The sequence below is a fragment of the Psittacula echo genome, assembly GCF_963264785.1.
Source record: "Psittacula echo genome assembly, chromosome: 5".
Classification (NCBI taxonomy): domain Eukaryota; kingdom Metazoa; phylum Chordata; class Aves; order Psittaciformes; family Psittacidae; genus Psittacula; species Psittacula echo.
The window spans coordinates 53,191,707-53,334,493 of NC_137739.1; the positions used below are offsets into that span (position 1 = coordinate 53,191,707).

At 45.9% G+C, this 142,787-nt stretch overlaps 3 protein-coding genes across 10 annotated transcripts in view; 2 read left to right on the forward strand and 1 right to left on the reverse strand.

Annotated features, from left to right (window-relative positions):
* Nucleotides 1–471: 471 nt before the first annotated feature.
* Nucleotides 472–13,771, reverse strand: TGFB3 (transforming growth factor beta 3; the record flags this gene model as incomplete). Its single annotated transcript, XM_080618436.1, is given in 8 exon segments — nt 472–630; nt 2,989–3,142; nt 3,720–3,891; nt 4,711–4,818; nt 6,377–6,506; nt 7,721–7,884; nt 13,067–13,693; nt 13,696–13,771. Coding segments are annotated over 8 exon segments (1,590 nt in total).
* A 6,454-nt stretch (nt 13,772–20,225) lies between these two features.
* On the forward strand, nt 20,226–66,042 carry IFT43 (intraflagellar transport 43; the record flags this gene model as incomplete). Of its 2 annotated transcripts, XM_080619143.1 has the most annotated exons (9): nt 20,226–20,295; nt 20,825–20,914; nt 36,378–36,445; nt 50,131–50,160; nt 50,636–50,682; nt 63,516–63,588; nt 64,982–65,057; nt 65,417–65,479; nt 65,935–66,042. In XM_080619143.1, exons 1-9 carry the CDS (start codon nt 20,242–20,244, stop codon nt 66,040–66,042), a joined length of 609 nt encoding a protein of 202 aa, XP_080475269.1. In that variant the 5' UTR covers nt 20,226–20,241. The 2 variants fall into 2 exon arrangements, with proteins under 2 accessions (XP_080475269.1, XP_080475268.1); XM_080619142.1 differs by lacking the exon at nt 65,935–66,042 and having other exon boundaries at nt 65,417–65,684.
* Nucleotides 66,043–109,736: 43,694 nt separating this feature from the next.
* The window catches only part of GPATCH2L (G-patch domain containing 2 like), a 43,981-nt gene continuing 10,930 nt past the window's right edge, over nt 109,737–142,787 (forward strand). For 2 of the 7 annotated variants that reach the window (XR_013956878.1, XM_080618073.1), the window contains exons 1-11: nt 109,737–109,797; nt 110,333–110,564; nt 110,677–111,344; nt 117,565–117,629; nt 120,915–121,091; nt 121,473–121,552; nt 123,591–123,658; nt 124,546–124,600; nt 126,576–126,661; nt 135,017–135,108; nt 140,833–142,787. The exon at nt 140,833–142,787 is cut by the window's right edge. Coding sequence is in view for 4 of the 7 variants with exons in the window: in XM_080618073.1 (XP_080474199.1) it covers nt 110,686–111,344; nt 117,565–117,629; nt 120,915–121,091; nt 121,473–121,552; nt 123,591–123,658; nt 124,546–124,600; nt 126,576–126,661; nt 135,017–135,108; nt 140,833–141,005 (1,455 nt within the window). In the remaining 3 variants the exon portion in view is untranslated. Of the gene's footprint in view, nt 109,798–110,332; nt 110,565–110,676; nt 111,345–117,564; nt 117,630–120,914; nt 121,092–121,472; nt 121,553–123,590; nt 123,659–124,453; nt 124,494–124,545; nt 124,601–126,575; nt 126,662–135,016; nt 135,109–135,654; nt 135,835–140,832 lie in introns of all 7 variants that reach the window. The other 5 variants (XR_013956880.1, XM_080618076.1, XR_013956879.1 and 2 more) reach the window with 5 other exon arrangements.

Sequence of the window (142,787 nt, forward strand, 5' to 3'; positions counted from 1 at the left end):
TTGGTGCATTTTCTTTCTCTGAAGAAACTTTCAGGGTTTCCTCCTACAGAGGAAACTTTCAAATCTTCAGGCCATTGGGGAGGGCTGAGGCCCTACTATCGCTAAAGCTAGAACAGAAAACATATCCCCATTTCCATTTCCCCTTGCACCTGCTCTCTCATTCCCATGCTTTCCCGGCTCAACCACCCAGCACTCAAATCCTCCTCTTCTGCACAAACTGTCCAGCCACTTTGGAGAGTGTGGCCTTTGTGTCACCGAAGTAATTCCCAGAAGGAACACAACATCACCAACAAGACCAAGAAATGTTCCAGAAGAGATCCCTAAGGGCTGCCAGACCCTAAGCCACAGGGTTTGGCACTCAGCCCTCAGCATGCGTAGTCTCTGACCCACAGTTCCTTTTGTGTTAGCCTGGGAGCAGGAGAGTGGGTGCTGACAGTTTCTCTCTTGGCTTTGGGCGGGCCAGGGTGCCTTTCAGCTGCACTTGCAGGATTTCACCACCATGTTGGAGAGCTGCTCCACCTTGGGGGTCCTCCCGACATAGTACAAGATGGTGAGTGGCTCCAGGTCCTGGGGAACACAGCAAGGAGAAGCGGATGCCTCAGGGTTCAGCGTGTTATATAAGCCCAGCACCTGCAGAAACAAAGTAAATGCGGTGAGACAAAGTCAGGAATACATTTAAGCTGGTTGAAGACAGGAAGCAAAGCCAAGAGGTCTCTAGGTGGTTGGACTATGCTCATCAGAGGATGTTTCCCTCAGACAACCAGTACTCCCCTTCCCAATACTTCCTGATTATGGTCTGCCTCTAAAGGGTCTCACTTGCCCTGGCCTGACTCTTAAGACATTTTTTAACTGTAATAGCTTTGCTCTGTGGCTGATGCTTATGGGTTGAAGAAGTGCAAGTATTGTCTCCTTTCATCTCTAACTTGGCATGGTGAAGAGTGTCAATTTTTGCTTTTAACAAGGCTGGGTGTAACCAGCCTGGGGCCATGTTGTCTTGGGTTCTCTTAAAGAAACGAGAAGAAAGAACATCAATACTGCTTATTTCAACCAACATCTCTAGATAGCACTGCATGGATGCCAATCCTCTTGTGTATCTTCAGTTCCCACGCAGCTTTGAACTGTCCGATGTTTTCTCCCTCCACTCCATTCTCTACATTATAGTCACTACAACTATAAAGCTGGAGCCAGAAGAGTGTCCTGTGGAACCCCACTGGATTCCTCCTCCCAGCTGGCCCTAACCCACAGATCATTGTACACTTCAGCCACACAACCACTACAGAACAGTTGCCATGTTTCTTGCCAGAAGTGGCCACTTCTCAGCAGTAGGCAATTTCCTGAATTGTGGGGCCAAAACATAATCTCACCTGCACTACTGTGGTCTCATTAGTGCTTATCTGGTATAAACGATAGGGTCTGGTACATTGTCTTTTTAACTACTTTATCTTTGGGTATAAGAAGTGTTAAGGAAACATTCTGTTCTATCATCCAGATCCATGTAATCACAGCCATTCTGGTAGCAGCAATCTGGGATACTGAGCAAAGTACCCCTGGCTGTACTACAGGGGTACCACATGCTCTGGGGCTGCTCGACCCAACAGACAGTAGGTTAAAGAGTGGTGAGAAATCTTTTCACCATGTTTTTCCTAAGTGGTGCCAGCAAGCTGTCAGCACCTATATTGTTCTAAAGGTTTCTTGGATCATTCAGCTGAACCTTAACACTTGATTGTTTCTTTTCTTGCTCAAGAAAGGAAAGAACATTAGGAACATTCTAAAATCTCCTTTCTCGCACACTGATTCAGTCCAGTTATCTAGTAGAGAGCTTCTCAGGACAACCAGATGGTACAGCTACGTGCCCATTACCCTTTCTAAGCTGTTCATTCCCCTGCTTTGTCTTGTGCTTAATACCCAGCATCTGTTCACTCCTTCATTCCCATAGATTGTTCCCACTGATACAGTCCTTGAGCTCCAGTGAGCCTTGCTGCTGCGCAAACTCTCCAGAAAATGTTAGCATCCTTTCTGCAGTATCATCTAGTTATCTGTTCTTCAGCTGAATCTACTTTTTCTAGTAACTTTTTCAGTGAATCCTGAAGCTAAGTTGCTCTTGAGCTGCTGCATTGTCTGGATTGCTGCCTTTTCCCCTCTGTGGACAGAAGCACAGGATTTTCCTCTGGCTTTTCTTGCCTCAGCAATGGACTGTCTGCTCCTTAGTCCGTCTTCTCCCCACGGTACTTCTCCCATGTCTGTGCTTTTCTATTGCTTTTACTTTCTTCCACTCTAGATAGTATCCAGGCTCAGGTAGTGTTCTTCCCAAAGATTGCCTAGTGTACTCATGTTAAACAGAGTTATGCCTAGGTTACCTAAGGACATTTGCTTTCTACCAGTTTTTACTCATGAATCTCACTGCCTAGTAGGTTTCTCCCTGCCATAGGTCAGATGAGATTTCTACAGCTGCCTGTGCAGAAAGGAGAACTTACGGCATAGATATGTTCACTTTTGGACATGGACACAGATTTCCCTTCACCTTCAGGCTATAGCTGCCCCTATGGTGGCAGATGGCAGCTGTGTGCCATGGCACAACAGTTTTGCATGACAACCTGTCACAGACTGTAGAAAAATCCTTTCTCCAGTGCAAACTCCAGGAGAAATTTAGGCAGAAGTTAATTACCACAGTTGACATTTGATGTGAACAATTCAGTTGATACTCTGGCCATTACCAAATAAGTACCCTAAAACCATCAGTCCTGCTATTTCACATCTTATCCGAGAGACAGCATCCTCCTCCTCAACATTTGGCTGGAACCAATGACTCAGTATTGATTCCAAAGGAAGCACATTTTTCCTGTTGAACCACCTAGGCTCTTCTGCAGTTTCCTTGGCCAGTTTTTTACAAGTATTGATCCAAACTGCTTTTGCTGCTTTGAAGAGACCAGGTGTTGATCACTTGGGGAGACAGGGGGAATTAAAGCCACAAGCCCCGACAGGATGTACCGTGCTGTGAGTGGTGTCTGCACTGCGGAGGTATGGACAAGGGCCCGAACAGAAGTTAGCAAAGTAGCCCTTAGGCTCGTGGACCCATTTCCAGCCAAGGTCCTGTCGGAAGTCGATGTACAGAGAACGCACACAGCAGTTCTCCTCCAGGTTCCTGAAACACAGTATTAAAACAGAGTGAATCTAAACAGAGGCTTTATATGCGACTGTATGATGTGGCTTCCTGAGCAGAACTTGTACCAGCAGTGCCAAGTGGGATATGGTGTTTGCCTGCACCACATGCAGAGCAGCAGCACAGGTGAGCAGTGGCGGGCAGCTCAGCAGCCTGGCACTGTTCATGCCTGCTGGCAGGCAGCTTGACCATTGGCCCAGGGAGGCAGCACCCCACTTGCCCATAGCAGCACCTGGCTGCTCTCCGGCACCTGGAGCTAGCAGGGTGCTGCCATGGGTCCCTGCCCAAGCTGTGCTCCAGGAAACCACTTGCAAGTTTACTTCAATCCAGTGGCTCAGCCAGAAGCACGAAGCAACTCCCGTGCTGGCCAGCATCCCCTTCTTGGATACCACAAGAAGCAGCTGGCTGAGCTGTGCTCCTCATGTGGCCCCTCTGCCTCCGTGGTGACCCACAACCCCCTTGGAAGCTTCTGCCTTTCCCAGTGGCATGAAGTCTCACCAGACTTGCCCACCTCAGGCATGGGAGGGACCTCATCACTCTAGGCAGGATTCTCACTTACTGGAAACAGTAGTTGGTATCCAAGGCCCGTTTCTTTCTCTGACCTCCCAATCCTGGGCTCTCCAGCCGATGTGGGGGTAACATCATCAGGATGAGGTGGGGATTATGCAAGTCTTTCTGCTTCTTCAGGCGCCCCAAGTCCCCACGGCCATAGTCGTCCTCACTGTCAATGCCTTCAGAGGAAAAGAGGATCCACAAAGAAGAAATCAGTGTGGAAGTGGAGGCTGCAACAAGACTTTTCAGTGCATTTAACATTCTCATGCTTGCCCTTAAACCAGAGTGAAAGGGATTCAGGCACCACATCCACTCACTCTGGGAACTTCTTCCCTCACAGGGACCCCTTTAGTCCTGGTGAATCTGACTGCTGCAGGCCTGAAATAGAGGCTTACGGGCCACCTGTTTTACCATTTGTAAACTCGTGGTGGGGCCATTAATCCATCCCACTCACTCCTGGCTTCAGTCCCAGGACAGGCAGGAAGATGAATGGTTTAAAGAAGATGTCAGATCATTGGCACTCTGCGGAACAGCCTCAGAAATGGAGCCTGTGGGGGCCAGTGGCTGCAGCCCAGGGCTGCAAGCCAGGAGGTTGCTAGTTCTTAGGCTATCCAAGCCACTGACTCTCTGGGCCACCTCACAAAGGATGCCTGACTTCCTTGTGTTTCTGTCACCCTCACTGGAAAGCAGAGCCTCCATAGAAATCTGAGAAGGCATCAAGCTGCACTTCCTGGAAAGATGTTGAAATACAGAATTACTCCTTTCTGCAGACACTCCTGCAAACCTACCCAGCCTGCACTTACTTTCTTCCATTTCTAACCTGTGTACAAAACAGGTGTACCCATATAATCAACATGCAAACCCTGATGTGTATGCCTGAAGACAAAAGTTATGCTATGTACAACGCTCAAATATGCAAAGCGAGAGCTTGTTTTTCAGTTTAGATACTCCAGGCTTTCTCTTCCCCAACAGCCTCTCATAACCCAGCTCTTTATCACCTTTGAACTTGATCTCCAAGACTTCGTGCAAATTCTCCAAGATGTCCCCATTGGGCTGAAAAGTGTGGCAAGGACAGTGTATGCTGATTTCCAGGCCAAGGTTGGACTCTGCAAAGAAGACAACTCTGTGAGAAAACAGTCTTCCACAACTGTGACAGCTCCTCGCGCAGGGAAGTTTCACTGAGGACACTTACTGTGGTTAACTCCTAGACTGCAGGTCAATCTCAAATGCAGGGATGCTATCAGAGTTGGGGACAGAAGCTGCCTTGGAAAGGAGAATGGAAAGCATAACCTTGTGGTTTCACCTGTGCAAAAACCCTTGCTCTTGCTAAAGGGAGTTTCCTGCACAGGTGAAAAGGGTGCTCCTGGTTATGTTTTTTAGGCTATTTAGCATCCAAAAGCATTTGTGAGCTTCAAGGAGTTCCATTGGAACCACAAGTATTTTGAAGAGCTGGTTTGCAGTGTCTGTGTTAAAGCAGTTTTGCCATCAGTACCTGTCTACTCTCTGGCTTCTGGTTAGTGTCTGAAGGAGATGTGAAAATGAGCGGGTTGGATATGGACAAGTAATTTCACTGGAAGCATTCTTCTCAGCAGCTGCAGCCTCCTGTTTTGTTGAACTGCTAGCGGTCTAAGTCACACACACTTTCCAGAGGCAAGTCTATTTTCATAATAACTTCCTGGACCAGTCATGCTGTGTGGGCCTGACTAAGGGAACATAAGACTCTTATGAAAGCTTCTTTTTTATGTTGTGCCATGAATTAAAACATCTGGCTCCCCGGGGCATTGAGGAGGTGCCTAGCACCTTTTTTCTCAAGCCCTGTATACTCTGTGATGTCTTGTCAGCTAGCGTGCCTCTCCAGAGCTCACTGCAGTTCCAGCCCTAAACTCCAGCCATCGGGACGCAAGTTAGATTGCTTGAAAAAGGAGGAGCTTACAAGCTCACATCTTACCCTTCCAGGGAGCAGCTGCTTGCCAGCACCTGCATTCCAATTTGCAGTGGCACCTCGCTTCTATCTGCAAGGCCACTCCAGCTGTGAGTCATGGTGCCTAAGCTCCATCTGTAAATGGGGTCAGTGTTCTTGGGGGGAGCTGCCCTGTAAGTATCCGTTGGGCTGCTCAGTGGTGGCAGGGGTATGTTCTCTGCAGTGCTAAAACCTCCATCTGTCTAGGTGTGTCAGGCTCTGGTATTTCCTCACCTTTATACATGACAAGCTGTAAACAGCTACAGAAACTGGGATTCTTGCCGTTTTTCTCCCTATTAGATTTGCTTTATTCCACATGAAAATTAAACCAGAGCAAGTCTGATTTTTTATGTATTACAGATCATAGTTTAGACAAGCAGAGGGGTCCCCTCTGGGCTTAGAATTGAAGAACAAAAAGAAGTTCCAGCACGTCTCAGTGAAAACAATTTCCTCCTCCAGAGGATGAATCCTCATTTTGACTCAGCCCACAGAGCTACACAGTGGGGACTCCAGGACAGAGCTGGCAATTTAGCAAACGCCACGCACTGAGGTGGCTCTCTGGGGGAAGGTTTGTTCTCAGACTGAAAGGAGCTGCTCTCTACGTGAACCAAACTCCTGCAGAAGGGGAGCAGAGCAATATTCCTGTCAACGCTGATCCACATTTCTATGGATGCCTCAACCAACAGTCCAGATAAGACCCCTACCTCTGTGCAGAAGCCACTCACGCACAGTCTCGGTGACATCGAAGGACAGCCACTCAGGGGAGCCTCGTGTCTGTACATTTCTGCCACTGAGGTAGCGCTGCTTTGCTATGTGCTCATCCGGCCGAAGGATCTGTGCGAAAAGGAGTGGTAGAGAGAATCAGCCAGTGTCGCGCCTATGGAAGGTACAGCCTTGGGTCTTTAGTTTTTCCACAGCTTGCTAAAACGTAATTCAGAAGATTGGTCCTGGCAAATGAGACACCAGGAATACGCTGGCACAGGTGAGAGGACATACTTCACAACCAGTCTGGACTCCAGAGTTGCCCAGCAGTGGGCAATAGAGCATCTTGCCACAGGCCCCGCAAGCCTACTGAGTCCTACACTGTGGTGTTTCATGTGTCCTGGACTCTTCAACTCCTATCAAACCACACCCGCGTTGATCAGGTTGGAGACCTCTCCCCCTCCTCTGACATCTCTTCCTGCTTCCAAACAGCCACAGCCTGTGCAAAGTGTTCCTTCCTGCAGGACCCCAAGTTCACTGCACAGAGCAGTGAACCTATGGAGAAGCTCTGGGATTCCCTCTTTGTCAGTTGTGTCATCTGGTGGACAATTGCTCTGACCTTTGAAGCTGAATTCCAGGAAGCCCTCAAAAGCTACCAGCCATAGGGCAATTACAGCTGTGCTTTTACTGCAAAGCAGACAGACATTAGCCTGTGGGAATGTGCCAGGAAATGTGCCACCTGGATGTCGGACTGTACCATTAGCTGGGAGGTCCAGGCCAACCTAAGACCACTCTGAAACCTGAATCAGACCTTATTCTGCCAGGGGAGTCCATGAGTTCAAACCAGTCTCCAGGTAAGTACTGGTGCCATGAATGGTGTCCCTGAGGAGCTGCTGCTGAAGGAACTTTGAAAGCAAGCATTATTTTTCCAGTAAATCAGTGACAAAACAGCGAGCTCCACCCATTGTATTAGCACCAACTGTACTGCGACAGTCAAAAGGAACAAAACTGCCAAAGGACCTGGGCAGCAGATGTGACACAAAGATCAGAACTGCTCCAGTGGTGAGGGGTTCCCCTTCCAACCCCCATCTCACGGCAGGAAAAGCTGCAGTGGGCCCCATGCCAGAGTGCCCAGAGCAGCCAGCCAATGTGAGCGGGGAAAGGACAGCATCACACTGTAAAAGGAAAGAAAGGTGACTGTATCACTGCATATGCTGGAAGAAGCCTGGGGTACAGCATGCAGTCTCTCCTGTCTTCTGTGGCCCTGCACATATCAACTGAGGCAGGCATAAAGGAGCCAAGCTACAATGGGCTCAGGCACGAGGGAAGGTGAGAAGAATACTCACCTGGAACAGCTCAATGCGCTGCTCGCTGCGTTTGGAACTCGGGTTGGGCACACGCAGCACCCGAAACTCGGCCCGGAACAAGTTGGTGCTGTTCTTCTCTGCCGAGGACACATTAAAGCGGAACACGTTGGAGGTGACACCTTTTGGACAAATGCCCAACTCATCTAGGAGAAAGAAAGATGGAAGGACTGAGAACCATAGGTCATAGGGGCAGGATCTCAAATATTTAAACAATATTTGCAGCTAGTGGGGCCCATTTGCAACAGGGATGATGGCGTGACTGATCATCCTGGAGACATGAAGCCAGGGTGATCCCATTGCCATTGAATCCTAGTTTTACAAACCTGTCATTGTCTCCTATAGCGAAAGCCAGCCAAGTGTCCACAAAGCATGAGGTGTGGAAGGTATTTCAGGGCAGTGACTATTGAGTGTGTACTGAAAGAACTGAGTTTTAAGATCAGTTCTAACTCTTAACCTGGAGAAGAAATTCATGAGTATTACTAGATACAGAGTTCTTCAAGGACAGAGTAACAGTGCTGAGAGGCCTGTGGAGATTGGACACATGAACAGGAAATGTTTTGTGTGTCTATGTATGCCCACTGAACAGAAAAATACATTTCACAGATGCCCCAGAAAAGAGCAGGTAAAAGCTATGAGGTCCAAAACAGAGCCTTCAAGAGAAAATAAGCTTCTCTTCAGTGGGACCATTTTGGTCTCATGGAAGAATCTTTCCTATTGACCTCTGTTAGTCTTCCAAGGCTCTAGCATCATTAAGGCTTCCTGCAGACAAGACGCAGCAGCTCCTGCTCTATGCCCCCATGCAGGTTTGTTTGCAGCCCTCTTGTATGAGCTCTGACTGTTGTCCAGTGCTACATGAGGCTCCTGTCAGCTGATAGTTGGTTTTTTAACAAAAAAAAAACAGAAAGAAAAACTATCCCATTCTCAGCCACAGTTCCAGCCGGTGACACATAGGCTAGAAACCTCAACTGAAGCAACCTTCCAGCTGATTCCTGAAGCTAGCCTCCCTCTGCACAAACACTACTGTCTCTCCGGAGAAACAGCACCTCAGCAAAAAAGGTTCACGTCCCACACCAGGTTCTGGTTCGAGCAACACTGATGCAATTCCAGAGTCATGTCCATGAAGATGAAGGTTGCTTTCTTGCGCTAAACTCAGATTCAGCAAGCAGGAGGCTGACAGTTTACGAAGATGTATTCTTTGGGAGCGAAAGTTTTACTCAGTAAGCCAAAGCTAAAGCTCACACTGGGCTTTAATTGGAGGGGGGGTAGGGTGTCATTTGTACCACTGAACAGCTTCCCAACAGCAAAGTCTCTGGCTGCTATTGAAGAGATGGATGTTCATTAGTCCCAGGAGACCAGACCCCACTGCAGCCATGAGCTGATACGCTCAGCTCAACAACCCTGCAGTGCAAAGAGTACACCAAGCCATATGAGGACGCCCACTGTGGGGACTCCACCACTGTGACCAGTTCTAGGTTTTATGCCACACAAAAGCACAGCAGAAAACCCAAACTCTGATCTCATTAACTGCCCAAAGGCTTCCTAGCTGAAGCCTAACACTGGTAACTGTTCTGCATCCTAGACTTAGGTAGATACTGTGTTTTAATACCCCCCTTAAGCTGTTTTGCAGTCCTAGCCCTATTAATACTGCTGTTAACAGCCTGCCCTTCTATTTTGTACCTGGCTGCCTGTCCCTGAGGAATGTGCTGGTAATGCCTTAATCAGAAATGCCTTTCTAGATCAGACCAGTGGTCAGCCTAGCCCAGTATCTGTTTGCAGCAGTAGTGCTTTATCTGACAATCTGTTCAGAGGCTGCAGATCCAGTCCCACACCACAGCGCAGATAAGAGACAAAATAAATTTTTGTTTATCCTTACAAATTATGGCTGTTAGGCAGCCATGGTGGTAAGAGATTACTGTATCTGCTGTATTTTCCCTGCTGTCCCCATATTGCCTTCTACCTTCTTACTTCACCAGCGAAGTGCTGGTGTCCTGGGAGATCTTCCTAGTGGAAACAATAATAGCTGTCTTCCCTAAGCAGTTTCATGTTCCCTTCATACCCTGGGAACAAGCCCTTTGTGATGGGGAGATGGACATGCATTCTGTGTTTCACTGTAAACACTGTGTGGTTGGTGCCTGCTTCTCGCAGTAGTGTGTCCAGGATACAGGTCACACGCCCAGGAAGCTGACTGCTTTGGGGCAGAGTACTTTCTGCAAGAGGGCACACACAAAGGAGGTGAGGGGATTTTTTCAGGGAACTTGGTCCAGTCCCAGCTCAGGTGTGTTAATCACGCTGGAATCCGGACGTGCCCACCTTCCACCTACCAGCATGGAGCAAAGCCTGGAGGCAGTACTCCTGCAGGCTCTTCCAGTCCACATCACTCAGCGGCAGTAACCAAGCCTGGAGACAGGGAATCTGTGACATCCTGTGTACCCATGCCAGGCTGTGTCTCACACGATGGGATGTATCCTCACTATCAGACCCTGCTATTAGTGTGGAACCCAGACAGCCCAGAGCTGTTGACTGCACGAACAATGAGACCAGTAGCCTCTTAGTGTGGACAATGTGTTACAGAGAGCAGGTTCGTTTGGGATCTTCCCTTTTCCTACCACTGCTTTCAGTGAGGTGCAGCTTCTCCATGTGCTGCCCATCCTACACAGCTGCTGTTCCTGGCAAGCTCCAAGAAGGCTGACGGCTGTGCCATCAGAGTTTGATGTCAAGGAAGAGCAGGCTGTCTGTGAGCAGATATTGCTTCACTCTATAGTACACCACTGCTATTTCAAGGTGTTCCATGCCAAAGCTGCGTAACTTTGGATTAAAAAATATTGATTCTTTTGGAACTTTGCAGGTGGCAGGTTTGGAGGGAAGAGACGCTTGGCCCCAGTGACCCATGGCTTTGATTGCCTTGTCTCTCAAGCTGGCTTGGAAAATGACATCTGTTTTTCCTCAGGAAGGTCAGCAAAGCCATTTGCAGGACCACTGCAGATGCTCTCCGAATTTGAACCTAACCAAATCAGTGCTTAAGGGGGTCTGAACCCCCATGAGTTTTAGGAGGACCTTGAACTGAATGGCTGGTCAAGACGGAGTTATTCTCTGAAAGCAAGCCCCCTGTAATTCAGGAAATAAGCCCAAGACGCACAGCAGAAAAACCATTCTGTAAGTCACCAAACAGCTCAAAGTATGGATAGGGAACCTGGTCCTGAATATCCTTCCTTCCTAGAAGGATGGGGCTCTCCACGCTGCTATTTTTGCTCCTCAGCTCTCCTGACATTTGGGCCTGAAGTCTTTGAGAAGGATGAGTAATCTAAGCCAGCGAGCTGCTTGACTAATAGTTTGGAGCTAGAACAGTTCGTGTGTATGCGAGTGTGCGTGCACACACGCTTCAGACTTGTCTGTCTCTTCCTCGCAGTTCCCTCAATGGAGCAGTCCTGCCCTTCCCCCCAGAGAAGGCTGCCCCTGGCTCAGCGCGTGCTCTGAGGTCATCACCTGGCACAGGGACAGAGCCATGGGAAAGTTGAACATCGGCCACTTCTGAAGACACGGGGCCAGATTCAGCCATGGTGCAAGCGATGAAACTCCCCAGGTTTCAAAAAGAGCGCGTCTCCTGACACCACAGACTGTCTGCAGTGCGTCTCTCTCGCTTTGACCCAACTCCAAAGTTTCCTCTTTCTCTGGCGGTAGCATCTGTGCTGCCCACTCCCAGGAATTCAACCTCAGCACTAGGTCTTTTGAACCCACTGCTCAGCACCTTGCCCCAGTGTCCTACAGGGACAGGTTCATTCATTTCCATAGGAATCTTCCCCAACCCACAGTCCCTCCTCACTGTTCCTTCTCATGCACCACATCTTCATTCCTCTTCCCCCCTCTGCTTTATCCAAATCCACTCCTCTGACTTCATTTCCCGCTGCTGTGCTTTCCCCGCTTCCTTCCCCAGAACACACTGGTTCTCAGTGAGTCTGTGCTATTTTTCACAGACACTTGGTTTCCCCACATATTTTTAGAATTTCCCAAATGACACTTCAGTAGGTCAAAAATGCTGAAATACGGGTACGCTGCTGTACTCCATGCACCTTCTGTTCCTCGGGTCTTGGTGTCTCCTGAGCTAAGAGCTAATCGTATAACCATATGGAGTGCAGTCTGTTAGAGATTACATGAAATTTGTTGCATTACCAGACTGTAACTCTTATTCCAGCTCATCGTATGTCAAGATTAACATAAATCTGGCAGAGTAAATGCATTCTGAAGCTGCCTGCACCAAGTCACAGCTCCTCCCCAGAACTGCCAGCATTCAAATCTTGTCTCCAAGACTGCACTACATCACGGGAGGACACCCCGGATAGTGGAATGACTGCACACCTGCCAACATCTTCCAACCCTAAGCACAGAATGAAAGGTTTGCTTCTGCCTACATGTGCTCAGCATCTGCAGTCTGCTTGGGGTTCATGTTTGCTCAGTCTATGTCTCTGCATCTACATCTGCATCTGCTCAGCTTTTACACCTGAATCTGTTTAGTGTCCACATCTGGGCCTGCTCATCATCTGTTTCCACACCTGCTCAACATCTGTCATGTTTCCTTAGTGCCTGTGTTCTCTTGGGGGTCCCCTTGGCATCACTGTCTGCTCTGCACCTGCTCAGCATCCCTGTTATCTTCTACTCACTCTCTGAAGCCTCACGCTACCCGAGTAACACTCTCGACAGTGTAACTCCAGTCTGCAGCCTCTTCAGCATGTGTCCCCCCCTTCACTACGGATAGTGCGAGTGCCGCACAGACCGAGCAAGTTGCCGGTATCTCTGCGGCACGCGCTGGAGCTTCAGCAGGGAGGAGTTCGTCTCTACCTGCCCGTCACCAAACACGAGACCTACACCTTCCCCCAGCCCAGTGCGCAGCGTTCACTCCACACTCAAGCTGCATCCCACCGCCGCATCACGCACATGTCCGGCCTCCACACACTGGCTGGCCCCGCAGCTCTCGCCTGAGGCCTGGGCCGATGCTGCTCCCGGATCCGCAACCTGCGCAGGGGCAGCTCCGGCCGCCAGCCCCGCGCCCTCCTGCCGGTGCTCCGCGCCCGCCGCCCCGGGGCTCCCCCGCCTGGCACGGGCAGCGCCCCGCACTCCTCGTCCGCGCTTGCCCCCGCAGGGAGGCGGAGAAGTCCCCCCCCAGCCCCCAGCGGCCCCCTCCCTTCTTTGCGCTCCCGCCCCGCCGGGAACGCGGCCCCTCCCGCGGGGGCCCGGCGCCCCTCGGCCCTCCCTCCTCCGCGGCCGGGATCCCGGGCAGGCTGCCTCGCGGGCGCGGCACCCCGGCCGGCGCGGGGGGAGCCCAGCACTTACTGTGCTCGGGGAGGCCCTGGATCATGTCAAATTTATGGATCTCTTTGGCATAGTATTCGGATTCGGTGTTGTCCTGCGAGCAGCTCTCCTCCTTCTCCTCCTCCATCTCTTCCAGCAGCTCCCGGGTGCTGTTATAGAGGGCCAGGATCTGGTAGGGCACATGGGCCGGCCCCACGGTCTCCGGGGGACTAGTGAGCCGCAGCTTGCTCAGTATCTGGCCCCGGATGGCTTCAACCCTCTTTTTCTTGATGTGGTCCAGATCCAAGGTGGTGCAGGAGGACAGCGAGAGGCTCACAGTGGCAAAGCTCAGCAGGCAGAGCAGCACCAGAGCCCTTTGCACGTACATCTTCATGTGTGAGGGGGCGGCAGCGGGGGCCCCCGGGAGCGGCCCCCGGGCGGCGGCGAACGGGCGCGGGGGACCGGGCGGTGTGCTGGCAGCAGCCTCCCCAGATCCCGCAGGCTGAGGTTTGGCGAGGAGGTGCATGAACTCACTGCGCCGTGCGCGACTCAGGACTTCCAGGAAGAGCTGGCAGCGCTCCGCAAGGAGAAGCGGCAGGCGCCGTGCCTCGCCGCGCCGGGCTCCTTCCCCATGCGCCGCCCCGCGTCCCGCGGAGCCGGGGGCGCCCCGCCGCCGCACGTGTCAGCGGCCCGCGCCGCCCCGCCGCCGCGGGGGGAGCGCCGCGCCCGCCCCTCTCGCTGCACCATTCATCCCCCCGCCGGGCCCCGCGTCCTACATCGCCCGGTGCCTGACCCCCCGCGGCCGGGAGAGCGGCACCGCGGCGCTCCCCGCACAGCCGGGAGCAGCGCCGCCGGGCCGCTCGCTGTGCCCCGGCCGCGCACCGCACCGAACCGCGCCGCCCCTCCCGCGCACACTGCGTCTCCCGCGGCCTCGTCGCTTAAATTTTATACCTCCCTCCCATGACGTCCCCGGGACGGGGCTCGGACAGGGGAGGGAGCTCGAAGCCCGGCCTTCGCCCGCCGCACCGCGCTGATGGCTTCAGCAGCAGCGCACTCACCGCCGCCCGCCCTCTTCTCCTCCGCCGCTATCTCCCCCTCCCCCCCTGCGGGGCCCCGCCACCGCCCCCTGCTCGGCCGGAGGCGCCGAGCCCTCGCGCCCCGGGGTCGGGCCCCTCCGCTGCGGGGCGGCCCCGCGCGTCCTCCGACGTGGCCTCCGCACCTTCGCCGGGGCGGCGTGAGAGCGCCCCCTGCTGGCAATCGCAGCGGCGGGTGCGAGGCGGCGGTGGCCGGGCCCTTCGCGGTGGTCCGGTGCGGGCTGGCGGGCAGCACGGGGAGGCCCCGCCCGTTTCCAGCTGCGAAATCGTGTTAAAAGCCGCTAAAAATACCCCGAATAGTTTCCTGATGCGGTGCTTTCCGAGGGAGGGAGCGGCCGGGGGGCGGGCAAGGGTCTGCGGCGGCCGCGTGAGTCCCGGGCCCAAGGAGAGGCAGCGGGCAGGCAGGGTGAAGCCGTGCGGCCCTGGAGGCCGATGGGCGCTCCAGCGCCGAGGAGTGCCCACCATGGCAGCCCGCTGTGAGGGGAAGAGGCTGCTTCAGGCACCTACTGCCCTCGGCGGGGAGCTCACTGCACTCTACAACTACCTGAAAGCAGGTTGTAGTGAGGTGGTGGTCGGTCTCTTTTCCCAAGTAACAAGTGATAGGACTAGAGGTAGCAGCCTCAAGCTGCACCAGGGGAGGTTTAGGTTGGATATTAGGAAAAATTTCATCATGGAGAGCATGGTCAAGCATTGGAACAGGCTGCCCAGGGAAGTGGTGGAATCAACATCCCTGGAAGTGTTCAAACAATGTGTAGATAAGCACTCCGTGATATGGTGGACTTGGCAGTGCTGAGGTAACGGTTGGACTTGATGATCTTCAAGGTCTTTTTCAACCTAGTTGATTCTATGATTCTATGGCTGACAAAGCACCATCCCAGACCGGGTTCAAGTCCATGAGCTGGGCCTGTACGGGCTCCTCTCTGGGACATGCCCTGACCATGGGCAGCCACCATGCCAGCCTTCCTCTTCCCTGTCCCAGGCTACACCTGTGCTCGCTGCCCTGAAGCCCAGGGGCTCCCGGTCCCTGGAGCTCCCTTCTGCCTTGACCTAGACCCTGCCCCAGGCACGCAGTGACTCCCCACCCCACCACCCAGCCTTTCTCCTGAGGCCTGCAGAGGGGGAGCTGAACACCCAGTGTTCCGGGGCAGGATGGTGGCTTTATGGCTTCCCGACCATGCACAGCCGGGGGCAGCACTGGCTGTTTTGCCGAAGAAGAAGCCAGGAGGTTCCGGCCGACTGCGCTGCTGGGAAGGTGCGGCAGGGACAGCTGCTGCAGGGCTGCGGGTCAGGCAGGAGCTGGGCACAGCTCTCTGCAGAAGCAAGTCCTGGGGGCTTCATGCTCTGGAGAGGTGCGCCCCAGGGGCTGGAAACACCAGCAGGGCTTCGGGGAGCCTTCCTTTAGGGTGTGGAGCTGGGAGAGCAGAGCCAGCTCAGAGGCCAGCTCCTCACTGAAGACATGGAATGTGCAAGAGGTTCAGAGGAAATCCGTGGGGCAGCTCAGGGTGCTTGATGCCTGGTGAGCCCATTTCCTGCAGCTCTGAGGAGACCAAATGGTGAGCTGCTCACAGTTTGTGTGTGCTTTGCTTGGGAAAGAGGAATAAGAGTTCCTTGATGGAGCAGACAAAGATGTAACAAGATCTAGTGGCTCTAAGATGATGTCAGACGAACCACGACTTGGAGTAAGGTGTAAAGTCTGAGGGCTGCTATTAGGTATCCGTGGAATATTTTTATGTAGATTGGGATGGATATTTCTAGAGTTCCCCAAGCACTTTTAAAATGAATTCTGGATGCTTTTCTGCTCTGGGACCTCCTCTATCCTGCATCAGGTTGGAGGTCACACTAAATGCAGTAGAACTGATTGCTTTGGACTTCAGTAATCCATTTGCTACAGTGCTGCATGGTGAGTTATTAGTTAAGATGAAGATAAGTACAGGAATTATGAGAGATTATGGAGTTCCCCAGTGGCTGGTCCCGGGCCTAGTTTTCATTAATGATCTTGGCACACTGAAATGGATGCATTAATGAAATTGGCTGCTGATCCAAATTTGGCAGGCATTGACAATACAGGGGAGGACTGGGATACCCTATAGGAGCAGGTAGGCAATTTTGATAGCTGAGACTGTAGAAGTGGGATGAAATGCAACAGTACAAAATGTAAGGTTATGTTGTTGATAGCTGAGAGCAGACTTTTCTGTTGCAAGTTGGCAGCAGGGACTTACTGCTTGGAAATAACAGTGGAGAAGGATGTCAGTGTGATGCAGGTTCCAGTATTAGGCTGTTCAATTTCTGCTCTGGGTATTGCTCTCTCTCAGCTGAGGAGGTGGGAAAGCTCCACAGTCTGATGTGTGCTGTAACTGCCGCTGGTGGCTGCAAGCAGCAGTCTCTAACAGGTTGCACATCTTGGACACACTGGAATCCAGCTGGGCTGAGGGAGAGCCCGGTAGGGCTACTGAATGTGTGAGTATTGTAGGAAGTATTTCACACTTAGCAACACTGGCTGGGGTTTGACAGCCTGAACTGGGGCTGATGTAACCCAAACAGCATCTGTTCTCGTGGAGATCAAGAGATGCAAATGTGTGGGCCTTTTCTGCCTATCAAAGCCTCTTCCACGTTCAAGAGGGAGGAACCTCCTGTTTGAAGCTTTGCAGTTGTTAGAAGATTTGTCCTGGAACCCACATAAATAACAGAATATTTGCAGTTGTTTCCCTCCTCCAAAACCCCTTAGAGATGGAGCAAATACTTCAGGGTGTGTGGAGAAAAAGGTTGCAGAAAAATCGCACTGATGTGCTTGGTGCTGCCAGTGTGCTGCTAGTGTGGAGCAGGCTATAGCAACAGTCCTTGCTGAATGCCCTGCTTCTCAGTGGAAGCTTAATGTTTTCAATGAACTGGCCCATGTCGAAATCAGGAGTCTGGCTGTCCGCCTGATGCGAAGACTGGGTGAGGAAGAAAGGCGCAGCGCTGTGTCGCTGCTTGCTACTGGAATTGCCTTGCATCCCATAAATCCTACTGCTGCTTAACAAAATGTGCTCTGAATAAGGTGATCATTGTTTTCTCCCACGGTAGTGCTACCATGTGGGCTTTCCACCACTGCTGTAGCTTTAACTATGTATGTATGCCTTTGCTCTAAAGGTGGTCTAGGACCAGGAGCATGTGGGAGTGCTCAAGTGTGATTGCTTTCCCGGACTCTGCCGGCTTTCTCTCAGATAGGAGGAGGATCAGACACAAGCTCTATTCATAGGTCCAGTCCAGGAGTAAGCAACAGCAAACAGCACTAGTGGTGGACTAACCCTGTTAGTCCTATTCTGCGTGACCGGGTTTGGGTTGAAACCACATGGAGAGAGTCAATGCTTAGGTGTAAGAACTTGTCTGTGAAAGGAATGCCTGCGTAGTTCTCACTTGCTGTTTAGATGAGAGGGGGTGGCAGCACTGTGGTTTACAGTGAGGCAAATTCACTAAACTGAAAAACTGAAACAGTAAGTTGAAAAGCTGAACAAGTAAGGCAGGCTGAGAGCTGAGAATACACCTGAAACTGGGAAAGAGAAACCCTGGCACCACAGATCTGGACAAGAAAGGAAGCAGGCACAGAAAATTACTTTAGACAGCCACAACAGCACCAGACATTTGTCCTGTTAGCTGTCTCCTCCTCCATTGAGTGGGACTGCTGTAGGCTCAGGATCAAGTGCTGCCTGTGGTGTCACCCATAGGGCAGAGGAGAATTAATCTGTTCAAAAAAGGTAACCCCAATGTATAAAGCAAGTGAGATCCGTTTTAGCCACCTCATGAAATGATGGATGAAAACTTTTTTTCCATTGTTGCTCTCCCCAAGCAGGCAAAAATGTCGGGTGCGTGACAAATATTATTCCAATGAGTGGAAGAGTATAGAGGGACTCAAGGCAAAACAGATTTTAGGTTCCATTCTTTCTGCATGTCTGCTATTCTCTCTCATCAAGTATCTCTGAAGTCAGAAGTCAAAGGTCTGAGGCAAGTTTTGATTCCCCAAATGCCTAAACATTTCTTTCCTGCATGTGGACTTCACACTCCTTCAATTGGCCTGAGATTCCTTTTACAGAGGTGGGCAGCAAGCAGCACAGTGTGCCTTGGGGGAAGCTGGGATGTTAGTGGGGTGGTGTCTGTGAGATGGGGACCCTGGGGAACGGTGAGGAGGGACTTGGGGAGTCAGTTCCAAGTAAGTGAACCCACTTGTCCTTCTGCTTTGTGGTCTGTCCATCCAGTGTGGCACCTGGTACTGGTTCCTACCTTGCCTCTGGAAGGAACACCGGGCCAGCTAACTGCCTGGGGCCACAGCTGGCAGTGTACTCCTAAACCAAGGGTTCCTGCCCTCCTGCTTCAGCATACACTGCCATGGATGCTATCACACTGCTCTTAGGATGCTCTTTTTCCCATCAAGAAGGCCAGCTGTAAGTGTACATTTGTACTCTGACATCCTGCAGCAGCTACCACAGCCTGGGGACTGTAGTCCCCCTCTGCCTCTTGGCATATATGGAGCTGAATTGTTGCGGCAGCTTCTCTGAGGAGCAGATGGGAACTAGGAAATGCAGGGACATATCCCCATGGCCCTGGTGGTAAAGCACAGGGTGGGGTGGAAACTGCCCTCTCTACCTCATGAATACTTGAATGGTAAGAGAAGAACAAAGTATCTGGAAGATCATAACTTCATAGAGGCTAACCAGCCTGGCTTCAAAAAAGGAAAATCACATCTCACTTACCAAATTCCTTGAACATGTCAAGGTTTGTAAAGGGAGATAGTATCTTTTATTAGACCAATTGATGTCGCTGGAAAAAACAGATAAGCTTTCAGGCACAGAAACACTTCTTATATGTTTTTTTTCCAGCTGTATCAGTTGGTCTAATAAAAAATTATTACCTCTGCCCACAAATCTTATTTCACTTAATCCTTAGATCATTACAGTCGCAGCACAACTACTTGAAAATGTCAGTAAGGAATGGAAAAAAGGAGAATTATTTGACACAACTTATTTAGACATCTTAAAGTTCTTCACCCAGTCCATGAACTTATACTAAAGCTAAGCAGGTATGGAGTGAGGTGGGGGGCCTTTAGTGGAAGGTGTTCCTGGACGGCTGAAAACTTTAGGGTGATGCAGTCAATTTTTCTCATGGCACGGGTTAACAGTGTAGTCTGTGGTGTGCTACAGTTGTTGAGTGTAGCAGATGAATAAATAGGTGACACTTATTTAGGCTAATGAGGATGGGTGAAGATCCTAAGGAATATCAGATACCAGAAAAATAATACAGGCAAATGGACAAAGCACTGGAGAAAGAGATGTTTATTTAACATGTGAAGCTAAACCCAGATCTACTTACAATTAATCTATGCATCTGTCCAGCCAAGAAAAGGACCAGGGGTTGTTTTACGCAGCTCAGTGGAAATCTCTGCACAAGTTAGCTGGAGAGGCATACGTGTAATGATCGCTGAGCGTACATTTCATCCCTCCACTGAGTGCCCTTGGGACCAGCTGCTCTGTCTGGAAAGCAGTGTTAAAGCTAGAAAGAATTGGGAAGAGCATCAGAAGCAATCAGGAGACTTGGCAAAACCACTCTGTGAGGAGCCAGATCTACAAGGCTGGGATTATCTGCCTTAGTGGGAACTTGACTAATACAGTAAAGAGCTGGAGAAGACAGTGTGTCAGGGCAGTTTTTTACCCTGCCCCTGATCAAAGAGTCCTTACATGATGCATTGTGCTGAGAAACTGTAGCTCTGCTGTCACTGTTAGTCAGGCTAAGGTTTCAAGACTGCTAATGGGGCTGGATGGTTACCAGGAGCACCGAGCGTGGCAATACACTGCCGGCTGCTTGGCACAACACCCAGCCGATGATGGGCCAGTCTTTGCGTGGTGTGCAGACTGCCCGCTGCCTTCGGCGCGTGGGCCGGCCCCGGGCTGCCCCGAGGGGCCGGGAAAGGCGCCCACGGGCACAGGCCGGGTTTCGTGTGGATAGCACCCGCGGCTGGCGCGCTGTTTAAAGAGACAGGCCCGGCGCAGGCCGCACCCGCGGGGTGGTGTGGGCCGGCGGCGCGGCCGCTGAGGGTGGCGGTTGCTGGGGCGGGCTGTCTGCCGGAAGCACCGGCGGCGGCTGCGGCGGCGGATGGAGGCTGAGCCGGAGCGAGTGCATGCGCCACGGCGGGGGGTTGTTGCCGGGGTGAGCGGGCCCGGGCCGCGGTGAGGCCGCTCTGCGGCCCGCGGTGCGAGCTGGCTGTTAGTGGTCGCGGGGCGCGAGCGGCTACCTCAGGGCCGGGCTCCGGTCTCTCTGAGAAAGGGCCCCAGGGTCTGTAACCGCGGCCCGCTCGCATGGGAGCGGGACGAACACGGCTGAGGCGGGCTCGGGGCCGACGGTTCCCACAGCGCAGCGGCGGAGGCGGGGAAACGGCGTCGGCAGCGTGGCGGGAGACCTGCCCGGGCTGCCTGTGGGCACCGCCGCGGGGCTGAGCGATGAGACTACGCAGCAGGCAGGGCTGAGCAGCCCACGCACCGGCCGCGGGCTGGGGTTGGCTGTGGGGTAACCATGCCGGTGCAGTGCTTTAAGCACTACCTAGGGGAATGTGCCTGGTTTCACGGCACAGCGTGACGGCGGATCTCGGATCTGCTGCTTGCGGGTTTCCCCGCTCTGAAGGGGCTTTTGTCGGTAACCGTGTGCCCTTTGCTCCTTTGCGTTTCCTCCTGCGCTACAGGTACTAGAGATGGGCCGTCGGGCCCGGCAGGAGTTTTTTCCAGATGAAAATCCCATCAGGAAGAGTTCTCAGTCTGCTGCTCTTGGAGAGGTGGGTGTCCTGTCAGGAGAACCTGACTGTAATCCCGCTGGTGTCTCCAGCGGCAATTCTCTGTTTCTTCTGAGATTCTTTACCACTTGGTGTGCTTTGTTCCTCGAAGTTCGTGTTTAGAGTTGGGAGCCCTGTCCATTGATGTCGCCCTCTGCATGAAGTGTAGTTTTCACAGAGGGTCATATCTGAGGCTACAGTTTCTCGTGTGTGATCTATGGAGAGTAGTATCCAACAGGACTTAGGGCCTTTTTCTCCTGTACATGCATATCTTCCATGGGCGTTAAACTATGAGCAGGCATATCATTTTGTGACATTCACCACCGTCTGTGGTAGCAAGACAGAATAGAGGTAAGCAGTTGCCTTATTTTTGCCCTTTGCTTTTGCTAGAGCCAAGTGCAGTATCTGAGATGGTCAGTATCAAGATTGTTCCTCTGTGCACAAGCTACAAAGGTCATGCTAGAAGCCAGCTTTGCCACATCTGAGACTTTGTCTTGTGGGTAATAACATGCAAACTCAGTTCCCACTTCTCTTTGGAGAAAAACTTTTGCTCAGATTTTGTTCTGTCAGTACTTTTTCAAAAGGTAGAAGATGGTCTGGAGCCCCTCTTTCACAGGAGAGTGAGGCAGCTCCCGCTCATACCCAGAAACGTGAGATGTGAACCCTTTCCATTCACTTTCTTGCTTTGCGCTGCAGAATGCTCAAATTCTACCTGAAGTTTGCTCTCTCATGTTAGCACGGCTTCTCCACAGGTATCTCCTACTGGAAGCAGCACCTGTGGAGAAGTGGATTTTGCTCCCTGATACCTTCAGATGAACAAAAGGGTCATCAGACTTCCACCTTATTGACAGTCATACTTGTTTAAATGAGATTGTCTTCCTTAAATTACAGACCCACTTTGCCCTGCTGGCCACACTGGCACTAACTGTGCTTCAGGCTACTGTGCTCAGAACCCTGGGGCCTTCTGTCTTGGGAGTGGCTACTCCCTGGTCCTTTGTGCCATTGCAAAACTCTCCAGATTACTGACTACTATTCAGTAGTAGTTGTGTCCCAGCCATCTGTGCCAGAGCGGTTTTGTGGGGGAGTATCTCCTTGGAGCCCCTGTGACACTATTGAAAATATGCTGTTATGGCTTAGCTTACAATAATACATCATAGAACAGTTGTGGGGTTTGTTTTTTGTTCTGGAGAAAATATGGTGTTTTCTTTTGGTAGGTGTCACGGAGAATCATCTCCCACCTATCCATTCTCTTTGGGTATGCTGTAGGAATTCAGAAGGGATTTCATGAGGGAGTTTGTAGAAGGCATAACTTAAGAGATTAAAATAGCCATGGGCCTTGTAGGTAAAGACAGTTTTAAAGAAACCAGCTGGTTTAAGTGGGTGTAATCGTTGGTTAGCCTCCAGATTAGGGTGGCTCACTGTCAGATTGTTCTCTTACTGGAACTGCCTGTCCTAGTTCAAGGACTGATTCCCTGGTTAGAAAGAGCCCAGGGCTGACTGTAACTTACTGCAGTTGTACTTTGTGTGTCTTGCTTCATAGCCATTATAATAGCTGGTAAGAGATCAAAAAGGCTTCAGTCCTTGGGCACCCCTGAATAAGGCTAAAAAATAGTTACAATCTTCAGTTCAAAAGCAGTGAGCTTTTCAGCAGCAGAAGGGTGAGGCCTTCCACGCCTTACAAGATTCAAGTATGTTATTACTGGATCTTAACGACAGGAAGAACTGTTTGTGTCAATAGTCTCCCTTCAGACAGTTCTTTGTTGCTAAAAGTTTTTGTTAACTGCAAACCTTGGAGCTACTGGAGAAGAGACAAAATCCACTATAAATAATCCTCAGCCTTTGCTCCAGAATTGGAGGCTTCTCCTATGCGATCATATTTGATACCAAAGCGAGCATTTAATAGGACTAATATTGTTTTTTCCTTCTCCCTACATTGGCAATCACCTTTTACTTTTCTGGAAGCTTGGCCTTGGCTTGCCATCAAGTGGTGGGGTCAGCTGTGATAATGGATGTCTCATTCAGTCATCCGATCATCTTGAAACCTCTTCAAGGAACCTTCCCAAAAGAAATGCAAAATAAATAAAAAAAATAAAATTTTCTGGACCTGGCAGTAGTGGAAGAGGCCCCATGGAATTTATTTCAGCACAGGAGGTTTTATTCTTATTGCGGATTTTGAAGACCAAGAGGTTTGTCTTAAACCTTTGCTACATTCATACCTTCACGTGCAGTTTCTCAGTCAGGATGGTGATTCTGCCCACAGAAGTTTCAGAGTGTTAAAACTATTTTAAGATTTACTTTGACATTTATTTTTTTTTTAATTCCTTGTCAATCCCCCCAGTTTCCACCCAGCTCAAATTTCTGGTATGAACATACTATTTGTGCTATTGTTCTGGTCTTTTCATGACACTGAACAGTCCAGGAAGTGTTTTCCAGTCAGAGCAGCTTCCTTGAAGGAAGCAGAAAGTACCTGTCTATCCATGCTTCAACATTTGAGCTTATTAAAAAGGAATTCACTTTGAGGGGTGAAAAACTCATTTAACATAATTAAAAAGATCTTTGTTTTGAAGTGAGCAGGCAAATCATCTGACTTGGAGCATAGATCTTATCTGATTACTGCTGATCTCTCTTTGACCTGGACTCTGTCTTCCAAAAAGAGACTCTAATCAATGGTACATCTTCTCAACTGTGTGTCTTTTCTCATGAAAGTGTTGTTAAAACTTCCTTTTCTAGAGCATAACTGCAGTCTCTTGTGCCTTGTAGCCCAATATACTTTCCCCCGAGCTCCATGAAAACAGTACACTATCTTAGTATCTTTTCAGTGCCTGTTGTGTGTATGTATCTCCCACAATAAGTCCCTGAACTACAGTGGTGTAGCTGTAATTCCTCTGACCAAATCTCTATTTGATAATTCCCATTCCTGTGTGGAAGTATCTGAATTCTCTTCAAATTCAGACCTCTATCTCCTTAAGGTGCTCAGTAAGGGTCACAAAGCTCCGAGTCTGCCGTCTGAGATGCAGAGCATTCCTGCCTTTTCAGAAGTACAAGTACTGACAAACAACACTGCAGCTATGTGTTATTTCATGAGGCAAGAAGGAACATGATTATTTGGTGTAATTGGTGCAGTCATCATCCTTCTGCAGCAAATGCTGAACATGCTCCTGGCCTTTAGAGCTCCTTGGCAAATCGGCAGGCACTTCTTGGGCACCCAGGGGAATATGCTGTAAATGGGAATTCCTAGAGATAAATCTGCTTGCTGCATGCCAGAACTCCGCATTTCAAACATTCATTTTCAGAGGGGTAATTTTTCCACTGGGAGGCCTTTCCCATCCCCTGGCTTGATGTGTTACTTTTTACTCATCTTGATGCTATCAAGTTTCTGACAAAATGAGACATACTCAAGCTGGTCATGTTGTTTGTATAATGTGAGGGGCAAATCATATAATGAAATCTGTTGAAGATCTTTGCTGTCCCATCCTACCAGGACTTCTGGACACTTTTATAGAATAAAAGTCAAACCTCTTTCGTGGCTCTAACATCACTGCATCTGACATCCTGAATGCTGGTTTGATGACATCCACCAAAAGAAGCTGGCCAGGTTCGGAGCTCTTGAGGAGATTGATTTGGAAAGCTGAGTGGAAAAGCCTTTTTTGTAAAGATGTTTCAGCAAATTTTTTCTTTCCTGTGTCACAGCAAGAGGGAACCGTTTGATGTTCCATAAAAAGTCAGTATGCAAAAATACTGTAATGCTATTCTGCTTCCATAGACTGTTTTCTCTTTAAACTAGAGAGACAGGACTCCCCTGGAATCTTGTTCAAGACTTCCCTGGTTTCTACCTCTTACTATCTCAATATGAAGTTGTCAGCATCTGTCTGGCAGCACTTTGTAGATCCTTTGAGCGGGGACTGCTTCAGTAGGCAATATGTCAGCCTAAAGGATGAGGTTTTTCCAGGCTATGTTGAGAATATCTCCACACAGGTAGGACAGGATCACTTTCACTTTTTATCAGGGTTTACTCCATAATCATCTAAGTTCCCTGCTGGTTATCTTCCCTGTGTTTCACCACAGCCTGGGGAAAGGCTCTGTGCTTTCGCTTCTGAAAATATGTTCCTCTCGTGTTCTCCTACTTAATATTTGTAAGCTTCCCTATGTACTTGTGGTCCTTGGGTGATACTGAAAAGCATTTCTGTGCTGTACAAAATACCTTACAATAGATTAATGTAGGCAGACAAAAGCTTGGGTCACCTCCACTGCATATTGGAAGAATGTTCCCACGGTGAATTTTGCAAACCAGTGATTCGGACTTCCACCATCCAGCTTACAAACACTCTGGCAGTGATTCTGTAGGCTGACATCCAGGCATCATTTAAATAGGATTCAGTTGTCTAACCCAAGTGAACAGCTACAAATCAATTGCTCAGATGAAATCAATGTGGAAGATAGCTCAAAAAAGTGGTTATTTAAATGTTTTTCCAAAATGTGTTGTCCAGTTAGATTTCGTTCTATGCTAGTGCAATCCTGTACCACTTGGGCTCCCTACATCCAGAGAAGCTTAGGTCAAGTTGGGCTCCGCAGAAGCCTTTCTGCTCTCATGTGGGAACAAGTGGATCCCTGGCTGACAAATACACACTTCGAACAGATTTTACCAGTTTGGCAAATCTGATTTCATTTATGCTGCTTGCTGATATGGACACTCTGTACCCCAGCTGCCCCAACATGCATGTAGCCTCCCTCTGCTCCTGTCATGGTATGATATGACCATGAGATCAGATGACAGCACAGACACTAAGTGGACTCAGCTACCAAACCACTTTAATCAGGTATATGTAATTTATGAATCACATGGTTTCCCTGTTCCACAGGAGAGATGATGCACTCCAAAAGAGAAGTTAGGTGGGTTAGTGTAGTGTTTCCAGCCATCCTGCGTGTACTCCTGGTGCAGGGTCATGAGATACCCTAGATTGTCTCCCTGCGTGATTCTGAACACTGTCATTTCTAGGATGGTGTAGAGATTACCAGGTTCTTAATTGCTTCCTTGCATTTGGTGCCTAGCAAGTGGTTATCACCACTGCTGGTGTTGGCAGTCTGCTCATCAGAAAGACAAGCTGCTTTCCTTGAGTTACTCATCTACCCCATTAACAAAGCTATTCCCTTACACTATAGGGTTAGCTAAAGTTCATCTACTAAAGCTAACACTATTGTCAGCTATGCCTGTCTTATGCTAACTGCTACAGCTTCTGCTTCCAGTGGAGGATCTAAGGTTGCCTTGAGAAACAGTAGTTCCTGGAAAACAGGCTGCAGCCTGCTATAGTATGTAACACCTATTATGACCAGTCCAGCATAATTTCTGGTCTCTGTCATGGTTGCAGAGCCTATCCATAGAAATTTTTCTAGTGTCCTGCGCACCTGAATAATTTGGGGTTTTTCATGCTATGACGAGATGGAACTAGGTCTGTTCTCCCTCTCATTTGGTTGGTTGTAGTGTGTTTTTCAAGGTCTGACTGCTGCCAGACTTCCCTGCCACTGCAGTCAGCCCTGCTTTGTTTTGTATTGAAATTGGTATATGCATAAATGACCATGGATATAAAAACCTTACAATGGTGGGATCAACTTTGTACTTTATTCAGGTGGGTTAGGTTGCAAAGCATGTACTGCAGGACAGTATTGTGTACAGTTCTGGTGTCCTCAACATAAAAAGGACAAGAACTGTTGGAACAAGTCCAGAGGAGGGCCATGAGGATGATCAGGGGACTGGAGCACCTCCTGTATGAAGATAGGCTGAGAAAGTTGGGGCTGTTCAGCCTGGAGAAGAGAAGGCTGCGTGGAGACCTCATAGCAGCCTTCCAGTATCTGAAGGGGGGCTATAGGGATGCTGGGGAGGGACTCTTCATCAGGGACTGTAGCAATAGGACAAGGGGTAACAGGTTCAAACTTAAACAGTGGAAGTTTAGATTGGATATAAGGAGGAAGTTCTTTACTGTGAGGGTGATGAGGCACTGGAATGGGTTGCCTGAGGAAGTTGTGAATGCTCCATCCGTGGTGGTGTTCAAGGCCAGATTGAGCAGAGCCTTGGGTGACATGGTTTAGTGTGAGGTGTCCCTGCCCCTGGCAGGGGGGTTGGAACTAGATGATCTTAAGGTCCTTTCCAACCCTAACTATTCTATGATTCTATGACAGCCATTCATACCAATCTTCAAGCTATTTTGTGCAGGCTTCTGTAGTTCTTCTAACTTCTTTCTCTCTTTTTCTCCTCCTTATCCTTTTAGGATGAAGACTCTGAAGAAAAGGTTGACCATGTAAGACTAGAGGCTTTCTAGGTAGATCCTGGCTCCTCTGAAGGGGATTAGTAGGACTCACCTATTCATGTGTCTGGAGATTACCTTAAGAGGGGACTCATGTATTGGAGAATAAGACAAAGTGTGCGTCAGATGCAGTGCCTTTCCTGCACCCTTTGTTCCAATTGCTGACAGGTTTTTTGTTATCTTTGGAACAGCTGTTCTTACCAGCTACTGCATCTTGTTCTGAGGTCACAGATGTATATGTGGCCATTGGAATGATACTCTATTTTCATTTAAAAGTCAAGGCATCCGTTAACTAATAGAGTACAAAACCTTACTGAGCCTAGATTTGCTGTCCAGTAGGGTCAGCTTGCTCACACAAATGAAAACTTGTCTTCAGGGATTATGAAGTCTTGCTGGTTCCCCGGAGGAGGAGGCCAGCCAGTAGTAACAAGGATGTGTGCCTTTGTATTTTCTGAATCTTTCCTAATGCTAATATCTTTTCCTGAATGCTAATATCTGTGGTTAAAAGGATGTTATAGTGCTTCTTACCAGGCTCCTGTTACACAGAGAAAAGGAAGATACATGCCCTTTCTCACCCTGCAGCAAAGCTAAAATACATCTTGGCATTCATTTGGCATTAGAAGCCAGGATGGTGCCATTCAGAACAACCTGAGAACAAGTATGCGTTTCTGTTAAAAACCTTTGGACTAGTTGTCTTGCACCGTTGCTGACCATGGAATCGGTGTTGTCCAGTTTTTCCGGGCTAGAGTTGCTGTCTGTGTATATTAGACAATTAAAGCATCCTCTCCCTTACTCTTAATTCCTTTTGTTGAAGCACCAGCCAGTACTGGTAGCATAGTAGATTCATTTGTGAAATTTAAAGCCCAGAAAAGAAACACTTATCACCCATCTCATTAATTCTGGCCTCAGAAGAGTATGCTCATCACAAGGAGTTAAGACTATTCAGATTAGCTCAATTTTCTCTTGGTAGTGCTAGAGATGGTATTGTAGGAGAGATCCACTGGGTTTATTTGTCAGTGATGGATAGTTAAAGCCTATGCCCAGAGCACTTTTCCATTTATCGGGTAAAGAGGCCTTCCACTGATGGGTATAGTTTTGGGGACCAGTTGCCCAATAGAAATTTTTCCTGATAATTGATCTAAACCAACCCCCACCCCCCTGAACCAGTCCTTACAATCATTTCACTGGAACTAATTCCACCTCCATACAGTGCCCTAAATCATTGATTCCCAAGGTCTGCTGTACTAAGTGGTGGCTGGTCACATGCCACAGGCGTCTTCTTGCTCCTGGCTGCTAAGTTTCATTAAAACAATTAAACTGATGTGACTCTTCCACATGAGCAATTATTGTTGCTTCAGGGATGTTATGCAATGGTGCCTGGCAAGGAGATTTTCCTTAGTATGAAGTGATCCCTGCTTTGAAACCCCTCTTGTCTGGATAATTCCTGCACCCATATTCAGGCTTATGCTCATAGTCTCACTTTATAGTATTTTTTCATTTTTTAATGCCTGTGAAGGGTAACAAAATGGTTAAGTGAGTGTTCAGAAATCTTACTGATCAGTAAGCTTTTTGTAACTTAAAATACTATATGCTTACAAACTTCTGTTAATTGTATTGTAAGTCTTTTCCAAACCAATTATTAGTGGAACTTTACATTATAAAGTGTGATCCAAAACTTGATGCAGTATATCCCTCCTTTAGTCATCGCCTAGCCAAACTGAAATACTTGGCTTCTTGAATCATTTGTCCGAAGCTGGCCCTTGCGTCCCCCTGATGGCTCATGTAACCCTTGTCTGAACTCCCTTCGGACTGTGCGGAGTGTTACAGTCTGAACTCTTCCTGGATTTGGTCCCTTTCCTCTTGCTGTGCTGAAGATACTCTGTGGCTGCCTGAATACCAGCAAACAGCCCCATCTGGACTTTTGATGTGAACGTACCTGCTTAAGTCCTGCCCCCCAGCCATTGCCTGCTTGGAGACTTGTTTTACATCCCCTGGCAATCCACTCATTTTGGATCTGAATTTTTGCCAGGTGAATCACTCATTTGGCTGCACCTTCCAAGGCTGCCTGGGACATGTAGCCAAAAGGCTTTAAGGCTGATCAGTGGTATAATAAAGGATGTATCCTGATATCTCAGTTAATTTGCAGAGGCAGAATAGGCAGGAGGAGTATGAACATGGCTGTGAGTCAAAATTTTGCTGGGTACTCTTCCTGGCCTTGCCATGGATTTGCTCTGGGGCCTTGAAGAAGTCCCTCCTCTATTTTTCTTTAGTCCCTGTCTGAAAGGAGGGCTAGAGTTTTATGCAGAAGAACTGTGGGGATTCCCTAAACACAGATCCACAGGAGGCTTTTGATCCCTTACACTCGTAGCAAAATCCACAGCCTGTATTAGGTGCCTGTGTAGTGTGTGGGCAATCTCAGGATGGGTCTGGGGATCTATTAGGGTGATAAAAAGTGACTAGGAACTGGAGTGTGTCTGAAACCCTGGCCTTCCATGGAGATCTGCCCCGTTCTGAGAGCTCTGGGAGCACATGTCCCTCCACTAGCAGTGAGTGATCCTGATCCCTTCCTGTGTTTTGTTACCTTCAGCAGCAGAGCAGGGTTTTTCTTTGCATTCAGGGACTTCCAGGGATGGAGGTGTTCATTTGGATGTTGAAGCCACATGCTTTATGCATGAAGATTAAACTCTCCATCTCCTTTCCAAGCTGCAAGATACCAATTTTATTGTCCTTTTCCTCCTATTGGGAGATGTATCAACTAATGTTTATACCATATCCCTGGAGAATATTATATATAATGACAAAGCTATGAGCTATTCTGAGTCAGAGAAGGCTCTCAGTCCTTTCTTCTGAAGCCACTCTGCTTTGCAAATGGAACTGAAAGAACTTTGGGGCTGCAGGGAAGGAGTTTCTGACTGAAGGAATACAACATTTGAGTGGGAAGGCATGTGTTCCAGTCCTAATGAATCTAGCTGGTGCCTTGTTCTCTAGTTGTGCTTTGGTCCTTATGGACTAAAGCAGGGACAGCACCTGATTTGTGACTGTTAGCTAGGTGGATGGAGACCTCTGTGGCTCTATATCACTCAAAGACTGAGTGACAACATGCTTTAAGGCAACAGCTGGAAAGAGGATTTGACAGTCTGACCTTTTCAGAGCTAGCACCCAAGTTCTTCTGTAGTTCTAGTTCCCAGTACTTTTAAAACAATTCTGGTTGAAAAGTGGGAAGATGCTTTTTAGGTTAAGACATGTCAGGAAGAATTGTTTTCAATGAATGTTTGTTGGAAGAACTATCAAAAAAATGTAAGAACCTGAAGTATGAAGCCAGTTGTGGACTTAAATTGCTAGGTTGCCCAGTTCGGTGGGCTTGCTTGAGTGAGTGTATTTGCATCCGAAAATATAGCACAGAAGGATGCAGAGATCCCCTGGTGAGAAGCAACCTGCACTCTGCCTGGGGAGGTACCAGTTTGGTTACCATAAGTGCCTTAAGCTAGATCATTTCCAGACTCAAGCTGACTCACGTGGATCCTGCTTGCAGGTGTGTCTGCACCTGTGGTGTAGACATGGCCTGGGGCTTGATATGATGAGGGCCTTTAATCAAACTGGTATTTTCCTGACCCAGTTCTTACCCTCACACAGTGGTTGGCACCCAGCTCCACACTCTCATTCCATTGTCTGGTCTGGTTTGGATCTGCAGAGCAGCCACCCTCCAAGTACTCTTCCCCACATCCCTGGAAACTTAGGAATATGAGATTGAGGAGCCCAGCACCGGCTACACTCAGCTGGGTGCTTTCTGGGGGACCTTATTTGTGTAAAAATAATCACAGTCATTTAGGCACTGTCCAACCACTCTACTTCAGAGTTCATGACTGAAAAAGTTGGGTGTAATTGTAATGCAGTCGCTTATAGCCCTTTTTGTATTTACAGCTTACATTGCAGTAAGATCTAGAGAGCATTGGTGCATGATTAGGACAAAAATTTCCTATTCACAAAGACCTTACAGTCTGACAGCGTTGTTTTTCTCTAGTGTCCTGTTCTCCCCTGTGATCTTCCATTTGTAGAAGAGCCCTCACCAGGGGCATTTTGTATACTGCGCATTGCCAGGGTTTTGCCTTCTTAGGCATACAATTTGGACTGGAGTAGATAGCTCTTGAAACAAATGGAATTTCTGAGAACCTGGGAGGGTTCTAGTGAGATAGAATTTCCTGTAGCTGTTGCACATTGTGAATGCCCTCCCTTTTGCATGCTTGTCCTGGGCTGAGCTGAATTTGTCCCTCCATATCCCAGAGTTTCTGTCATCTGTTTGGATTCTTGCATTCTGCAAGTAAACACCCACCACCAAAGGGGGCCAGCATCCAAGGAAGCATCGGCTTTTTTACCTGCTTCCATTTTACAGGGATTGTTTCTTTTTCCCCAGTGGTCTTCGGTTGCTTGTAGAAATACTGGACTCCCAGCCTGTTCCTGGGGACCGCTCAGCTGGAAGGTGGCCAGATTCTCCAGAAGGAATCTCAAAAATGCAGCTGAACTTTTGTTCCCTAATTAGGCCAACTTCCCTAGTGTGAGCCCCAGCACGGCATGAAGCTCCCCGAGGTCTTGCACTGCTTCTCTCCCGTGCACCCCGAGTGGCCAGCCAGCAGGGCAGTTATTTTCAGCTTTCTGAGCTTATCTACTAGCCTTTTGATGACATCTACTGAAATAGCATTTCTAGTCAGCCATGTTTCCCAGCCTTTCTAGTCGTATCCTTCCTGCTTGGCTACCTTGATGTGGATTAGAGACAATCCCATTGAAAATAATATTATTCAAAGCTTTTCCATACATTTATGCCATGCTTTGAGTGCTCCTGGCCCCACCTGAAGGCAACAAAAGAACTGTAGGAGTGGTGGAGATGAATGTGGGAACATGTCTGACAGTATGTAGCACAGAGTAACAGCAAACTGAGAGATTCTTAGGAGTACTGGAGGAGTTAGTTCCTCAGTCAGGGGAGCCTGAGGCAGCTGTTTGGAGAAGAGGAAATTCGAGACTGGCCATACTTCTTTCTTTCTGCACCATGGTCAGTGTTGGATAAAAACAAGGCACCTACGTACTGTATAAAATCTCGCAGTGTTTGTGTTTTGGGCAAAACGTAGATCCCACACATTTTAGGAGATGTATTACATGACAGAAAAATTGTGTGTCCTCTGTTACATGCTGCAATGTCATTTGAGTCCCTGCTTCCCTGTACAGAGAGCTCACTGTTTCAAAGGAGTTGTCATGTTGATGAAGGTAAATTAATCCGTATTTCCAGAACCACCTGAGAATCTGAGTGACCCAACATGTCTGCAATCTGTGTTGTAGTAGGTCCTAAAAGAAACTTTGCTGGATCCTGAGGATCCAGAGACACACAGGGTTGTTGCTTCCATGAGGACAGCAACATCCAACCAGCACCTTCAAAACTGCAGACATGATCTGACAAGTAGCCTGGAAATTTCTGCCTTAATGGGGAAGCCAAATTAGAATTCTACATCTGTCTGATAAGAAAGGGTCTGACTACAGATAAAGAAGAACGTAGAGTTTCTACTTTAATGCAGGAGAGATGGAATTCAGGCCAGTCATTTTTCAAAGGGAGAGATAAAATTCTGATTATAGTGGTAGTATGAAAGTGTTGGTAGGAAGGTGGCCTGAGAAATACTGGAAAAGTGCCATCACAAAGATGGGGAACTGGATTGCTGAGGGGAAAAAGAAAAAGAAAAGAAAAAAAACCCTAAAAAGCTGAGATCATGGCAGTGTTCCTTGAAAAGGAGACTATCTGCAGAAACTAAGGTAGAAGAAACCTTCTGGAGGTGAATAACTGGCAAAGCTTAAGTTGGAAAGCAAACCACAGCAAGTAAGTGGTTAGTTAATGTGAAACAGACTGAGCAGCATGATCTGAGAGAGAACACTGTTGTCAGGAGCTGGTGGAATCTCAGTGTTTTGAACACCAACATGTTTTGGTGGACAGTTTAGCTTTTGCATTTGGGAACATACATAAAAATCTTGCCCATAAGTACCAACAAGTTCTGATCATTTAAAGCCCCCAGTCTTTTTCACCAAAAAGGTATGTTCAGGAGCACATTTGCTCCATTATGGAAGAGCAGTGTCCTCTGTTTCTGCTCTGCTCTCTCTGGGGTTGACATTCTTCCCACTTCTTGCCTCAAGCTCTTGCTTGTAGCTTCAGTGTCCCTAACTGTCACCACATTATGACAATGTATGACATTGCATTCTCAATTGTAAATTATGCTGAGGTTTTGGAAATGTGAAAGTATATGAAGGTAGGTGAATTTACGTGACAAAAGTGCATGTGGCATGTGACCTTATTATGGCACTTTCCAGGCAACTAACAAAGAAAAGCTATTTATCCTCAGCTGACAATTAACATTGTCTTTCCTGTTGCTTGTGCTCCTGTAGGCAGTTCAAAAAGAATTACCTGATGTATTGCAAGAGGAATAAAAGACCTGTGGGTATATGTGAGGTGTTTGTCAGGGTCTGACAGACATTCAGGCTTACCTGGTGTGTATGATCACAGAATCACAGAATGGTTAGGGTTGGAAAGGACCTTAAGATAATCTAGTTCCAACCCCTCTGCCATGGGCAGGGACACCTCACATTAAACCATGTCGCCCAAGGCTCTGTCCAACCTGGCCTTGAACACCGCCAGGGATGAAGCATTTACCACTTCTCTGGGCAACCCATTCCAGTGCCTCACCACCCTTACAGTAAAGAACTTCTTCCCTATGTCAAATCTAAACTTCCCTGTTTAAGTTTTAACCCATTGCCCTTTGTGCCATTGCTACAGTCCCTGATACAGAGTCCCTCTCCAGAATCCTTGTGGGCTCCCTTAGATACTGGAAGGCTGCTATGAGGTCTTCATGCAGCCTTCTCCAGGCTGAACGGCCCAGACTTTCTCAGCTTGTCTTCATATGGGAGATGCTCCAGCCCCTGATCGTCCTCTTGGTCCTCCTCTGGACTAGCTTCAACATCTCCATGTCCTTTTTATGTTGAGGACACCAGAACTGCAGACAGTGCTGCAAGTGGGGTCTCACGAGAGGTCAATGCAAATACATAACATTGGCAAGACATTGGAATCGAACCCCTAGATGCCATGAAGTCATCCCCTATGCAAAGACTGAGGCAGTCATTCTCATCCTCTGATGTTGAGTGCCCCTCTTGGTATATCTTTGATCTGAAGGCTAGTTTTGGTGATGAGGGTATTAAATTGCAGGTGCATTGGAATGCCCTGGAGATGTGTTTTCCCTCAGCCTTAAGGCCCAGGTTCTTTGGTGACATTTGTTAATTCCATGCACCTTTGTAAGGAGTTTTGAGGCTGTGTGTTGGCAACATGGCCGGCTGGCTATCAAAGGGATGGTGTAAGGGGAAAGGGGTTGTTTGCATGCATGGGAAGGATCCATGTGGGAGGGAGTGTGTTTTTTGAGGTAGGGGTTTGTGTGATGGGAATAGGGATGTTTATGTGGGCATGCACGCCCATATGTGGTGTGGTTTTCCCCTTTTTCCTGGGCTCTGGGTGTGTCCAGATGAACTGAATTCAAAATGCTCCTTTTTTGGCACTGTAGTCTCTTCTCTGGTTTGGCATCTTAAGAATCTGGGGGAATCATTTAAAGATCAGAAAACTCCATTCAATTGGGCCCCTGAAGGCTTCACATTCTGTGACTTGGTCATTCCAGTCGACTGAGCTCTGTCCCCTGCGGATGAGCCCATATAAGGATGCTGTTTCCTGCGTTTCACGCTCCCTGCCTGTCCCTCTGCCCTCCTGTGCTCCCTTTGCCGAAGAAAGCTGGTATTTTGGGACTGCAGCTCCTGCCTCATTCCTGCTCCCTGTTTATTTTTGGAGGATGACTATTTTTGCTCCTATCAGGGAGCTATGCAGGGTCGTGCCCCGTCCCTGCAGCAGGCAGTGGCTGCCCCTGGCAGGATCTCTTAATTTCCCACACTCGCAAACAATGCTTCTGCTTCAAGAAATAAACACGGGAGACCCCTACCATCAGGGGTTAGCTCAACTCCTTCCTCATTTGTGGCAAGAGGTAATTTGGCTTTGTCTCAGGGTTGACCCCACCATACATGCAAGGTCCTGTCTGTCAAGTCAAAAATCCTCAGGAGTGACCCAGTCCATTCCCTTAATAAAAGCTGTGGGAGCCACCTGTCCCCCCATCATTGCTCCAACTTAGACTCCTTTTCAGTTACCATTTTTTCCCTGTTTTGGGACATCTTTTACATATCATCCTTTCTCATGATGCTCCTTCACATGCCCCTGCATCAATGCCTCAATGGGCACCACATTTGGGAGCTGTATAAACTGAAATTCATCCGTTGGGTTCACCATGCCTCCTTTCACCACTGCCTGTTGTGCAAAGCACTGAAAGCACTGCTGCATGAGGTGCTTCAGGCAGGAGGAACGGAGCCCAGAACTGCAAAAGGAATAGGCTGCTCCCACACAGTGGGAATTCATAGCCCTGTTCTTTGAAAATTCCCATCGTAACCCCCAGGCTGAATTCCTGTTTTCTCTTGCCACACGGCAGAGTGCCACAGAGACAATGCAAGATAATAGCAGGGAGTGCCTTTAAGCTCCAGATGAACTTCCCCTTTAGCATTTCAGTGATGGCAGTGCTGGGTTTCATCTCAACTAACTTTAACTTTAGAGGTATTGGTATGGCTGGCTGTATCTGCACTTCATCTAACCTCTTCTTCTAGGCAGTGGACAAAAGCAGACACTTTTTAGGAACAATTCCCAGTCTAAAGCAAGATGTCTAAAATGTGCTGACTTGTACCCTAGGAAAGATGTAACATGTGATACCTCCCACTGAAATGTGGGCAGCAGTTCCCAGTAGCTGTATTTTGCCAGGAGAACACATCATCTGTGGATCAGTCCGCTGCTGTACTGTGTGTTCTGGACAAGTCAAAGATACACAGATGAGAAACTTGTCAAGATACTGATTAGAGTAATATATCTTTTGTTTACCTGGACACCTAAACCCCTGTCCTGTAATATTTGTCTTCCTTTTATTTTATGAATAGGCAACATTTTAAACACTACCTCTCCAGCTATTATTTGTTAAAGTTTAGTATGTGTGGGCCTGGTGTCTCAGTTGGCTTGACTTTGCCTAGACCGGAGCTGGCTCTAATGTGTCTTCTCTGTTTTAAAGGGTCCACCACCTAAACCTCCACGCCGGCAAGGAGGCTGGGCAGATGATGCTGTACTGGCAACTACCAAGTGAGTCCTCATGTTTTTCCTTACTAAGAGGGGCTTAGGCAAGGATTAAGTGGACATCAGTAGTTGGGCTTTGCTGTTACAGGCATTGGAAGTTTTTCTGGATGTTGTAGATGACGTGTGTCTCTCCTTCAAACCATTTGAGGTACTGCTCTTGCTTGGTTCTGCTGGCTAATGCTCTTTATAAATTGGCCTGGCTGGGCCACTGTGTATGTGTCACTTTCTGCCAGAGGCAGTGTATTCCTTACCTGGTATAGTAACTGAAAGGAGTCAAGAACATAATAAGCATGTTAAATGCAGGAGCAGGGAGGGGGGGATTTGACTGGTTGTGCCCTTTCCAGGAGAGTGACACATGACAGTGCCCCACTGACAAGAATGCAATGAACAGTTCAGGATTCAATGATCAGCCTTGACAGTAAAGGTGAAATTTGTCAATGTTTGTGTATGTATGGGGCTATGGTATAATGGAGATGGATGGAAGTGGTCAGCGATAAGAGATAGGAAGAAAGAAGTATACAAATTGTAGAGTGTAGGTTGAGAATCCTGGTGCTTATGAAGGACACCTAAGGGAAAGGAAATATATGGATGTGGTAATAGAATGGGTATGAAAACTGAAGGACAGTTCAGACTGGGAGATGACTTGGTTTCAAACTATTTATTATTTTTCAAGCTGTAAAGTTGTGCTGGTGTTGTATTTCCTATTCGCAGAGCTGAAGGGCTCAGTGACAGTGGTGTGAGATTGCTTGTATACATTAAGGCCCGTAATAAGAGTGTATATGCCTGACATATACTTTGGAGGCACTGATTTATGGAAAAAATTTGTATTCTCTTTCCTGGAACCCTGAAAATGGGAGAGGACATCCGGGGGGGGTGAGAAGGGTGTTCTATATTCTGGGGCAGCCTTTCTGGAAAACAGTACTTTTCTGGGAAAATTATCGTTCTGCCTCTGAAGAATAAATCAGCTGAAAATGTGAAGACTGGAGTAAAGGAATAAAGATTTCGACCTGAACTCCTTCTGCTCCTCTCTAGCTTAACTCTGATAATGGTATTATTTTGCATAGGCTGGCTGCAGCTAGAAGTTACCATTGCAAAGATGCACCCACCTCAGGGTTATAATAAAAATGCCACCAGTTCTTTGCAGGAGCAAGCGGAAGCTTTATGGAAATGTGACAGCAGAGAACAAGGGTGAATGGCATTGTTTAGGAAAAATAAATTATGTAATTGTTGGCTAGGTGAAGGTCTGGATTGGAGGTAATACGGTTATTAAGGGCCTGGAGGACAGTGCCTAATGTGCCCTGGAGGACAGTGTGCAGGTTCCTAATGCAACAGCAGTGTGTCATGTGCTACTTTCAGATGTTTTCCATTGTTTGATATGAACCTCATCTGATAAATTTAGAGCAGTAGCTATCAGTGGTGCTTGTCCAATGTCCCAGTTGCATGGTTTACAGATATAGCAGGTGTATGGAGTAAATGCTCCTGTGAGGCTGGATTCAATTCAGTTGAAGAAGCAGAACAGGAGATAGAAGGCTGCAAACCTTTCTATCTGTGAGACCCTGCACAGTGGGACATGAGGTGAAGATGTGCCCCTTGCTCAGTCATGCATATGATGCCCATGTTGTATCTGGCAGTATTAGTTTAATTTGTATTAAGGGCTTTTATTGAGATTTTATGAAGGAGAGGTTTGTTCTGACTGCCTTTGGTCATGTGCGGTACAGGGATTTTGTACAACTAGTTTCCCTGTCTTTTCTTCCTTCAGCTGTGTATTCTCCCCAGGGTGATCTCTCTCCTTGTCTCCCTTATAAAAGTGAGATGCTGGCCTGTAAGGCTGTCTTTGTGACATATCCCAGAGTAAAGCCTTCATGTGAAAAGTCTGAGTCATCGGCTGATGTCATACCAATGTTGCTGTAGCTTTGTTGTTTCTGTTCTCTCAGGCTCTGTCTCCCCACAGCTTTTCAACCAGTTTGACTCAGCTTGGAAGCCCATCAAGTTAACTTGCTTCAATTGCACTAATTGTAGATGTAGTTAGAATAACATGCTTCTATTGATATATCTGATGGAGGTACAAGAAGTTTTATGCCAGTGTAACTGAGCCTACACTTGGGAATTGTACTGCTTTAAGTAATTTGTTTTTTCAAAACGGACAATGTCAAAATCGTAAATTCTATTCTATTCTATTCCTTAGGGTGTGCAGAGAGGCTACAGATACTTAAACTATTTTATGCTATATTTCTAGTTCAGAGTCTTATCAATGTGACATCATTTGAAAATGTTCTTTTTGTTTCCATTTGGCACATACTAGAGTAAAATTTAATTTGCAACCTGTTTTTCTGGTTTTCAATCTTTGCTGCTCCTTCTTAGTCCCTGCCCAGCTCTTGTCATACCTGGGTAATCCTGCAAATACTCTCACCATCTTGCTGGTTCCTTCCATCAGACTACTGCTGTCTCAAACTGTTGCAAGACAGGAAGAGGAGGAGTGCCCTTAAAGTTTTCCAACCTGCAGTTAGTTTTGAAATTAAATCGCACAGATGGTGTACAAGTAAGATGCACTATTTTATCATGAGTTCCCCTAGCATTTGCAAGTGTCAGGTATTTAAATTCCAGAAAATTAATAAAATGTTGCCTTTAGTGATCAGTTTTCAGAAGCTGAGCGTGGAAAGATTACTTTGCTCTCCTGGTATCTCTGTAAAATAGCTGTCATTGCTAGAAGTCCCATTTTGTAAATCTGGATAATGAAGAGGACTGCAGGTAAGTGTCTGAGCAAACCCTCAGACTGGTCCTCTGCAATCAGCAAATAAATGGTACAAAATAGTGACAGAAGTCGTTTTCACTTACTGGTGGAGCCCTCTGCACCTGAGTCTACTGTATTTATTTAAATTTGTATTCAAAGAGAAGAATCAGTCTCTATGAGAAGAGGTAGTCCCAGCAATATTCCAGCCCCAGTATTAGAGGAAAGGGGACCAGCCAAGAACCTAGGCAGCCACTTGGGGCCTGGTACCCTGATGAGATGATATAAATAATAGTAATTACAGCTGGGTTTGCTACAGAAGCAGTTCTCTAACCACTGGATGGAGCCCAAGTGCCATTCTGAACGCTGTTCAGTTTTGACACTTGTGACAAGCAAAGCAGAGGTTTATTGTCAGGTTATCTCGTGCATCAGAAAGAAGAAATACAAAGCACCTGCCAGTGGGAAAAGGAAAGGAAAAAGTTTTGCATATTGGCAAGGATTTGACAAAAGAGAGGTACTTCCAGGATCCATTTAATTCCAGCCTCTGCTGATCTCATCTATCTGACTTTCTCTATAGAATTACTGCCATTTTCTTCCCTATTAGTATCTTTATTTCTTTGCTTCTCAGGACACTTCCAGTTCACTTGGGTCCTTTATCCCTTTGGTCTTGCAATCGGCCCCTTACAATTCAGACAGTTCTGTAGGCAGCAGCTAGGATTGGTGTGGAATAAACACGGCTTATTTCAGGTGGCCCTACAAGCAAATGCAAGTGCTGCTTTCAGTAGGAAGTCTCTTCCAGTGCCTGCATGTGTACCTCCTTTCTCTACAGTGATTGTGGCAGTTTAGCAACAAGTGCTCCAGCTACAACTGAAATTTCTCCTCTCTGACTGATAGGTCATACAGAGTTGTAATAATCAAGACTTATTGAGAAAAATGACCATGCTGAAGATTCCGGGACAGAAGTGGTGGTATGGTATTCAGGAATGCATTTAACAAGAAGGCGAATATTAAGGGCCTGTAGGAAGGAAGTGGTTGCAGTTGGGGTGACCTTTACAGCAGGGTAACCCAGTCTCCGTGTAGGTATCTTGTAGGACCCTGGAGGGTGGGCAATGGTGAGACTGCACCCTGGAGATGGAGGAAAGTTATTTAAGAGATTAAGCAGTTTTATGATTCAAGGTCTCTAGAGGTAAGTAAAGTTAAAAACCTCCTGTTTCAAAAATATGGGTTTAAACTATCCTGTGTTGCAGCTATATGAAATGACCCTTGAGAGTGCCTGGTTTATAGAACATCTAGCCATCCCTGTTTTGCAAGTGGGAGTAGTAGAGGGCTCACGAGTTTCTGTGTCTGACATGGTAGGGGAAGCTTTTGTCATTGCTTCTGTCCTCCACTCCCAGTCCAGCAGTGCTGAGGTAAATCTCAGTCTGGGCTCCTCTGTGACCCTGCCATGTTAGGGGCAGACCCAGGCTCCTCACTGTAGGGAAGACGGCAGCCTCACTCAGGACATCTATGGATGTCCTTAGTGATGGGAAGAGCATAGGCACAAAGGATCAAGGCTGCCAAGTGAGGGGGCACAACTTAGGTGGAGAAGAAAGAAAAGGAAGTCTGATTAAGTTTTGTCTTGAAGTGTCTGTTTTTGGGTTTGTCCCTGCATTGATCTGCAAGGGAATGAGGCAAGTAATGGCCCCTTGGGGACCTTCAGGACTTTCCTCTCAATGTCAGCCGTCATTTTCAATCACCCTCTCCCTCCCAGCCATTAATTTTGGCCCAGGATCATGGGGACTTGTCCATCTATCACTCCTAATTGACACTAAATGATCTGTCAGTTTATTGATGAACGGCAGGAGTGGAATTGTCACAATATATTTTACTTTCTAACAACTCCTCCTGACAATTTTACCTTGTCCATCTCACTCTCCTCACATAAATCTCCGTTGGCCTCTCATTCCTTCTCTTGGGCTGATCTGGTGCCAGCCGCCTCCATGCCATCGGCACGCATCAAGGACATCAAGATGGTGGTGAGCTGCAATGTGCAGGCCCAGGGTGGATTTTTCCTCTCTCTCCCCCCACCTTTTCTTTTTTAGGTTTTTTTTTTTTTTTTTTTTTTATTTAATAGGCTGGATGTTCCAGGAATGCTAACAGGCTCTTGTCCCTCCATGTCATTGCTGGGGTGAGCTCTCCTTGGTGTTTCTGTTTAGACTCAGTAAAGATAACTGGCAGGAGAAGGAAAGTCCCTAAAAGACAGAAGAGTCACCTGAGAATCCCACAGTGCCATGGCTGTGACGGGGGATTTTTTTCCTTTTAATCCTGCTTAGTGTGACTTGCAGGGTTTTCTGCAAAGGGAAAATCCTGGAGTTATGTCCATTCCAGTGGCTTTGCAGTGCCCAGAGGAGCCTGATAAAAAAGTTGGGGTTTCTGCTTTTTTTCTTGCCCTTTTTTTTTTTTTTAAGCTAGATTTTTGTTTATTTATTGTCTGCTGCTGGAGTTTTCTTTGACTTTTTTTCCTGAAAGACACGGCAATGGAAGAACTGGTAGGGCTGTAGCCTCTTGCTCCGTTAGAAAATGAAGCCTGCATGACAAAAATGGAACAGGAGTGTGACATTTTTGGTAACAGTCCATGTAAGCTGCTGAGGTGGCAGATTGTGCATGGGGTAAAGTCTATTTGATTTTTATGATGGAGGAAAAAAACATCTTTGTTCCTTAGTTCTCCGCATCTCCAAGGAATCTATCAGCAAATTCAGGGGATAGTATCCTTGCTGTCCCAAATATTTCTTATTTAAAAAACAAAAGCCCTCTTGAAGAACACATACAACTTTGCAACCCTTTTGTATCTGTCAAAGCCACAGCTAAAAACTTGTCTGGCCTTTGTAGGTCACCTCTAAATTGTCTGTGAAGTCTAGCTTAATGCAGTTTACCTGTGGAAAGAGACCTAAGATGACCTGATCTACTTGCTTGGCCCTATTTCTCCATCCCCCACTCCCCCTTCCCATATAACCCCTCTACTATTGTGAAGTCCTTAATCCAGGTTCTTAAAATATCTTTTTTCAGAAGCTCTCAGATGGCAGCACAAGGTGCTATTCAGTAATAAACACCTAGTTCTTTCTAGTGTTTTTCGTTTAAATGTTTTCAATGAGGCCAACCACATGTTAAAGGTCTTTGGCCTGGTACGTCAGAATCATGAGTTTGTTCTCTGTTATCATAGAATCATGGAATAGTTTGGGTTGGAAGGGACCTTCAAAGGTCATCTAATCCAAGCTCCCTGCAATGAGTAAGGACATCTTCAACTGGATCAGGTTGCTCAGAACCACATCCAGCCTGGCCTTAAATGTCTCCATTCAATGTCTCCACAAGCAACCTGTTCCAGTATTTTACCACCCTCACTGTAAAGATTTTCTTCCTCATGTCCAGCCTGAATCTCCCCTCTTTTTAACCCTGCTAAAAAGTCTCTCCCCATCTTTCTTATAGGCCCCTTCTAAGTACTGAAAGGCCACAATAAGGTCTCCCCAGAGTCTTCTCCAGGCTGAACAATCCCAACTCTCTCAGCCTCTCCTCAAAGGAGAGGTGCTCCATCCCTCTGATCATTTTTGTGGCCCTCCTCTGGAGCCGTTCCAACAGGTCCATGTCTTTCCTGTTCTGAGGACTCCAGATCTGGATGCTGTACTCCAGGTGGGGTCTCATCAGAGCAGAGGGGCAGAATCACCTTCCTCGACCTGCTGGCCATGCTCCTTTGAATGCGGCCCAGGATACGGTTGGCCCTCTGGGCTGTGGGCGCACGCTGCCGGCTCACGCACAATCTGTCATCCACAGCACCCCCAAGTCCTTCTCTTCAGTGGTACTATCAATCCCTTCATCCCCCAGCCTCTGTTGTGGGATTGGAAAAAAACAACCAACCTTAGATCCTTTTCCCGTGCACTCTAGGTCTGTCTCCTTTAGCAGTCAGTTCTTCCACATAACCATGAGGATCAGAGAAGTGTGCTTTTCCCTTTAAATGGAAACTGAAATGCTTCTGTAACCTCAAGAGCCGTTTGGTGTGAGAGTTGGCCCTGGTGCTTACTGGAGACTGAAGACGTGACTGCGTGGTTAGGAGCCCGTGTTCTCAGGGACCAAAGATGTGTGGTGGATACCTCTAGAAACTGCAGTGCTGTTTTCCCACACAGCAGGAATTTGTATTGAGTGGTGTTTTTTTTGTTGCTCAGTGAGAGCTCTGAGCAGCTTTGCTGGTCAGCTGTCTACCAGTGAGCGAGTGGGGGAACCCTGGGAACATCTGGTACAGGATGATGCAGTGAGTAGGCTGAGGTTCAGTGACCCTGTGAACTCTCTGTCAGCTTGTTCTTTTGTGCCAGTTCCTGAAGTATTGCTTGCCAGAGCCTTCCTCCTTTGTTGTTTCTGTTAAGCAAGCCCATGTATTAGGACATGAGGAGAAAACAACACTTTGCTAGAGACTACTTGGTGCCTCACAAGCCCATTTTAGCTGGAGCCAGCTAGCACGGTGTCTGTCAGATCCCTTCCCCCAGATCATGCTTGCTTATCACTGCATCCTGCTCACTGCAGTGCCATGTTCTAGGGCAGTGTGTTCAACATGTGGTCCAGGCAGCTCAGGGATTCTGTGAGGGGCAGAAAGCGTATGGTGGGACCATTAGTTTAAAAAAATGTGTGTCTGCCCCAAACTGTTGTGGAGATGCAGATAGCCGTGTGCCCCAGGGCTTGGGAAGTGGGTGAGTGTGAGGTGACATCCTGTGACAAAATAAAAGGTTTATAGTAGTCCTTGCTCTGCTGAAATCAATGGCAAAACTTGCCCTGGTTTTAGGAGATGTGAAGATTGAACATCCGGGTTTAATCAAGGCAAATTTGGCTTTTCCAGGCTGCCACAGTGCAGGGAGAGGGGATGGAAAATGAAACAACTGATTGGAGCCCCAAGGAAGGTGCGGTGGAATAGCCAAGAAGACACCTTGTGGTAGTGCTTTCCAGCATGGGCTACAGTTCTGTTTTGCATACAGCTTTGACGAACGTTTTTCTCTCCCTGTGCCTCTGCAAACAAGCAGTGACCACGACCTGCACTTGGAGAGCTGGGAGAACTGATCAGTTAGCACTTGTGCATCATATTGGATGTGTAACTTAGTTGTGTCTTACGCTGTTGAACAAGATATGACTCGTAGCTTACCACCCACTCACTGTGGTGATGGGCACTAAAAAAATACTTGAGCAAGAGACTACAGTGTCCTTTTTAATCTTTTTTTCCCCCATTCTCCTTCAGGCCTAGACCTGAATCACAGTCTATGCGCTGGAGGCAAAAGGCTTCATGTCTCTCTCTGGGCTGAGCCCAGTGTTGGGCACTGAGGTGGGTATGGTTTTGGATGGAAGTGCAGAGGCGGAATGGTGGCCAGTGACCCATGTCCATTTGATTGCCCTGCTCCCTCAAAACAAAATGTATCTCTGTGCTTCAGGACTTTCCCCTTTTTTCCATTTAATTCTTCTAGCAGGGGGGCAGCTTGAAGCAGCTTTCTTGTTCCACGTGATTCATAAAGAGAAGCGGTTGAGACATGCCAGGAAATACGCTAACACGCAGGCAGATGAAATCTTTCCCCCGCTGCCAGGGCCCTGTGAAGTACCGAGAACTCCCGCGGATCTCGACGCTCGGCTCCCGTGGTGCGTCCCACCGCCCCGGGGGCAGCCCGTACCCCCCGCCGCTCGCACGTGTGACCGCTTCCGAAGTCACGTAGCCGCTCCGGCGCTCGGCTTCTTTCAGGCTCGGCAGCTGCCCGGGGGACCGAGGACCGCAGCCTCCGCGGGGAGCTCGGGCCTGGCGCCACGCCGCCAGGGCCCGGCAGAGGGCGGCCGCTGCCCGGCAATGCGGTGGCGTCGACGGGTGGCCCCCGTGGAGGGCGGCCGTCTCGGGGCCCCGAGCATCGCCGGCTCGGCGTCAGCGGCCCCCGTGGCGGCAGGGTGGGAGAATCGGCGAGAGCGAAGCGCTGCTCGTCCGGGCAGGGGCAGCCGGGCCTGGCGAGGGGCTGCCCGAGCTCCGAGCCCACTCTCGGCCTCGGCTGCCGCCCCTCCACGCTCGCCCGGGCACGCCTGTCCAGCCGCCTCAGTGTTAGTCTGAAGCCCCTATAACTGCTTTCTTTACCCCTAGCTGCGTTGGCCGCCCTCACACCTCCCTGGGTGTGCAGGAGAGAACCTCTTGCGCCGTGGCCTTCTGGCACCCGGCTGTGGCTCCGTGCACTATTCAAGTGTGTCTAGAGCTCTCATGAGCTCTGGACATTAAAAGATTTCAAGGACATTTCCCCCCATTCATCCCAGTTATGTCCCCTGCTAAAATAGGTTAACGGTGTCTAATTAACCACTGCACATTGTCATGCTGCATAAAGATAGCATCCTGGCTGTTCTCTGAGCCCTGCTACTTTATCTCCATTTAGATCTCCGTGGTAGTCCATTAAATGAGAAAGAAACAGTTTAACAGGGATGATGTCTACATTAGAACTGCCTTTCACCCTTCAGCTTAGAAGTTGCAGGCAGCTCCAAGAGAGCTCAGCTGTGCATTAGGGGGCTGTGTGGGGCCAAGCCTTGGGTTTGAGGTTTAACCCCTTCTCATTAATGTGGAGAGAGGATTCCTGTTGTCCATAACTGAGTGAGATCAGATCTATATCCTCTGCCCCAGGACACAGGTAGGAGAGAAATGGGTATTCTGTACTAGGAGTTACAAAACATGGGGTTTCATGGGGTCTGTTACGGTCTTCTGCCCAGTTTCTCAGCTATTCAACATCCTGAAATAGGGAGTCAGCAGCTGGCCAAAGCCAGAGGGAGTATTTTGAGATTTTGGTTATGTTTGAGAGCACAGACAGCCTTGCAGTGAAACGGAATTCAAATGGAGCTGTCCGGGTGATGAGGCCTGTCCATATTCTTTGGCCTTCCAGATGCAATGGGCTTATCAGAGGAAATAAAAGAAACAGAGGTATCACTGCCTCACAAAAATTGGGGGTGGCTGATTTATATATAATACATCAGATTGAGTACATTTCTGAGCTCTGCTCCCAGGATTGTTTTGTTTGCCATTACTGGAGTAGCTGTATCTATAGTTCATAGGTAACTGCTCATTTAATAAGCACTTGTTGCTGCCCTCCATGGGCTGTCCCTCCTGCTGGAGCAGACAAGCTGGGGCAGTGCACTTCTTGTTGCTGAGAACATGAGAAAAGAGAAGGAACTCTGTTTATGCTGGCTTGAGTTTACGGTCTGTTTTTTTCCATGCCTGCTTTCACTCACCACTAGAAATCTGTGCCCAAGTGGTGAGTGAAAAGGGTGCTGTGTACCCAGGCCTGATATTCCTGAGGGTTGAAACGTTGGTCTCAACATGTTGCCATTGGCATTGGTAAGCTGAGATGGTTCTCAGGAAAGAGTACTCCAGGATGCTTAAAGCAATGCTGTAACTTCACGAGGAATGCCTGCAGGGCTTCCTATAGCACCTGGAGAGCAGAGACAAGCAGGTGACTGGTTCTGCAGGAATAGTATCTCTGTGTATAGAATTTATAGATACATTGATAGAATATTATGGAATGGACAGGGTTGGAGGCAGTACACCTTTTGCAGACTTCCCTTAGTGCCTTTTAACCTTAGGACACAAGGCAAAGCTTGTCTTTTGTCTCAAGGTCACTTTGTTAGGTAAATTTAGGTAATGCAATTGGGCCAAAAAAAGCAAAAGATGAGTCAGGAACAAACAAAAATATTTTCTGATTGTTTTTTTTCCCAGTCTGAAACAAAGAATGAAAAAGTAATTTGCCATCAAACAAAATGAAAGGAAGCCTTATAAAAAAAGAAAAGAAATAGTAAGCCGATTGGTATCTTCTTTATCTAACAGCTCAATCATTAAGGTCACAGAGAGTGTAAAATATGCAATTCCTTCCTGAACTCTGGAAGTCTCATGCTGTATTTACAGGACAGTTCTCTACCTGTGAGCTTATCAATTGGTTTGAAATACCAGTTTCATCAACTAATGCTATTTCAAATCAAACTTAACATGAGCCGGCTTCAGTGTGCACTCGCAGCCCAGAAAGCCCAACCATATCCTGGGCTGCATCAAAAGGTGCGTGACCAGCAGGTCGAAGGAGGTGATCCTGCCCCTCTACTCTGCTCTCGTGAGACCTCACTTGGAGTATTGTGTGCAGTTCTGGTGTCCTCAACATAAAAAGGACATGGAACATGTTGATTGTTGGAACAAGTCCAGAGGAGGGCCATGAGCATGATCAGAGGACTGGAGCACCTCCCCTATGAAGATAGGCTGAGAAAGTTGGGGCTGTTCAGCCTGGAGAAGAGAAGGCTGCGTGGAGACCTCATAGCAGCCTTCCAGTATCTGAAGGGGGGCTATAGGGATGCTGGGGAGGGACTCTTCATCAAGGATTGTAGTGATAGGACAAGGGGTAATGGGTTAAAACTGAAACAGTGGAAGTTTAGATTGGATATAAGGAGGAAGTTCTTTACTGTGAGGGTGGTGAGGCACTGGAATGGGTTGCCCAGGGAAGTTGTGAATGCTCCATCCTTGGCGGTGTTCAAGGCCAGGTTGGACAGAGCCTTGGGTGACATGGTTTAGTGTGGGGTGTCCCTGCCCATGGCAGGGGGATTGGAAGTAGATGATCTTAAGGTCCTTTCCCACCCTAACTATTCTATGATTCCATATATTAACAAACATATCCTAGTACAGGTGACTGGAAGCAGATGTCTCACCGAAACAGAACAACAGTAATTTCTTGCTCCTGCTCCAGTGCTGTTGGCATTTAAATGCTCTGTATAAACCACAGCACTGTCAGCATGAGAGTCTTCCGTCACCCACTGCCAAATTTGGACCCTGTGGCATAGGGAGTAGTGTGTTCTCCTGGCAAGGCTGACCGTGAGGCTTTAGGTTGCCCTAGAGAAAGGAGAGCATTCTAACACCTGGGCTCTGGAATTAAAGGGGTCAGTACTGTTCTACCCTCCTGGTTTATGAATTTGTTCCCCAAATTACTCTTTTTTCCCATATAGTGCAGTTATTTCATAATTTCCTTTCCTAACCTAACCTAACGAGGAAAAGTTGAGAAAGCTTAAGTCTCAGAATGCAAGAGAAGTAGTCTCTGCCTCTAGGACTAACATATGACTGCCTTCCCTGTGGGTCACCTGAATATCTGTCATGACAGGGAACTCAGAAAAAAGAAACAAAAATTGCTTACAGGGATAGCAGAAGTGACCTTCCCTCTCCTGGGAAGTACAAACATGTGGAGTGTTTCACTCATGCCTCGGGACAGGAGATGAGCAGAGATGTGAGGAGTGAGTGTGAGTACTGAGGAATAGAGTGTTATTTGGGGATGGACAATTATCAAGAGTAATGGAAACAACCTAAGAAGAGGTTAGATGGAACCTCCAGGAAATCATCTCACTGTGCAAGGCTGTGCAAAACCATCATTTGGGATGTTTCGGCTCAGTGAGGGTAAGGCTCTGGAGACAGGTGTGGGAAGCAGTTCTGTGAAGGCAGAAGGGAGGAATAAAATAGGATAAATCTTGCATCATCTTTCCATCTCTGTCTTCTCAGATTCTGAACTCCAGTGACAGCTGGTGGTAGGCTCTCTAAAACCATCCCTTTCTTTCTGTACAGTATCAGGGGGTTCACAAAAAGTGCTTTGCACTAACACTGGGAAGAAGGATGGAGCTGGACAGCTGCTCCTCATTGGAAGAGCTCTTCCCTAAATTCCCCAGCTCCATTGCTCTTCTGTTTCTTCTGGTGAACAGAAGGGTGCAGATACAGCTGAAAGCCTAGATGCAGACGTCACCTACACAGGTGCAGTTCTGATTATAGCAGGGGATATTATTGGGCTCACATCACTGTTTCAATGTAATTTTTATCTTCTCACAGACTGCAAGCTCCAGGGAGAGCAGTGGAGACAAGGGGCTTTCTTCTTCTCATAGCTAGACATCCTCTGTGCTCGGCTGGTTGCTGTTTGATTATTCACAGGAGAGCTAGATGAGCACCATAACAGTAGAACAGAGAGCAGATGAGGAGAGGCCTGTACCATCTCTTGAAAGTACTTTGAAAGGAGCAGTGCAAGGCAGTAAAGCAACTTCTCTTATATCTTGGTGTGTCCTGGGACAGTGCATGTGGTAGGGGAGGGCCCCATGTATTCTTTGTCATGGCACTCTGACTTAAAGGGAGCGGAGAATATTTATTCCCAGTGCACAGAGATGAAACTTCACTCTGCAAAATGGCCAAAGCAATCAGCGAGTGATGGAGTAGCTGCTAAAAAGAAACCTGGCATTTAATTAACTTTTCAAAGTGCTGGTTCAGCAACCTCCATGTTTTACATTTTGAATATTGAACAAGTGTCCCTAATCGGGACTGAATTACTTCTGGGTTTGCTGAGGTGGAGAGCAAGGAAGCTGCCATTTGCCAGTGCCTCCCCCCTGCATTATTATTATGAACTCCTGTTAACTCAGCCAGATCAACCCTGATTTACTGCAGTGACCACATATCTGATCTGAACTTGGCCAGCTCAGGTGGGGCTCCTAACCTACAAAGGCAGCCAGATAATCTTCATGCATGACCAGAGAGAGGAAGGACCTGTTGATCTCTTAGGGGTAGGTAGACAAAGTGTAGCATACTCTTCACTCCTTGATGTGCCGAGCTCTCTACCCAGGTAAGTCAACTTTTACCTGTGGCTAATGGCAGAGTGGATGAAAAAGTATCTGAGAAACTAAAAAACCAGGGAATATGGCTCTTGCTGTATCTGAGCAAGGCTGTCTTTTTGGACCCAAGTGGTTCTACTTCAGTCTGATGCACTCAGAGACTTTTGAATCACTGGTTTAATGGTCACTCAGAACTCCTCAAATTGTCATGTGTTATGTCAGACCTGGTGTAGGGACTATTTTACACAGTAACAGTGATATAGAGAAAGGTGCAGTTTTAAAATTCTCTCTAGCCTTTTATAAGCATAAGCCTTTCCTTATCTTGCAGGTCAGGAAGAAAGCATGCAGAAGTAGAAGAGTAAGTTCCTATTGTTGCTGATACTTCTTCCACATCTTTTAATCTGATCTCATGGAGAAGGGACATGCGACACCAAGATCTGGAAATTGGGAAGGGTGTAGAGCCTGACGTGAACTTATGTCATGTGTCCTGGAATGGGGCAGGGCTTGTCATTCTATAGTTCCGTAGATATGGAGTAGGTGTTAGCTCTGTCACTCCCATACAACAGAAAGAAGGAAAAGTAGAAAACATCCACATCCCACCCAGATGCACCCCAGACCCTACTGTCTGCAGCCTAGGAGTTTGTCCCAGGTGCAAGGCATCTTGCTTAAGCACTCTAAACTGAGGGGTATGGAGGAAGGTCAATCTGCAGGCTAAATGTACCTGGGGACTCTCCTCTTAACAGGCCATGAGGCTTATGGAGAGGAAGGGGACTCAACAAGATGTTTTTTTGGACTTGCAATTGAAATTCATTCTTCCTTGTGTTTTGCTGCAGCCATCGTCTCAGACAGCAGAGCCTGGAGGCATCAGACGATGGAGGAGGTAAGGTATCAACTACTGCAAGAGCTGCCTGCATGCATATCTGAGGGTTCTCTGGTAAAGTGAGCAAAGGCATCTTGTAAGAAATTGCAAGGAAATGAACCACCCTGGGGGTAAACAAATGCAGGAGCTGCTTGTCTCCCCAGCTGCTGAATGAGGGAGAGAGCAAAGGAGATTGAGAGGAGGATGAGGAGTGAACCTGTAGTCTAACTCTGGCTCTTCGTTAACACAGAATGATAAAGCACCTTTGGGAAGAAAGAAAGTGTCAAGGACGTACTTTTCTCTCTGATTACCCCCACGTGGAGAATAGTGGACTGGGGCAAAAAGAGAACTAAAAGAGCAAGAAAAGGTTAAGAACAGGGAAGAAATCACTGCTATCTCCTAGTTTAGGTGATACTACGCTCTAATTAAAGTCTCTCTTACAGTTTTATGGTAACATCCTTGTCTTGTTCACATCAGGACAAGTGCCTGCACCACTCTCCTGGGGTCTTTGTCATGAGGGAATTCTTAATTTAAAAAATCCTCTTGCCGTAACCTAAGATCTAAGATCATAGATCATAAGCTAAACATAGGCACTGGTGGGTAATCCCATCAGATCCCTGTACTTGCTGCTGTGAAATCTACTGGGCTCCTGATTTAGCACTAGTTTTCTTTATAGTGTATATCACCTGCTCTTCTCAAACTGGATGACCCAGGAGAAATCTTAGGAAAAATCCACAGTATGGATTTCAAGACAAGCACTAGAGAACTGTAGGGAGCATAGAATTTCATTAACGTCTCTAGGAGCTACCTCAGCTTTCAAGGGCTAATATAAAAAGTTGCATCTGTGAAATATCATCAAGCATCAGAAGACTTAACAGGAGTCACAAAAGATCAGACATCAGTACGGTTAATGAGATTAAATGAAGACCCATTATTTGGGTCTTCTAGACAGATTAAGCATTGCAACATATGACCATATGACTGCCAGAAGTGGCACCTTTATAGCATTGGCATCTTCAGAATAGACTTAATTTTTCCCTTGGGAAGTTTCCTGGGCTTCTTAAATTTCAGTGTGTGTCACTGAGCCTTATAGTCTGTTCTGAACAGCTCTTTGTTTGCATACGTGCTGTCCTTCTTGTTGAACCTTGGTCTTGTATTCAGAGTATAATAACTGTCTTTGCTAACCAGGCACAAAAATGCTTGCCACGTGTTTGCAGCCTGTGACTTTTAGTGCTCCAAGACCTTGGGTAATAAGTACAGAATAGAATTGATGCAGAATGTGGTATGAAGATATGGCAAGTCCTGGTACACTTCACTTACTTATCTGTGCCTAACCTAGGGTTAACAGTTGAATTCAGATTGTTGCAAACCAGAATTCAGTTTTGGATTTAATCTCTGTGTTAGAAGAAAGATCGCACTAATCTGATCATGATTCCTACCCAGGCAGTTTCTGGTACAGTCACATACACTGGGTTGTGGATCTAATTTGCATATAGAAAATCTCTAAATGGATCAGTGCATTGCATGCTTGTCATCCTGTTTCTGTGGGGACATTAAGCAAGCTCTTCTGGGAGAGGAGTTTTCCATGTGTGTTCAGCAATTGCAGTGAAGAAGAGTGACATATAAATATACTCCAGAACCTGAATAAAATTACTTTTTTAAATAAGCAGAGAGATACCCCCATGGCAGGGGAGTTGGAACTAGATGATCTTAAGGTCCTTTCCAAACCTAACTATTCTATATTTCTATGATACAATAACTGTGCAGTGTAGAAGGAAGGGATTAGAATGCTGTGGCTGTGCAGTATGTTGAGCTGTATCAAGCCTCCCCTTTGCACAGAACTGCACTTGAGCTTGTGTCCTTAGTGCAACAGTAAAGCTCAGATTCTAAACACACAAAAATCAAGACACTGGTGTATGGATCCCCAAGGATGGGTCACGGTTATTTTGTGCTGCATAATGTGTTAGCTTGTACACCTTAATATGAACGGGCACAGTTGCGTAATGATTGCTGCTGTCAACCAATACATTTGGATCGCCTTCCTTTAACCTATTAGAAAGCTGAGCTGTACCATTCCATTAACATTGTTTGTCCCCCATCCAACCTCTTCATTAGAAGAATGAAGGACAAAACTGTACACCCTTAAAAAGTTATTCTTGTATATTTGAAATGTGCTCAGCTGTGATCATTTATACATCCCCAGCACCCAGATGCTCAGAATTTGCAGTCCAGAAAAGAGAGTGTTACAAAAGCATGGGGTGTAGAAAGAGCCCAGTTGGGCATGTGGAGAATGGAGGGAAGGTTGTACACCCAAATGAGATTTTTGGGCTTGATATGCCTTATGTTTTCAAAAATAAAAGTGGAATTCTGTAACTGCTCCTGGCCATTTACCCTGTGGATGAAATGGCATCTGACTCTGGGGAGTTTAGGAGAGAAGGACAGTCACTTCTCATGCTGTGGAAAGACTGAAGTAATATGGGAGATTGTAAGTGGGGACTTACATGGAGCTATCTACAATTTCAGCCATTCCTTACTGTTGCACAGGGAAATCCAGAAGGTGCAAGTTATCCATCCTACACAATACAAACCACTGAAGTACTAGCAATGAAGTACGTTGGCTCAGGTCATGCTCAGAATTCATTTTCTCTAATCCATATTTCTTCTTCATAAAGGCTAGTCAAGGGCAAAAGAACCATTTCAAAGAGGAGCCAGTTTTGAGTTACAGGAAAGCAGACTTGGGTTTGGCTGAAAGAACTATTTGCTCCTGTAAAACTCCAGGCTGGAAAGACTGTTTTGAAAAAGTGCAGTGTCTCTGGACAAACAGCTCTGGAATGTCTAGTTGATGGATACTGGGGTTTCCTACAGCACCTGTTTTGAGCTTAGTGCCCATCCTTCTGAACGCGTGCAGTATGTTGCTAGTATGCAGGCACAGCAAATGGGTAACACACCTTTGCTAGGTGGATGTGTGTTCAGCTGAAGCTTGTCATGGGGGGCCCACGTTCTCTGCATGGTGGGAAACCTGCTTTAGCAGGATTTAATGCATCAAACTTTAGGAATAATAAACCTTCACAAGCAACACAAAAGTGTTTAATTCCTAAAGGACAGGCCTAGTTGAGTCACTTTTGGCCAGAGGCAACTGGGGGCTTAATGCTGTGTATGTAGCAATCTGGGCAATCTGAGAGAGAGGAAAGCAGGGTAATTGCTCAATTTTCTGTCCATGTCAACAGGGAAAAGTGGACAGGAGTGACTAAGTTCTGTATGGTAGGGAAACTGCAGGAGGTGAGAGATGGGAGACTATCAGTGGCATGTAAAAAGTGCTGTCTGCAGGGTACTGCTTCCTTTTCTGTAGCAGCCAAGAGCTTCTCCTAGGTGCAGACTATTCTTTGCCATGAGGTGGGAGGAAAGACAGAACAATCAAGTTCATGTTGAAGGGCTTTTCCCTCCCTTTGGTCCTTTATCCAGCAGGGCAGTAGAGTCTTCTTTGACTTTGCTTGGGTATTTTATTTGGCTTTATTCTGCTTGTGTGTCACTTTCTGGCATGCAGCTACAAAGGGCTGTTTCCTATTGGGGTGAGAAATACTGGCATTTCCTTCCCCCCCAAATCAGCAAACTGCTTTGTCCTTTTGGCTAAAAGTTTCTTTGTTGTGCCTTTCTTGTCCACCAGTTCTGTGCTGCTGAATTGCGCTCCCCCAGATGCCTGTCTCCTCACTACATTGCCCTTTGATTTTTTGCCTCAGCACTCTTATATGGGTTTGTTAGCTAAAGTTGTTATTTCTCTCCCAGCTATTGTTCCCCCATAGACTATTGCTCCATCTTCAGAAGTCCTTTCCCCCCTTCTCCCTGTTACGCTTGGGATTCATAGCTCCTAGAACAGGGGTTTTCTTGGAGGACTGGGATGTGATGTGTGATTCTCTCTCTGCAGGAACAACGGCTTGTTATTTTAAAGTATATAGTGTGTTTGAATGAGACGGCTGATTGAAATGAAAGCCTGACTATGCTACACAGACAACCCAAACCTGACCTGCAGGTGAGGAAAGCTGCCAGGAGACAGTCACTAGATCTGTGCCCTCAAGGCAAAACCCCTTCCTGCCTGCTGGGAAGCCTCCTCAAGGAGGCAGAGCTGATGATTAGGGTCATCTCTTTACAATGTCAAACCTCTAGAAGGACTTCTTACCCTTCTGGTGAATGCCAGCAGCTCCTTTGCATTTGAAGAGGATGGGAGTCCAGGCTCTGTGCACAACAGAGGAAGGAAGTGGGTGTATGCCATTATCCCCACATCTTTACGGGGAGTTATATCTGTCATCAGATGGAAGACAGCCTGCACAGGATATCTGGCACTTGGAATTCACAGTCATAAAATACCTCTTGAGCTGCATGCAAATACGCATCAGTGATGAAATTGCTCTAAACAGAGCTGAGAATATAGCACAGAGTGCGGTATTGTTGGCTCTGCCATTCCTGATGCCAGAATGCCAGTTACTTCACCTAGTGAGCTGCTGTTTTTACAGAACACATCAAGTGCTGGTGGACTTGAAGGGGTGTGAGCTGCAGGGACAGCTGCATTCGCTGAGCGTGAGGGTAAGAGAGTGGGGAATTTGCAGGAGCAGTCAGGGATACGGCCAGTGGGTACTTCATAGGCTCAGTGGGGTAGTGGTTTGGGGAGAGCTAAATGGATGAAAAGTTCTGAGCATCCCTGAAATAGAGATGGAGTGAAAAATATGGTATTTTGGAAGTGGTGTGAATGGGCTGAAGGGATGGGCCCGGGGCAGAGAGTGAAAGTGACTGCTGAGTGTCTGGGATTCTTCACTGTGACTTTGTGTGTGGGTCTGTCAGCACACTACAGTTCTCCCCTTGGCTGCTCCCCTAACATGCTGTCTGAAGGCTCCGTGCAAGGTCAGTGAAGGGCAGATGCAGTCCAACTGGATAGCTTCCACTGAGCTGTTGGTCCTGGCCAGTTTGAACTCCTCCAGTAACTGCTGGCATTGTGATCTAGAGCCTCTGATGTTGAAGGAGAGCTTCCTCCTGACAGCTACGGTGGGGGGGGGGGGAAGGAGGAGAGAAGGGACTATGTCCCAAGAGATATGTCTGAAGGCCTGTTTGAAGCAGCAGACCACTAGCCAGGGCAGTGGGCAGCTTAATTGCAAGAGGGCACACACAGATTGTTGGGGGCTGAAAATGATGGTCTAGGTGAGCATCTTTCATCACTAAATTGTGTGATGTGGTAGATACACAGTCTTATTGGGGCTGTGATAGCTGAGTCCGTAAGTGTAGTTGACGGACTAGGTTTACCTAAAATACCCTTTAAGAAAAAGCTCTTGAAAGATGATTACAGAATTGAGACACCATCATTTAAAACTGCCTGAGGCAAAGTCCTTTGAAAATTGCAGCAGTGGAGGGACAGAGAGAGAACTGCATAGCCCTTGATTGTACTGTCATTCCCTCAGGACCCGTCCCCCCTCCTCCTCAGTTTCTCGTCTGATATGAGAGAGGGCAGCAGTAAGATTCCTCATCTGTCTTATGAAAATCTGATTCTGAGTGGCTCTGATCAAACCCGGCTGGCTGTCAGCAGTGGTGGCCTTGTGTGGAGGGAAGGAGGGTTCTGAGAAGTTGCTGGATGTGGAAGTGTCATGGGCTGCCGATCAAAGAGGCATTTTTTAATAAATATATATAAGAAAAATAAAAACCCCCTAAGGTTTAGCATAAAAGAAATATAGTTTGTCTTGTTTTTCCAGCGTAACATGAAGAGGATGAAATAGAATCAGACATGCCTGCTCCTGAACATACTTCCGCAGGAGCATCCTGAGAAGCTGCCTTTCCTGCCACAATGCTCTAATGCAAAATCACTCATCTCCAGAACTGCTGAGGAGGTTTTTGTGTTTCTGAGTTCAACAGACCCTCCCTGGGCATTTCATGCCTTCTCATCTGCTGCCCCACTACCTTCCGAGTATGTTTCAGCAGGAGAATACTGCAAAGGAACAGGGAACAACAGCCTTTGAAAAGAGGAAAACAGATGTTACTGAAAAGGAGGGCAGGCATAGTGCTCTGTCAGGGTGCTGTTAGTAAGGCTAGGAGGCATGTTACAACTCTAAATGCTGATAGCCTCAGGAATGTAGTGGACTCCAGGTCCTGAGTCTGGCCTCCAATCTCTTCTGGCTTCCGCTGTTGGTGAACATGCTTAGGCATTAAGAGATTCCACTTTCAGCCATCAGTGTCTGCTCTTACTACTTGCACAATATAACCCAGCATTGAGCCCAGCAACTCATCTGACAAGGCTGTTCTATGCCCTGTTTCTCTTCACACTTCCCAGGGCTTGAAACTGGGCAAGGGCTTTGTGCCAACGACAGCCTTGGGAAGTAGCAAATATGCCTGATGCCTGTCCCCAGCATTCTCTCAGGTGAGGAAGAAGCTATGCCATGCTATGCCATGCCATGCAGTCTGTGAAAGCACAACACTACTGAAGCAATAGAGTCTCAGATGGACCACCCAGCCACTCATCTATCTAGCTGACAGTATCATCAGAGCTTGGTGGCTGAAGGAAAAAAATATTTTGTCTGAAGCAAGGCAAATGCATAATCTTTTAATGCAAGACTGGAGAGTCAGTACTGAATCTGCTGCATGACGTCTGCTAGATCCTATGAATCCTCTGGCACTCGCTCACTGCGTGACTTTTCCCATCAGCTTGGCCAGGCTGTACTATTACCATTCTCTTCTCAAAAGGGTGCTCTGGTACATGGAACGCTAAGGTCGTCTTCTGCTTGTCTCAGCTATCAAGGCAGTGCCCTAGTAGCTGTGGTACTGCCTGCTTTTCACTTGTTTTCATCTCCCTGCTGACTGATCAGGCAGGTACGTTGTTCCATATTGGGCAATTTCAGTCAGGGAAAGGCATTCCTATGAAATTAATATCCAGGCATCCAAAGAAGTGTTCTTTATGCTCTCCATTTGCCTGCTGCTCTCCTGAGAAAACTTCCAAGAGGCTTCAAGCTTGTTTGTGTGTTCAGCAGAAGCTATCTGTGTCCCTTGTTCCTTATGGTTTTTTGAAGATTTTTTTTTGCCTGTTGCTTTCCACTTTTTTCTTTTCTTTTTTTTTTTTTTTTTTAATTTTTCATTTTTCCACTTAGAGAGAAAAATTATTTATTGCATTGACATGCACTAATTAAAGCCATTTTCTGGTATTTGGTTACTGAAGTGTTTGATGTCTCTCTGACAAGACCATGAAATGCATGGAGTGTCCACAGGGACAGAATTTGCTGAACACGGTGCTTTGTAAATGAGGGGACACAGTGTCGCAGCAGCTCATGAATATGAAATGCCCATGATACTACCTCAGTGGACTTGGGAACACAGATGAATCCTGTCATGTGCTAAATGAGACCAATTTCTTTCACTTAACTTCATCTTCAATCAGACCTTCTTCCATTTGCCTGTTTAAAATTCCCCAAATGTGATGCAGAAGGTAACAGCATTCAGTAAAACAAAGTTTTGCAGCAGCAGAAATATTGTAATGATTTAAGTTTTACATTTTATGAGCAAGCAACTTAAATTAAAGTTAGTTTCATTCCTATGCCTGCTTAGTGGCAGGGGACTATCAGCTCCAGAAGCCACTACCCTCTTTGTGTTCTTTGGATAGAGTGGTGTATGGACAGGAAGGGCAGCACATTCCCCACTGCAAGTGTCCACTGAACTGGCCTTTCAAATACTCACCCAGTTGGGGAAAGCAAATCAGACTATGTGAGATGGGTGCTTTTTTGGATGGCAAGGTGTTGACTCAGGAAACTTAAGTAAGCAACTCAGAGAGAAAGTGGCAGCCACACTGCTGACTAACCGCAGGCCTGACCTGGAAGAGATTCTGTCTCTCACCACTTATGTGCAGTCTTGTATCTAAGGGAGAACGTAGGTCTTTGGGGCTAGGACCAGAACTTATGGGAAGCTTGCAGGATTTTAAGGGACCCAGCCTGCAGGTATTTCTACTAAAGGAAAAATCAGCTCTGCCTGGGAAGGGAAGTGTAACTCACCAACTTACAAGGAGCACTGGGGTATTAAGGCAGTGCAGGTTCTTCTACCTCCTGTTTGTTGCTTTCTGTGGTTGTCTTCCTCAGCGGTCAGTAAGTTACTCGCTAAGAGTTAAAAAAGGTGATGGTTATTGCACATAACTCTTAATATGAACACATAAAGCCCTCTTTTGTCTGTGACTTAAAAAGCCACTGTCCCTTGCTTATTGTTTGGCTACCTGCATGTAGCATGGGTCATCCTCAGTCTTTCCCTTCACCTTTTCCTCCTACCATCAACACAGTTCTGCCTTAGGCTGTTGGTGTTTTGCCATAACTTATCTTGTGTAAGACCTAGCTCAGTGCAACTATTGTATTAAAATTCATATTCTGAGTTATATGAGACTTAGATGTTCTGAGGCAATCAGTTTGGTGCAGTTTATTATAACTCCCTTGTTAGCCAACATTTGGTACCAGTGTCTCTTACCCCACTGCATGGGGTACACATTCTGCATGGACACACTTATTTTGGTTTCATTCTTTGTTCACTCTTGTTCACCATTATTTCAGAGATGGTGGGGAGTTTCCATTTGTCATCTGGCCTTTGGTGCTCACTCATGAGTTCATTCACATCTCTACCATGAGCATTTTCTAGAGCAAATATCTTATTTCTTAGTGGGCTGAGATATCCATGGGGAAGGCCTTGTATTGCTCTGTTCCCAATCATTTTGATCCATAAAGGGAAGCCTCATCCATTCTTCTTTAAGGTCACTGCATGCAGAGTTTTTGTGTTACCCTTTCCATCTTCTGTTGCATACACTCCTATCTTCTCCTTGTAAAACACTACCTGCCATATGTGTCTACCTATTCTCCCCTCACTTCAGCTAAAAGTTGAAGCAGAATACTCACTCTCAGGGGGAAAGTGAGTGTCATTTTTAGGAGCGCTCACTCTGGGAATGTTATCTGCCATATGTAAATGGAGATTCAGATGAGTTCTGTCTGGGGGGAGATTGGTTGAGGGAGGTGGCATTGGTAATAGTACAGCGTTCAGAGGACAGCTGAGAGACCAGGGTTGATAAGATGGTTTGTACTCAATTTGTTCTCCTTTTAAATATTTTTTACCAGTAAGTCAACTTTAATTTTAATGTTTCTTACTATTAGTATCATACCAGTTTGTTCTGATTTCAAAGTCTGCAGAAATGGGTGTGAAAGTAGAAGAGCTGAAGCTGTAAGATTTTCATGTTGCTTCTGAGATTTGTCTGCAGTTTTGATTAAAATCTGTTGATATTGGAGACAATATGGAAGATCTTTTCTCCTCCAAAATGCAGCTGAGTTATGACACCACTACCCCCAACTTGTAACTAGACTGCAGAGAATAATTTTTTTGTTTCCAGGTTTTGAAGCTACATCTTCTGAGCTGCAAAACATTTTCTCTTTGTAATGCACAGGCCATTCATTCACTTAATTGCAGTAACCTGGTATATTTTCCTATTGCACACAGGCGGCTCCTTAGCATGTAGGTACATTGTGCAGTCATTTCTAAGGTTTACTTACATGGGCACTGAATTTTAGCATGAAAGCCTGGACAGTAAAGTGTGTGTCATGATTCTGCAGCAAAAACACAGGCTTCTGGAAAATTATTTGAAGCCCCCACGCTGAACAGGAGGGAGAAAATAAAATGTGGGTCACAGAGCAAAGCACACAGAGTGGGGGTTTGTCCCGTAACCTTGTTGCTGGAAAAAGCTGCAGTGTGAGATTGGGAGGACATGGTCCTGTGAACGTGTCCCCATGTACTAATGCTATATGTAAATAATCACACTGCAGCTAACAGCAATATTAAAAGTAGGGCATATGGCTACCCTCCTGCAGCCCAATAGCTCGTGTGCTTCCTCCCCTTACAACTGACATAGTGCCATGACTTGGCTGTTTTACCAGAGCTTACTGGAAAAAAAGATTTGAGTCCCAAAAAGAGCAACAAAAACAATTAGGGGGCCAGAGACTGAGTGAGGGGAAAGGTTGGGTCCTTGGTGATAAAGTGAGAACTGAGGCACTTGCAAACTGTACAAAGGGAGATGGGAGACGGTTTGTGGAGAGGTGGCACCATGGGAATTGGCAGAGGGAAGAGGAAATTATGAGTAACAAGTGAAATAAAGACCCAAATATTTCAGGGCTGATTTGCCACTGATAGCAGTTAGCCTGGGGAGCTGATATTTTCTTATAATTTGCTAAATTTTTGTTCTGTTTCTTGTCAGTCTCTGACAGTCCTAAAGGGCATTGCTTCTGCCTGGAAATGGACAAATCATCCACACTTTGCAGTAAGAACAAGCATGCTCTGGCCTTTGTTGGAGGGGCTGGCAGGAGCCCCCAGAGCGTTTCCAGCTCTTCTGTCTTAAATATTTTCAAAGTGTCTATAAAATATCGGAGCCTTGAATTTCTTTTGGAAAGAATTTCTATGCTATTGCCTGGATTTTGCTAACAGAGAGTAGAGGTAGTGCTCTGCAAGGGGTTTGGTAGTCTCTCCATGGAATTCAATGACAGTGAGATAAAATCAGCTCTGGAGAATCCAGGAGCCTTCAGGAACCTGCTTAATGGAACATTCCATCACTGATGCGAGCCCTGAGTTTACAGTTTTTTTCTTGTGCAAAAAAAGATCAACAAAAGCCAAAGGGAACTGGGAAAAGCAGACCTCAGAAATAGCTGCTAAAATGAGCACTGAGTGAAGAAAGTGCTGCAGTTTGCTGCAAACTTCTTCCACGTTTCTGCTGTCAAAAGGGGATAAGGATCTGACCTTCTGCTACAGGATATGCTGCTCCATTGGCGAGGGTAGCTCTGTTCCCAAACAGTTTGATGAGCACCATTCATAGTGTTCTGCTGAAAAGGATAAATTAGCTCAGGCGAGATTAAGCTGTGTCTCATTGCCATGCTTGTTTGCCTGGACTTAACAGGGCACCTCTGCACAGTGCCCTCCCCTTGGACCAGTCTAACCAGTCTGTTCTCTCCTTGGTCTATGTTGCTTATACACAGGGACTCTCTCCCACACTATCACTAAGCAGGTTTTACCAGGTGCCTCCGCGGGTCAGCCTGCCTGTCCATGGAGATACTTGTGTCCAGTAATGGCACTTTGCTACAGATTTTAGCAAGATCTGGGAGCCCTGCAGGGAAGAGCCAGCAGGATAGCAGCTTCTACTGTGGACTGTCCCTGCAAGCAGACAGAGGAAGAGATCTGCCCTGGATGCCTAGCGATGCACTGTTGAGGCATTTCTTGCAGAAGCTTCCTGCGGCCTGGGGCCTGTTGCTGCAGTTTCCCTTTAAATGTCTTTGGGAAGTTCGCTGTAGTTGGAGAGCTGCTCTGCAGGCGCCTGCTCCTTGGGCGGCTGCGGGGGTAGATGGCACAGCTCTGCTGAGGCTGGCCAAGCTGTCACTGCCTTGTGCTGCGGCCAGGCTCTCGCGACAGCCCCTGTCCCGCTCGGCCTTCCGCCAGGCAGCCAATTAGCGAGAAATCCCACTGTGTGGCCGGCTTCAAACAGCCACCGCGCCAGGGCCCCGCCTGACCCGTGCCCCGCAGCAGCTGGGCGAGGGCTGCCTCCCGCCCGCCAGCCAGCAAGCCGGGGGGGGGGTGCGCAGTGGACGGTCAGCAGGCGAGGACAGCCGGGAGCCTGCGGAGCTCTGTCAGGCAGCCGGGCAAGGGCCTTTTCAGGAAGACCCTGCCCAGAGCTCTGAGCGCCATAGGTGGGAATGTGCCTCCAGCTTCTGAATATTCATCTCAGCCTGGGCTGTAAAACGGGGCAAAGCCAAGCCCAGCCACCTGCTGCTGGACAGCAGCAGCATGGCCATGCTGCCGGCAGAGCTGGGAGCAGCCTGCTCGCTCCAGCGCCGAAGGGGCCAGCTCTGCCCGCACGCTGTGCGAGTGATACCTCTTCCCAGAGCCGAACCACCAGCTTCTCCGCAGCCTGAGGGCTCAGGGTCTCTGGAGAGCCCTTGTGGCCTTGAGTCTTTAAAGTAGCTCTGTGCTGGTGTATTCTGTCCTTGCTTTGCACCTCCAGTTACTTTCCCGTCTCTTCCTCTCTCCCATCTCTGTTTATAGCACTTTGTCAAATCAAAAAGTGTGACGTGTGGTCAGAACCTTGCTCCTTTAGCAGGATTCTATGTGCACCCAGTTCTTCCTCGTCTCCACGCTTTTGTCTCTAGCATCCATCCTAGGTGGAGCAGCTGTATTCCTTGTGCTGGGTCACACTCAGTGACCCAGACATCAGCCATTTCCAGGGTCACAGTGGAAATCATGAAAAGGTTTATGACATTACAACCAGATGCATCTCCCTTAGCCTTTGTATCTACTAGACCACCAGCATTTCCTTCTCCAGCTATCAGGGAGGTCATAGGCCTCTGCACAGCCTGAGGCCCCGCTAGCAGCTCCCTCAACTCATAGTTTTACATGGCTTGTCTCAGTTTCTGCCCCATGTTTTATTTCTAATAGAGCCTAAGTGATTGGCAACAGAGCAAATGGTAACACCTTATAAGAGGCAAATTCTTGCCATTGTTAGGATGATGGCAAATAGGTAGCAGGGCTTAGTGCAGCTGGCTCCTTTCAGCTTCAAGGTTGTGTTCACATGCATGGTCTGTAGCCTATGGAGTCCTACCCAGCCCAAATCTGCTTCTCTTGCAAGATTTCTTTTGACCCCAAGCTTCAAAGCTTTATTGCTTTGTTTAATATTGAACAATATATTTCTAGTCATTGCTAAATAACTCTCTTGTGTTTTCCTCAAATAAGAAGCAGGCTGTTTCATATCTGTGAAGCAAAGGAAACTTTGTCTCTAGTGAGAGAAGAGCACAACACTCCCCACTTACTGCTGCTGCTTTCTCTTGTTGCAGACATTCCTGTGATCCCTGACTTGGAGGAAGTCCAGGAGGAAGATCTGGCCATGCAAGTGGCAGCTCCCCCCAGGTAAGAGCACTGTCAGGTGCTCTTGAGCCTCTCATCAGCAATGCGAAATGGCTGGTGAAATTTAACTCCTTTTTATCTCATGCTCTCTGAATGTCAACAACAGTGCCATTCAGCAGGATTTGGTGCTGTGTATTGTGGCAGTAGGGCTCCAAGCTCAATAGGGCAAACTTCTTGTTTCTGATTACATAGAGGAAGCAATTACTGAATCTTCTGTCTCTATATATATGAAAAAACAAACCCTTCACTAGAGTAACATATTTGATGTGCAAAGTCAAATTCTCAAAAATGAGGAACTTCTTGACTTAAGGTTGCCTGTATAATCTGGAATGCCTCCAGCACACATGCATTATCTCATACATTTTGATTATGCATTGTTCTAGGCTGCTCTGCCCTCCACAGGTTATCCTTACTCAAGTACCTAGTTAATTTGCAAAGTACAATTCTATTGTTTGAGGGTATTATCAGAGTAGTCCTGGGGTTAGCTCACAGGAGACCAGCAAGTTTTAAATAAATGAAATAAAAATTTGGATCTTTTATCTTAAACATACCAGGAAAGTTTTCTCTGTTGGGCCTATTGCCAAGATCACAGGCTGGGGTTTCTGTTGACCATTATTTGGAGGGGTGGGATACCTCACTCCTGACCACAAGTGCCTCTCTCACAGTATGGAGTAGCTGTTGTAATACAATAGCTGTTAACAAAAGTAAATGACACTTTATAGTAGTAAATTTGAAATTACTTTGTGTCTCACCGGAGTTCATTTCTTTGTTTTCTCTCTTCTTTTATAATCGCATCTGTTCCTCCTGTATCCACGGTCTCCCTGCAATAGAAAAAGACTTCATGAACAAACACAAACATAAATTAACATAGGTCTTTACTATAGAATTGCATCACATGTAAAGTGTGGCATGACAGTATATTACCCCCTACACCATGTTTCTCTTTGAAGGCTGCATTTTAGGAAATTGCATTTGATAGCTGTGACTCAGCTCAGACATGGAAATCACAAAGTCCCTACTATTCTGTAGCTTGTACCATGGGGTTCTCAAACCCTGCTTTGGCACAGCACTGGGGCTGTTTGAATGTTCGTTACATTCCTGTACTCTTTCTGGCCCTGTGGATCTTCTCTCCAGCATGCTGGCTTCTCTGAGGGAGACTGTGTTTGCTCCACATTCTATTTTTATGCCTGTGCACAGCCTAGCACACAGATTTGTCAATGACTGTTCATTTGCTGAATGAGATTTGCTTCTGTCTGGGGACATCCCTCTCAAGAGTCCACATGGGAGATGTGGACACCTGTGATTGGTGTCACCAGACTACTGTCCTTGCCACCCTTCTCCTCAAATGTGCTTCCACACTTACCCAGGCTTGTACTTTGACACCTTTTGGTTGCAGTGTGCAGGTGAACCGAGTGCTGACCTACCATGACCTGGACAAAGATCTAATGAAGTATGCTGCCTTTCAAACTTTGGTAAGTGGATGTTGCTGTCGGATGACCAGAATGACTCCCTCTCCTTCCAGACTCCCATCATCCTCCACAATGATACTCAGCTGCACAAAATACACAGCTCTATCATCCAAACAAGTTGTAGTCTGCCTGCAAGTCTGTTCCTCTCTGCAGTGTGGCTTTCATGCTTGTTTGTGTGTCTGTAAATAGTGTAGCTATGGTATCTGCTGCTCAGATGAGGCTCCTACTATTGTCCTGGACAAAGCATATGTCTGGTATGAGGCAAATGTGCCTTTCTGTAGCAGGCCCTACCTGGTGAAATGACAGTGTCCACTTTCTCTCTGTCTGTAAAACTGTGACTCTGTGTGTGTGTGTGTTCATAGGATGGAGAGGTTGACCTGAAGCTTCTCACCAAAGTTTTGGCTCCAGAGCATGAACTGCGAGAGGTGAGAGTTTTTTGTGGGAGCACCAAAAGGCAAAAGCTTGTTATATGTCTCAGACTGTACTTGGTAAGTAAGCCTTCGTCAGTGGAGGAGAGAGGCAAGGAAGAGTTTGTCCAAGCTGATGGAGGTTTGATTTACCCTGAATATTATTTTAAAGGTAGGTAGAGCTTTCTCTGTGTGAGATTAATGCATCACTGTAATTGGTCCTCATCAGGATGAAAGAGCTAGTAAAGGAAAATGTGAATGGCCTAGCACTGTCACAGATCCATGGAGAAACAGTGCTGTGTTGTGTCTTGTCTTTTGGTAGCCACCATGTGGTTCTACAGAGTGGTACAGAGGAACAAAGTCAGAAAGCATTTGGGGTATGGGCAGAGGGATATTTTAAAGCAGGACAGAACAACCTGAATACAACTCGGTGTGCACCCATTTCAGCATGCTTCTCTTTTTCCTCTTGGTAGGATGTCAGCTGGGATTGGGACCATCTCTTCACAGAGGTGTCCTCAGAACTAGTGACCGAGTGGGATCTGGGACAGTCTGAGAGAGAGGACCACCTCAGTCTGCCTTAGAGCGCTGGCACACCAGACAACTCATACTTGTATCTTCTGTAAATAATTTAGCACTTTAATCTTCTATTCACTTGTTTGTATTTGAGAATTTATTTGAGACATGAAAATAAATAGGACTTTTTTATAGGAAAAGTTGGGAGAAGTTTTGGGTATTTTGCAATAATAATCTTTGTTCTCAAAAGAGATGAAGAGTTCTAAATACAATAAAATATTTACTTTGGAACAGTCATTTCCATCTCACTAGCACCTTTACAGGTAACTGCAATGGGCGATCTTTCCTCTACCAAAATGCAGCCTCTCTGTAGTGGACCATCTTACAATGGAGTGTGGTTTTCAGTGATGGCTATCAGAGAAGTTTAGGCTAATAGGATTTCTTTGCCTGGGACATGAAGATTACCATCTTCCTCACAACAGATGCCATGAGTTAATGCCAGGTTACCCATTTTACATTTCATCCAGCAGCCTCCAGCCACCCCCTGCTAGTTTAACCTCTCTTCTGAAATATTACCTCTGTATTGACTCAGAGGAAGCATCAACACCACTTCTTACAGCACCTCTTTTTTTTGCTTCAGGTTTCCCAGCTAAATTCTGACCAGGCCTAACCCCACTTAGCTTTTGCAATCAGATGAGATCACAGCCTGAATGGAGATAGCTTCAGGCAATAGGTGGTTTGCAATGAAAACACTGTTTATTCCGTGCATGTGAAAGAATGGAGCCTGCTGCTCTGAAACAAGGTAACTCCCTGGTGGGTGTCTCCTTGGAGCCAAGTAAGCCAGTCTTATTGTCATCTAAAGAAAAACCCATTTAGCTGTTAATACCTTGCTCTCAAAGAACCTTGGTCATTATTCGAAGGAAACAGGAACATTACTTCTAAGCCAATGTCCTTCAAAGCCTTGTGCTGTTGGAGAATCTTGCTATATTCTTCTGGGAGGCAGTGCAGGTGCTGGGAGGAAGGCTTGCTGTGCTGCTTTTCTTAACTCGTTTGGTATAAGAGAACATTGCATTCCCACTCTTGTGCTGACAGCAGGACAGGTCAAATAACTCACTGTGAATTCAGTACTCTGCAAAATTTCAGATCAGAGTTGATATGCTAAACAATTCTACCAATGAGAGAAGCAATCGGGTACCAGTCTGGGGCCACCAAAGTATGGGGAGGCTCATCTGTCTCAAGGAGAGACAAGCTGTTTTTTACAACCAAGAAATCTCCCCTACAATGAGAAAACTCGGTGAGACAGAAGCTTGGAAGGCGGGTGTATGGAGAATAATCCTGAAGTCTTTCTCTGAGCAAAGAAAGCTGTTTTGGTATGAAGAGAAACTTCCCAGCTGAGCTAGAGTCTATGTTTCTGTGACACCTATGGTTCAAACAGAATTTCAAATGCTTCCTACATTCCAGGAAAAACAATAAACTAAGCAAACTATAATAGTTTAGTAAGTCAGACAAATCCAACAACTCAGTCTGGAAGGAAAAAAATAATGGATGCTGTTGGCTCCCCTTGTCTGGCTTGCGGCCCTGGACAGAGATGCTCTGGGATGGGAGGCAGGTGTGTCTGGGACAGGCCTGTACCCACACTGGGACCTTGGGAGCCCAGTGGATACCTGGGCAGAGTTTAAGAGTAAGGCTTGAAAAAAATCACAGCCTCATTTAATTTAAGGCAGAAAGAGGAGGATTTGATCATTTAGCCCAGCCTGCTCTAATACAGGCCATGGCAAAGTCCAGTGAGATGTGGCTGAGCTTTGCCTTTCTTTTAGAAAGGCAGATAGTGTATTTGAAAGTCTTTCCTGATTAGTTTTTCTAACAGAAAATTGCCCTTATGGTTCTAAATCTGCTTTATTTCTAGACTCAGGTTTTCAGTTTCATCTTCTGTTCCCTGAGCATGCTTATGCTTTTACCCAGTTAAGCAATGCTGTCAGATACTTTCTCCTTGCTTCAGTATTTATGTGCACTGTGATCAAGTTGTCTCTTTAATTTCCTTCAATAAACTTAATAGACTGAGACTTGCTTCCATGTCTTTTCAATTCCTTCCCCAGCTGGAGGAGGTGAGGTGGGTGTCTGGCTCCTGGCCTTCCTCCAGCAAGCTGTTCCTGCCCACCTTCCTTGCACACTCGTGTTTTGGTTGCAGTGCTGGGAAGGCAGCTGAAACCTGTTGCTTTTCCTCTCTCAAGTCCTGATGCTGGCAGAGAAGAGCCCGCTCCTGTTACAGTTTTTGCTAAAAAAAAACCGTGAGGTGCTTTTGTGTGCCCCATCCAGCTCTTGGCGCATGGTGATACACCAGTGTGTGTTAACTGTGACAAAGCTGCCTCAGGAACCTGCATTTCTGAAAAGTCCCATGGAAAGAGCATGCAAAGGAAGAAAGGGCAGGTATACGTTTTTTCTTGCAGCCTGAAAAGGTGTAGCTCTGGTTGATTGTCAAGTGAGGCGGGAAGTGAGACAGTTTTCAGAACAGTGTGCCTGGTTCCTAAGGGCTCAAATCAGCCCTCCGGGCTGTGCCTAGCCAAGGAATATAGCAGTAATTCCCTGTTGGTCTCCACAGACCTGTATCACAGTGGGATAAAGCAAGGTGTAGAGGTGTACCTGGAGCCACACAACGAATCTGTGGCAAAATCAGCATTAGAAACAAGTAACGTCAAGTTCCTGATTCAAACATGGCTTTCATATACCTGGTGAGCAGTTCCCATCTTCAATTTAGAGATAGCAATTCAGTGTAGAGTCTTGTGTCCTGCTTACTCTTTGTTCTGCTTTGTTCATACAGTGCTGAGAGAGAGCTGCAAACCTGTCGAAGTGTGTGTTGTCAACAGCATGGTTAGCTCAGTGAGCTGATGTGGGGTGTCTGCCTAGGGATTTGCTGGGATTCTGGATGGCTGTAAGTATCAACCTGCAGGTAGCCTCTTGTAGGCTCAATGCTCAGTAGACTACCTGGGCAAATGGCAAGCCTCATCACAGATGAAGTAAAAGGGCAGAAAGGAAAAACTAGTTCTAGGTCCTATCAGTTTTAGGACTTTCTGGGTTTGCTTATAATAATCGATACAATCTTTATGGACTTTCTTGGTAGAGATGCCTTACCAGAGTGCAGTTTGTTGGTGGAAGTGGAATATTGAGGCTGAGACAGCATATGCAGCACTGGAAAAAAAATGTAGAAAATAAAAACTGAAAAAAGGCCAGACCAGCAACTTTCCATTGAAGCACCTCTTAGAGGGACCCTGGCTGGCTGTTTTATTAAGTGTGACAAAGTGATGGGAGGTGGTGGGGAGCTCCTATGTTAATAAGTTGGAAAGGTACCACCATTCCTCTTGCCTGAGTGTCTCAGGGAAAGTGGAATTAATTCATGGCATATGCTCCTAGCATCTGCCGCAGTGACCCGGGTTGGCAGGAGCGCAGTTCCAGGCAGCATTTGCCAGAGCCTATATTCCCCGCTACTCCTTTGGTCGGGCCTTGCTTGCTGCCTGCCCATGGCCAAGAGTGGGGGCAATGTGTCTGCTCTGGCTGGGCTTACACCCAGCTGCCCACCTACCACCCCGGTGGGACCTCACAGCCTGGCTAGGGTCTTTCTCTTTCTGAAGAAGGAGTATTGCTCTAGACTTGAGAGGGAAAAGGGGATGTTTGGATAGAAAAGAGACCAATTTGAATAGAAACTAATCCAGTTTGTCCCAAGCAGCCTTAATTCTTCCCACAGCATTCTCTGACAGTCTCCTGTTCTTCATCCCTCTGACTTGTTCTGTGGCTTGCTGTGAGGCTCTGACTCCTCAGTCTCCTTCTTCCTTCTTTTCCACTGCATCTCTACAGATGATTTGATCCTCTCCTTGACAGAGAAAGGAGAGGTTGTATTTGCTGTTAGGTGAGATTTAATTCTCTGTTTAATGGCTCCCGGGAAATAACTTTCCATGCCTTATTTCCCCTTGACTGACCTGCACCACAGCCAGGAACTGTATCCAGCTAGTACAGGTGGGTGCAGTGTGTTGTTTCCAGGCTGAAGCTGTCTTTGCCTGTGCCTCACGCTCTGCATGGGAGCTTTCCCTTAGGATAGGGCACCCAGAGTCAGTCCTTCACTGGCTGCTCTTTCTTCACCCACATCCTTCCACCTGTTTGAACAACTGCCTAGGGTATGGGATATTTTCGTGGCCTAAAGAGCTGACAGACCCAGGAGAAACCACAGCAGTGGGTGACCCCCAGATGGGGCAGAGATGCGTCATGCTGCTTCTGTGCTCTCCCAGAAGCTGTCCCCATACCTCTGCAGCTTCTCCCTCTTGTGCTCCCTTTTAAAATGTAGAATTCCAGTCCTGGGCTTGGCTGGGACTGCGCAGAGCTGAGTGAGAGCCAAGACAGGGTCTCAGCTGTGGGGCACCTTGATGGATGCACAATCAGCTGCCCTGGTGAGACCAGTCCTCCTATGGCCATGCTTTACCTGGGGGGGAGACCTACACTCCTTGCAGCCACAGCCTGGGAAGCATCCTAGAATCATAGAATAGTTAGGGTTGGAAAGGACCTTAAGATCATCTAGTTCCAACCCCCCTGCCAGGGGCAGGGACACCTCACACTAAACCATGTCACCCAAGGCTCTGTCCAACCTGGCCTTGAACACTGCCAAGGATGGAGCATTCACAACTTCCTTGGGCAACCCATTCCAGTGCCTCACCACCCTTACAGTAAAGAACTTCTTACTTATATCCAATCTAAACTTCCCCTGTTTAAGTTTGAACCCGTTACCCCTTGTCCTGTCACTACAGTCCCTGATGAATAGTCCCTCCCCAGCATCCCTATAGCCCCCCTTCAGATACTGGAAGGCTGCTGTGAGGTCTTCATGCAGCCTTCTCTTCTCCAGGCTGAACAGCCCCAACTTTCTCAGCCTGCCTTCATATGGGAGGTGCTCCAGTCCCCTGATCATCCTCGTGGCCCTCCTCTGGACTTGTTCCAACAGTTCTATGTCCTTTTTATGTTGAGGACACCAGAACTGCACACAATACTCCAAGTGAGGTCTCACGAGAGCAGAGTAGAGGGGCAGGATCACCTCCTTCGACCTGCTGGTCACGCTCCTCTTGATGCAGCCCAGGATACGGTTGGGCTTTCTGGGCTGCGAGCGCACACTGAAGCCGGCTCATGTTCATTTTCTCATTGACCAGCACCCCCAAGTCCTTCTGTGCAGGGCTGCTCTGAATCTCTTCTCTGCCCAACCTGTAGCTGTGCCTGGGATTGCTCTGACCCAGGTGTAGGACCTTGCAGTTGGCATGGTTAAACTTCATGAGGTTGGCATCAGCCCACCTCACAAGTGTGTCAAGGTCCCTCTGGATGGCATCCCTTCCCTCCAGCATATCAACCGAACCACACAGCTTGGTGTCATCAGCAAACTTGCTGAGGGCGCACTCAATCCCACTGTCCATGTCACCGACAAAGATGTTGAACAAGACTGGTCCCAACACCCATCCCTGAGGGACACCACTCGTTACTGGTCTCCAGCCGGACATTGAGCCATTGACCACAGCTCTTTGCGTGTGGCCATCCAGCCAGTTCTTTATCCACCGAGTGGTCCACCCATCAAATTGATGTCTCTCCAATTTAGAGACAAGGATGTTGTGTGGGACAGTGTCAAACGCTTTTCACAAGTCCAGGTAGATGACATCAACTGCTGTTCCATAGCCCCATCATAGAAGGCCACCAAATTGGTCAGGCAGGATTTCCCCTTAGTGAAGCCATGCTGGCTGTCACCAACCACCTTGTTGTTTTTCATGTGCCTTAGCATGCCTTCCAGGAGAATCTGCTTCAAGAGTTTGCCAGGCACAGAGGTGAGACTGACTGGTCTGTAATTCCCTGGGTCATCCATTTTCCCCTTCTTGAATCCTGATTGATTCAGTCATGAATGCTGCATGACATGGACATCCAGAGCTTCTGAGCCCATTAATCTCTCTGCCATGGTCCCTGGGGAGATGAAACCTTTCTTCTTAGTGCCCTGCTGTCCGAGTCTGCCCCAGCAGGCTGCTCCCCACCAACCTCATTGGGGCCAGAGTAGCTCTGGGCCATGGGCCCTCTTATCGGGCTCTATCTCCTGTCACTTTCAGGACCACTTCATTATCCTTTTATTAGCCCTCTTCTCCTGCTTATCGTTATTAATAATCACACTAGATCAGCTGGAGTGCTGACAGCTGCCCCTTGTCTATTCTTTCTATTTTAATCCTGCCTGCTTATCTGGAATAAACCCGATCCTTTTTCTTTTAATTAAAGAAATTTGGTCAGCCAGCCCCTCCTCCATTCAGAGATAGGACTGATCACACCAGTGATATGCACAGAGCAGGAAAAGGGGCAGATTACTGGGTGACAGTGTTTTCCACAACCTGAAGATATGAGATGTCAGAGTAGAGGCTGGGAGAGATCAAGGCACATGTGTGCGGAGAAGCACAGCACCGAGGCACTATGAGGGGCTCATTTTGGTGTCTGTGTCTGATCGAGTGGATTGGTTTAGTGCTGCTATGTCTGTACTGCAGGTGAGAGGCACCACTGCACCAATGCAAGACAGGCAGGGGAGGTCTGCTCACCCCTCTTTGCTTAGCATGGGTGGCAATAGCAATGCCAGGCTAAGAGCCTGTACAGCTGGCACTGTCAGGGCTGCTGGGGTCACTGTAGTTCTTAAAAGGGCTAAAGGATTTTACTTCTCAGTGCTTTATAATGTTGCCAGTAGATGCAAGTACTGGGCTTCACAGTGATGCTTCTGCTTTGTGCTCCCAGAGGCATTGCTTCCTGGGGCCACAGATCTCATTCCAGTCTCTTAAAAATGCCTTGCTGGGCTGTTTGGTTGAGCTGAAATATTTGTGTTGTCTGAAGGTACAGGTCACTTGAGGAAGGGCTGTGCAAATAGGCTGGGGGAAAATTGTTGTGCTAATTCACACTTTTATGAACCCATAAACTCAAATCTGCATTCATTGCAATCTGTGAAGTGACTGGAGTGTGGGCTGAAGTGCTTAGAGAGTGGTAGTCAGGGGTCCGTAACAAAGCAAAAAGCTCTGAAGTGCAGCAGCAGGAGCTTGGCCGTAAGCAGCAGGAGTATTCAACCTTAGCGCTAAAAATGCATATTCTTTGGTTCCCAAACGGTTCATTTCAGATGCACAAGTTGCAGCATTGACTGAATGCGTATGTACCCTCTGCTACAGAATATGGCAACTGGCTCAGATTTGTAGGGTTGTTTCACCCCTGAGAGGCTGTGAGCCCAGGAAGGGTATAGGGCAGAACTTCCTGATGCTCGTGAGAGTGTAGCTCTGAAATCCTGTCAAGCAGAGCCATGCTGGCTTCTGTCCCTGCACTTCTGTTGCTTCTGAGCATTTCAGCTGACTGGGATGAACGTTCAGATGTTGGTTCAGATGCAGTTCAGGTGTTGGTGAGGGAGCTGCCACAATACAAACCCACGCACATGGCATAGCAGATTCTCTAAAAAGATGTGCTCCTGTAACAATCACAGGCAAGAATTGTGCATGGTGGCATTTATGCTATTGCTTCCATTTGAAATGTCCTGCTGCTCACAGAGAATCTTTCATCATTACTTAATGTTGAACAAAATCTTTGAAAGATGAGAAAATGCAGGGTTCACTTGCTTAAACTGACACAGTAATAACTGGTCAGAGCTTTTATTATCTGACCCTGCTCCTTCAGCAAAAATCATCCCCGCTTTCAGATCCAAATAAGGAAAATTCTCAGGGTGGTTTTTGGCCCTGAAATGATGAGGGACACTGTTTTTGGTGTTGTGGGACATTCTGAATCAGCCAAAAAAGATGGATTCGCAGTCCATGTGATAGGCTGAAGTCTTGCTTTAATCATTACCCCAGTCAGCAGAACTACCCACAAAGCCAGAAAAGTGCATTGGGAAATTGCCAAAGGATTTGGTCCAAGTCAAGCAACCTTCTCAGCACTTCAAGCTCCAAAGCCACACTGGAGTAAAGCTTGTGGCTCCCTGTGGGCTGTGGGGTTATGTGTACAGATGGCTGCATGGCTTGGTGAATCAACCTGCTAGATAAATGGGTGATTATAGTTCAGGCTATTGTAGCTATACCTGAGCTCACTTAGAGGGATGAAAAGCAGCCTGGATTTGCTCAGCTGAGTGCTGTGCCTCTTCTTCAAGGATCTGAGCTAGCTCTTTTAAAGCCATCTCTGATATTGTCCATCTGTACTGATCTATGCCCCATAGAGATACTCACTTCCATGGCTCTCAAACCCATGGTACCCAAGACTTAAGATTCTGTATGTCCCTGTGGGAAGGTGATTGGATGCTCTTCATTTCATACAAACAGACGAGAGTCATGGGCTGATAATGCAACTTATGCAGGGTCCCAGGGTAAGACTGTGACACAGCTAGGAACAGAGTCCGGCACGTCCAAGCATCCCTCCAGTGCTGCAGGCACATTACTTCACTAACTGAAATAAAGCACAAGGCCAGTATATTTGTTTATTTTGATGTTCAACCAAAAGCTGTTTTCAGGCTATAGAGCTCCTTCTGTATTTTCAAAACCACAAAGTAAAACTTCATGGTCTCTGCACAAACACCTTCTCTAGGATCGGCACAGCACAATGCCCACCTGGTAGTAGGCATTGTAGTAGGTAGTAGGCCCACTGAGATAGGAAGCTGTAATCATCTCCTGCAAAAATGTCTTCCTACCATAAGGCTGCACCCCTCATCCCAGAATTACCCAGAGAAAGGGATGAGTTGTGAATGTGCCAAACTATTTCCGGTGTGAACTCCAGAAGTCAGAAGGCAGCAGGACTCACAGCCTGCTGATGTCTCTCTACAGAGTGCCCAGAATCAACTCTTCTGCTGAGCTCAGCAGAAGAGGACTACAAAATAAGGATGGGAGATCCTTTCCATGCTGAAAGATGCTCAGGCCATTCAGACAGGCTTTGGTAGGTCACACAGTGCCATATTCCCTTAAAATTAACCAGGAAACTGTGGGTTTTTTTTTTTTTCTGTTTTACATCACGTGGTGGTCAGGAGCCTTTAATGAAACTGGGGGCCCTGTCTGTGTGCTTTTGTCTACCCCAGCCCCAACACACCTAGCTCTTGATTGAGTGGGACTGGTTGCAGCACCAGATCTGTGATGCTTCTTGTGACATAAGACAGGCACAGAGAGAGCTTTGGAAAATGCCTAAGACTTTCATGACATGTAATTGAGTATGCCCGATTTGGAGAATAATGTTCAGTACAGGCAACGTCACATTGGGAAAACAGACCTGGAATATGTCTGTGGGCCTAAAACATCCATCCTTCACTTCTCACTTTTTTATTTTGCTTAAGTGTGTATGTGTCGGGATCACATGGATACATGCCTTGCCTTGGCTGGAGGTGTCCTGTGCCATGTAGACCATACCTATGTCTCACCAGCTGAGTGGGTTTTGTCCTGTTGAGCCCAGGGATCTGTTTGTCTGTCTGTATGATGTGCACATGCACCAGTGATGGCTGAATTTGGAAGTATTTATGGCAATTAAAATGTTTTGCCTGGAAGCTGTTTTGGGGCTTTTTTGAAGTGAGGATTTTCAGACTTCAAGGTGTTAACAGCCCCTCTAAATGGTTTTGTTTTTTAATTGCAGCAAATGACTGTGGAGCCATTAAACATTCGCCTCTCTGCAGTTGTTTCTAAGCCCTTTCAGTCCTTCTTCTATTTATTCTGTTTAATTCAGTCAGGTAGCTTCGGGGCAGTGAAGATCAATACTTTACTTTGATAGAAAAGAGTCAGGTTTGAAACACAGAGATAAAACTGACACATTTTGTATAAATTTAATTAAAAATGCACCTTTAGTGGCTTGTTGCAAGCACAAAGCCAGCCCTCCATCTAGCTATCTCTCTGTCTCACTCTCTGTCGCTCTCTTCTCTTTCTTGTTCCTAACAGGAAGATCTCTGAATCCGCCTCACCAACAAAGCACCTCGTTTTATGATTTTTGTCTTGAAAGTTCAGCACTGAGGGAGGAGGATGGAAGGGATGTGAAATTCTAAACAGACCTTCTGCTCTCTTCCCGGTCCCACTGCTTTTGGCGGTGGTGGCTGGGGGGACAGGGAAGGAGCCAGCTCCCAGTGGGAGAGAAAGGGGGGGTGAGGCAAAATGATGTGTTATTTTTTAAACCCAGCAGATTGGACACCCTGGGGCACTTTCCATTTGGATCTGCAGCTTTCCTCTGCTCCCACCCCCTCTTAAACTGAGAATTATTTTTCTGACTACATGTGCATGCCTGATCCCATTAGGATAGTGCTGGCCACAAGGCAGTGTCTTTATTCTCTCTTTCTTTTGCCTCCCCTGTCCCCCTCCACTCCTCTCATTTCTTCCCTCTCGCTCCCTAACCCTGCTGCCAGTGGGGACATTTGTCTTGTGTTTTATAATCTGGCCCCTTCACCCCCTTCCCCTGCATGTCTCTCTCTCTCTCTTTCTCAATCCTGTTTGGCTCGGTTCATTTTTCACTTGAGTGCCTCTCTTCCCAGACTCCCCTCTGCTCTGGCCTCCCTCTGCTCAACACCAATAAAACACACACAACACAGGTAGAACAAGGTGCCAGGGCTCAGCGTGACAAATGGCTCACACACCACTCAATAACCACTGCTGTAAATTGCCCTCTCTTCACCCTGCACCGGCTTCTGAGGAGGGCGTCTTGGCTGGGCCCATGCGAAACCTGCTGCCCCGCCACAGGGTGGGATGGGGAAAACCTGCGGAGTTTGGATACCAGACACTGCTGGGCAGAAACCTTTCAAGTGCTGTCGTTTTGGATTGTGAGATTTAATGTCCCTGGTTCTCTCCCTGGTAGGGCCATGCAGTCCAGAGAAGGGCAACGAAGCTGGTGAAGGAGCACAAGTCCAATAAGGAGCAGCTGAGGGTATCTGGGGTTGTTTAGTCTGGAGAAGAGAAGGCTCAGAGGGGGCCTTATTGCTGTCTACAGCTACCTGAAAGGAGGATGGAGAGAAGACGTGACTGGTCTCTTCTAAGTAACAAGCAATAGAACAACAGAGAATGGCCTCAAGCTGTGCCAGGGGTGGTTTTGAGTGGATATTGGGAAAAATTTCTTCACCGAAAGGGTTGTCAGGCATTGGCACAGGCTGCCCAGGCAGTGGTGAAATCACCATCCCTGGGAGTGTTCAAAAAATGTTTAGATGAGGCTCTTAGTGATATTGTTTAATGGTGGACTTGGCAGTCCTAGAGTAACAGTTGGACTTGATGATCTCAAAGGTCTTTTTCAGCCTAAACAATTCTGTGATTCAGGCCCCAAAGGGGCCTGAGGGACTTGTTGGAAAATGGCGGCTGTGCAGCAAGGGGGTGCGAACTGCCTTCCTGACCTACAAACCACCTATTTAAGTCATATTTTGTGGCCAAGAGTCTCAGCACTTGTTCCATCCATGCAAGCTCTGGAAGGGCTTTAAAGGGGAAGGATGACAGTGTCTTCTTGAGGGCTGTTCTCAAGGGACAGAGCCGGGGCCTCCATGGCCATTGTTCCCCGTGCCCACACCAATCCAGCCAAGGCACATCAGCCACCTACCCCTCACTGCTGAGCCGCAGCACGGGCTTCCCTGAGATACAGCATCTCTGCCTGCCATGGGGGCTTGGCCCTGCCAGGGCTGCCCTGGCTGCACACTTGCACTGCACGTGTTGCTGTAGTGCTCACATGGACTCAATGTTGTGCATTTGCATTTGAGCAAACATGCAGGAGTGAGAAATAAACCACCACACTGGAAAAATAAACCACACATCAGGGAACAGACAAGGAGAAAAAAAATGGGTAACAAAATAAATGTGAACAATAGCCCTCACCAGCTGGCAGCACCTGCCATCAGCTTCTTCCTGGCTCTGCGGAAACTGTTGAGAGCAGTGACATTAAAGAGCACATGGAAAATGATTGGTACATTATGGATGGTGTGGGAAAAGGGAGTGAGGGAGGGGGGAGAGCAGGAGTTGTTGGTGGAGGCTGGACAGAAAGGAAGGAAAGGGTCTGGAAGTTGGGAATAATCTTGAAGCTTATGCACAAGCAAGATAAACTTGTGGAGGAGGCTGAAGGACAAAAAGGCACAGCAGTGTATACTTAAGAAGCAGCAGCAAAATCTAACCTCATGATGGGGCAGAAAAGAGGCAGTGTCTGCCTCTCTGGCCCTGGGGGTGTGTGTGTGGCTGTCAGTGGGGCAGCATGCAGGCAGTGCCCCAGCTCAAGGCAGAGCAGGGGCTCTAGGATACAGCCACAGGGAGTGACATGCAGCCGCTGCACGGAAATGTACTCTTTGAATTCCATTGTGTTTGACTTTAGCTGTCAAACTGCAGTCACTGTGAATTTTTCTTGAGAACCAGAGGATGCTGAGCGCATGGAGCTGCTGGTTTTACAAGATGCAAAGCTGGGTCCATGCCTCACGGATTTCAGGTCTTAACCCAACTTGTCTTAGGTAATTGCCAATGCCAGCAGATGTGTGTGTCTCCTGTTACCAGCTTCATTTGGCTCTGGGATTCCTCGTCACCTCTCCCTGTGTTAATTTGTGGCAGTAATGTATGTAGCACTTCCACACTCATATGCAGGAGGCTGCATTTCAGCTGCAAGTGAAGAGAGGGTAGTGCTTTAGCTTGCCAATGCAAAAGGAAAACGCTCATCTTTTTATCACCCTGCACCCAAGCCTGTATCAGTGTCTCTGCTCTGCAATTCAGGCTGCTCAGCTTTACCAGAAGTTTCCTTGCTAAGCCAAGGCATGATGGGGTTAACTCTGTCAGTCTGTCTGCATAGTATCAGCTGGAACATCAGTTAAAGTCCTCCTGAGTGATTCGTGGAGGTGAGTGCTGAGGGCTGGTTTCTCAGGGATTGTACCGGGAAGAGGCGTGTGCGTACAGTGCATTTGTGCAGACAGACAACTCCTGCGTCTTCTGCCTTTAATCACAGCAAATGAAAGTTTATAAACAGGCAGAAGATGCCAGGCTTTTGTGTTCTGCCACCAGAGCTGCCTCTGCACTGCCGTCAGTGCCGGTAATTGCAGACAGAAGCCACTTTGTGTTAAAATGGCATCTGTAATTGAAACGGAATTCAGAATCAGGACCTGCAGGCACCGCTCGGCGAAAGAAGAAATAAAGATCATTTGGGTCACATCTTTTGTAATTTGCGTTTAATAATCGTACCAGGAGGTACACACAAAGGGAGAGGAGACATGAGACACAGCCCGCTCCCCCTCCTTGCGCGCTGCCTCGCAGCCTTCCTGCAGAGCCTGGTGGGACCCCGGACCCGCTCGGCGGTGGGGTGGTGGGTGGTGGGAGGACTGCCGCCTGCCTTGCACAGCGGCTGGGGCTGCTTGTGAGGCCGAGCCAGTACCGCACGCTGCAGCCAGGAGGAGAGAACGGCTCCCTGGGTCCGTGTTAAACTGGATGCTCAAGTTCTGGGTTTACAGTTAGGCTGAGGATTTAGGGGCCCAGGTGCTGGCTCTTGCTCAGTGAGTCTGCCTGAGCACTGAGCAGTGGAGGGCACTCTCCTGATTCACAGTTTCTGAGTTGCTCTTTTAAATGGGCTCCCTCTGGTATCCTTTGACTTGTTTCTGTGGTTATGCCTATACAAATACATTTAAACTCAAGCTGTAGGGCATAGCTTATGCTGAAATGTCCCAAACCTCTTCCGCCACAGCACAATGAGGCCTCCTCTGTTCTGCTTATGGAGAACAATGTGTTGCCTGTGGTTCCCCTCCTCCAAATCAAACCCAGGCAGTGCCTGGGGGCCTCTAACTGGTGGAGACCAGCACCCCACCGGGAGCCTGCCCATGTTCAAAGAGTGCCAGTGCTAGTGCCCATGCCCTGGTAAATTCACTAGTGTCGATGCAGCCTTGTGGTTTCCTTCTTGCCCCGTAATGGCTGGTGATTAAGCGCTCTCTCAGCCTCAAACTGTCCAGGGACAATCAGCTGGTCTTATAGTGCCCGAAGCATGCACTAACAAGTCTCTGCTCCGTAGGCTGCATCAGCCACTACAGCGCTGCCTTGTTCCCCTTAGCCTAAGCCCTCAATCCTGAAGGAGCTATGCTTGTCAGGTGCCTCCCCCGTAATTTCAGGGATGACCACGATCTATATGACACAGCATCTAGCGTATGTGAAAGAAGAAGATCTGGTTCTGTGCTCATGTAGGCTGCTGACATGCCTTGTGATTTCTTCTCGCTTTGCCTCTGTTGAGCCTTGCCCTAGTGCAAAAATAACCCAAATTTATTCTTCAGTAAAAACCCCACCACTTTTGTCTCTTATACCAAACCCAGTCACATCAAACACATACCTAAGGTATGGCAGTATCGATTCACATATTCTACTTTGGTCTTTCTAAAAGCCAGTGACATTCTGGGAGCCACTCTAAATCCAGACAAGATGAACATAGATACGAGCACGACCAGTCCATTCCATCCTCGAATAGTCTGTCTCTTTACCCCAGACTTCAAGTGCATTTTGGAAAGCAAACTCAGCCCTGGTTACCTTCATTGGTGTCCTGTTAATCTCTATGGAAAGGAGCACGTGGTACTGACTGGGTTTTTTCGCATAGTGTATTTTTTCGCTGCCATTAGGCTTGACTCAGGGACAGGCTTCATTGTCACCTGTGGTCAGGATACAAAGGAGACATCTCCAATGTCCAGCAGTTCCCCTATGCTCTGTATTGATGCTGTAACCTCCTGGTTTCCCTTGCACACACACTCTGCATTTCTTCCTTAAGCTGCTCCTGGCAGCTCACCATTTCACAGTTCTTGCCTATGGCCAGGAAGAGCATCATCTGTCAGCTACATCTGGAGCTGCCATCCCGCCTTCTCCCAGGGAGCCCAAGGGGTTCTTATCAGAGGGCCAGAGTTGTGATTGTGACAAGAGAAATGTAGGTTGAGGAGAGAGGTGCCTTGGCTTCTTCCAGTTTTAATTGCTATTACAAGGAAGAATCTGGTTAAATTTTAAGAGCCAATATCCTGATTTCTCTTTAGCCTGGAGAAGGCACTGATATGTGATTTAGCGTCCCCCTGCTTGAATGTTATCGGTAAATACCTAGGACTTAAAACCCACACACCTGAAGTCTGGTGAGGGAGAGCATCTGAAAGAGGTAAAGAAAAGGAGTTTCTTAACCTCATGGAGAGTGTCCAAGCCCTGTATAATTACATGCAGATACCCAGCCTTTCCTTTCTGCCTGAGAAACTGAGGATGCATTAACCTTTGGATGCGGCAGCAGAGCTGTTGAGGAAGTCCATAATTGTCTCAGGAGGTTTATAAGAGGCACTGTGGATGCATTGCCCTTTTCTCGCCAAGCTTTCCTCTCACCTTATGCATGGCCAAGGTGAGAGCAGGCATCATCACATTAATCCTGTTCCTTGCAAGCACTTCAGGATATGACTGTGTCACAGCTTGTGTCCTGCAAAGATACCCAGGTGAGCTGGGCTGCTGCATATGCATGGCTTTCTGGCTGGGCTTTACATCATGCAGTGGTTTATCAGCCCTGGTGAGGTGCTGTGGCAATGCTCCTCTGCTTTCTGCTCTGCTTGGTTAAGTCCTGAATCCTTTCCCAAATCCTCAGCTTCAGTTTCAACATCTTCACCCTCTTCCTCCATAGAGGCCTAGAGCTCTTAGGTGGATAGTCAGATGCTAGGTGATGGAGAGAAGAGACCACTGTTGAAGAAGAATTGAAATGAGCCCTCCTGGCCTTGCCTTGCTTTAGTAACTCTCCTGGGGGCTGTTTGTATGGGCCTGCTGTTTGGCCTTCTGACAGCTGCGTCTCCTTTATGCTGTGCTATTAGAGCCCCTTTTGCATGCTGCAGAAGATGTCATTAGGAGGCCATGAAACTATGAGCACCATCCTCTCCTGATCTGTACATCTCTCACACACCCCTTTCACCTCTACCCGTCACAGAATCATATAATCATAGAATAACAGAATGGTTTGAATTGGAAGAGACCTTAAAGGTTTAGTTCCAACCTCCCTTCCAACACCATTCACTAGACCAGGTTACTCAAAGCCCCATCCAACCTGGCCTTGAACACTTCCAGGGATGGGGCATCCACAGCTTTTCTGGGCACAGTGATTTCATTCGCACTTCCCACACATTCACCAGGGATGCCCATAGACCCGCACCTGCACACACTCACACAGATGCACTGCACTCTTATTTTCTCTGTTCCTCGGCCTTGCTTCCCTCCTCCCATCTGTTTGTTGAATAATTCCCGGCTAAGTAACTTTCTCTGAGCAGCCCCTGGGCTGGGGCATAGGGACTTGCCCCCTTTTCCCCCCTGGCTGTCCAGGGGGCTTTTGAACATGTGTTTCTCGGAGGCAGACACCAGCTGGCTGGGTGACATTTGCATAGTCAGCTAAAAGCCCCTGCACTGAGCTGGGGACGTCTGGAGGAGCCCATGGCACGATGGAGGGAAGAGGGAAGCACTGGTCGGCTTGAGGTCAGCTGGAACAGATTTCCCAAAGAATGGACAGATGGTGAAAGGAGACGAGGGGTGGGGGGAGCACGCAAAGGCTTCTACATCAAATAAATAAATCACAAATAAATGCAGAAAGGGAGTAAGTGACCAATGTGCCTATGGGCATGGCAGTCACTGTGCTGCTTCCTTCAGAGCCCATGGGGTGCATGGATGGGATGAGCACAGGCTCCCATTGCTCTCCATGCCAGGAAGGGGAGCAGGGTGCACCACAGACCAGGTAAGGGGCAGGGAGAGGCATTCGGTTCTGTGGGGTGCTTCGCAGAGCAGCAGCAGGTATTGGAGGCTCCCCACAGCCTCCTGCAGTAAGCTGGAGGGGCCCTGCTGCTGGCCCGCCATCCAGGTGCCAGTTGGGCCTGCTGTGGCTGCAAGGACAGACCCTGAATTCACCCAGTCTCACTATGCTTCCAAGGCACCATCCTGGAAGGTTTGGGAGGCTTGGAAGGTTTGGGACTGGGTGTGTACGGCTCCACACACAGGGCACCCTCATGATACCTACCCTCCACATCTGCTGTTCTTCCCTGCTGTTTCCTCCACTTCTCCCTCCACTCCAGCTAATTTCACTGTACTGAAAATAATAAAGCAATCTGTACAGTTTTATTCCTACAAGGACGTGTCTTTGCCCTTCCAAAGTAACAGCAAAACATTATATTTACGAGCCCCTGTGCTGCCTTTTCCCTCTCTGCTGATCATTGTTCCCGTCTGCCTTCCTGGTTTCATGCTCTCTCTTTTTTGCACAGCTCAGGATAGAAAATACACTTTATTGTTTGATCCTGTGGCACCTTTTGGCGATCTGGCGAGAAAAAAAGCACTCCCTTAACATGGGAATTACCCAGGCAGAGAGAACTGACTTAACTTCCTGGTACTCAGGGTGGCCACAATTGAAATTTTAGGAAAAAAAGGCCAAGAAATGCTGTAATGGACAACGAGGGACTCAGCCACCCAGTAGGTACTGGTTTTGTCCCTCAACTGAGAAGGTTCCCAAATCACATGTTGTCTTCAAAATCCTGCCTGCTGTAACTTTGGGTGTTCCCCTAAAGCACACAAGTGTCTGAGCCTCATCTGGGCTTACATCCTCCACACACCATCAGCAACACCCACAGGCGGTTATGCAGTACATTAAGAGGTATTCCTATTATGTGCCCTTTGTCTTTATTCTTCAGGAGAAGTGGAAATGCATTTGTGTTATTTTTAATGCAGTTTGAGGGAATTGGTGGTTTTTACTTTTATTTTTAGTGTGTGTACGCAGTTGCCTTTCCCCAACCCCCCCACAATGCTATTGCCTGGATGGTGCTAAATCCTTTCCTGAGGCATGTGAACACATGTTCCCTATCATGAGTGCAGGCAGACAGATGTGCCAGGAGTGCATGCGGAAGGCTGTCACTAAGGCCCAACTAGTGCAGAAAGGCAATTGCCTGTATGGCTGATCCTACCCCATGTGAATGGAGTCTGTACATTAAGCAGCTATCAGGGTCCTGATGACACCAATGGGCCTTAATTGCCCGTGAGAGGTCTCACCTGGGGCTCACACCCTCTCCTTAGGGCTCCATTTAAACTCAGCCTTGGCCACTCATTCCCTTCCTAAGATGTGTTGTAAATCTGTCTGTCTTTGCCTCTGTCTGTGGTCTCATCTCCTGGATGGTTCTCAGACCGATGTTGCAGCAGTGCCTCCAGCCCCATCTCTTGCTGCACCTGATGGGACTCTCTGGATGAACCCTGGTTAGTTACTGTGCCTTGTCTGTGGCTGTGGATGGACCCTGTTACCAGCACTCTCCTCTGCTTGTTTTGCTCAGGTGTTGCAGGACTGTGCCTTGGTCAGTGAGGGCACTGCCTGGGCTGGGATCACCCTTGACTCCTAGTTCACCCTCCCAAAGGAGCAGTCTGTCATCACTGCTCCATGACCCAAATTCCCAACTGCGAATGGTCTGATGAAGATAAGCAACAGAATGTGTGCTGCCTTGCATCCACCAGCATCATGTGTGCCTGCTGTCAGACATCTCTCTGAAGCTCCCTGCTTCTCTGGTCTTGATTTGCTAATACAGCTGGTTTACTGGTTTACCCACAAATCTTACCACTGCTCTGCTCACCCTTAATCACTGAGAGATACATCAAGCAGCATTTCTAAGAGGCCACATCCTGGTCTCCCAATGCTGTTCCTCAGCTATGCCAAGATTGGCAGTCTACTTCTTCCTCTTCTAATCCCAAGCCAGGACTTCACTGACACCTCTGCCTCATCATGGCTTAGCTTCATCAGCAGCCTCTTCAAGAGGATGAACTTTTTTTCTGGAAGTCCAGGTAATGATGTCTTCTTTTCTCACATGTTTGCTCAGAACTTACTAGTATGGGATGGTATCTTCTCCACTGGGATGTCTGGTTTTCTTTCAGAAATGCATTTCTGAATTATCCTCTGTTTCCATTCCTTTTTGCTTTTTCAGTTTGTTACCTCTATCCTAGAGATGCTGAGCTTGGAGAGGTGATGGGCACAGCCACTTACAGTCTAGGCTGATGTGGACATTGCTCAGTGATCTAATCTTTTGCATTTGAGCAATAAATTCAGAAATCCCCCTGATTGCTCAGATACTCCTTTCAGCTTCCCTAGTTAACTGCAGGACTTTTAATATAAGAACACCTCCTAGGAAGAAATAGATCTATCTTTCAACAACACTGGCTGCATTTCTAGCACACTCAATGGTTTTTTATTTTTTTTGATAACCCATAATTTGTTAAAGAATTGATTCCTCCAAAGTACCAGGTAGTCTTAACCTTTGCATTTGATCTAATTATCTGTCCTGATGCACTAGAAATGAGTGAGATGTCCTTTGCAGTCAGGAAAGCATCATGTATGCCTGTTACAAGAAAGGAATAATTGTTATTAGTGCTCTTTATATACGAAGCAAAATGAAGTGTGCCATTGTTGTTTTTTTCTCCCAGAAAGTCTTGAATTTGTTCCTCAGGGCTTTATTTATCACTTGGAAATATTCATATGCCCGCTGGGACTTCATCAGAACAACACTTGCACATCCCCAAAGTTTGCAGGGGAGGCTCTTCCGTCTCGGGTGTAAGATGTTTTGTTGTTCTGTGCTTCATAATGTTTGTCCTCTAAACAGGGAAAAGAAACACAGTGCAAGTGTCCCATGCAGCTGTTAAAAAGCTGCAATTCTGTTGTGCTTGGAAATGTGCTGGGATGCAGCAGGGCAGATGGGGAGATCACTACACAGGCCACTCACTGCACACTTGCTCCAGTTTGGGCCAGACAATGATCCTTGGTCTAAATGCCCGAGTTCTGCTGTACTGAATAACTGAAGTAACATCAATGAAGTGCGTGTGGAAAGAGAAAGCAGGGTTGTGCCAGCTATCTCTGCACACATGAGTGCACAGGCATGCACACACTACTACAAACCATTCCAGCTCCCTGAAATCTTCAAGCTGCTGGCAGGGTAAAGAGCGCTTGTTTACCTCCAAGCTTGAATGTGTGCTTCTCACTCCATGGGCAGCTGCTGCCAAATGCCCAGCTCATGTTTTGTTTTATGAATCCCTTGCCTCTGTGAGACTTTTTTTATTATTATTTGAGCTAAAATGGATCCATAACCTTGCTGGACAAGGACATCGGCCTGGCTGGCAGTGCACATGCTTTCTTGTGGTTGTGCTCTCCCTCCCCTCTACAATTACTCTTCATGCAGCACAGAAAATAAAACATTCCAGCAAAATACGACTTCCCCCTCTCCTAATAGGAGGTCACAGAGGCTTGGGCTAGCATAAGAAAAAGGAAGCCCAGGGAAAGAGCTGCTCCCTTTTGATTTATGTGCTGGCTGGGCAACAGGAGGGACCACTGAGTGGGAGGAAGGTACTATGGGAGCTGCTAACTGAGTAATCGCAGCTCAGAGCTGCAGAGAAGGTGGCAAGAGCAGGCGAGAGAGGCCTTTTTTGGCTGGCAGGAGCCCTTACCTCTTGTCCTGGGTTTGGGAGCAATAGGATAGGTGTATTTGCTTTTTTGACATTGCACGGCACAATTGCCGTGCCTCTGCCATAGCCAAGTCTGTCCCTAGCATTTGTTTCTCCTCATGTTTTCCCTCAACCTGCTTTCATACCTGGAAGGTTTAATGTAGTAGTTGTGTGTCTGAGTAGACTTAAACTCTTGGCTATGCAGTGTAGGGAGTTGGGAAGGTGAACAGTGTTGCTTGCTTGCCTTCTCCCTAGGCTGGACATGGGATGTGTGGCATGAATGTGCCCTTATGCACAGCCCATCATCCTTTCTGTCCACACCTGGACACTGGGGCTTTGAAGCTGAATTCAACAAGTTAAAAATACTCCTCCGTCCCACACCTGAGTGCAAGATGCTGCAACTGTCAGGGTTGTGCAAGGGGGTAGGGTGTCTCCTAGGATGGCCAAGGCTAGCCAGGAACCTGCTGTTCCTTGCTCTTGCCTATTACCACCCTGGGATGGCAGCTGCTGAAGTCCTGCTCTGCCTGGATGCGAACTTCAGCACGTTTCAAATTAGAGCCAAATTGTGTATCATTTCGCAGCACTGTCAACTTCCCACCTTCCTGCTGAATTGTATGCCTGATCCCAGGATGATGCTGGAGCTTGGGCAGGCTGTGGGCAAGACCTGAGCCCATTTCACTTTCATTAATTTTTCTGACCACCTTCCCCCACCCCTAGTCTCATTCCTCCGTTCTGAGCACCACCCCTGCACAGATAAGCAGATAGTTTTGTGATCTCTTGTTCTTCTCTCGCTCAGGAGGAAGGCAATTACCGCACCAGTCAGAGCGATCGAGACATTTGTTTCTCACTGTGAGGGATGCTTGGGGGGGAGAACAAGCAGAGTCCCTCCAGCATCACTAGAGGTCTCTCTTTATCTGTATGTGCTTGCCTGCAGAGCAATGGGAGAAAAATACACTTGCTCAGAATAATTTCTTCATCTGCTTCTTGACATGTCACAGCCTTGTAAAGCCAGCGAAGTCATGGGGATGAATTCTCCTGGCTCAGTTTCTCTGGATGTCAACTGCTTGAAAGTGTCTCTGTCTAGGATCTGCCTTCTGCTGCTCGGCTCTCCCAAGCCCCCATCTCCTCCCCACACCCTGCTCAGCACTGCAGGGCTCTGCAGCGGGGTGGCATCAGCAGCCCTTTGCCCTCACTCAGCCCACGCAGGCATCTGTTCTGAAAGTGATTTGCCAAAACCATGGTCTGAGCTTTCTAGGAGTTGGTTAGGAACTGGTCCTCTCCTGACTCCTCTTCCTCTGGCCAGGCTGTTGGCCATGGTTCTCAGCTTGCCCTTCTGTGCCCATGCCTCTGCAACTCCTGTGTGCTTGATGGATGCTCAAAGTCCTTCAGCATCCCAGGAAAGAGCACCAGCAGCAAAATCTTGGTGCTGCTTTGGAGCTGACACCAGTGGAAAGAGGAGAATGGTGTTACTGGTGCTAAGTTTTTTTGATGATCGGTCATCCACTCTCCCACATCTCACTTCAATGAAATAATGATGAATCACATTCTCAAGCAAAATCTTCCTCTGCAGGCTAACTGGAGCACAACACTTGTTCAGGAGCTCGGGTATCCACATTGATGAGAAACTCTTTGCTCAGGACACTGCAGCTTCTTCCCCTCTTGCATTTTCTGTGTGTTGTTTGGTAACAGGCAATGAGTTACAGCCTCTTGACTCCAGACACCAGTACTTTCCTTTGACATGAGTGTCTGGTCCTAGTGCTACGGTGAACGAAGCTTCAACTATTTTCTCAACAGGCAAAGGAAAGTTTGTCTCTATACTGTGTTTTCTTTTCAACATGTCGTGGCATGCAGCAGCCATCACTGCTGTGCAAGCTGTGTGTCAGTGTCAGGACCCTTCCAGCAGCCTCTGGCCTCAGGAGTGGTCCTGTAGGGTGGTTTTGTCCAGGGCAGGAGTTATCCAGCTTCCGTAGAAAGCGTCTGTATTCTGCTTCTGTATTCTACTTCTGCCAGAAGCAGCCTTGGTAGTGGACAAGTGGACTTCATGCAGCTTCCATCTCAGCCCTGCTGCTGTGTTGAGCTTGCATATTCCCTGCATAAAATTGCTAGTAGCAGGGGTGAAGGTTGTGCTGCAACTTTTCCTAGCTCTGCCCAACTCCTATGCTCAGCTTCCTGTGCAATGTGTTCCTTTATTTTCTTGTCTTCTAATGGCTTGGTTTTGTTTTTTAAGGTGAGAAGTGGGTGAAATGTTTGTGCTTATTAAGTAAGGCACTGATAGGAATGGGAGCTGATAGGATGAAGTAGACTGCAAAAGCCAGGCTGTCCTTCAGATAGCTGTCAGTGCTTTCCCAGTTGCTGAGCTATTTTCTGCTGACACAGGCTTGCAAATCTGAAAGCCCAGGCTAGCAGCCTTGCTGGCAACTCCTAACCTAACCTGCAGCCCTTGGTGGCAGTGATTCAGCGAGGTAAGCCATGTATACCTGGAAATCTAGTCTTACTGGTGGGCAGTGCTCTTTGGATCTTCCCTGCCAGGGCCTGAGGAGGTAAAAGTACTGTTGACAGAGGTGTTGTAGTCAGTTTGCACATAGCTAGAGATACTGACTGTGGGATAATACTGACCTTTTGGAAGCCTTTTAGGTTAGATCCTTGTCTACTTTCGCATTCATCAACTGCTTCCCCTGATATATCATTGCTAGCCTTTCCCTGAGCAGAAAGACTAACAATTCAGGATGTGGCATATGAGTGACTGGAAAATATGAATAAATAGCATGTCTGCAGCTTTCTTGTGATGTATTTGATTTCTGAGACCAGGAAGTCACTGGCTGAAAAAGACTGGTTCATGTACCCATTCTTTCATCTTTTTTTCTATCTGCTCCACTGCTCTAGTCTCTCTTGCTGTACTAAACACCAGCAAAACCAGTGAAGATATAATATTCCATGCCAGGAATATTTTATAAGAAGAGCTAACAGGTGCCAGTCTCCACAGATAATAAAGGCAGATGTACTTCAGTCTGGTTCTTCATGGCGAGGTCCCGTCAACTGCTCTTCCTGGCTGCACATCGTTCAAATTTGGTTTTTTCTACCCCATTGCTAAATTTGTTAAATTTATCAATAAAACTAGCTTCCTGCTAGCTATACTGACTGCTGTGAGCTCTTCTGCAAGGAGCACTGCAAGGTGAGATGGAGGTAGGTGGACCTGAATGCTGGAGTCCTGTTAGGGTGTGAGCTGCCTGGTGCTTCCTGATGACAGTGATGCAGAAACCTGCCTCAATGCACTGAAGGTGCAGAGAATGATGCAATGCTTGAGAACTGCTTCTCTGTGCTTGCTCCTGGAAGGGTGAGATGCAGTGGACTAGATTTGGTCTTGCTGGGCCTCTGCAGCCCAGAGGGCAGCTCTGAGATAGCAGCAGATTGGATGTTGGGACGTGCTACTGTCAGTTGTCCTTGATAGATTTTTCCCTTGGATAATCTCTGTTTGAGGCAGCTCCAAAGGAGGAAAGTTTTCTTTCATATACATCTAACCTCAGGTCAGTGCTGCATGCATTTGCAGAACCAGCCAGCTTAGTAAAGGCTGAGAAAATACACTAGATCAGCAAAGGTGAGGATGTTTTGGCTTCCTGGGCCAGGAAGCATGCATAGAGGCTACTGTGTAATAGCCAATCCAAACAAACCTCCAGAACCACTGGCAAGCATCATGCCAGATGGTTTCCTTCTCCATCCCAAACTTGGTATCTGGCTACATCATGAAGAATGAAAATCCGTGGCTGGGATACAGAAATCCTCTGAATTTGGTGCTTGGGAAATGGCTAGCTTCCCTGTGGAGGAGAAACCAATACATTAACTGAGATCCAAAACCCAGAAAAGGTGGACACAAGGAATGCCACATCAGCTCTTTTCAACATGTTTCACTGGTATGTAAAACCTGAAATACATTTATCCTGTGACCTCCCATCGACCAGGAGCAGGAAAATTGAGCAGATATATTGTGAGCTGGTGGAGGAAGGGATTCTCACCCACAGGCCAAGTATTTGCCTTCCTTTACCTGCTTTCAGTGAAGTGGGCTTTATGCATATGTGTGTTAATATACCTGTTATGCACAAGAAAATTGGAGTGACACCAGCTGCTGCTGCTGGTTTCAGTGGGATTTAGGATGGCCAAAAGCCTGGCTGTGGATACATTTAACTCTGCTATGTTTCTGCATGCAGATTACATCTTGGAGATTCCTGTATATGTTTGCAGGCACACAGGCCTGTATTTCTGTGTGTGCTCATGTGTTGGTAGGCACCTCAGCCTGCCCATGTATCAGGGTACAACACAGTGCCATAAGCAGCAATGTCCTACAGCCAAAGCTGCTGTAATAATTACAGCAGATAAACTGCTCTGCTCAAGGATTGCTGTCCACACCAGGCTGCAAGGCAGGCAGCCTGGCTTCAGCACCGAAGTCTATTCATTTTAATAAGAGGGACACCCTGTGTTATTAAGAAGAGTGTTTATTACTGTCGCTGCATGCTGACAGCAGCTTCCATCATTGTTAAAAGGCAGATGGGGGGGAGGAGGGTAGGGAGCCATGTACTCCTGTCTTGGAGGCTAGGTCCCTGCTGGTGAGGGGACTGGGGGCTGCAGGGCTTCCCCCTCAGCCTAGAGGGGAGTCACTGGTGGAGAAGAGGCCTCCAGGAAGGTGGAGGGGGAAGTGTGGGGCCCTGTTTGATCTTGTCTCCAGGGCTGAGCAGTTTTGCCGTCAAGTTCCAAGCCAGATGAAGTCTCTTCTGTGTGGGAGGCAGTCCTCCCTGCCTTGAGCTCTGCAGGGGGTGGGTGCTGTAGGCAGAGATGGGAAAATCAACGAGGGCAGCAGTAGAGGGCACTCACTGTGGGAGGAGGGTACAATATACACATAGGATGCTGCTGTGGCTGTGCTGATCCCTCTGCTTGGTCCAAGAGTGTCTCTTCTCCCCTCATTTAGCTGTGACAGCAACATTGAGCTGCATGGTTTGTGGGGCCCCTCTGCTGGGATATGAGTAGGGATGTCTTGACATACAAGAGCAGGCCCTGGCCCAGGGAATGGCACAAGTAGACCTTCACCCACTGCTGCCTGGACACACCTCATTTTAGCAACTGGCATTTCTTAAAAATCAGAAGGTATCGCCTGCAGCACTGCAAGTGCTGCGAGTTTTTATGTCTCAGGGAAGTTCAGGAGGAGATGGTGCTTATGCACAGCATGAACAGCCAACATCAGTAGCTGGTTTTGCTGGTGTTTTCACTGTGCAAATGGGATCTGAAGTCTAGAGGAGCCACTGCCAGCACAGGATAGGATGGGCACAGGGCACCAGTGTAAGAGCTGTGCGCAGTGCCTTCCTGCTCTGCTCCAGTGCTTTCACATTTTGAGCATCTGAGACATGGTGGTTCCCACATAAAGATGTTTATGGAGCTAAATCCCTCCTGGTTACAGGGCTTCACCTTTCTTGTGTTTAGTCAGAAACAACTGTACCCAAAGCTGAAAATGGGCTTCATTACTTTGCTCCTTGAAACACAAGGGAAAGTCGGTGTTTTTGGCTTTCAGCTGAAGAGCTACAATTTCAGATACCACTTTAGTTTTTAAACAAATGAAAGGGAATGTACTTAAAATTTCCCTCTCCTTAATTTCTTCTCCAGTATATTCAAGACCGCACCATCTTACCACTGTGCTTCCTTCTCCTTCCTATGCCTTCTGGGTTAAAGCTCTTGGGCTTCTCTGGAGATGTGGTAGTACTAGGGAAGTTGGAGCACTCCTGGAGATATTGGCTCTCCCTTGCCACTTTCCCTCATGAGAAATATATGGATGAAGGGGACCTACAGAGACCCTAGGTGATGACTGTCAGCTTAGACTGATGATCCAGATAGATCCTTCTGGTGCCCTTTGTATACTGCAGCACCCATCACAGCAGGTGGTAGTGGACCCCACTTCTTCCTGTGCTCTGTACATAAGTAGAAGGTCTCTGCAGTCCCAAGAGGAGCAATTCTGTCCTAGCAGAGGAGTGATGATGGACTGTTCCTTGGTGGAAACCCCTGATATCCTGTATTTTAATAATGGCAGCAACTGACTGATGCACCAGTGATTTCATCCTACCAAGCAACAGGTGAGTGCAAAGGAGCAGGTGGAAAGGAGATACATGGCAGGGGAGCCTGCAGGTGAGCAGAGGAGTGATGGGAAGCTTGGAGAAATGTGCTAGCTGTGGGAGAAGCCTGTGTCCTGAGTCAGCATTGGGTGCTCTGATGCCCGTGTCCTGAGCCAGCATTGGGTGCTCTGATGCACAAATCCTACTGCGGCTGTGCTCGGCAGAGATGAAAAGGAACAACTCTAGGGTCCCTTGTCCTTGTTCCATGTGACTTAGCGCCCTGCTCTGACAGCTGAAGCTTTTGCTAGTTAGATGCCTCTGGTGGCTGGTGCTGCTCAGGCTGCTCCCTTGGCCCTAGCCCACCCCATTGAGGCTTTCCAGCCATGTGTGACATTAAGGCTCCTCTAGGTCTCTGCAGGTTTTGCAAGGTTGATTGGGACCAGTACGTGTCACTCTCAGCCACTTCCTCATCACCATAACTCTGGGCTGAATAACAAGAGGCCGAGAATCTGCTAACGCAGGCCCCGGCAGAGTGCCCCATCACTCTCTTTTATTCGCCCTGGAGATTTATGCTGCCTATCTCCCTTCCCTTTGTCCACCAGCCGGGCCCTATAAGTCATGTCCCTGGGCTGACAGGTCACGTGGCTCGTGCCGTTGCCCTGTCAGAGTGACTGATACCAAGGGGTGATTAAAAGAGAGGAGGGGTGAGAGGTCAGCAGCAGGCGGCATGATGTGAGCGGGGGGATGTAATTATCACTCCTGTGACATACTGCTGGGGGCTTTCATGGATCGTCACCCGGGCTGGAGGTGGGGAAGGGGGTGCTGGAGCAGAGAGGGGGAGTGGATGGACACAGGGTGAGTGTAAGCAGTGAGGTTATGGGAGACAGGGAATTTCCATTTTTGAGAGAAACTAGGAAGTATAAAGCCTTGTCTGTTGCCCGAACTGAACTTCTAGCCTTCAGAAAGAGAGAAAGGGCATTTGGAAAGTTGCAGGGATCTGCTGTGATCAGAAAGCAGGCCTCTGTTTGCAGAGGCTTCTGGCTACTTAATGTTTTAAGTTCCCTCCCTTGATCCATCCTAACAGTGACAACACAGTACAGGCAAGAGTGCCTCCAGGTGTTCAAAAATGAGATGTGTGTGTGCTCTTTGGGGGGAGATTTGACAAAGAAGTTGGCAGGCTCAGTCACCCGGTGCTCCGTGCTGACACAGCCCATTTCCTTCTCTAGTGCCCTTGTCTGGAGTCTTTTGTGGACAAGATGAGGCTGGCTGGGTAAACAGTCTCACAGATATGCCACGTAGGTTCTGTTGTTGAATGTTCCCTTTCTGGCCCAAGGTAGAGATGGGATCTTTAGCAGAGCAAAGAATGAGCAAAAAGCAGATGAAGATAGATTGAGAAGACATATCTCTGTCCTGACGAAGAGGATTTTGGATGGAGCAGTAGGACAGCTGTCATATAGCCATATAAATGAGAGAAATACTTTCATTTCTGACAACGGAAGATTAAGAATTCTGGCTAGCAGATTTAGCTAGCCAGATTTAGCTCTCCATCTTAGCTGGAAAGGCTAAGATGATGTTGAGGAATGTGTTAGCAGTGAGAGTAGTCATAAGTATGGCCAGGGTGCAGCACTGCTGAAGTTTAGGGCAAGAACTGAGAAGATCCATGAGAGCATTTTGGAGAGTTTGCCGTTGTGTCTCTGATCTGACTTAGGTAATTCCATGGTATTGGAGTTTTTCCTTGGATTCTGTTTGTGCCTTCTGAAGGTTCCATTGCCTAAATCTGAATTTCTAGTTTGCTTTTGTTGTAACTGGGAACCACTTCATCAAGTTGTTCCCTAGGCTAGGACTGAGAGCTAGGACCTCCAGTTTCCAAGAGTATACATGGGAGTATTTCCAGTTCCCATGTTTTCAATGACTCAGACTGTCTTTGTGAGCCATAGGTAGCACGGATATCTCTCTTGTAGACAAGCTTGAAGTTTAGTATTAGTACCTTGGGCTCTGCATGGGAAAGTGTTGAAAACCACACAGTACTGCGCTGTCATGCCCTCAGGTTTGGGGGATGAATGAATACCTCTATAGAGTTGGCAAGTGGACCATCTAGTTCAGTATCAAGCCTTTAACAGTGACTGCCACTGGTGTGTCATAAGAGAAGAAGCAGGCAGATGTGCCCCACCATTAAGGTCTTACACTGAACTTCTGTAGCTGGAGGATGCTGATGTGGACAGCTGAACCTAGTGCCACTTCGAGCTTTTGACTAGAGTTTTTTGACAGTACAAGGAATGACAGCCCTTCAGGCTCCAGGGCAAATACGTAAGTCGAAGTTCCTCTGTTCACCTCAGAGGGAGAGACTGAACTTCTTGGTGAGCCATAGACCAAGGATATGTCTTGTTCATGTGCCTCGTGGTTACATGTCAGACATCAGAAAGTGAAAGCTACCTCAAATAAACAAAATGAAACTAATCCAAAACACCTCCCCCCCCCCAAAAAAAAAAAAAAAAGGAGGAACCAACCAACCTAAGCAGCTTTTCATATTACTGTTTCCACACTGGTATGGCCCTAAGGGCTGTCACAGGAATAATTTATGGTCAGAGGAAAAATATCACTGAATAAACTAGGGTAAATATTATTCATGCAGTCTGAATTAAAGGATAAGTGTATTCTAAACATTGTCTTTCTCACCAGCCTGGGACAGAACTACTGTCACACCTCATTGAAGCTCAAGGGCTCAGGTCTTAATTTATCGTTAAATTACCTGAACTTAGAAAGAATCTCAAAACTCAGCAATATCTGCAGCAGGCAATCTTCAGTTTCCAAATTATGCATCCTGGCCTTTCACGCAGAGAAAAGGATGTACTCCTTCAGATTCTCAGCGGCATTGTGGCTCTTCTCTTCATTTTGTCTTAGCCACGCTGGGAACCATAGACAGGACTTAGGTAATGTTTCATATTATTATTATTCACATGCTCGTGTGGCTCCACTGCAGATTTTCAGCTGGGTGTTTATTTCTGGAAGGGACTATGGGTTGTGGGTAGTTGCTGTCACATAGCAGAGTGTCATCAATATATTTACAGATTCAGAGAAAATACTGCAGGAAGGAATGCTGAAAATTCATCTATATCAGCCCAAAGATACCTATGTGATTCCTTCCAAATGCTTACCTAACTTGATCTTTAAGGAAAATGATGGTGCTATCACAACCTTTCTAATCAAATTATTTCAAGACTTCACCTTATATACAGCTAAAAAGTTCTTCGGGCTTTCTAAATCTCCTTTGATGCAGTTTAAGGCTACAATTTCTCCTACTCTCCAAAGACTCTGTCTCTTCAAAGCAGCCTGCTGTGTATTTGAAGACTGTCATCATGTCTTCTCCAGTCTTTTTTTTTTTTCCTGTAAACTAAGCAAACCCAGTTACAGCCTTTTCTCTATAGGCCAGGTTTTCTAGATCTCTGATCATTCTTGCTTAGCTTTCCTGTGCCTTTCTGGCTTGTCCATTTTTTTTCTTGAACTTCAGTGTCAAGAGAGGAACAAGGAAGGGTCATGAGGTCCAGCTCAGGCCTTACTAACACAAAGGAGAGGACAAGGACTAGTTCTTGTGCCTTCTTTAGTTTGTATAGCCCAGTACACTGTTGCGTTTTCACAACAGCTTGGCATGGGTATTTGTCTTCAACTTGTGACCCACTGTTTCTCCCTACATCCATTTCTGTAGTGCTGCTACTTACCTGATTCTTCTCCAGCCCCATGTTGTGCAGTTGATTATTTAGGCTCAAATATCCTGGAGATGGAGTATGCTAAGGGAGCTTTAGCCCATCTCCTTTCATCACTTCCAAGTGCAACGTGCACATGATATGTCCTCTGCTGAGACAATGTGGCTTTGCAAGTCTCTTACCTTCTGTTTAGTTGTATAGTTGCATCTGCTTGTGTTATTCCTACCTGATGGCTGAGAGTGGTGCCGTGGCTGACCTGCTTCCTTTGCAGACCTTTTCTCCAACTTGTCAAGGTCATTTTGGATTCTCAGCCCATTCTACAATGCCCATACAGTCTCTTCCATTCTAAGTAATCTGTAAATTTATGCGCAAACACATTGGTACAGTGAAGCCTGTGATGACGAGTGACCACTCCCTGGAAAAGAGTAAAAGATTATACCCCTTTGGGAATCAGCTATAAAGTTTATTGAAAATTAGAAGGGTGGGAACTGAGATCTGAAAAAGATAACCTAACCAATGCATTGTCCACTGAGTCACCTCCTATTTGGTGATGCTGGAACAGTTGCCTTTTTTAGTGTGGCTTAAAGAAATTCTGTCACTTTAAGTACCAGGGACTGAAACTAAAAGTGATTGGGAAATGGGAGACCAAGAGTGACACAGAGTATAAAGTTCCTTGAGTTAAAATGAGCTGTATGAAAACAGCCAAGATTTTTTTCTACTATTAGCTCTAAAAAGTGTGATTCCTTTTGCTTGTGTTCCTTTCTCATAAAGGTTATAGGTAGTGGGCATTGCCAAGAAATGTTTGGTGAACTGGAAATTTTAAATCAAGGAGGAGTTCCCGATGTGGAACCTAAGCATCATGTCAAAAACCTTGGTTGCAGGGCTCTTCTAGGGTATTATAGCATATGGACTACAGAAAGCTTTTCCACACCAAACAATTCAGTTGTAGGCTCACAAACAAAGTGCAAAATCCCTCTTTACTTCTGTCTTCAGGCCCAGATTCATTCCTCAGAAATATTTGGTGAATTCCAAACAACAAATACACTTGAGGGAATTCAACTTGACCAAACAACCGATCAATGGAGAAATAGCTTAAATCTGGCAAATAGAGTATTTGCTGGATATTGCTTGCTTGGCTTTACAGGAGACTGGAAAGGACAAGCCAAAACAGCTGTTTCTAGTCTTTGCATGAGGGAAGTTTCCTTGAAGGCAATATTAGGGTTTGTTATTCTGGGACAGAAAAGGCAAGAGAAGGGGAAGAATGTACTGACAATGAGCTCTGCAGTGGTGATGGGAGGCAAAGGGATACGGTGGTAAAGAGAGAGACTGGATAAGGATGGGCAGGGAGAATGAGAGCAACAGACAGGAGTGAGAGATACCAGAGGGGTGGGGAGCATGGGGGGAGGAGGTGAGGGAGTGAGCCAGGAGAAGACAGCATGACTGTGTCTGATCTACACTAACGAGTACCGATGTTAACTGTCACCTCTCATCTCCAAACTAAATCACGCCTGGAATTGGAGGCAGCTAGGAGCTGATAGAGTCAGCCTTAGAGAGCCGACAAGTCAATCAGAGCGGAGATGCGTGGAGAGACACCAGCTTTATAGGGCTTGGTGCCTTCATTCATTGAGGGATTTACACCTGTCAGCCTTCCGGCGGGGGGAGCATGCCAGGACTCACTTCAGCACCACTTAAAATGGGACAACAGACACATTACTGCAATCACCCTCTGCTCTCCTTTTCTCCAGAGGATACGTTTTATATTGCAGGGAGCTCAGCTGCCTTTGCTGGTTGCATTTGAAGCCGAACACCTCCTGCCAAGAGGGGGAAAGGACTGCCTGCATTTCAGGACTTGGAGAGCTGTTCCCCACACAAGTGCAATGCCCCAAACCAACGTGGGAGGGAGGGCAGGAGGAAATGACAGGGTAAACTGTTCACTAACCAAAAGGCTTCACGAGCTATGTACGCTGCATAAACCCATCTCGTTATCTGAGTCTGTCAAGATATTTATTAGAAGAGGTCAGCAGAGGCCAGACCAAGAGATCAGACTCTCTGTCTTCCACCCAGCTCTTCTCAAATACCTGCAGTGCTCCATAAAGACTATCCTCTCTTTTCAAAAGAGCCCCCAGATCAGAACTCTTCCCTGCTGGCTAAATCCTGGGTACCAAAGCTTGTGATACAGGCTTTGAGCTGCCTGATCTCTTAATCCAGCTGTGTGTATTCATTTGAAACTGAAAGCAGCTCCTTTTTGTCGTCTGCTTCTCAGCATTAACTTCTCTTTGATGTAATTCTTGCTTCCGATGCTCTCTCCCTTCATGGGGAAGATTAGTGTGAAATTGGTCTGCTTCTCCAGAGACTGCAGTGTTAAGCCTCCAACACTTGGTCCTTATTGGAAATCCTTAACCCATATTGAGAGGAGGGGGAGGGAAGGCAAGTCCTGACTCTGCGAGGGCTCTGTTGCCTCCATTCCTTTAACAGTTTCGGAAGTGGGGAGCATGGATGTTGAAGGAAGTAGGGTTGTCCTCTAAATGATGCAGGTATTTTAAAGCAGAGACAAAGATGGCATCCTAGCTGCTAGGCATATATCCTCTCAGGCTGAGAAGAGAGGATGGCAGTGCAGGGGTAATCAGAGGGGACTGTGAGCATGCAAACAGTATGCCCAAGGCTGGTCAGAGTGATACCCATGTTTTGGGAGTTGAGCCGCAAAACTGGTCATTGCTAATCTGCTTTGAGGAAGTAGGCTTAGAGATAGATTGCCTAAGCCCATGTGATAGGGATGGAGTGCAGAAGACAGAAATTCTCTCTTCTGCTGGGAAGGATATAGCTGAAGGGTTGCCTTGTGCTTCATCTGGAGTTTTTCCTCATGTGAAGAGCAATGGGCTCAGTGGGGATGAACTTCACTGAGCACCAGAACTGCAGTTCCTGAGTGTCTATGCTTTTGACAAGTGCTTGTAGGGGTCCTCACAGTGCCAGGACAATGTCCCTTGCTCTCTCTTTCACTCTGTTTCTTGTGCCTGCCTTGCTCACATGGCTATTCTCCGCTTGACTTCCATCATTTCACCATTACATGTTCTTCAACTTTCCTCTACCAACCATCCTTACCAGCCCTTGGACCTGCTCCTGCTGCTTCCTTCTCCACCAGCCTCTCCTGCCCATGCTATTCTTCCTGGTGGCTTTTCCCTACTCCCCGCAGCCTCAGGTCCTGACATGTGCTGCACTCCAGCCCCACCATTCCTTCCTGCTTGGTCCTGCTCTGTTGCCCTCTCCATAAACACATGGTGCCATTATCTCAGGGAAGGTCCTTGAGCACCCCCCTAGGTATAGCCTTGTGCTTCCTCTCGCTTGGTCACCCCCCTCCCTCACCCAGGTCTGCAAATCACTCCTTCCCATGTCAGCCAGCAAATTGGTTTATCCTCCCCCCACCCCAGCTTTCATTACCTTACCGAAATGAAGCGATATCTCCTCGGTGGAGGCTTCCCGTCGTTGCAGCCAGTACCCAAATCATGAGAGCTGGCATAATAAATGAAGACAAAGTGCTGGCGGCCCGGGCCATCTCTCCCAGTACGCCACTAGCCGCTGCCAGCTTCATTATTCGCTTAAGTTGCCGGAGAAAATTACTTAACCCTGACCCGTGTATTAGGGCCCTGTATTAATGCTGCGACAGGCGTCTCTTACAGCAAAGAACAATTTATTAGAGCCGAAACAGGCTGCTTTTCTCTGTCATTTTTCCAATCTGAGCTTTGAACACACATCATTAAACTTGTCTGACTCTCTCCCCTTCTCCATCATTCCTTTTTTATTTTTTTTAAACAGAAAGCATTGTAGAGAATGGAGATTGTTCTGAACTCACTGAGTGCCTCGGACTTTGCTCCCTCCTTTCTTCCCCTATGCTTTTTCCTTCCAACGCAGCCCCTGTCTCCATCTCTGTCTAATTCATCCTTATTCTCCTCTCTTTTTAGTCACATTTCTGTTTTCCAAATTCTTCCTCCTGAAATTCTCTCATACTCTCTGCTTGCAGCTCTCTTTGCCTGTCCCTCTTTGTACATGTGTCATGCTCTCCTTCATTCCATGAGTTTGGCTATTCTCGCTTCTTTCTCTGCGATAAACTGGAGGAAAGATACTGGGAAGTGCATACTCCCTATGCCAGCATAGGGGCCATCCCACCTTGCCCTGCCCTGGGACTCCCTGGAACACCAGAGATCATTGGAACATCTCAAAGTTGCCCTATTAACTAATTTTCAGCACTTTCACCCTCATACTGTTCTGTTCAAGGGCTCTACCTACATGCTGTTTGGTCCACTACATCACCCAGGAGTGCCCAAGCAGTGTGAGCATCAGGAAAGGTTTCTGCAGGACTGGCTCCGTGTGTGTGAGGGGGCTTTCTTCTTAGTTGCTGAAATACTTTCACATGCTGTGCTGGGGTTCAGTTATGCTCTCTTTTTTCATAGATGACTAGTCATTATAATTGACACTTCCAAGCCATAAATTGGGATGGATTTAGCAGGAGACTGACCATACAGTCTCTCCCCTTTCCTACTTCCTGATGGGCTGCAGAGGGAGAGAGATATTGCAAATGCCTAAGCAAATTTTGGTTCAAGATGCAAGGTCGGAACTTCCCCACCTGAACGTGACCTGGGTTATGAGAGTGCATAATAGCTCAGGACCTGGGCTATGAGAGTTCAGAATAGCTCCATTCAAAGATGGAGGTTACTAGCTTATAGTAGGTTCTGTGGAGTGTCAGTTGTTTAAGGCCTGGTGAGAGGGTGTTTGTGTCTAACTGCCCAGGACTGAGTGCTTAGTTCCTGAATCAGGCTGCCATGGCCAGAGGGTCATGTTAGCTGAAGGACTGGTGTGAAGCCTATGTCGGCCTTAATGACAATTGCATTAGAAGAGAGATACATATCAATATGGGACCTTCCTTTTTGTTCATTAGTTGACTGGTAATACTAGAAATTCTACAGTAAGTCCTCAGCATCTTTAGAAGAAGATGCATGAGCAACCCTGAATTTCAACACACAAACTATTTATGACACAGTTTCTTCTCCATTTCTATTTTCTGGTGATTTGCACAAGAAATCTGCAAGAAATGGGCACTTCGTAATAGAGGAAAGGCTAAATATACAGACTCACAAATCATTTTGGCTTCAAAGATTTCTTAGTCTTGCTCTGGGCCTACTCTTAACTGTCTGTTAACAATTTGCTCTTTGCCAGTAATTGTTCCATGGGGTAAGTGAATGAAGAGAAATTGCTAAGGATTGAATGGATCTAGGTGACCACTTTGCCCTTCAGCTAGCTTTCCAAGAGAGCATATATTCCTCGACATGTCCTCTACTTGTCAGGAATGAAACTTGGTGCTAAATGAGAGGCCTTGCCTTGTGTGGAGGGTCTGGATCTTCTGCCTGGATCTCACAGAGCAGCTGGAGATTACTAGAACTCAAGACATGGTGATAGGTAGAGGGAATTCCCTCTAGGCTAAGAAGAGGCAGGAGATCTGCTTGGGGTGTGAGTTAAGAGAGGTTGTTTGTGCTACTTTATGCAGAGCTCCATTCACCATGACAGTGAACACCTCTGTCTGCCTTCACATTCTCCTGCATGATCTAGACGAGAAGTATTTCTGTTTTCACACCAATTTACTGTGGGTGCTGTGCTGGAGTGAGTTTCCTGCAGTATATAGAGTGAGACAACCTGGCCCTCACCCAAGCCTAGAGGAATGGCTTTTGTCAAAGGAAGAGGAGAGTTCAGTCCACATAATTTTTTTCAGTCTGTGGCTGCTCAGCTGACAGTTTGACTTCTTTGTTTCCGCATTTATCTCCAGTATGGACCTTGCCAAAGACCACTTTGTCATTTCAGAACAGGATTTTTGACAGTCTTAAGTACAGCATTGGCTATAGACTAACAACAAAAATACCCTAATAACTAAAGCATTAACTAATATTAACTATGGGAGTATTGGTTAGATGGATTACTCTAATTTAGTAGAATCTTTATTATCTTCCTGTCCACTGCAAATTTGTCTGGGATGCCAAAGATTTATATTGAAAAAAGAAGCAAAATTACAGTGATGTGTTTTTTTTCATAGCATCATTCGCATGCAAGGTGAGAGAGGTTCAACATTTTATCCTAGTCTCATCCCCTACTGTTTATGCAGGCTGGATGAATTTTCAAGGCTGCTTACCTTCCTGAAGAGAGAGAAAGTTATTTCTAGCAGTGTCAGGAATCAAGGGGATTCTGTAGCTATTTGTCAGGGGAGAGACTGTGAGCTGAAGGTCAGCAAATTCATGAAGACATAAACATGGTACAGGAGATGGCTTGGGGGCTGGTGGGCTGATACCTCTAAAATAAGGGAAATATCTCAGGAGACACACATGGAAAGAGTGCTGCAAAAGCTGGATCACAGTACAGTCTGGGGTAGTTTTGTTCCACCTGTGCATCATTTCTGTGAGATAGTCAGAGGTTCTAGTTTTTAACTACCTGTTGAGGAATTAACTAATGACAGCCTCTGAATTGCAAAGTATGACGTTCCCATGTAGCTGAGAGGGAAGCTAAAACTTTTGTGCATTATCTTCTTTGGCCATTGGGGAAGAGCATTTAAGATGAGGTGTTAGCTGGACTTCTAGATGCTGAACAACTCCAGTGGGCTTTTGGTTGTGAGTGTGCAGGCTCTGCCACCACATAAAACATCTCTCCAGTCTCTAAAACTGTGGATCTTTGGAACTTCTTTGTTGTTTTTTTCCTCAGATGTGGTAGGGGGTCAGTGGGGCTGCCAGGGAGAGGAGGGGTGGAAGAGATGGCAGTGAGAGTGAGAGGGGATGGTTGGTTGGTGCAGCTGCCCTTCTGCTGGGAGTCCCTCCCGATTTCCCTGCCACTTTCCTGCTTAGCCTGATAGCTCCTCCAAGTTCTCTAATCACCTTCTTGCTGTAATGAGCCTCTCATCTCACTGATGGAAATCAGGGTATTTGGTTATGAAAGGGACACTGTTAATAACACGATCTTTCTCTTCCCCGCTCCATCCCCCACTCCCCACACCAGCCCCCCTCCCAGCTCTCCACACAATTCTCTCAATTAACGATAGGCAGAAATTAATTTTTCCCCTGGACTGAAACAATTGCTTGGCGGAGGATTGCCAGCTCGGCTCCAGATAGGGACCTTTCCCAGCAGGGCCCAGAGAAAGGAGGAGAGACCAAGGTGATAAGCAGGGCCCTATCAGCAGCCACAGGACGCAGTAATACAAATGTTATCCTTAGAAATGTATTTAAAGAGGATATGTTTATAATTCGAAAGGGATTGTCAGGCTTCTCTCTTCCCCCTCCCCACAGATCCACACTGCTACTGCCTTCCTTACCATGAAGCACTCTCAACCCTCTGAAAAGCTTGGCAATGTCAGTACCGCAGGCTCCCTTGGCCGCAGCACAGGGTAGGAGGAAGGGGTGCCTACGTGCAGTGCTGGGAATGGCTGTGGAGAGCCACCACATTCAGCATGCAAAAGCCAGGTAAGGCAGTGTGCACAATCTGCTCCAGGGGCAGAAGTTTGCAACAATTCTACTTGGATCTTGAGCAACAAGAGGCAAGGACCAGATAAACACGTTGTGCAGAAAGCAAGCAGTGGTAGGAGGAATAAGCAAGTACATGGAGAGAAGGGAGAAGAGCCCTCGCTGAAGGCTGATCTGGAGGGCAGGGACCTGGCTGCTGCTGCATGGAACTGTGTTCCAGTGACACTGGTGACTCAGAAAATGCTGTCCTCTTGGTTGCTTTCTAAAGCTACCCGTTTATAAATCCCACATGCATAATAACTCCATGTTTAAAAATGAGCCATCCAGCTCAGCCCAACCTACAGATGCCAGCGAACCTGCAGGGCTACTCCAAGGAGTATGCTCTCAGCTGAAACACCCATCCTGGTTCACACATCCAGCGAGTAGAGCACCTTCACCTTCCCCTGGAATAAGGAATGACAATGCATCACATGAAGCCTTCTGGCAACCCTGCTTGCCTACTTCATGCAGACTTGTGACATGCCCTGCAGCCCTAAATAAGACCCGCTGCCTTCTGTGTACCAGTTGAACTTCCTGCAATAGTCAGATAACTGTGAGATGCAGGGATAGTAGAAGAGCAAGATGCTCCACAGGGGACTTCAGGAAGCAAAACCTGCAGTCATTATAACTGCAAAAGACATCATTCCAGCCTTCTTGAGGCTTCAGCAGTCCTTGTGGGTGACTCCCCCTGCCGCTTGTTCGTGCTGAAGGCAATCTAGAACTCAGTTCCTACCGTGCAACATTAACATCCTTGTTGTTCCAGCCCTCACCAGCATTACTAGTACCATTGTCAGCTCTGAACATCAAAGCATCCTCAGGAGATTTAGTTGGATCCCTGAGACTGGCTGGGAGACTGCTGAGTGCCCTTCTGTGTGGCTTGAAGTCTGCTGTTATTACATCACCAATGGCACGTGAACAGGTTCTGTGGTATGAACCCACACCATTCCAGTCCTACAGAAGTCCTTGATTTATTGCCAAATAAAATTATCAAACAAAATATGCCAGATATGAGATGGGTAGCTTCATGACCAAGTTTTCAGTTGCAAGACTAAGTGGATTCCTGTGATTTGTTTAGTGGTTCTTCAGTTCCTGTCTTGCTTGTGCTCAGTTTCTCTTCGTATTTAGTTCTTGCTTCAAAGTTGCAGCATTATTAACATCCTGCTTGCTATATTTAAATGTACACTTTCCATGGGAGAATCCAAGTAAAAGTGATTTATCTTAATTTATAAAATTACTTTTCCAAGGAACTCTGCATCTGTGATGTCTTGTCTCTCACTTGTCACAGTAATAATCACATTTGTTTTATATTGCCTCACACCTATATTTACAGTGTACACTCCACAGCAGTCAGGAGCTTGACTTGGACATATCAGCAGGATTGGCACCTTGTCACAAGACCTGCCATGAACTCCGCATATGGTCATTGCTCAGCCAACTGCTAGCAGCCACGAAGGCCCTGTGAATCCTGTCAGAGGTAGGATCTGCATCTCTATTCAGTGTGCTGCACACAATACTGGAAGGAGGGTGGCCCTCATATCACTAGGTTCCACAAACTTCCTGGCTCCCCTTACTTCGGCACATTCTGTCTCCACCATGCAGATTTTGCCCATCCTCTGCAAGACATGTGAAGGCAGGTAGCAGTCCCAGGAGGTGCAAAGCATCTTTATGGCTAGTGGGTCAGCAAGGGTGGAGGAGGTGATTTGACAGACCTTGCTGGCCTGCAGGGTTAGACCAGAGAAGATCTCTTTTGGTGAGTCTAAAGAAAAATGCACGGCTTAAAATACAAATTTAATTTATCGCTGTTAGCTGTGAAAACCTCTTCCATTTGCTGTATGCATGTCAAGTCTTTTGCCCTCGTGCAGAGATGCTGTTGGCAAACTGTAAGCCCTAAAAGCCAGCCACAGAGCTGTCTCTGCAGTTGACTGATGAGCTTGAGCTCCTTCATTGAAGCTCCAGGGTTCTTCCCATGCCTTTGTTCCCTTTCCACAGCCTTTTCCACTGCTGCCAACCTGACAATCCTCAGTGAGGTTCTGGAGCCACCTATCCTGGTAACAGTCACATACTTCCCTTTTTTCCTCATATTTGGTAGTAGTAAAATATTCTTAATTGGAAGTGGCACACCAAGCTACCCAGAAACGGTTGAGGCTACCATTAGAAGGCAAGATCAGTTGCATGGCCTTTACTAGAAGGGGCTCCCATGAAGCCAGTGCTACAAAACACTAGTAAAGAAGCTAGGCTCATCTTGGGTATTGTGGCACTGTCCTCCCTAGCCATGTCTTTGGGGCTGGTGTTCACTGATTGCAGGCCCACATCCATGGCCATAGCCTGCATGACAGCCTCCTCCCCTCTCTGCCATCTTCACTCAGCTTTGTCATTGGGCTGCCTGTGCTGAACAGGCCTGGCAGCAGATACCTCACACAGATGTCCATGTTGGTGAACTGGCACCTCCAGATGGGAGCAGTCCAAGGCACACTGTCCTAGTGGCTGGAGGAGGCACCAGGGAGGGTCTTAGCCTGTGCAGGGCCTCCCAGATACCATTTATTTCCACATTCAGGTGCTCTTTAAGCTTGGGCAGCATTAGCAGTAGGGAAACGGGGCTTTGAAGGTGTCTGAGGGAGCATTCTTACCAGATGACACAACCTGTTAGTCACATCAATACTGGGTTTTTTTTTGGCAAAGACATGCAGAGAAGGTCTCTCCCTCTAGCACACCTGTTTCTGGTAAGGACTGGATCTCTGAGCCAGGGTACATTCACCAAACCCACACAGCTTGACCGAACTGACAGCCTGAGACTTTCCAATGTCAGCTTGACAGCCAAAGTCTTCAGAAACTCCTTCTGGGTGGTGAGATGGGAGGGAAACGTGGCGGTATAGCCTTGTCCACCATGCACTTCTTCACTCCTTCCCTTTCAGCCCTGTCCTTTCTCAATACCCAGGAAAGATTAACTCCTCTCCGTGCACCAGAGAAAGTTATTATCATTAATGAAGAATTAAAAGGGAGCGATTAATAAAGGGCCCTTATCTAGAAGCGAGGAGGAGGCTGGACAATGGGAGGAAGATGGAGAAAATGAAAAACAATAAATACAAAGTGTAAAAGGAGGCGAGCACTGCTCCCACTTGTTAGATCGCAGCTGCATCTCCTGAGGGGGGAAGGCTCCAAATTGCTAATTACTGTCTCTGAAAAGACCTCGTTCTGATATGTTTTCTGCTGAAAGGTTCCCATTAATGAAGCAGCGATGATGCCGTTTCCCTTTGACTTGCCTTCAATTCCCTCCCTGAGCTTCCTCCCAAGCCGGGAACAATGAGGCCCTGGGAGCTGGCGGCTCCCACAGGCCTCTCAGAGACTAGGCCGGGGGCAGCCGAGTGAGGGGAGCCGAGCCGGCTGTGAAATATGGAGGGGGGAGATAAGGCAAAGACAGAGGAAAGAGGCTCACTCCCAGGAGCCCAGGGAAAATTTGCAGTTATTATGAAGGAGATGAGACAGATTAAAAGCCCTTGTGTTCTGCGCTGCCCTTTTATTTAGTGGCTTCATCTCCGAGATGAAAGAAGTTGGAAATGACTTTCTCCGCATTTTGCTGCAAGAAGCTTCACGGCACATTTTTTGACTCTATTCCTCCCTTTGTCTCTTGTCCCCTTTCTGTCTCTCTCTTTTTCCTTTTAACCCTTTTTGCTGAGAAGCACCATGGGACCAGGCAGAGCATTTGCTGGGGTAGAGCCAACGACCCCTCTACTCTCCCAGTCCTGCTGGGCTGTACCTGTCCTGCTGTCCGCCAGACAGGAAGCTTGGCAAAGGCTCTGCCAAGCTGCTCTGACATGCTGCTTGCATACAGCCAAGCTTCCTCTCCTGATTGCCTCGGAAGCATCCCTCACCACTAATATCTCTTTTCCTGCCTCCAGGTCCAGCAACAGTTCAGCACTGATGATCACAGCTTCTGGGCAGAAAAAACAAACTATATGTACAAAGTCCACTGACAGAAAGCAATCCAGTTGGGTAAGAGTGCTGAACATTTTGTATCCTTAGAACACTTCCCCTGCAAAACTAGCCCTGGGAAGATGGGCCAGTTCCCATTGTCCATGCAATGAATCTCAAAACTGCTCAAACAGCCATTTGCCAGGGACACAGGATGAAGTTGAATACAGGCAAGGATTCAAAATTTATCGTCACTGGCCCATGTCAGAGTGAACCTTGTAAAAGAGGACAGAAATACCATAAACTGTTCAACACTGGATTACCCAAACTGCCCTGTTATATTTCTCAAACTCTTATTCCCAATTTTCTGATTTTTCCCTGTACGCATAAATGCTCATTTTAGTTCTTGGAACTCTTGTAATTGCAAAAGCAGCTTTGCCCTGCCTTTTGCTTTTGCCCTGTTCCTCTCTCAGAAAACCAACCCTGCACACAAGTCTGTTGTCTTTACTCACGTTGAACACTGTCAACGTCTGCTGAATTTTGAAGTGTTGAAAATGGCAAAAACTTGGAAAGGTGAAGTAAAATTTATAGCAGTTGCCAAACAGTTTGTTGACTGACAGAAAGAGCAGAGAACTAGCTGGGAAAATGAAGGGAAAATAATAGAAATTAGAGTGGGCATCTGCTGTCATCTCCCCAGGACATCCAAACACAGGATTTCTTGTACACAATTGTTTGTCTGGTTTGTTATCCTGCCTGGAATGGCAGCCACTACCAAGGGCTTGAAATGAAGGGGTAAGAAGCTCTGAAGTGGATGTTTACAGAATAACCTTCCCATCAGGGGAGTTTCTCTCTAACCCAGACATTTTATATCCTGTTTTATATCCTGAAGCATGAAAAAGGATTGCAGCGGTGAAACAGGATTAGATTTTAGGAGGGATTGGCTCTTAGATCTGAGAGTAAAAAGAAAGCCCCTGTATTGGAAATAGGAAACTGACAGGGAAAACAAAATACCACAGGCAAGCAAGATGAGTTACTGCCATAGAAAGGGTTAAAAAGACAAAAGAACAGAATTTTACAGGCGAATTTGTGTGCAGAAAGTACTTACATGAAGTCAGCTATTGGAAATGGGATAAACATGATCTACCTAATGACTGTTTTTCTTGTTTTAATATTTCTTTTTCAAAGAAATCTTGCAGAGAACTAAAAGGTAATGAAAATGTTAACATGACAGCTCAGACTGACACGAAGGACTAGTTAAAGAAATGGCATGTAGAAAGCTCAGTGAAGCGAAACGATGGCTGTGTTATTGGGGTGTAGGAATCAATGGCAAACTCAAGGATTTGGTGATTTTTTAAGTATCTTGACAAACTAGGGAGGGTGCCAGAGGACTAAGGAAAAACAAGAGCTGTGTTAGTCTTTTGGGGGGCAAGTGGGGAGGAGGCAGTGATTCTGGCAATTATCACCCTTTCAGAGTAACTTCTGTTGCTGGTGACATGATGGAATGGAGGCGGAAAAAATGTAAAGATAACAAAGGAGAAGAGATCTATGAGGAATAAGCAGCAGCACAGATTTATAGAGAACAAATCGTGTCAGACAACCTGATTACTTTCTCTGATTGAATTTACAAAATTAGTGAAGACAGCGCCACAAACATAATATATCTGGACTTTGGCAGAGCCTGTGATACACTGCCCCAGAGAATGTTACTTTAAAAGTGAACCAGTGTTGAGTGTGCAGCCACCTGAGTTAAGAAAAAATCCAAAAGCCCATATGGAAAGTGGCAAATAAAAGGAAATGATAAGCAAAACTGGACAGTGGCAGGATCACACCTGGCTTTACTCTGGTGAGTAAAACGGGACGGATGAGAGGAAAAGAGGTGCAAGGCTTAAGGAGAGGGGAGCAACACTGTGAGGTTTAATTTAGGAGATTATTTCCATCCTGATATACTCAAGTAATGTGCCAGCACCGAAACGCGGCCGCTTGGGCACGGCTGCACCAGCCGTGAGCTCGGCATGGGCCGAGGGAAGAGGGCTGGTCCGACCGTGAGACCAATCCCTCCCACCCTGCCGCCGCCGCCGCCGCCGCCCCCGTCAGACCCGCCCCTCAGGCGGGGCGGACGGGGAGGAAGTGGCCCGGGGAGGCCGGAAGCGCCGCTGACGAGGGTCTGGCGAACCGGGGCGCTGGCCGGTGAGTGGGGTGGGGGTGAGGTCCGGCGGCGGGTCGGTGAGGGTAGGGTTTCCGGGTAGGGCGAAGGGTTGTTCGGTAAAAATACCGTCTTCTGCTCAGGGGAGGGAGACGGTGTGGTGGCCGGGTCTCCGAGGCGCTCGGTGTAAGGGAGGCGGCCTGCGACAGCAGGTGCTTCACCAGAGTGCGGGTGTTTGTGAGCCTGGTGGGACATGGGGAGAGAAATTCCACGTCTGCAGCTCACTGGTGGGGAGAGGAAGGTTGTGACGTGAGGGATTTGGTCAAGACTTTGGGACTGGCACAGTGACAGCCCTGAGGTGGAAGAGGTGGGATTTTTTGGCATTAGGAGTTGGGGCTCTGTCTCATACACCCTGTTCTAAGGAGTGTGAGGTCTTACACCTTGGTTTGCTGTTGATGTTTTGCAAATTACCTGTTTTACCATATGTTTTACTCTCAGCTTTGCTGCTTGTCTCTTTTTCGGAAGACTTGGTCTGTTTGTTGGGCAAGCTAACCATTTTCTGTGGCTTACTGACACCAGGTAGTTGTAGGCTCCGATACCCGTAAGATGTGTAATAGAGGCTGCTGCTTCAGTGTAAGAGATGCAACCTTAAGGCCTCTTCGGACACAGAGCACTTGACCCAACTGCTGCGGTAGTGAGATCTCTGCTACCATGATTAGAAGAGGGTTATAATGCTTGCAAAAGGAAGGAGTGAGCATTAGCCCAGGAAGCAGCAGTTGTCCTGCATTGGGTTCTCCAAGACAACTCCAAAGTAAGTACACAATTTGGTTAATGTTACAAAGGCTGTAGTATACTGTAGTCTAGTGGTGTGCTGGTAGCAGCATTTATGTCTGCTGCTAATTGTTTGTTGTCACTTTTGGTAGGCATTGCGAATGGATGAACTGGTGCATGACTTGGCCTCAGCCTTAGAGCAGACTTCAGAACAAAACAAGCTGGATGAGCTATGGGAAGAGATGGCCCTAAGCCCACGGCAGCAGCGGCGGCAGCTTCGCAAGAAACGGGGTCGTAAACGCCGCTCAGACTTCACACATCAGGCAGAGCATGCCTGCTGCTTCAGTGAGGCCTCAGAGTCAAGCTTGGACGAAGCTGTCAAGGATTGCCGTGAGGTGCTGACAGCCAATTTCAGTGACTCTGATGACACAGCGGTGGTCAAACGACACCCTGCTCTTAATGCCACCCTGAGGAGCAAGCAACACTCGTGGCATGAGTCAGATTCCTTTACAGAGAACGCGCCCTGTCGACCTCTCAGGCGCCGACGGAAAGTCAAACGTGTGACGTCGGAGGTGGCTGCCAGTCTCCAGCAAAAGCTTAGGGTGTCAGAGTGGAGTTATGAGAGGGGCTGCAGGTTCAAGTCAGCCAAGAAACAGCGTCTTTCACGTTGGAAAGAAAATGCCCCTTGGACATCATCCAGTCACAGCCTTTGTGAATCAGGAGAGAACAGGCCCTTCCTCAGCAAAGGGGGAAGGAAGGAGCGGATGGAGTGTGAAGCTGATGAACAGAAACAGGGCTCAGATGAAAACATGTCAGAATGGTGAGATCTCAGTTTCTTCCCTGTGCTTGTCGGACTGGCTGCATTGCTTGCAGCTGCTTGTAAATCCTATGCTTTGCTTTTAAGAAGTTCTTATCAAAATTATTCAGTGCTGCTTTCTTTTTGAAGAGGAGAAATATCTCTGCTACTTCTAAACTGCAGATTTTTTCCAAGTCTTTCCTGTCAATGCCATACTGCTGATCTGAAATGCTTCCTTGAAAAGTTGGCAAGTCAATATGTTTTTGGCTCCTGTTACACAAGAAGCCCTCTGAAATGTCTGTGGCCCTACAGCTGCAAAGTGGCATGCTTGTGAACTGAGTTTTGGAGAGTAAATCCACCCTTGGCACTTGTGTTGTGTGATTGATATGAGCTGATCTCAGTTTCTTGTTTTCAGATTTTACTGTAAGTTATAATAGAAACAGATCAGATCTCTTCCCATCGTGACCACTAGCCCTCTGTGCAGGTACTGTGTGAACCTCAGTCGAAACATCTTGTTTGCAGTTCTCCATCTGAGCTCTGGATCTGGAAAAATGTCCTGAAAGGCTAGCTATGGGGAAAATGTAGCGAGACAATAAAATCTGGGGGAAGCATACAGGATAAGGCTGTGCTAACAGTGGAGTCTGGCATGTCTTTGTGTCCGGTTTTGGAGACCTTTGAATTTGTGTCAGAATCTCGTACAAGAGATGAAAATGAGAGTTGTCGATGTCATGGTCTCAATTTGTGTCACTCTTGGGAAGTTTTCCCCTGGAGTGTGACTTTTATTCTTTCCATAGAAGGTTTGAGGTTATAAAACTTCTTCTGTACAAAAGATTTTTCAAGTTAGAAAAGAAACAACTGCTGAGAATCAAAGTGAGGAGATTTCTTAATGAAATACAGAAAGTGAATGAAGTTGTTTATTTGCTAATTATCATTGTGTAAGAAGCAGGAGACATTGAGGAAATATTTAAAACAACAATTTTTTTTTTAAAATTTTTATTTTTTTTTCCATGAAACACAAGGTTTGGAACTCTGCTGCGGGACATTTTGAGTGTCAAAAATTTAAGTATGTCCAAAAGGTTAATGTGGAGCATAGACTTACTGGGGGCTGTTAAGCATTACAGTCCAGATGGAAGATCTGGCTCAGGAAGTCCTTAAACTGCTGACTGATAGAACCTGGAGGAATATACAGAGGAAACAGCTGGTCTCTATTTGTCATGTTCTCATATTGTTTTCTCACGCATCCACTGTAATGGGCACTATCAGACAGAGGACAGTGGATTTGGAAAGTAACTGCTTGATCCAGGATAATTGTTCATAGGTTAAGGTTCACTTAAGTGTTCTGGCTGTCTAGCTCCTGTAGTTTGTCAGGATAGATGAGTGGTTATTGAGGGCTTTGTGGATAATAGCTGGAAGTGCAAACTTCTCAATAGTATTCTCTGGGAGCCTGTGAAAAGCGTAGATTGTAATACATCCTCTCTGTCCCCATCTGGGGGACGACTATTGCATTTTTACTGAATCTGTGTTTTGTGTGTAACCTGTACAGCTTAGAAGTAGCAAAGATGTAATTTTTTTCTTTCAGAAGTGGGTACTGTTTGATTAAAACGTAGGTGCAGTGTGTGCCTTTTCAAGAGACTAATCAATGTGTCTTCACTACTAGCTGTTAAAAATACTAATGTCTGTTCAGAGCTGTTTGTTGGTAGTCCGGGAAGGGGAATGTGCTGACTACCCATGAATGTTGCATGTCAGTGGTGATGGACTGAGAGATACTCTTACTTGATGTGGCAGTGATGGACAGTGTGCCTTCAGACTTTTTTTCTGCCAGCCAGAGCCTGTTCCATCATGTCAAACTTGAACTTAAACCAGTAGGCTTTCATCCAGGCCTTTATCTGTGACAGCCTTTGAAAGAGTAAATAAACAGCTTTGTCTGGACTGTTACTTGAGGACCATGCTGGGAGATTGCTTTGTTCTGTCTCAGTTGTCCCTTGCTCTCAAACTAATTATTGTGCAAGTGTCTGCATCAAATAACATTTACCATCAGCTGCCAAATCCTTGGGATTCTCTTTGGAAAGCCAAGGGTTGAATATTTGACCTCTCCAACACCACATGTGTGATCTGTGCTGTGACTCACGAGGGAGGGTCAGAGGTGGAGAGAGAAATACATACAACCCTCTTAACTGCAGAGTATCCCTCACGGCAGTGGAGGATCATGCTTTGGTCTCTGCTGCTCTAAATATAGCACATATCTGGTAGCAGCAGGGTGGAACTGGCTGTGTGCACCTCACTTGCTGTGCTCTAGCTGTTTGTCCTGGTACCATAAGAGAAGTACTTTGCACAGATAAAGGCATAATATCCTGAGGAAGGGAGAAGAAAATTGGGTGCTCAGGAGAGTGAATGGTATGGTTGTCATGCCCAGTTGATGGGAGGGAAAGTGACTGATATGGCTTGTGGAAGTCAGGAAGACAGGAAGCAGTTTGTAGTAATCTGGTGATTTACGAAACACTTTGAGACTGAACTGGTTCCACTACTGTTCACTTATCTAGCAGTGGCGGGTGTCAGAACTAACGTGGTTTAGGCAAACTAAGTTGTATATTCAGAATTACAGGTTAGTTTTTTTTTTTACCACCTTTTGCCTCCCGTCTACTGACACTTGCTTTTCTTTGTTATATATGAACGGATCTCTGTATATGCTAAAATAGTCAGCATTTCTTTGCTTTCCAAAAGGCTCCTCATCCTAAGTCAGATCAAACCCCTACTGTATTCAGTAGATAAACTGTCATTCACTGAGAAAGCTTTGGATACAGATCCTTAATGAGGAGGTAGTTTTATATAGCTTGCTTGTGGGACTGTGCCCAGTCTTTTCCAGGAGAAAAATGTGCTGCAGAGTTGTAATTCAAAGTGTACACAAAATGAATTCTTTGAAATTGTTTGCCAGACATGGCAGGAGATGAACACAAATTGAGAGAAGGAAGGATGTGCAGGAACATGAGGAGGGAACAATGACAATTCTAAATTGGGTAATGGCATGTCTTAAAGCCTGATGTGATTTTGGAAACAACAGAGGAAACAAGTGATTTTAGCTGAAGTAGCCATTTGTATATTTGTACAAAGGTGATAATGAACTGCTAAGACTGTTAGAAGTAACTTGCCCTTCTGTCTCTTAATGCTTTGAGATTCCCTGCGGCCATAATAAAGCAAAGGCAAATTATATAGAGTACTGAAGTTCCTTCTGTTGTTGGTCTAAGCTGAGTATTCCCAGTATGGTCTGGGTTTGGCTTGAGAGCAGAACAAAATACAGTGCAAGAGCTGTCTGAAAAAACCCACTTTGAATGGTGTGCTTACTAGTGAGATGTGCGCAGTCTAATCTGCTGTCAAGTACCATAACTGTTAATGTGACTGGGGACTGTACTGACCCACCAATGCTGTGTGACTTCACTGGCTCGATGCTGGTGTGTTTGTTGTGGTTTAACCTGGATAGGCAACTAAGCCCCATACAGCTGCCCCCACAGTGCGGTGAGGGAGAGAACTGGAAGAGTAAAAGGGGGAAAACTTTTGAATTGAGGTAAAGTTGGTTTAATAGGTAAAGCAAAAGGTATGCAAAAGAAGGCAGGCAGATGTTGAGCCATCTCCAGGAAAGTGGGCTCTTTAATGTGTAACAGATACTTGATAAGACAAACCCCACCCCTTTTCTTTCTCCCAGCTTTTATTGCTGAGCATGATGCCATATGGTATGAGATATCCTTCTGGTCAGTTGTGGGCAGCTGTTCCTGCTGTGTCCCCTCCCAACTTGTTGTGCACCCCCAGCCTGCTCACTGGTAGGGCAGTGTGAGAAACAGATGGCTTTGGCACTATTTAAACACTGTTGAGCAATAACCAAAGTATCAGTGTGGTATCAACATTGTTTTCGTCACAAATCCAAGCATAGCACCATGAGGTACTATGAGGAAAATTTAACTATCTCAGTCAAAACCATTACAGTATTCTGGCTTGGAAGTATAACTAGTGCTCATCGTGAGCATGAAGTAATTTCTTTATGCTTTGGAAGAGAGCTGTTTCGATGACAGCCTGCAGTGGCAGTCAAGAGCCTGGCTAAGCTGATGAATTGGAGGCCAGTCTCTGTAAAGAAAAAATTCCTCTCCCTTGGAAGGCAAGTGACAAAGACAGAGTGTTCAGCTTCCCCTCCTTCTCCAGCCCAGCCTGACCTTCTGTAGCCCCTCAGTGCCTCTTGTTTTCTTATTTTTATAGAAAATCAATATCCCTCCTGACACAAACAATAGCTCAGGCAAAAGAATAAATGGGGGAAACCTGAGATCTCTGTCCATCAGCTCTCACTTTAACTCCCCCAAACTATTTAATTACAAGCATGCTTTGCTCCAGGTGTTTACGACAGTGAAATTGCTAAATGAGGACCATTTTAACCAAAGATTGGGTGATCAATAACACTCTATAGCAGTAGCTTGTCGAATCAATAGCATTCATTATTTCATGGTTAAGGTAAGTAGCCTCCTTTGCAAGTGGAGGTCATTAATCAGTGCTTACTGGACCTGCAGAGAGGCTTGTGTGGGAGTCTAGTTTATGTTCAGCCCTGAAGTGTAAAAGGGGTGGTAAAGAGGGTGAGATCTGTGAAAGTTTGTTCCAATAAAACACTGGCAGTAATGTGTATCTGTAGGGAACTAGAGAGATCTCAGTACAACAGGATGCTTAAAATACTCTTGGTATGATCTGGAGTCTTGACAATGCTTTTTCCTTTCTCAGGCACCTTTCCTCTGAGGATGCTAAAACCCTTATGAAGCAGTCACTCAATCCTCGCATCTGCTGCTTGTGAGGACTGTTAATCCAGGCTTTGAAAAGGGAAAGCAGACACGCTAAGAGATTTGCCCAGGGTCATACAGTGAGTTGATAGGAGAGCTAGGAATGAAACAAATGACTCATGGTTCTTAGTCCTTGGCCTTCGTTGCTATGGTGTGTATGTGGGAGGGTGACTGGATAGCCAAACTTCGTAAGGGATTGATTTGGAATTTTATATTAATTTACATACTAAAATATGGGAATGATGTACAAACTGTTCATCCTTGAGGTTTAAATGGCCTTTATACAATGATGAAGATGCAGAGTTTGTAGATATTCAGCATGATGAGTTGATTTGGCTATGCTTTGGAGTGTATTTTCTAAGAGCAGTATTATGCTCACAAGATAGGTTTTTATTAGCTGCCTGCAATTCTTTAGGGTGACATATCTTGTGGACGCTCATCATTCAGCTTTCTGAATCAAGGACTATCCAGTTGATACTGGTGTCTAGTATGATCCGATTTCTCTGAAAGAGTGGGACCCAGAGGTGCTTTCTAACAGCACGCCCTGGTCAGAGATTGCTTCTAGTGCTAGTTATATCTGATGTTTGCATCTTGGACCTTAGTGCTGGAGGGTGGGCATTAAGTAGTTTCTGCTTGTTCTGATACCTCTCCGCTAAATCCAGAGGAATTATTGCTCAAAGTGTCCAAAGATTGATTTAGTATCAGCATTAAAGCCATCAGATGCTTGGGACTGACCTGAGCATGTACATCTGCTACAGATATTCATCCAGCTTTACAGTCAATTAATGGCTTTCTACACATTAATTTCTAGTTTAATTCTTTGGTTCAAGAATTAAGTCTTTTGTAACTGCTTCAGCAAATGGAAAATGTGCTCTAATGAGGCTGCATTCAGCAGCAGCAAGTCATGCTGTGCTAAGGTATTCAGCTAAAAAGTTGTAAAGGTACTAGCTACTCTTCCCTCCAAATAAAATGAAAGTTGCCATAGATTGAAGGGGAAGTTTATGTACCTGTATAATGTTTTGAGAAAAAGGAATCTGAAGTAGAAAACTTCAGAGGGTTTTCAGTTAGCTGTTAAGTGACCCAAGGACAGAGTTTTTAACTGCACTTAATTTCCTAGTGAGTATTCCAGACAATGTCATAGTTAGGTTATTAACTCTAGTACCTGAGGCAAATGCCATTGTATTAATTACTTTTTGATAACTTAGAACTATACTAGCTACAGGATTCTTTTTCAAGTGGTGCAGCATTGTTAGGTTTTAACAGAAAGCAATTATGCCCCATGCTAGAGCCAGCCAGGTATCTGAAATGCATTTTTTTTGTGAGATAGCTAGAGTATTTTGGGCTCAGAGAAGCTAGTAACATGCAATAAAGTGTTTTTTTTGTTTTATGTCTGCTGCAGTTGTAACAATGGGGTTTTTTGTTTGTTTTTGTTCCAGTGAAACCAGCAGTGTATGCAGCAGCAGTGATACTGGCCTGTTTACCAATGATGAGGGCCGTCAAGGTAATGACTGTTCTGTTTTTTCTCATGTGTTGATGGGGAATTTCTTTTACTTTATTCACAAATACAAAAAAAAAAAAAATCTGTGTTTGAAGAGGGATAGAGAGGGAAGTATGGGAGAAAGGCCAGTGGCTCAGAAGGCATAGAACTTAAGAAGTGAGCTGAGGGCTACAAAGGTTGATAACAGTGCACTCTTCCTGCTGAGATAGTTTGTATATTGGATCAATAATACTTGAAACATAAGAAGCTATTATGATGGAAAGGCACAGAAATACAAGAGAAGCTTAAGAGCTCTTTATAAGGAGCAGAGTTTATGATTTTGTTTCTATACATGTTTTAATTGTTGTCTGTAGCTGTTAAGAGGCTATGTTAGTTGTCTCTATGAGCAGGGAGAGACGATGTGGAAGAAAAAAATCAGTACTGACAAGTCACCTAATAGATTGTGCTAGGAAGACAACAGCAGTATGTGCTAGGCTTTATTTCTTTAAATACACATTCCTCCCTTACTCCTATATGCATTAGTTGAGTCTAGTATTTTCAGTATCTGTTGCAGAAATAGTTTCTTAGGAGGTTTGAGTGTGGAATGTAATCTGTTTTATTTATCAGTGACAGCCCAGTATCCAGTTCATGGGAAATATGGAAGAAGTAAGTGTGAAAGAGGTAGTAGGTACACAGCCACTCAGGAGCAGGTAGAATGTGACCCTAGAGACCTGCAATTCTGTGCAGCTTTTGCTGGTGTGCACTCTGATTCTGTCTCATTTCACAAGCTAAGATTTGGATGAGATCTCTTCTGGGAATATATGAATGCTAAAGGAAGTAGTATCAGTAACTCAGTAGGAGATGCTGCTTTTACTAGCTTATTACTGACCCAGGTATGTGTGTGTGAGGACAACATGATAGCAAATATGCTTACGTGTTTTCTGATGGTACGTTAGGCTGTAGGGCTGATCTGTTGTGATCTTAAGTGGCTATAATATTTTCCTGAAAATGAGGGGTTTCAGATACCAGCTTTGACCTTTGTTTCCAGTGTCCTGTCCTTCAAAAACAACAGAGAAGTTGAATCTTTTGTACTCTCTTTTTACTGATGACTGTTTGGGGGGGGCTGAAATTAGTGAGCACTTGCGTATCAGATGGCGAAGCAGGGTGGTGACTGAAGTGTTGAATTTTTGCTTCATCACCTGGGACAAGATTGATGTAGACTGGATAGTGTGTATATATATACTTGTCTATATGCTTGGCCTATATACTTGCTCTGGTTTTATACCCTGCTTTAGATATTAATTTTTGGCTGCTACTACAAGTAGAATACCCAATACAGCACATAGAATATACTCCTTAAATAAATAAGTAAAGTCCAATTACAGCCTCCCTTGTCTAGGTACTAGAAGAGATCTGACATCCTACTCATCAGGCCCCTGTTCAAAGAGTTTATATTGTAATAGCTTTATGGACAAGACGTTTTAGCTTGCAGTTATGTTAAAAAGGATAAAAAAATGTTACTTTCAGGTTAAATAAAAACCGTCTCCCTTTCCTTTTTTCTCTTCTTTTTTTCCCTTTTTTTCTCTTTTGGCCATTTCTAGTCATAAATAATAAACAACAGTTCTCCAGTGTGATGAAGAAAGTACAAAACTGTCAGGTTTTGGGTTTCTTGTCATGGATCATCATCTTAGAAGTAGTTTTCTGGTGCAATTCCAAAGAAAATAATAGGAAATTTAAGCCAGCAGTATACTTCAATTGAATGTAGTTCCCCTCCACTTCTTTTGAGGTTACGTCATGTAATATTTGTGCTGCTGTTAATTAAATAGGCTGTCTTTGCAATTCTAGCTACCAGTGCACTTCTGTGAGCAGAGAATGCTCCTACTTTATAATTTGATTGGTTTTGGTGCATTGTGATATCTCATGGTGGATGTATTAGCATATGACCCTAATTGTTAATGTTTGTCTTGTGAAAGTAGTGATTCGAGATATGAGGGTGCGCTATGCTGGTAGATCCAAAATTGTGATAATTTTGCACAAATTTTGAACACTTAACTATCCAACATTACTTAGTCTTAATTTACTATGAGATGGATAGGGATATTTATATTTTAAAATATATTTGTTACATGCATGGTAGGTCAACTGACATACCACAGAAATAAAAAGCAGTGTCATAGCTTTGGGAAGAAGTGTTCTGACTGTCTTACCTGTTGCTGCTTGGAGTTGGCTTTGGGTGTTGCTTCTTCTGTTATGTGAAAGATTGCAGCATTCTTACTAGGGTGAGGCTTTTTTTTCCTTTTTTTCTTTTTCTTCTGTTTTTTTTCTTGTCTGGCAAGATGTGTAGGTATGTATAATAGACTTCAGTGAGAAAGAATATAACTTCATGAGGAAAGGAGAGTAGGTGGAGATGCTTCACTTGGGACTTAGTGGTAGGCAAATGAGAGTTTTCCCAAGTCAGGTATGTTAGTTTTTTAAGGCAAGGTGAAGTACCTTGCAATTACATGGGATTGTTTGTTATGTGAGTCAGGGTCTTTGCCCCCTTCTTGCTTTTTTCTTATGCTGCTCATGTGCTACTGCTCTCAGAGAATTTCTGTCGAGACAGATTTACCATGAATGATGCAGTTATTTTTAGACTGCAGCTGCATTAATTACAGTGACCCGGCTTTATGGAACTTTGGTCATGACTTCTGTTGCTGCTCTAGTTTTGAAGAGGTTTATAGTTCTGACAGATTATAAGAAATTTTGATGGAGAAACACTCACACCATGGTTAGGACTTACAGTCAGAGTGACCATTTTTAATACCTGTGTGTTTTCCTCTTAGCTGCTGTCTTAGGAGACTAGGGATCTTTCTCATTAGTGAGTATGCTTCTTTTTCTTGCTCTGTGAGCCTGGTCTTCTGTTGCGAAGTGTCTCCTGTGACAGCCTATAACATGTGCCAAATGATTGGCCTCTACCTCTGTCACAGTAATTACTTCAGAGAAAGAGTTCTGCATAAGACATCACACAACATTGAACTGAGGTTGATGAGATGCAGTCGCAACAGAGTGCTGAAGCTGCCCTAGGCAGGTCTATAAAGAGGGCTTTGTTCTATAGGGAAATTCTGTAGACTGATGAGTTGGATAGTTTAAAGCTTTTAGTGAGGCCCCATAGCTGAAATGGAATACAAATATAAGGCTCTTCGGGAAGGAATTCCTAATGAGACTTCAGTTGTTTCACATCCAGAAATGTGAATACTACCTGTAATGTTTTGTGGGGCTGTCACAGGGCACATTGATCTTACTTGTGGCTAATTCCATCCCATTTTTTAGGAGATGATGAGCAAAGTGATTGGTTTTATGAAGGAGAATGTGTTCCAGGATTCACTGTCCCCAACCTTCTTCCCAAGTGGGGAGCTGACCACCGATCTGAAGTGGAGCGTATTGATTCTGGCGTGGACAAGCTCTCGGATTCCATGTTCCTTTTGCCCTCACGGCCAGCTCAGAGAGGTGAGGTCCATAAGGCATGCCATGAGTTTGAGAACTTTTGATGTGATGGCGAGAATAGATACTGGTCACAGGCTCTGCAATTTAAATGCATACTAGTGATATGTATTTTTTTCATAATCCAATTAGAAATAGCTGCACTACTGGAAAGTATACTAGAATAGCAGCTGCCCAGATTCTTGAGTCCTTTTTTTTTTTTTTTTTTTTTTTTTTTTTTTTAAATAGAGGTTTCATTTGATTTGTGAATAAATGGGAATATCTACCTCTTGCAGATTGGGAACAGAGGATCTGAGTTGACCACTGAACTGTTTTTCCTGGTGGTTTTGTCAGGAAAAATCTTCTGTACTCATTGCTCAGTTTTTCTGGATTTGGTTTGGTTTTCAGGATTTCATGCTCGCCTGAATCGCCTTCCAGGAGCTGCTGCCCGTTGTCTCCGAAAAGGTCGGAGAAGGCTGGTTGGCAAGGTATTACCTTTTGCAAGATAATAATTTTGTATTTCCAATGCTGATCTGCCCTGAAGTGCTGTTCTAAGATACCATGTGATTGTTTTCTGCAGAAAGAGGCCACTTAAAGGTTTTTTCATGTATTGTTTGATCTGTTTAACTGCTTTGACTGCCAGAAGTCGATTGAGTGACTGAGTAGATTTTAAGGCAGGTTTGGAGTGGCAAAGGCAGTTGATCAGTGCCAAAAGCAATATGAAAGGAGGTCTGATGATGAATGACAGGGGGCATAAATATCAAGAAGCTTTAGACAATGTAGGGGAAAATGAAGGTGGCATGGGACTTGTGCATGCTCATAATCTGAGACTACAAGGGCAGAGGGGTGACTCAAAGGTAAAGGAAGGCCAAATTTTTGATAGGGAAGCAGACTGATAGGAATGGCAGCAAAAGAAGGTGGTTTTAGCAGTTGCATTTTTAGTGGGAAGACAGAAGAATAAAAGGTATATGCAGTATTGCAGACAGTGTTACCTAAAGCTGTTAACTACGTTTATTATATGTAGGGCAAACAACAAAAAATACTAGTTCTGTTTCTAAAGGAATTAAGCAATACTTTATAGATGCCTGTCTAAAAGAGGGAGGGATACATCTGGTTGAGTCTAGCTCTTGGAGTGATAGGTGCTGCTGGCTTTTGTGAGAGATGTTTCTGGGAAGGAAGATGTTGGCTGTGTTTGGCTTTCCTTTTATCGGGATAAGCTCTGTGCTTTTGAAAACATTTGCATATGTCCTGAGCTGACTGGCTTCAGGGAGTCTTTTAGCAAGGTGTGTTAGAGAGCCGAGGAGTGTGACTTCTTCCTTCTGTTCAGTCACACTTGAAAGATCCTTGTTTGACCCTTCTTTCTTCTACTCACTTTGCTTAGTTGTAACCGGATTTAAAATATGAATCCTCATCTGGCAAGAGACCTGCTTTGGGTAGAGGGTTCCTCAGGTCACCTGCAAGTGAATGGGTCTGTTGGCAGCACCTCTAATGATCCAAATGAGAAGGATAATATTTACTTGTTTAATTCATCTTCATCACCTTAAAGGGATCTTTGTCATTTGCAGTGGAGGTCACTGCTCCCCCTTCCCCATCTCTCTCTAAATTGTAATCATAAATAATGAGTTTCATTCAAAGCTCCCCGCCAGCGAGCTGCTAATTACCAAAAGTATGGCTTGTAATTTACACAGTAATAAACGGTAAATTTAAGCATTGTGGCACTTTAAGTTAATAATTTTCCTGCTGTAACAAATAGCCCATCGTTCACCCCTGCTGCTACAACTGTCCCCAGACTTTGAGTATGGTTTGCCTATGTGCCTGGCACAAACAAATCTTAGCCTGTGAAAGCTTTTTACCCTCATCTTCAGACCCTTCCTGCAAACTGTGTTTCTTTTTTGGAGGTAGTAGCTATGCAGACATGAGTAGCTGGTGCTTTAGGTGGTGTGTAAGCCAGCATCAAAGACATACACAGAGCAGTGTCCTGCAGGGGCAGGTGTGTTCCCAGAGCAAGTTCCTTCTCCTAGGACCTGCGTTTTTAGCTGCTAGAGGTCCTGCTGCTTCCAGAAAGGGCAGAATCTTCATGCATGAAACAAGTTTCATTCACCTGTACTTGCTGAATCACTGTCCTTAGTATGACAGTGTCATGTCCTGTCACCTCAGCCTGTTTCTGGCCCAGCTGACCCCAGCAACCTGGAAATAAGCACTTCTCAGCTATTTCCCTTGTTATTGACTGCATTCTCATGCTGCATACTTTGTATTGGTCCAGTCCTCGGTGGGCCCTGTGCAACCAACTGTCATTACTAAAATGAAAAACAAGCCCTACCAATAAAACAAAATTATTTTTTAATTAGTTAAATCAGCTCAATTGTGGCTCTAAAAGGAGAGAATGAATATGTTTAGTTGAGAGTGGGCTGAGAAGAAAAGGATGTGGCCCAGGGGTGTGAGATCTGTTTCTGCCGGCAGCAGCAAACTATTATGCCTACTCACTGTGTGAGAATCTGCAACCTTTTGCCTGTTTTTGTGTTTCAGGAGACCTCCATGAGCACTCTGGGCACCGAGAGGCTAGGTCATATTGTTAGTGATCCACGCCAGAAAGAGTAAGGCCCTTAACAGCTTGTGTAGAACTTTGGGAAGGGTGGAAGAACTATAGTTCCCTCCTGGGACTGAAGGGAATGAAGAGCTGGGTGGTAACTTAAGTATCCAGTGACGTGTGGAATGGGAGACAGTATTCTACTGATGGCTTCTCTGTTTTCTTTTTTGCAATTGTTGGCTTTCCTTTTGTAAGGCTGCCCCATTGTGTGGACTCTGCTGAAATGTTCCTTTGGTTACAGTCAGCTTTTTCTTTCCTCCTGCATTACAATGTGCCATTGCAATAACTGCGGATCGTCTGCACAGTATGAGAAGACTGAACCCTATATGTTAAGTTTTGATAAAGCTTCTGTGTGGAGTCATGCTATGGGCACATACCCAGACTGCAGAAATGATGCTGACAAGGCAGCCGCAAAATTGCTTTCTCTTTGATGTTCTGTCTCCTTCCTCAATTAGCATATTTAAATTGTAGTCAGCACCAAAAATAGTTATGATGCCTGTCCTTTGGCATCTCTCCAATGCTCTTCTTGTTGGGCAATGGATAGGTAAGGATGTAGGCTGGACCCACTGCACTCTTGACTATAGTGCAGTGGGTCCACCCTTCACCAGATGTTGGTATCAGTTTTCTTCCTTAGATCTGTAATTCGTTGGTTTTAATGAGTCCTGCTGATGTTTAATCTTTCTCCTTCTTTCTCCATCTTTGTTCTTCCCCCTTCTCACTTTATCCCCAACCATCCCCTGCCCCCTGTGTTCATGCCTTTGGCATTGCTCCCTCCTGTCCTTCTGACTCTGCCTCCTTCCAGCTTTTGGTTACCATCCATGGGGAAGAGAGATCGCAACCAGGTAAGCTGACTCTGCTATACCTTTTTTGTTTTCTTGATTTCCCTCTCTCTAGAAAGAATAAAGTGCCAGCTTCTGATTTCCCACACACTGTGGCCTGTGCACATGAGGTAAGGCAGCCCTGTCCCTGTTCATTTTGTTAACTGATGTCTTCTGGGCTTTGAACACAACCCATGTCTTGGGCATTATATTGTCTGTTTAAATTTAATAACTCAGGAACTCCTTTTGTTTATCTTCCTGTTTCAGGTTAGTGTAGGCCTTCCTTTCTGACAGTGACTGGGAGGGAAAATGTCTCTTGGCATAAGAAGCTTTGACTTCTCAAAAATCCATAAGAATTGGAACCTTTTTCTCTTTTTAAATGTTTTGTTTTGCCTTGTTTGACTGAGGCTTTTACCTGATAGTCTCTTCAACAAAGAAGGGAAAACAATTGTGATCTGATTGCAGTTAAGTAGCAGCTATAACAGGAAAATGTAAGAGGTAGTAAGTGAGAGAAATAGGCATTTTTGTAACTGAACTGTATTTTCCAGTAGGTCTTTCAGAGCTTCAGTGCTGGGAGGCTTTTTTACTGAAGATATAGGAGCTCAGGTTCTTAACTACAGAAAGCAAAAGTATCTTCCATTTGAGCAGTTGTGTTGCAACATGGTTCCTAGCCATGCACTCCCCTTTCTGTTCCTTTGCAAGTTGTTTTTTTGGCTGGTGAGCAGTAGGATTGAAATCAGTTTTCTCCTTCAGGTGATTAAAAGTACATACATGGCAAGAAATAATTTTCAGGCCTTTGTGCAACTGTGTATTTCCTGTTAATGAGAGCATTTCACATACTGCTTTTACATTGCTAAAGAGAAGAATGATAACTACATAAGCTTTAAAATGACCAAAATAAATTATTTTTGTTTTTCTTAATTGAACTTGCATTGACTGCGGAGGCTTACTGGTGATTCTCCCCTACTGTGCAGCTGCAGTCTTACTTCACTGACAGTAAACTAACAGTCCAGCTTAAGGAGAAGCTCCCCGTCAGCAGTAGGTTTATGGTGCATAGTGCCTGTTCCTTCTCAGAAAGGTTGAAGGTAAAGGCCTGGGACTGAGTTCTGGAGTTGCAGATAGCTTTTATGATGAGTCCTGCTACAGCTGTGGATTATTAGTTTGTCCTTATTTAAAATGCATCAGCAGTCCTAGTAATACAAGAAAAGTGTTCTGGCGATTGGGGTAGCACTTTGCAAAGCAGATGGAAATTAATTTCCTGCTTGAGGTGTGAATTATGAATAAAGAGTAAATGCTGAATGGAAGTGTGATGCAGGTACCCCAGAGAAACTATCAGTCTAAAAGTTATATTTGCATATTGAGCAAAGTTTGCTTCATGCATTGATTGACTAGATTATTCAGTTTCTGTCCTGACCTTTAAAAAGAAAAACAACTTCAGAGTTGCATCTTCTACAGTAAGCTGTTTTGCACAGGTTTAGTGCTTTCAGGATTTGTCTATAGTCTTAGGATCTAAGGCTAGCCTGACTTGGCAGTGTTTGAGAAATCTGTTTAAAGCAGTTTGCAGAGAAACCGTGTAAGGTGTGTTGGGAATGGGAGGAGCAGCTCACTCGCTGTGGAATGAATTGGGAGCTCCTTGTGAACAGAACCTGGTGGACCCAAGTCTTTTAGAAGTTTGTTTCAGTGATCCATGCAACCATAGAGAATACCGGAACTTCTCTCTGAGAAGTGGGAAGAAACTAACTTTTCTCTCTACAATGTGATGGTAGACATAGGCTTCATGAAAGGGAGGCAGACTTTTTGCTTATGGCATGCAGCAGGAGAGCACTTTGAGTATGCTTTTAGCCAACCGTCATTTTTAATAATCTAAGTTGAAAGAGGAGCATGCTTATAACACTGTCTGGTGTGAGAAGATGGTTATGAGATTTGCACCCTGTGCTAGCCTTTTGTCTGAAGTGAGAGTCAGTTCTCACCTTGTCTCACCCCTTGATGTGTCAGAAAGGTCTCCTTATACTTGTATGAACAACTACAGGGAATAGATCTGACTGGCTGTATCTGAAGATTCTTTCTTTTAATGCTTTGCTTAAATATAATCTCTTGACTTTCCAGTTCAATCCATTATCTCCTTTGTACTCTCTGGATGTGCTTGCTGATGCTTCCCACCGAAGATGCTCACCAGCACACTGCACTGCCAGGTAACTCCCTTGCTCTGCTCTGTTGGGGTTGTCTCACTTCCCTCCCATGGTCATCTTCAGTAGTACTATGTGGTTTGAGCAATGCTTGTGGACCTGGAAGTTAATGGGCTTTTCCCTAGGAGGCCTGTGTTCAAATTTAGCATAAAATGTATGGATGCAGATTATTTGAGAGTCCCAATAACCACGTGCTTAGAGTATATGAAACAGTGTATGACAGACAGGCAGAACATAACTCTGCTTTCAGAAGTGAACATGATCTGTTCTGGATTGTGGGTTGCTGCAAGACTGTTGTATAGCTACATGGGCACGGTGTTGTTGCACACTATTAAAATCAGAACAAGATGAGATGCAAAGTGCTGACAAGCTTGTGTGGGTGACATGCTAAGGCATTTTGGTATTCTGGGTGCCTAAAATAGACCCTCTAGGCAGATTCAGATCTCACCTGAGGTGACCTCTAATGGCTTGGTATCTCTCTCTACTGCTGAAATTTAGATCTTGCCTGGCCAAACACTGATCTATATTTGAGTCTCCATAATTGGGGTTAATATGCTATTCAGGCACCTTCTGCTGACTAATCCTGAATTAAATTCAAGTGTTGGCCTTGGAGATGACTCCTGTTCTTGTGCTGCAGATGACTGGCTAAAGGTAAGGTGCCCTTGAGCTCTTTTCCCTTGCAAGGAGACAGAGACTTGGTTGGGGGACAGTTCTAGTTATGTGCTTGCATGAAGGACCAAATCTGAAAGAAGTGTCTGGACTTTCAGCTTCATGGCTTTCTTTTCTGTGTTAATTAGCAAATAGAGCATGAAAAATGTACTGAGGTTGTATGTGTCTGAACGAAAGCTTGGCACCCCGCCAACAAAGCCTCTCCTCCCACTGGCTTCTGCAGGGAGTTTTGTGATGTCGCACCATGACCTCATGCTGCTGTAGCCAGCATGTTAAAGCTGGAAAGGGGGAAGGGAGGAAGAAATCAGCTCGTAAACATTCAACTGGATGAGAATAAAAAGAATTCAGAAGATTGTGCATCAGCAAATTGGTTGCTTTTGGGGCTTTTGCTCTGCTCTGGGGATGTTTTGTGCCTGTGAAGCAAGAAGCTTGGTGTCTTCATTTACAGCTAGGATAACCTTTCTAGAGCCTTGAGTGTTTTATTTGGTGCTCTACAGAGGTTTGTTTTCTAGAAAGAAGAGCTAGACAAATCTTGGTCACAAATTCAAACAGGGCAAAGTCTCTACCTTTATAATCAGCAAATAACCAGTAGCTTTGGAAAGGGCATGGCAAGGGATTTCTAAACCTGGAGGAATCATGTTTGCTTGTTTTGGCTGAATATGTAGTCTAGCTAACCAATGAATATATGCTTAGTTCCTTTCTCTAATGAGCAGCTGAATGCTGGCCTGACTAATCCCTGACGAATTGTTACGGAACATTGGCAGAGAAGTTGTCCCGTCCCAGAGGCAGGTGTGGTTTTGAGTGCCTGTATTTTGAGATAGTATTTCCTGTTTTCATGTGAAATGTGGTCAAGAATCTTTATAGGAGAAAGAAATGTGGGAAGAATGAACATGTTATATAGCCCCATGTATGTGGCAAAGATTGAACTTTTTGGTGCATGGTACTTACGTTACGTAAAGATGCTGCCAAGGGCACAGAGGGAAATTGTTCCTTCACAGAAACATTTTTGTGGCAATAGTTGGTCTTCAGCTGCTTCAAGAGACAAGCCTATTAATAGTCCATTTGGTCTCTGTAAGCACTGTCCAGCAATTGCCCCAGTTAACATCATCTTCTTTTGCCATGGATGGAGTTAGTTCCAGTAGTTTGCACTTTGATAAGCTCCTAACAGCTTGCACCTCCTCCTGGAGAAACTCTGCTCAGAAATTTGTCATAAGATGGTTCGCTGGGGGGAGTTAAGCCCTTGAAAACGATATGAAATGTATTAGAGAAGAAACTCTTGATGGTTTGGACATCTTATTTCTTCAACCTGCTGCCTCTACCGTGCCATGCAAAATTACCTCTCTCTGCTTAGTTTCTGCTAAGTCAAAGGCAGGTGGAGTCTTTGCTCTCCCATGGAAATGTTTTCTTTGTCTCAATGGCAGATACTGATGCAGTTCATCTGGAAGACTGGTAACCCACTGCTTTGTTTAAGCAGAGCTGAAGGCTAGAATACTGAGCACAGTTGGGGGTGTTCAAGAACCTCTTCTTTGACACTGAAAAGCCTATGTGGAGGGTTCCTTGGGAAGTCTTATTTGAGAGGCTGTATAAATTGTACACTACTAAGATTACCTTTCTTGCTTTATGTCTGTGATGAGAAGAGATTTCATTCAAAGTGTATGCACAGCATTGGGAATTTCACACCCATCATTAGAAGCCCTTTTGTGTGTGTTGTGACTGTTATCATTAGTGGTATAATTTTATTTTGTGAAGTGAGGAGAGTTTCCTGCTTTTTTGCAGCCCTCCCGAGGGACAGCTGGTGTATTAATTTGCTGTATTGCCTCCTGGCTGTTCCCAGGCTGTTTTTCCTCTTCATCATGGAATTTTTAATGGCCCTGCTGCCTCTTGGGAGGCATGCAAGGAAGAGTACCTCAGGGATCTCTTCCTTTTTTCACATGCCTATAATTACTCTCCTTTAAGAGCACAAAGCATTTGCTAATCATGTCTTGTCTGTTAAGGTTTCTGCTTCATGCAGGCTTGCTAAAAGCAAGCAAGTAGAGACTTGCGTGGGCAGCTCAAGTGATCCTTCCCCTCTTTCTCTTCTGCTCATTTGCCTCTTTTGGAGAAAGGAGTGATCTGAACAGGATTTTCTTCTTGAACTCCTACTTAAGAGGACTTTGTACAGGCTTAAGTGGAATATCTGACTAGATTTTGGTTATTCAATGGCTTTATCAGTGGGAAGATGTTATAGGTTCTTGGTTGATGGAGTGTTATTCCCTTAAGGGAGGGTAAGACTTCCAGAAGAGCCTTAGAGCCAGTGTTCCCTTCAATTTCCTTTTGAATAGCAGGTAGAATAAGAGAAGAAAGCAGAACATAAATTTTCCGTAATGCCATTTATTGTTTGCTTTGCCTTGAAAATAGGGTTATGGGTGAAAAAAGCAATTAAATGCTCTCACTGGAGGTCATAGGAAAAGTGCACCTCAGAGGGCAAGTAGATGTTGAAGGTGGAGATTTTGAAGAATGATGTTAGAGGCCTCTGAAAATCACTTTGCGTGTACTCTCAGTTTATGTTAACTGTAAACCTAGAGTTTAATTGTGTTTAGAAGCAAGTCTCTCATCTTACCTGAAACATGGGATAAAGATCTAAAGGTATGAGTGCTCATCTAGTGAACTGCCCCACACCCTGGATTTGGTTAGAGTGAAGAGGCTTGAATGTCTCTAATTCTAGTTCCATCTCTAGAAGTATGCTCATCAACATAAATCTTATTCTTTCTCTTCTGTATCTTTGCAGAGATCCTGACATTTCTGACTCTTACCCAAGTATGTGGAAGTACAGGGATTCCGTGCAATGACAAACACTGTCATGTCTTCCTTTGCTAAAGCCTGGCTAATATTCCAGTTGGGAATATAACTGAATTCTTCTGACAGGCATGCAGTGAACAACAGCTATCTACCTGGTGTCACATGCAATTGTCTGAGGCCTAATGCTCCCATTTTGGTGAATCCTAATTCTCTGAAAAATAAATTCCCCTTAGCTTCAGAATTTTGTTTACCTGCTATTGCTTTTTCACCTTAAAGCATGTTGCCATTATCCAATCCATGTACTCAGCATGTCTGGCAAATACTGGGACTCTTTCTGGAAAAGATATCATGTGATTTAGTATGAAAATTGAGAATGCAATATATAGGATCACATTGTCTCTGCTTAGAATACTTATGTGGAAAACAAGAAGAAAACGTGTTCACTTGTATTTGCCACACACAGACTTTTAGTAATGGAATTGCTATGTCATTATAATGCACATTATAATGCTTACTTGGGGAACAGTCAGCTGCTGCATTAAGACCTATGAGATTTGGATAATTTAAGAAGTGAGCTGACCTGTTTGTGATTTTTGGAATCTGAAAAGGTGCTCTGAAAGCTCTCCCATGAGGCTTTGCAGGGCAGAGGAGAGACTGCTATTCACAGGAAGTATCTACAGTGTGATGTGACAGCAGGAGCCACTTGTATGTGTGGAAGCTTTGCATGCAGATCGAACGCGCAACTTGTACTGATTTACACGTGTTATGTGCAGATCAGACTTTGGTGCCCAGCTATCCTTATAGGCAAAGAGAAGGAAGAATTGTGCTTTCACTATTAATTTTGTGAAGCTACCATCAACAGCCTCAGGTAACACCTCAGGACTTAGAGAAAGAGCCTTTGATTTGGCCAGTGTTTGCTGGGAATATAGCATTACAACAGCAACAGCTGAGTTGTTCAGAGTTTTAGTAGCAATATCCGTGTTAGAAGGCTGTCTCTGTTGAACATTTACTTTAACATGAGGATAATAACATCCCTTGTTTGTATGACAGTAGATTAATGGCTGCCTCTCATTTTCACTACGTAATCCAAGTGCTTTGCTTCCTCTAAGGATACAGCTGAAATAAAGATTGTCAGTAGACAAGCTGGATGATGTAAGATTACAGTGAGAGGCGTACACCCCCAATGTGCGCTGTGCCTCCTGCCTTCAAGAAGGCCACAGACTGTCACAGCTCTGTAGTCTTCTCTGAGACCTCCATTGTGAGTTTAAGGTATTTTTTACTCTGAAACGTGGAGATTGCTTTATAATCTAGACTTTGCTTCACAGACAGTGAATGTTCCAGGGGCCTCGTGCTGTTCAGTAAGGGTCTTTGTGGGCTAGTGTCTGCTTGTGCTCCATATTGTATGCCACAGATTGTCCTGTCAATCCTAATTTTCTGTTGAAACTCTGTGGTGGGTGTAAAATAGCGGCAAGCTCCTGTGACCCTAATGTCCAGCTCGTGGTCACCTTGAACTGGAGGAGTAAGATAGGAGTCTGGTTTCTGCAATTAAAATTCATTTAAAAAAAGAAAAAAAAAGTCATAGAATAAATAAGTGAAAAAGAAAGGAAACATTACTTCTGACACATTAGAGACAGCAATGAATCTCAGCTTTCGGCATAGCTAAGCATGCTTTTCTCCAGTGTGACCTGCATGTAGAATCAGGTACCTTAAGCAACATGTTAAGAACAAGGGACAAATCCATATATCCTGGGTAATTTCTTTAGCTTGTGATTTCAGACAAAACCAAACAAATCCAAACACTGTCAGAAAGACACTGTAGGCTTCTTTTTCAATATAAAATCTTTTTTTCTATACATATGTAATTTGTAATTCACTAACTCCTGACAGTGAGGACCTGCAGTGTTAGTTGGATATATTGCAGCTGTGAATGTGTCTGCACTTTGGATCATGTTTTGTCTCTCCAGGTGTGTTCTACTTTTTCTCTTCCCAGGTTAGAATTTCAGTCCTCTTTAGACTGTAAACTAGGTTTTCACATTAGTCTGTAGTCACCTGGCAGATCCAGCTGTGACTGGGCACTGCAGCTTTGTTTTTTTTTTTTTATTTATGATCAACCAGCTATAGTCCAAAAGTAACCAAGGAATTATTTTCTGGTACTGTTTGTGCAACATTGAAGAAAGTATAGAAGCTTAGCAGAAGAGATTGAAAACAGGTAAGGACAGAGAAAGTGCCATTCTGGTTTCTCAGTTTAAGCCCACATCTTTTATCCCACAAAGCTCTATGCCTCAGAATTCTTCACAGGGGGGTTTGTGACTGTGCAAATGTGCATTTTCTGTCAGCCTTTCCTCTCAGCCCTGTTCTGTTCTACTTCAGAGTAATTTTTAAACTGTTCAGAAAAGTTGTTAAGATTCAACTTTGACAGAAAAGCTAATTCATGGCTACAGCCCATCAGTGAGATTTTCACAATTTATAGTTCAGCCTGTCCACTGCTATGTTGTGTGCTTCGCATGACCTGACTTTCCTGGTGGTGGTGTTCCTAGGAGTCTGCTGTTTAACTGGGATTCGCCAATTCTGTTCTCTTACCGATACAGCACAAGTATGCAAGCTAGTGGTTAGAAATTTAGATTGAAAAGTGTGCTACCAACCCAAAAAATTAATCTTTCATTAATTATACCTCAGACACTCTTTCAGTCCATGTCTTAATAAGGGCTGTCATCCCTACATGCATTCTTTTGCTCCTCTCTCTCCCAAGGTACTTACCACCTGGAGATTACATGAATGCAGATTTATGGTGCCCGTAAAGTGCACCAGCCGCTTGAAACTGACACTTTTACCACCAGGTCAGTCAGAGCCAGTGCATAATCAATAGGTTCCTGATTTACTAACTGAAGTGTGGGTGATCAATAAGGGATAAACCTGAATGAAATACATGTTAGAGACAATTTATGACCTCTGAGCCTTTGTGTGTTAGAGGCAGGGCTGCTAGATGCAGCGTCCTTGCTATTAGTCTCCAGCTAGAGTATGATTTGCCTTTACTTGCATAACAAGAAGGGATTTTGAGATTCTTATTCACATTCTGTGCCCCCTCCACCCTCCCTGTAATCATGAGGTAAGGGCAGATATGGTTTGAACATGGAGCTGAGAGCAGGAGCTCTTATTTGAAATCTAGTCTGTAACACTTGTGAACTGGGAAAGATTACATAAAGTCTCTTAAAAATTGATAGTGTATACTTTTTTCCTAGTCTGTAGTGATTCTCCACCAAGGATCAGATGGCTAACATTGGTGTAAGTTCATAAAATTAAAAAGGGAACCTTATTATTATGGAATAAAATGAGTTGGATTATTATATATAATTATGTAGCCATCTAGTTAGTAATTTAATACTGTGTCACTGATGCAAAATAAAAATCTGAAGTTCCACTTGATTGAGGCTATCTTTTCCTTGGGCTATGTGTGTGCCTAGGTGTTTCAGATTACATGGTGGGACTGTGCTACAATGCTATATAGCCGCTATGCTCATCATGTACAAAAGCAATTTTTTAGCATATGTGAAGTCACTTAGAGGTTGGTCACTTATGTGTACAAACTCGAGATTTGAATATGTGGTTTGTAGGTGTGCTGGTATTTTTGAAAGCCTTTATTTAGTTCAAGTTTTCAGGAGACTCCTGTGTCTGGTTACATTGACATGCGTTCCCAGATTTGAAAAACTGGTTGTCAGTGAAACTTAGCACAGCTTAAAATTTTTTGAAGCTATTCCTTAATGTCAAACTTTGATGACAGGTTTTTTTAGACTTCTTGTAGAACTTCTGACTTTTAGTTGAGAGGATAGAAGACCAGATAGTTCTTTCTTTGTGGCTGTGCTTTGTTACAGGTAAGTAAGTAGACCCAGCAGCATTCAAACAATTTATAGTCTTGATTGGTATGGGAAATGTTTTTGTATTCCCTACACTGTTCTGTGTTCCTACAAGAGTACACTTTAGCTTTGCATAAATACAGTGTCAAAAATTGTATCTATTATAAATGTGCTGCTTTTGTTTGTTTTTTTTTTGTTTGTTTGTTTTTTTTTAAAAAAAGATTTTGTAGAGTTTTGGCACAGAAATACAAAGCCATAAACTTTTCCTGTTGTTATTTGCAGAAGAAAAATGTACTTGATAAATGTTTGTTAAACTTTCAGGATTTTTTTTTTTTTTTTTTTTTGATAATCAAATAACAGGCTTTAAAGACACAGAAGCTTTTCAGCACTTCATCATCAAAATTTATATGGTTTCAATCTTTGCAGTATATAAGCACTTCAGAATCTTATTTGCATTCCAGTTCTGCATTTTGCACATCAGATCTGATGCAGAGAGTGACCAGGGAACTTGCCGAAAAAACTCTGGTATCTTGGACAAAGGAGGGATTTGAACACAACATCATTGCTAAATAATGCATTTTTATTCATTATGGATTGTATTTGAGAAATTTCTCTGGTTTGCTCCCAAGGCTGCCTTTTCTGAATTAAACTTCTCTTCTTCCTCTGTCTAGAACTTAGAGAAGTGCCCACTTCAAGTCAGTCCCAATAATGCAGGTTTGCTTAATTGGCAAATGGCCAAACTGATGGTCATTGGTAAGCTTCGGACTTAGCAGTTACTAATGACTGGTTGTGCCTTTCAGCTTGTTTACAGGTGCAGCAAGCATGTATTGCCATCAGCCAGTTCAGCTGTTGTCACAGCACTTCAATAAGGAAATAATAATTTTGAAAATGCTTCAGATTGTTTTGTGTTCCTAACTTTATGAACTTACTACTGTAGTGGAAAAAGTCTGCATGGACAGTTGGAATATGGGTATTCCACTGAATAGGTTGGAGGGTGATTGGCCAGTGTCTTACAGGAAGGTGATACTAGAACAAAGTTTTATATGTTTTAATTTCTCTGTAGGCAAGCAAATGTACACCTGGGACCGCTATGTTCAAGAGACATCAAGAGGAAACGAAAGCCAGCTGCAGCCTCCATGTCCAGCCCAACATCAGGTGACCTGATATCTGTGTGCCAGCATTTCTGAAGTCTCTCTTGAGCAAAGTGCCAGTCACAATAGTCAAAAATATCATTACCTTGATTTGAAACTATTGAAACGTGTGTGAGAAGGGCAACACGTGAGAGAGAATATCATGTGGTTTTTTCATAGCATCAAAAGCTGCCTACTAAAGTGGCACTATGGCACATTAATATGATTTACAGTGTGTCATTATACAGTGGGTAATATGTTTCTTCATAAGGTGTTATTTCCACCATTCTTAAATTATGCAGTACGTGGTAATAAGGAGGTGATCGCTCTTCATGGTGTGTGCCTTCAGTGTTGGCCTGACATTAGCTGGTGGCTCTGGTGCCCTTTTTCAGGATGTTTTTAGGCACTTTTCCAGGAACAGAAATCTGGCATTGTCTCTTCACTGGGTGAGGCCACCTATTCCCTGGGAGCTGTCTTAGTCTTGTGAATGAAAATAATAACTTTTTTTTTTGCTCTGGGGATGTACTAATTAAAATGCTGGTTTATTTTCATGTGGTATTTTTCTGGAAAGAGACTGATTACTTACCAGGATCTGAAGAAGCTTTACTCTGCAGACCACAGAGCGGTTTTGGAGACTTTTCTCTGGCCTCTCACCCTACCCTCTCTTGAAATATTTTGTCTACTATCAAGTGACCCATGTTCTTCCAGCTAGTTTATTAAAAAATTGTTACTGCAATTCAGTAACAAGAAGGTGGGTAAACTCATGGGAAAAATGGTGGTGCGAAAACAGTGGGGAAGACTGAAAGAATTGGTGATGAATTCCTATGCATGAAGTTTAGATTTCCTCCTTAGGCTGGTGGATAGACAGTAGAATAATGAAATAGGGAAGAAAGTTGTGCTAGTTTTCCAGGTCACAGGTCTGGATTACAGACTGTCTGAAAGGTTCTGTATTAAAAATTAAGAGGAAAAAAAATAAAATTACTAATCTGTTGCTCAGCAAAAGTAATCTGTTATTGACTGTTTATTTAGGATATTCTTTCCTGGCTTTTGAGTATTCCATGCTAGGATATGCAGACTTCTGTAGTGAAAGTTAGTAAAATTGCATATCCATAGCCACAGAATTTTACTTCTTGGGAATACTAGGTTTTCTTGGTAAAATGCTAGTGTCTCACTGTCCCCTCTTACCTATCCATTAATTTATTGTTCAGGGTATATTCTGTACTGCATTGCTGTTCACTTTCTATAGGGAGAGCATTTGTTTCTATGCCTACATGTTTCAAAATATTATGTATGTTGTACTTGACCAGGCAAATTGTATAGGGACACTTTTTGAAGACTTGAATCTGCATCTAGGGTGGAACCAAGCACTGGAGTCCTGGTTTCATTTGGGATAGGGTTAATTTTGGTCCTAGTAGCCGGTGCAGTGCTATGTTTTGGCTTTAGCCTGAGAACAATGCTGATAACACACTGATGTTTTAGTTGTTGCTCAGTAGTGCTTACCCTGCTCAAGGACTTTTCAGTTTTTCATGCTCCGCCAAGTGAGGAGGGGCACAAGAAGCTAGGAGGGAGCAGAGATAGGGCAGCTGACCCAAACTAGCCAAAGGGGTATTCCATACCACAGCACGTCATGCCCAGTGCATAAACTGAGAGGAGTCACCGGAAAGGCCCAGATTGCTGCTTGGGTCGGGCTGGTTGTTAGTCAGCAGGTGGTGAGCATTTGTACTGGGCATCACTGTTGTTTATTGTTTGTTTTCCTTTCTCCTTTTAGTTTTATATTCTCTCCCCTTGTTATTTTCCTTAGTGTAGTAGTAGTATATTGTACTTTAGTTATTGTACTGTTCTTATCTCAACCCATGGGGTTTACATTCTTTCAATTCTCCTCCCCATCCCACCCAGGGACAGGGGAAAGCTGGAGGTGAGCGAGTGGTTGTGTGGTTCTGAGTTGCCAGCTGGGTTTAAACCACGACAGTAGCAGAGGGGTTTCAAAGTTTTTTCTTTTTAAGGGTGAGGGAAAGAAAATTAGAGTATGCATTACAAAGTAAGGAAGGAGAGTGTAGTTACTGGAATCCAGACAGGATGCTTGGTGATCAAGAGAAAAGTCCTGCAAGGTTTTTCATGGTCAAAAAGGGTAAAGATTTCTTACTTAGACCGTATTTAGAAATATCCCCAGCAAAGGCAGTAGCTATGGACAGGTTTGCTATAACACTGACTTGTGGAAAAAAACTTTTGATTGTGTAACTGAAGCTGGGTCCTAGCTGACTTAGTACAGCAGTCTTCCAGTTGTAGCTGGAGCACAACCTGGGGGTGTAACTTGGAAACTTCTGAAATCTGATATTATTTCTGTCAAAGGTGATCTGACTGGAATCACTAATGCCTAAAGAAATACATAGGATTACTCTGCAATAAGGTAGAATTGACTGATGACTCTTACGCTTAAACATTGCTGAGATAGTTAAAGATTTTTCTCCCTTGCCATGCATCTACTCGTCCAGTCATAAATGTCTTACACTGGGGCTCCCCTGTACCTGAAGAATCACAGCAACCTCATTTTCTCACTGCAGAGGCTTTTTGTTCGTGGTGTTTTACTACTTCTTCAGAAGATGAAACACAAGTAGATCAGAACGCAGTCCCTTGCCTGTCACTGCAGGCGCACAGAGTGCTAGATTTCTTCACCTTTAAATAGCATCTTAGCTGAGTCCAATTGCTCTCGTCTCACTTGTTGACCAGGTCCTGCTTCAGTGATCTCCCTTTTTTGCAACCTGGGTGCCCCATGGAGGTGAAGGACGTAGCCTGAGCTGGCTCCATCAGTCAGCAGAACAAATGGGCTTGCTCTGCTGAACATCGGGCCATCTCGGATTCCACCTCTTTTATAGAGATGAGTGATGAAGAGGGGCTCGTTCCGCTTTGCCGCTGTATTAATACACATCAGGGGCCAGCTCCCGGCACTAAATCACGCTACTGCATACATCTGTTATCGGACTCCTCACCAGTGTGATGAACAAGACTGCAGATAGAGGCTTCTTCATGTCATTCTTTATAGGATTTTCCTAAAAGAATAAATAGCTCAAATCTCTGCCAACACTCTCCCCTGTCATTGTGATGAATTTAGCTTCTTTCTTAAACATGCAGCTACAAATCTTCCCCTGTCACCTCACCCCCCATCATCTACAGAAAGTTTTGAGTTGAATTTGGCTGAAATCAGAAGGTGCTAATGAAAGGCATATGAGATGTGAATGCTATCTCCCTTCCAGCTGCAGGAATGAGAGAAGGGAACTAGAGATACATTTATTTGGGAGTGAAGCAAACTAAGTTTATTCCATGTCTTCTCACATACTTTCATGTAAGTGGGTATTTGTGGGTTCTGGTAAAGCATTTTTTGACAGAGACCATTGTATGAACATCCAAAAACATGTATTACTGTAGCAGAAATGCTTAGGTCTCTTATTGTATTGCTATAGCATTAAACTTCTGGTATTAGTACTGCGCTTTGAGGTTAACTGGCCTAAATAGTGTAACTGAGATAGAGGTTAAAGAATAGTGTTTTGGAAAAAGGCCTGGCTATTGAGAGCAACAAAACATGGGTAGAAAATTCAGAATTCATGTGTACTTCAGGAAGTGACTGTTATCAAAATTAAGTTGGTCAAACTTACGCCAATGTTGAGAAAGATTGAAAATGAAAGTGCTTTCTACACTACACAGTTGTGCAGTATGTGAGCCCTAAAGCCCTCACCAAGTAAGAACAAAGGTCTGGCTGGTGTAGTCTGGGGGTAGAATAAGGAAATCTGGAGGAAGTAAGAATGGCTGTACTGGATTAGACCAGAAGTTCAACCAACTCAGTGACCAACAGCCAGTGCCTAGGGAGGAAGAAAGTTTGTTGTGATAAAGGTCCTTCAAATTTTCAGTGATCTAAGACAGGGCCTTCAGAAGGCACAGATAGTATCCTTGCGTGTAGTTACTTTCTGTTGCAGTTCAAATAGAGTTGGACTAATGTTCCCAATGGCACGGTAGAGCTTGTCTGATAAATACTGTATAAAATGTTATTCTTCTTGTAGTTATTCTCTGTTTTGAAAGGGATCTGATGAAGACTGTCATGTCTGTCTTTGGTTTGTCAGAAGAGGCCACAAGTATAGATGGTTGTGAAATAAATGATGAACAACTGTCCAGCTTTACATTGATGCCTTTAATGTTTATTGTGGTCCAGTCCCAGTGAATCTGGGACATTTTACCCCAGTGACTCTGGGGTAAAAGTCTGCATAAGTAGATCTATGTCTGCTTTGTCATGTATTCACGCTTAGCTTGTGAAAAATAGTAACTTATAAAAAGTGCCAGTTAGCAGCCTCTGAAACTGCTTATCAAAGAACAGCCTGATGAGTAGTAGCAGTCTTGTGATTTTTCTCTCTCCTCTTTCTTGCTGATGGATTCACCTTTTGTCATGGTATGATGGTACCCAGCAGCAAGAAGTCTGTTTTAGTCCTTTGTTGGTTTTTTATTTCTTTTTATGACTAAAGATAGAGAGCCTGAGTGGGGAGACTGCCAGCAAGGGGCTCATAGTGTAGTATTGGTGGTGATTATTAAAGGACTTAATTGTTTTTGCATGTTTTATCTCACCTTTAGATGGAGGAAGCTGATGGGCTAGAGGTAGAATATGCAATGTACTGTTATCAGCTGCGTTGTTGTGGTTGTATGGGAATGACTCGTCGTTTTGAATGTACAGAAGCAGGGTTGTTGGGGTTCCAGATCTACTGAGTGAGGAACCTGAAGCATTGAACCAGCTTTTTATTTAAACTTCAAAGCAATCAGTCCACTAGTTGAAGCTTGTTATGGCCTCTTTATCCTTCATCCGCTACAGAGCAGCAGAGGCAACTTGTAATAAAAACACACAAACAGCTATTATCTATTGTGAGAATACAATGAAAGAGAGACGTGTTTCGTACTGAAGCAAGCACTTGTTCAGAAAGCTTCTGGTTGCCCCAGAGACTCCTGTGGCAGTAGTTTTTTTTTTTTCTCCTGCCCTGTTCTGCTTTTGAGAATTGAATGATTCAGGGTACTGAGAATGGGAGCAAACTCTTATCGCCTCTGGAAATTTGGGTGGCTGCTGGTTAGAGCTATGGATCTGCAAATCTCTCTTGCTAATTATAGCCTGTCCCATTTTGACGTAGTGGTTGTATGGATAAAATGAGAATGGATTCCAGCCTAGCTTAGCAAGTAGCTTCTTGGTATAATATGGTGATTTGCCATATTAGATATATGTGGAGGTTTATGGTACTGCCTTTACTGCGTAAGGAGGAGAGGTATATTTTCTTCTTTAACTGAACTTTGCAACCTGAAATTTGCCAAACCTTCAGAGACTTTGAAATTTCCAGATGTAGGGTTAACCGAGTCTTTGTAAAGAGGTCAAGGTATTTTCAGTTGAGTGATTACGAATTGATTCTGTTTAAGCGTGGAACAGCTAAAGCTCTTGATTTCCAACAGGAACTTTGACTAAAGGAACTAGTTAGTGGACTGGGAACTTAAGAGTTCTGAATATGAGAATCATTATGGCAAAGGTGTTAATGCTATCAAGAACCTGTATTTCAATGGAATTTGGTGGGGGAACTTGTAGGAACTCAGGGAAATAACACCTTCTTATAAGAAATTACATATATGTGAGGCATTTGCCATGAAATCACTTGCTCTAACTTTTATTTTTTTTATTGCCCATTCCTACTTTCTTCCTCTGTTCCCCGTTCCCTGAAATTTTGTATTCCAGCAACTTTATCTGTCCACATGGATGCAGCAGAGTCAGAGCTACCAGCAACACCATCTCTGAGATCCCAGAACTCTGAATGGACAGGGAAAACACCAGCAGCTGAGAAAGCTACTATCACTGCCTCCAGTAACTTTTTTAAAATACCACCAGAGAAGAGCCCTGGATACAGCTAAAAGGAAGCATTGCAACTGTAAAAGCTTGGATTTTGGAAGTGTTTGACTCTGTGTGTCTCTACCAAACATCTTGTTTGGTGGTAGCGGTAATCTTCAGTATTGGCGTGTGATGCCTGGCATCATCCAGGCTGATCTGTGCCCCACACACCTAAACCGTGTTTGTGAATCTGTGTTTAAAAAAAAAAGGTAATCGGTGTTGGGACCTCAGTGGCTTTTAAAAATATTCTTGCTATTGTTGTATTTATTATGCATTCATCTCTTACCCTGCTGCCAGCTCATATGTGCTGGGTCATGTACAGATTCTTCTGGGTTTTCAGATCTTTATTCACCCCCTGGACATGTTGCTTGTTTGTGCATTTGGTGTTTTTTAGGTGAAAGTCCCCCTGCCGCTCAGGCAAGTATCTCCCCCTGTTTTTTTTGGCTGGGGAGTGAGGAGGGAATGCAAACAAGTTGAAACATGGAACCTGAATTCTGTATTAGCAGAATGTTTTCAGGCCATGTGCTAATGGACTCAAATCACGTTGCTTCCAGTGAAGCAAATACAGTGCTTGTCCATTCAGAAGTTGCCATTGGCTCACTGGCAGCATGATCCACTAGACCTTTTCCTTCTCTGTTGTTCTGAATGTCTTTAGTCTTGCTTGTGTATTGCATGGTCTTTCCTAAATCTCCTACTGGATAAGGAATTGGGAAAACTACGTGGACATAAATGTGCAAGCTGGTGTATTTGAAAGGAACCTGGGCCCTTGAATATCCTTGGAGTATGGTAGAGGATATACAAAATTCCAGTTTCTCAGTATATAAATTATAAAATGACTGTTAGCACTTCTAAAGGATGCTTGCCATAGAGGTTTACATGCTGTTAAACAAAAAAGCCATTTAAAGTACCACCTGAGTTCAGAATATTCTGGGTGTTGATCAGACCTCGTCTAAGTCTTTCCCTCCCTTCAGAAAGTATTGTCTGCTCTCTCTTCTAGAGGTGTCGCCACCTATTCATGATTGGACTTTGGAGCATACACAAATGAGATTCCCTTCTCTTCATAGCACTTCCACTTGTTCCTCTTGTTATTTTGTGTTGCAGAATATGTGGATAGTGACTTCTTCCCTCTCTTTTCTTGAATTCTTGATCACGCTCCTCTTACTTTTATTTACTCTGTCTGGAGCTTATTTTAAGCTATGTTTTTAGAATATACTCCTGCATAGCTTGTGTCAAGGAACAGGTGGCCTCATGGCTTCATGAGTCCTTTAAAAATAGGATATATTTGTATGCATTCAACTTTTTTTTATTTTCTTCACTGGGTGGAGCTTTCAAACAGTACCCTTTAAGGTTATAAATTTCATTTTGAATGTGGAGGTGCAGTTAGCACTTTAAGTGGATAACATAATTTGCATGGTTTTAGTGGTTTTGCAGTCTTCTGCTCTCCCTTATAAATCAAATAGCTGAGGGAAAGATCAGAGTTTGAGACTATAAAGCAGTGATTTATATTTAACTCCCTATTAAAATGTTAAATGCTCATAACATACACAAAACAAAAATTGAATGACTCGCTAAATCATGATTGACATATACAGTTATACTATAGACACACTGTCAGTGTCTTATCCCCTAAATACCTACTTATTTTTGGGGAGACATCTAAATTGGATTTATATTTCACAGCCCAAGCAAACTGTCGGATCTGTCACTGTAAATCCCTCTCAAAACTGTTTTTTTGGTGGTGGTACATTTTTAGAACTAATTAGAATGGGGAAGCCTTTTTACGTTGCTGAAGGAGTACAGAGGTC